This window comes from Lepus europaeus, chromosome 15, assembly GCF_033115175.1.
Source record: "Lepus europaeus isolate LE1 chromosome 15, mLepTim1.pri, whole genome shotgun sequence".
NCBI lineage: Eukaryota > Metazoa > Chordata > Mammalia > Lagomorpha > Leporidae > Lepus > Lepus europaeus.
Genome location: NC_084841.1, coordinates 37,768,216 through 37,912,394, shown reverse-complemented (window position 1 = coordinate 37,912,394; position 144,179 = coordinate 37,768,216). Strand labels below are relative to the sequence as shown.

The window sequence follows — 144,179 nt, the reverse complement described above, 5'->3', positions numbered from 1 at the left end:
ATAAAAAAAAAAAAACTGTTCCTCAACAGTCAAGTCCAGGGCTATTCAAGTCATTGCTTCCCAAACTGTCAATTTCACTGCTATAGATTCCCTTTAGGTGCTCCACTAGTTATCACAGGTCAAGGAGAACATGTGTATTTGTCCCTTTGGGATTGGTTTATTACTGAGTATGGTATTTTCCAGACCCAGGAATTTTGTTTAAATGACCAGATTTCATTTTTTTTACTGCTGTGTAGTAGTCCATAGTGTACATATCAAATAATTTCTTTATCTAGTTTTCAGTTTGGGTTGTCTTAGCTATTGTGAATTGAGCTGCAATAAACAGGGGGTGCAGATAACCCTTTCAAAACCAATTTCATTTCCTTTGGCTAAATTCCCAGGAGTGGGATGGCTGGGTCATATGATCGGTCTATATTCAGATTTCTTAGCTATCTCCACACTGTCTTCCAAAGTGGCTTTACCAGTTTACATTTCCAACAACAAGTAGATTTGGGAACCTTTTTGCCCATGTCCGCGCCAGCATTTGTTGTTTGTTGATTTCTGTATGACAGCCATTGTAACTGGGGTGAGGTGAAACCTCATTGTGGTTTTGATTTGCATTTCTTTGTTGGCTAGTGATCCTGAGCATATTTTCATGTGTCTGTTGGCTATTTGGATTTCCTCTTTTGAAAAAATGTCTGCTCAAGTTCTTTGCCCATTTCTTCATTGAGGTATTTGTTGTTGAGTTTCTTGATCCTTTATATATTCTGGTTATTAATCCATTATCAGTTGAATAGCTTGCAAATAATTTCTCTCACTCTGTCTGTTGCCTCTTCACTTTCCTGAGTGTTTCTTTTGCAGTACAGAAGCTTCTCAATTTGATGTAATCCCATTTGTGAATTTTGGCTTTGATTGCTTGTGCCTCTGGGGTCTTTTCCAAGAAGTCTTTGCCTATGCCAATGTTTACAGGGTTTCCCTGATGTTCTCTAATAATTTGATGGTATCAGGTCGTAGATTTAGCTTTTTAATCTATTTTAAGAGAATTTTTGTGTAAGGTGTAAGATAGGGGTTTAGATTCATAATTCTGCATGTGGAGATCCAGTTTTCCCAACACCATTTGTTGAAGAGACTGTCCTTGCTCCAGGGATTAATTTTAGCTCATTTGTCAAAGATAAGTTGGTTTTAGGTGCTTGGGTTGATTTATGGGATTTATATTATGTTCCATTGATCATTCCATCTTTTTTGTAACAGTACCAGGCTGTTTTGATAACTTCTCTTTAGTATATCTTGAAATCTGGTATTGTGATGCCTCTGGCTTTGTTTTTGTTGTAAGTAAAAGAACTGTAAAAGAATTGTGAGGTTGTTTCTCAGCTGTGGCATTGTATATACAAAGGTTGTTGATTTTGGTGTATTCATTTTATATCCTGCTACTTTACCACCATCTTTTAAGAGTTCCAATAGTCTGGCTGGCGCCGTGGCTCAACAGGCTAATCCTCCACCTAGCAGCGTGGCACACCGGGTTCTAGTCCTGGTCAGGGCACCGGATTCTGTCCCGGTTGCCCCTCTTCCAGGCCAGCTCTCTACTATGGCCCGGGAGCGCAGTGGAGGATGGCCCAGGTCCTTGGGCCCTGCACCCCATGGGAGACCAGGAGAAGCACCTGTCTCCTGGCTTCGGATCAGCGTGGTACGCCGGCTGCAGCGCCTCGGCCGCAGCGGCCATTGGAGGGTGAACCAATGGCAAAGGAAGACCTTTCTCTCTGTCTCTCCCTCTCTCACTATCCACTCTGCCTGTCAAAATTAAAAAAAAAAAAAAAGAGTTCCAACAGTCTGTTAGCAGAGTCTTTTGGGTCCCCTGTATATAGAACCATGTCATCTGTCTTAGTCACAATGTTGCCCTGGTCTACCCAAAACCTATGTTGTTCATTTGTTTCTCAAAAAACAGGGCCAACATTTCCAAAATGCTTTTCCCAAGTATCACAAGGACAATAGAGCTCTTTGCCTTGGCTAAGGAGCCCTGCTGAGGCACAAACAGATGGAAGATACTATGATCCAGCAGCAATAGCTCAGCAACCTGCCTCCTCCAGGGACATCATCTGAATTTACTGGTCACTTTTCAGGTTGTCTCTGTGCCAATGACTTTGCTTATGGCTCTATAATTTTTGTTTCTTATCTATGCAAGACCTTATTGTCGATGCCATGGACTGAGTGAGATCTTGGTGTTTAGATTCTAGAAAGTGACAAAACTATAATAGCCTACTTTACTACCCCAAATTTTAAGATAACAATTCATTTACACATTGCTGCAACTGCCTCCGATCCCACTTTTTATTTTTCTGGGTAGATGCTTTGTGCTTTGTGTTGAGTTTTTAGTGCTCTTTAATATTAAGGATATCAACTCTTTGTAGGTAATACATTGTATATATTTTCTCCCAGTGTGCATTTTGTTTTTACTTTGTAGTGTGTTGTCATGTATAAGTTTTCTTTAAAATTTCAATCTTTTTTGTATCATTAAACTGTATGCATATTATGAAGACCTTTCCTGTCCCAAAAAGTATTTAAAATTTTTAGAGCTCTTGAAAAAGTTTATAGCTTTATCTTCAAATATTTAATCAAGTTGGAATTTATTGTTCAATATGGTGTGTATAGTGGGATCCTGATTCAGTTACTTAAATGGAAAGCTATGTATTGGACATGTAATGCACCACTCCACTTTTTTGGAATATTGTATTTTCTGTATACAAAATCTCACCTATATGTGTGTTTATTTTTTTATTAAACTATTTGAATTTTTCTGTACTAGTGTCAAAGTGTTAAAATTGTAATAGGTGTGTAGTACATTGTAAAATTCAGGAGGATGGATTCTCCTGCTATGGGCTTCAAGTTTTTCCTGGTTACTGTTTTGATTTACACTTTATGATACTTTTGAATCAACTTCTGACAAAAAAAAAATCCCTGTTGGAATTTAAATAGAAATTCTATTGAATTTGTAGATTAGTTTTGGGAGATCTGACACCTTTGAAATGCTGAATTCTTTTTATTTTGTAATGTATTTATGTTTTATTGAAACTTAGAAAATGTTAATATTTCCTCCATGTTGATTTTTTAAATTTTAGCTAAATATATTCATGAGTATATCATTATTTTTGCCCTTTTTTACAGCTATTTTTATATTGTTATTTCTATAAATTGAAATGTATTAACATATATACCATCTTAAAACTGGCCATTAAAATTATTTCATTCATTCTAATATTTTTCTATTCATTCTAATATTTTTCTATTTCATTCATTCTAATATTTTTCTAAGCCATTTTGTCTATACAGAAAACAATATAAATTGAGATTAATAGTGATTTCTATTTTCCATTTTTAATATTTATTTCTATTATTTAATTTCTTATTTTCTATCATTCACATTAATGATCATGATACTTAATTTCAAAGAGTAATCCAAACTATGATTAATTTTGGCCATAAAAATCCATAAAAATAGAAATTAATTTAAGAAGAAACTAGGAAACTGCATTTGGAAAATAGGTAGACTAAGCAGCCAGGGTCAAATGTAATATAAATCCATCTGGTGAACATATTACTGTTGTTGCTGTTGAATAGTGGAATCCCACCTTGCATCAGCTGCGCCAGGACAGCATTGATACTTGCTACTTCCACTGGTGCTGCTGCCATCTTGTTCCCTGGGAAGTCATAGTGACTTCTTTTTGTCCTTGTTGCATTGCATTGTTTCCTGATTCAAGGTTCTGTTTGAGTGTGTCTGATTGGTTAAAACCATGTGATATGCATCTGTGAAGTGGCAAGCAAATTTGGGAAAAATGTGGTTCTTAACTATTTAGAGTTCCTTAGTTGATGGGAAATTTCCACATCATGGAATTGTAGTTCATTGAGCAAGAAACAATTATAAAAACCATTTCATATTTATCAGAACATATTGAGCAGTAATGGCAAAAACAGAATTTACTTTGCTTCATACTTAAATTGGAATTCTTACTGAATTCTACTGTTAAGTGTATTTTTTGTTGTTGATAGATATCCATAATTATATGAAGGAAGCTTTCTTTTATTCCTCACTCTCCAGGAGTTTTTTGTTGAAGGTTGCTTGACTGTAAGATGGATGTTGAATTTTTAACAAGTATACTTTCATTGTATATAGAGATAATTGCGTATTTTTTCATGAGTAGAATAGCAAATTACATAAATGGATTTCCCAGCATTTCAAAATATATCCCACTTGATCTTGTGGTTTTACTAAGTCAATATTCAATGTTTACGTATTAGTCCTCTGCAAGTATTCTCTCCAGCTAATGATTTTGTTTAATAAATACTTTTGCAATACTTTATCCCTTTTAGTATTTTTTTTTGTTCTACTTGATACTATTGGTTGAATTCTTTAATTAACACACAATTATTCTTAGGTGTTTACATTTAACTGAAAAGTGATACCTGCTAAATATAAGAGTGGGAATAAGAGAGGAAGGAGATGTACAGTTCGGCACATGCTAAATCGGACTTGCCCCCAAATGGTAGAGTTAGAAACGTGCCAGGGGATTCCAATTCAATCCCATCAAGGTGGCATGTACCAATGCCATCTCACTAGTCAAAGTGACCAGTTTCAGTTCATAATTGATCATAATGATAGGATTAAGAGTCAAAGGGATCACATAAACAAGACTAGTGTCTGAAAATACTAACTGATAGAATTAAAAAGGAGAGAATGATCCAACATGGGAAGCAGGATACACAGCAGACTCACAGAATGGCAGATGTCCTAAACAGCACTCTGGCCTCAGAATCTACCCTTAAGGCATTCGAATCCGGCTGAAAAGCCCATGAGAGTATTTTAGGCATGGAAAGCCAAGACCCTGTGGCAAAAAAACACAAAAAACAAACAAACAAACAAACAAACAAAAAACACCACCACAACCACAAAAAACAAACAAACCACCCTAAATGAAAGATCTCTGAGTGAGATCCCAGCAGAAAGAACGGACCATCAAAGAAGGAGGTACCTTTCTCTGAAGGGAAGACAGAATTTTCACTTTGACTATGGCCTTGTCTAAATAAGATTGGAGTTGGAGAACTCAAAAGGCCTCCATAGCCTTGGCAACTCATGACAAGAGCTTAGGGTGATTACTGACGCCATAAACAAGAGTGTCAACTGTTAAATCAACAACAGGAGTCACTGTGCCACTACTCCCCATGTAGGATCTCTGTCCTTAATGTGTTGTACATTGTGAATTAATGCTATAACTAGTACTCAAACAGTACTTTACACTTTTTGTTTCTGTGTGGGTGCAAACTGTTGAAATATTTACTTAATATATACTAAATTGATCTTCTGTATATAAAGATAATTGAAAATGTATCTTGATGTGAATGGGATAAGAGAGGGAGCAGGAGAGGGGAGGGTTGCGGGTGGGAGGGAAGTTATGGTGGGGGGGAAGCCACTGTAATCCAAAAGCTGTACTTTGGAAATTTATATTTATTAAATAAAAGTTAAAATAAATAAATAAATACTTTTGCTCTATTCATCTCTTCTTTTTTTCTTGTGTGTGTGTTTTGTATGTGATTATTCACTGCTGTTCTTGATGGTGGGAGGATGCTCACCATCTTTGAATAGCCTCTAAGTAAACATTTTAAAAGGTCAATAATATCAGATAAAGTTGAACATTGTAATTGTTTTATTGGAAACAGTATCCTGGACTGTTTGTCCTGTCTGACCTGGTTATATTCTATTCCTAAAGGACAACTGATATTCTAGGGCTTCCCTTTTCTGTCAAACTTCTTATTCCTTTTGCCTTTCCTCTGACTTGGGTTTGTTGCTTAGGGTACCCATACTCCCCTTATTTGATTTATTGCTTGTTGTGTACCAGCGAATCACCAGGTTAGATTCATGGGACAAAGGCAGAGGCATAGGCATGAGAGCCCTCAGTATTCCACCTATTGCACCTGACCTGAATGCACATAATGTCTGGTGCCCATTTGTGATCCTAGACTATTCTACATCTTCTTGATTCTGGTCCCCATATCCTTCACTTTAATTTTATTTACTCTCTTGATTTTGGGTAAGAGATTCTCCAGTAGCCTGCTGAGAAAAGTATACATGGAAGATTAATTTTTTGAGATGATTTGTTAGCATGTTTTAATTCTATCCTCATGTTTAATAACATTTCAGTAGGACTCAGGTTAGAAACATTTTCCTTCAGAATTATGAAGACATTTCTCTTTTACTGAGAAAGTTGAAATAATTTTAATTTCTGGTCAGTTCTATATTCCTTCCCCTTTCTGTGGAGAATTCTCTTCTTATCCATAGGATTCTGAAATTTCGGAATTTTTGTGTTCATTCATTTGGTTTGGAATTAGTAGAACCCTTTAGCCTGTATTTCCTTCAGTTATACTCAATTTTTGAGTTATTCATAAAATTATTCTTTGTAGATTTCCTGCCTTCATTTTTTCGGCTTATTTTTCTGGTACTTCTGTTATTTGGATAGTGGGTCTCTAGGAATAATATTTTAATATTATATTTCTCTGTTCTTACAACTGTCTCTTTGTCTTGATGATGAGATTATTTGTAGGATTACCTCAACTTTATTTTCTCTGTGGGATTATCTCAACTTTGTGTTCTGAAATATCTACTAACTTTATCATTTCTTATCTTGCTTTTAAATACAACATTCCCCCTGCTGCAGATATTACCTTCTTTAGTTCTTTTCCTCATAGTTGCAACATGGTCTTTGCATGTTTGACAAACTTCAGTTTTTTGTTCTTGTTTAAGATTGTGGGGATCAGAAGTTTATTTTAATCACCCTTGCTAATGCATGCATCTTTTTGCCTTTGAGCTTCACTTGAAGGATATCTTAAGTAGCATATTTTTGGTAGGTTATGTACACCTGAAGACATTCTTTTAGTATCCCATCTTGAGAGTAAAGTTAACGGCCTTTTTGTAAGGGGTCTCAGTATTAAGCTTCTGGCATTCTGTATGTGCATATACACTGGTGTTCATTAAAGAATCATGTGATCACCCACACAGACATCTGTGCAGACCAACCTATGTGATCAACTGAGCCCTGTATATAGAAGGGCCTCAAGTTTGATTCAATTCTCTGCTATTACTATCTTGAAATTGTTAATACTTATTGAAAAATAAGACCACATTATAACTTTGTACTGAGATCTACAAATTATGTAAACAGTCCTCAGTACTTAAATCTTCAAGTCTGCATATCTAAGACAAAAGGCCCTTGGTTTTACTCTCTCTACTTGTCTCTGGGGAAGGAAGAAGCATTTGCTCAATTAATTAACATAGGAGTCTGTAAATTGGATGTCACACAAAGCTCCCTATTCTATTGCTGCCTTGGACTCTCCTTCCCTCTCCCTTCAGAGGCCACTGCACTGCTTTTCATGGGCACTAAGGTCACTCCAGTGTGTGACTGACCACCCAAATCCAGAGTGCCTGTTGATAATCTACAGATATTGCTCTATATCAGTGGTGGGCTGAGGTTCTTCCTAAATGGTTATCCACACTGTGTGCCTAATAGAGCAGGTTGGACCTAGCATGCCTCTCTGTGTGGTAAAGGAGATACTGGGCAACCCACACTATTCTTTCTGGTGATCATATACTTTTTCCATGTTGTCAGTAGAATCTGTTTCTTAACCCATTAGAGTGTCTGAGAATATTTTTTTTCTGGGTTCCAGTGCACAAAAGTACAGCTCCAAATGGATGCATTTTGCACAAAACTACCTCAAGGAAAAAATGTTACTTTTGTATAATCTATCATGACAATTGTAGCAACAGCAGTAATCATCACAGCAAACATTCCTGTATTTCACTTTATAGTGTGCAGTACTGCCAAAACTTTATAATCTTCTGGAGAACACTGGCAGACATGTATTATATTCCTCCTTCACGAGAAAGGAAACTGAAACTTGGAGAGATTATTCCCAATTTCACAAAAAGATTAAGTGGTGCTGTTGAGTCTCAAAACTGCTGCCTCCACTGGGGGCTGTTAACCCTTGTAAATATGCAAGACAGCCTCACGTCCTGGCAGAGGTTTCTTTTTCAAGTGACATCTCACCTTTTGCTATTTTTCCTCATTGAGTGAAGTTAATCTTCTGCCTTCCTCTTTTGGACAAGAGTTCCTTAACAAACAATGCCCAAGTTTATTAACTAAACACTTTCTTTAGCAATTACTAATCTTCCAGAATGAAAACAAAGCAGCTTTGTATCAGAACATAGACCAGAGTTACTATTTATTTATTTATTTTGCCACATTCTTCAAAAAGACATTTATAGAGAGTATGTTCTTAAAATTAAAATAGAGTATATTTTTTTCTGTGACAGTCAATGAAAGAGAAATGAGACTATCACTACAGCCAGATACCTAGGTTTGGAGATGAATAAGTTTTACCTAACTTTTAAATTTCACTTAAACAAGTTTTCACAAGACACTTAAAATGCCATATGAAATAATATTTTGGCTTCATTTTGTGGTAAATCTCTGCATAAACATTTGGATAAAAATGGAGACTTTTAAATCATCTATTGTGGAAATGTCTTCTTTTATCCCTCTTCAACTGAAAAGAGTGAGGTAACATTTCTGGTTTAAGGGCTTTGGCATCCTGGAGTCTGTCCTTCTGTAATGATCTTTTCTCAAAACTGTGAGCATGAACTGAATCTATTGAGGAGTCAGTTATGAAATACTTACTTTGATTAAGCTAGATGGTCGCATTAGTAATTTTCCTGTCCCACTCAAATATTGAGTTAGCCATCCTTCACCCTAGTTTTAATCAGACACTGGTGGCTTGTATAAAGATTTTCATAGCTCTCCTTTTCCCTTCTGTAAATTGTTTCATCTTTAAAATTCTCTCTCTCTCTCTCTCTACTTCTCTCTCTGTGTAACTCTGACTTTAAATAAATAAATAAATTTAAAAAAAATAAAATTTAATAGAGGTGAGTTTTGTGGTCCAACTGGTAGTTTGGAGTCCTGGCTACACTTCCTCCAGTCCAGCCTCCTGGCTAATGTGCCTGTGTAGGCAGTGGATGATGGTCCAAATACCTGGGTTCCTGCCACCCATGTGAGAATTCTTGGCACCTGGCTTTGGACTGGCCCAACAATGGCTGTCTCTGTCATTGTACCTTTCAAATAAATCTTCAAAAAATAAAATGCAATAAAGAAATGCTCCAGAATAGATGTGATGCAGTGGGTTAAGCTTCTGCTTGCAGTACCAGCATCCCATATTCCTGTGCTGATTGGAGTTGCAGCTGCTCTGTTTCTGATCTAGCACTCTGCTAATGCAACTGAGGAAAACAGCAGATGATGGTCTGAGTACTTGCTTCCCCATCATCCACATGGAGACCTGGATGGAGTTCTGGTCTCCTAGCTTCAGCCTGACACAGACATGACTGTTGAGGACATTTTGTGAGCAAACAGCTAGATGGAAGATATTCCTTCTCTCTCAATCTCTCTCTCTTCCCTCCCCCCCTTATGTCTCCATCTTTCAAATAAATAAATAAATAAAGTCTTAAAAATGAGTGAATTGCTTTAGTGCCAAAATTGAAGAATCAACATGAAATTTTAAAATAAAAGATGGTTGAATTTCAAAGGAAGGTGAATCATAATCACTAGATTTAAGTTTACAAATGCATCAAAGATTCAAACATATAAGAAAAAAACTAGAAGAAAACATATGATTTCTTTATTTCATTTACATTTTTATTCATATTTGAAAGGCAGAGACACAGAGGAAAATAAAGACAGAAAAGGATCTTCCATCCACCAGGAAACCAGAATTCAATCCAAGTCTCCTGCAATGATAGTAGAAACTTAAGCACTTGAAACATCTTCTGCCTCCCAAGGTGTGCATCAACAGGAAGCTGGAATTGGAAGCAGAATCAGGACTCCAACCCAGGAACTCTGATATGAGATACTAGTGTCCCATGCAGCATCTTTTAAGATTTATTTATTTATTTGAAAGGCAGAGATTTAGAGAGAGAGAGAGAGAGAGAGAGAGAGAGATATCAACTGCTGGTTCACTCTCCAAATGGCTACAATATCTGTGACTGGGCCAGGCCAAATCCAGAAGCCCGAAACTCCATCAGGGTCCCCCAGGTTACTGGCAGGGGCCCAAGAATTTGAGCCATCTTCTGCTGGTTTGCCAGGTACATTTGCAGGCAGCTGGATCAAAAGTGGAGTAATTAGGACCTGAACTGACACTCATATAGAGTTCGTGCATTACAGGTGGCAGTTTAAGATGCTGCACAACACTGCCCCCCGCCTCCTGGACCCAAGCAGCACCTTAACTGTTGCAGCAAACATCTGCCCTGGATTAAAAACAACAACAGCAGCAACAACAATTAAATTTCTTTTTTCTTCTAGATTTGATAAAATAGAAACCATTAAATACTAGCTAATCAATGGTAACAGTCTTTGGTGATAATGCTGAAGGACAAAGGTCACATTGGGAAAAGTTTTGAGCAGCTTTCTTTTATTTTGGGACATGTCCACATTGTAAGCTATGTCTTCTTACCAGATCAGGACAGAAGCAAAATACTCATTTGACATGTTGATTCATAATTTACAGGAAAACAGGCTCTGCACAGATCCTTTAGTTTTTCTAGTAGAAGCATCTGGTTTTTGAGTTGGAATTATTTCATTGTGCAGTGCAGAGTGGCATTGGTGTTTACTGTAGCAATGAAGTAGGCAGGCATACAGGTTAAATTCGATTAGGTTTGTGAGCTGGAAGACCATGCCTTCGCCACGCCCCGTGTGACCTCCCACACTACCTGATACCTTCACCATGCCCCTGTGTGACCTCATCCCCCTACCTGGCCACACCTGGGTGCCCACCAGCCAATAAAGTTAATTAACCACTCCCCTTTGGAAGTGGGTGGAAAGCCTGGGACACCGGTGTGTCCCACCCTTTGCTTCTTCCCTGGCCTCTTGTCAGGAGGGGGCTTGCTGTAACCCTTCATCTCCAGGGTGCGTGGCCTTTGGGCTACCCACCCTAGGCTTCCTGGCTTAAATGCTCCTCCACGTGGCTGGTTCCTGGTGCTCGGTATGAACCCAGATTTACCTCTCTCTCTTAATAAAGCTCTCACTCTTCTATGCATCTTTCTCACTAAATAAAGGCTTAAAATGTACCATGCTGCCTTGTTTATCTGTGCAGGTATTTAGAATTCTTCTCTAAATATTAGGCAAGAACCCTCTCAGGCTTATTAATATTGGGGATTTAGTAATAAGCCCATGGTGCAATCGTATGGCACCCCAAATTCCAGTAACATATGTGGCACCCCAGATAGCACTTCTGGGGATCTTTAAGGGGCCACATTTGTGTATAGATTTTAGGGAGTGATCTCCAATTTCAGCATAATTAAAACTGTTTTTTGAGTCCTAAAATCTAACAATTCCTAAAATTTGTGAAGACAATTGGGTGCATTGGCATTGTCCTCTTCATGTCCATAAAATAACTTTAGCAGATGGCTGCCTAAACTTCAGATTTCTTCTTCAGCCCACATGATGATTTTGTCCTTTTCTGACTAAACCACCAAGACTGGAATTTTTTGTTTGCTACTAAGAATCACAACTGATAGGGTAATGTGTAGAGTTAAAAGAAAGAGACATAAAAAATGGAAATTTGGGGTAATTCTCAGGGCATGGTGGGATTTCCACATTGAGGGGAAAGGCAGAGTGAATACCACCAATATTAAAGGAAAGGGCTATTGTGCTGTATAGTATGTAGTGATCTAGCAACTAACTGAATTATCACCTCAATGAAACACTGTTGGGGCAGCTGTTTGGCACAGCAGTCAAGATTATTTGGGATGCCCACATCCCATTTCAGAGAGCTGTGTCCCTGCTCTTCTTTTCATCCAGCTTCCTGCTAACGTGCACCACACCCTGGCAGGGATCGAGTATTAGCCACCATATTGAATTCTGGTTTACCAGCTTTGGCCTGGCCCAGTCCCAGCTGTTGTGAACATTTGGGGGATGAGTCAGTATTTGGAAGATCTCTGTCTATCTGTCCCATTCTGTCACTTCACCTTTTCAGTAACTAAAAATAAGCAAATAGAGTATAGAAAAGAGAGCTTAAGTATGAAGGGCAACCAATGGGTAGGCCTTGGATGTTATGTAAGGAGGAGGATGTTAAGCTTGAGAATTTAGACTGTGGGATATCTACTGATTTCTGTGCTGGAGAGCCAGAAGGAAGAGAATGAATACCAGCTTCAAGTGAGGTTGAACCCATCATAAACAGAGTATCTTCTCAACTGCCAGTTTGTAAAGGCCAACATGTTAACAGCAACCTTCATGAATTGGATGCAAAATTTATATTCTCAAGCTTGAGCTCCAAAGAGCCAGTTACATTGCATAAGCAGCAAATACCTACAGAAGCATACATGGGGGTGGATTCTGATGGTTCTTGATGGGGGATGCAGAGTGGGAGAACATAACTTTGGTTAAGATAAAGAGTTTAGGTAGAGGAGTCTTTAGGTCCTAAGACAAAGCATTACCACCATGTCAAGACCTCAAGAAGACAGTGCAAATTCACTAATAGGACAGTTCTTGGAGATGTGAAAAGAGCCCTGCTCCATGCCTGAATCTCTGTCTGATCTCAAAAGAAAGAATAAAAGTCTCAGTAATTTGGATGTGTTAGGATGAACTACATACAGCCACAGGATGGCACAGAGGATACACCATTCATAGAATTAATAAAGAATGTGCTGGGGAGAGGGGAATCAGCATCAATAAAATGTTCAGCTGTGCCTCTCCTCTGTAAGGGAGTAAGAGTGGTTGTGTCAGAATTAGACTCACTGATAACAAGAACGGTGATCTGAAATAATAGAGGCCAGGTGATTGATGATACTTATCCATCAGAAGAAGTTAACTGGACAAAAAGTTGAAGGGGCAGTCAAGGGTCTTGGCCAACAGGGGTCTATGGGCATAATTAGAATGAGGCTCTCTTGGCATAAAGTAGATGAGAAGTCAATAAGAGTATTCAACTGTACAATCAAAGGAAATCAAAGATGGATGGTCAGCAGGCTAAGGTCAACCACTCTAATAAAAGTCAAGGCTCTTTGCTTAGAAATATGACCTGGGATTATGTTATAAATGAAACCCTAGTCCAGGTCTGCCTCACTGTGGATGCAATGGTTCTAGAGATCATTTTGGGTGTCAGTCTCTGACTGCAAAATTGAAATACGTGTACTTTTTTTTTTTGGTATAATACTCATATTAGAGTTTTAGATTCTGGAATAAGAGTTATAATAAGGAAGGCTAAGTAGAAGCCTCTTAAAATTTCCTTAGCTCCAGCCAAGACAGTAAATCAAAACTAGTACCACTTCTCAGGCAAAGTTACTGCCAATCTTAAAGATATAAAAGCATGCAGCAATGGTAATCACCATTCTTAAAAATTTCTAGCATGAAACAGAGGTGCATATACCATTTAGGTAATCAGTCTGTCACCCAACGAAACTGCCTCCAAAAACAAATACAAAATGTATGGCTCCTGTAAGATGACAGTGCACTACTGCAAGATTACCTAAGTAGTAACCCAATTGCAACTGCTGTGCCAGATCTAGTACCCTTGTTAGAGTAGATCAACTTAGTCTTGGGTGTCAGTATGTATTTTTGTTAGTCTGCTAGCATTTCCATAACAGGCTGGATGGTTTAAACAACAGAAATTTATTCTTTCAGTTCTGGGGGCTGGAAATTTAGGTAGCAGCAGGTTTGGTTTCTCCTGAGGTGTCTTTCCTTGGCCAGCAGATGGCCACCTTCTCTGTGTTCTCACATGCCCGTTTCTCAGTGCATGCATTTTACTGGTATCTCTTCTTCTTATAAGGACGCCAGTCATACTGGATTAAGCCCCTCCCTTATGACATCACTTAGCCTTAGTTGCCTTTTAAAAGGTTTTATCCCCAAATATAGTCACATTCTAAGGTGCCAGGAATTTAGTCCATAACACCAGAATTTTGCAAAGCTGTTCTTTCACTCTCAGCCCCCACCATTTACTTAACATAGACAACGTCATACATTTTCTATCATGCCATGGTGTTATGCTAGTTTTCTTCCTCTTCTGTCATAATATAGTCTGGAGATACCTGGACTAGCTGAATTTCCTGTAGAATATAATATTGAAATTCTATAGCAACGTCATTATGTTAAGCAGGTTGGAAGAGCAAGAAGTGGCTAGCATATTAAAGTCCTTGGTGTAACAGAACATTTACATTCCAAAAAGTGAGAAATGAACTCTTGGAAGATTTAAGGACCTATCACTGTGATTTAATTCTTAGGTTTCCAATGGTCTGGGGTCTCTGAAATGTTTTGTCTGATATTAAGGGAGTATCTATACAATTTTTATCTTACTCTGTTCAGAACTTAGCAAAAGATTGCATTTTCCATAGCAGAACATAGTTCTTTAACCCAAGCACCTAGTGGCATGAAATGTAGAAAAGGTCTTTGCATATTTTTGTCAGACCATATAACCCGGTTGATCTTGTGATAGTAGAGGTATCAATGCTAGGAAAAGTTGTCATACAGGTTTTAGAGAAAGGCCAAAAAGAATCACAAATCACCCCATTGGGAACTACAGCAATGTCATAGCAACTGAACCAGAGGACTATATACCTCTCAACAAAGAACTTCTTTTGTGTGCACTGGAGCTCTGGGTCATGTATAATAACTGATTATGTGGGCAAAAGAGTCCATCAGTCCACCTAAGCTAGGATGGGAGTGATATAGCCAGGACAGAGCATGAGCAGACAGAGAACATGAGTAAACTGAATGAGAAGGCGGATTAGCCTCCAGGGCTCCCAACACCTTTGCACCAGCACCTCACCCAGCTCTCCCCATGGCTGAATTGAGCATCCCACATGACTAACTGATAGAGTAAGAAAAAATATGAGCTTGTTTCATGGGAAGGAGCTACATTCAAGCCCACTCTGAAAATCAGTGGTGAAGAAAAATACTTCCAAGGGGCAGAGCCACAGGATATGCATTGGATCATTTAACTTGAGGAGAAAAAAATAACTCAAAGTTTGAATATGTACAGTTTATGGACAATGGAGAGTGTCTTGATCAACTGGTCAGGAACATTGAATAGAAAATACCAAAAATCTGAGGAAAAAGAGATCTGGAGAAAATGTCTGTAGATGGACAATTGGGAATGGGTGCAAAGTTTGCATTAATGCTAATGTCCACATGGTAAGCTGACATCAGGTAGGCTCAATGTTGAGATAACGGTCAGTTGTACTCATGATTAAACATGGTGGCTGGGGGAAGCTAGACAAGATGCCAACAACACTTGTTCCTACTTTCCAAGTGTATTAATTTTGTTGGTCTTCCACAACACAGTGTCACAAAAATGGGTGTCTTCAAAAATGGAAATGTATCATTTCACAGTTCTGGAGGCAAAAAACACAGTCAAGAAATGGGCAAGGTTGGTTCCTCTGAGGGGTTGAGGGAGAATCTGTTCCTTGCCTCTCTCTTAGCCTTGGGTACTCTGAAGTGTATCTTAGTTTGTAGACAGAATTCTTTCTGCATGTTCATATCATCTTCCTTCTGTGTATTTCTCTGTCTTTTCATATGTCATTTGCTTTTTCTGGGACAGCAGTCATACTGGATTAGGGGACTACCACACTCCAGTATGACATCATCTTTATTAGGTACATTTGCAACAACATGTTATTTAAATAAGGACATATTCTGAGGTACCAGGGGTTAGAATTTCAACATGAAAAATTGATGGGGAACTCAATCTAACCCCCAACACCAAGTATTATTTAGTTTCCATTGACATTGAATTTAAAACCTATTATTAGCAAAGATTGCTGTCGTGTTTCTGATACAACACGCCAAGTGAATGAGCCTGGTTGCTTGATTACATTGTTCCCCTTAATCCTTGGAAAGGGTAGTGATTCATTTTAACAGAAATAGACATGCAATGAATGTCTTTCCATCTCACAGGATCTCAGTCTGTCCCTCTCTCTCATGGCTTACTATATGTTTGATCCAGCCCTGCATCCTACACAACATTGTGGTCAATAAAGGGGTTTATTTTGTACCAAAAAGTTAAGGAGTAGCCATTGATCATGGGATCCACAGGACACAATGTAACACTTTAAATCAACAAGTTCATGTGGGTCCAAAACTAACAGTGGAAATTAGGGAATCTTCATTTTGTACCCCAACAACTCTAGGTCTTGTGGATTTAAAGTACCTGGTTCTCAAAGAAGGAGCACTTCCACCAGAGAACATAGAATTTCATTAATTATAAGATGTCATTGTCACCTGGAAACTGCCGTCATAACAAGGAACCAGAAGGCAACATGAGGAGTCACATCTTGACAGGATTGGCACTCTTGTGATCTACTCATGGTAAATGGACTGAAAAGGCATACTGGCCCCGATAAGGCTTGGTGACCTGGATCCCAAGACACTTTAAGATAAGGGTCTGTGTATGCATACAAGTTAGAAACAAAAACACGAATAGCTGACAGAGGGAACCAGATTGCACAGTATACAAGGAAGATCATGAGTGCAAAGTGTGCTGCTGCCAAGACTAGCTGCAGCATGGCAGGTGATCTAATTTTTCCCTGTTACACTCTATAAATTGCAATTACCACTATAAGAGAAAAAAGTTGTGGTGCAATTGTAATTGTGTATCCTGTATTATAAAATATATATCTGATAGGACAATTTCAATTCTGAATAACTGCTGTTCAGAGTTGAAATATTGTTTCAAATTTGACTGATGATTAGAAGAACTCTCCCAGATCATCTCCTGGATCCATACATTTGTAACCTGCTATCTCTTTCACTCCATACTTAATTCTGCCAAGTCACAATGTTGGGTGAGTCATAGAGCAGAAACTCTGTATACCTTGAAGCTATTTCTATACTGGGATGGCTAGCAACCGTTTGCCACTATGCAGAAGATGCTACAAAATGTCAACCATATTATAATTCCCTACTAAATGTATCCTTAATTGAACTTTTTTTAAAGTGTGCCATCTGACATGTGGGGAAGTATGATGAAAGAAAAATTGGAGTAGAAATAAATGACAGTGGGCGGCACCGCGGCTCAATAGGCTAATCCTCCGCTTTGCGGCGCCAGCACACCAGGTTCTAGTCCCGGTCGGGGCGCCAGATTCTGTCCCAGTTGCCCATCTTCCTGTACAGCTCTCTGCTATGGCCTGGGAGTGCAGTGGAGGATGGCTCAAGTGCTTGGGCCCTGCACCAATGGCAAAAGGAAGACCTTTCTCTCTGTCTCTCTCTCTCACTGCCCACTCTGCCTGTCAAATAAATAAATAAATAAATAAACATTATAAAAAAGAAATGACAGTATTAAATAATTTCAGTTAAAACAGCTTGTTTTAGCAAATTTTACTGAAGCATATAGCAAAAGAACATATTATTAGCTCCTCTTCCAGTGTCTAAGAATATATCTCCACAAGTCAGGAATCTTTTCCCTCACTTTTAATGAGACTTGCCCCATTATAGGGTGTTCTCACTGGAAATGAGTGGAAGGTATTATATTGGGGGAAATGTCTGCTTTTATTTCAAAGCGTAAGAAGAACTGTTATCTGTTCACAGTGAGAAGTATTGAAGAGGATCTGTGACATAGTCAAGGATTCTTGTCATATGTTGTAAACTTTTTATTTCAGAACATTTTCACATTATAAATCCTGCCTTCTGCAACTGAGGTCAGAGCTCAAACACCAAGCTTCTCTTGCAGCTAGTACTCAGGCATGTGACCTGGACATCCAACAACAGACACACCCCATGAGATTGGCTTAAAGATTACAAGGCAAGGTTCTCATTTTCCTAGGGTAGGTGGCAGCAGGAATTCCAAGGGCAAGTACCTGATTTGGTAGCACTAAAGCATAGAGGCAGCAGTAGATGGGGACATTTAGTCTCTGGAATTTCATGTTGATGGATGAGACCCTGAAAGTATCTCTATCATGCCAGTTTACTGCATGTTTTTTGGTTTTCCTGGAAGTTCATCGTAGAGTCTCACTTTGTCAGCAGTCTCAGGTGGTACCTAATCACCATTAAGAGGTTATATTTCTGGTTGAACTAGCCAGACAAGATTATATTGTTTCCAACATGATTTGCACATCATATTTTAACATACAAAAGTGCTCACCTTGACTCATAATAAAATAAATGCAAATTAAACTATAAGTCCTTGCCATTTTTAGCCATCATATTGACAAAGATTTGAAATTTGATCTGTAGGCATTGACTAACATTGGTTTGGGACACAGATCCTCTTATTGTTGGTGAGAATGCAAACCAATACAATTTTGAAGGAAGATAATGTGGTAATATTCATCAAAATTTAAAATCAAATATATTATTTTGCCAAGAAATATAATTTCTGTGATATATTCCACATATGTATTAATATGAACCACTAAATAAATACATAATCATGTTAGTTTTTGCATTATTTATAAATGGAGAATACAGATACTCCTGGACTTACAATAGGATACATCTCAGTAAACCCATCCTAAGTTGAAAGTATAGTAAGTTGAAAATGAATTTAATATACCAAGCATACCGTAAATCACAGCTTACTCTAGTCTATTTTAGACACGCTCCAAACACATTAGCTTGCAGCCGGGCAAAATAATTGAACATAAAGCCTATTTTATACTAAAATATTGAATATCTCATGTAACGAATACTGCACTGAAAGTGGAAAACATAATGATCATATAGGTATGGTTTTGTACCACTGTTGAAATATCATAGTTGAAAAATCCTAAGTGAAGACTTATGAGTTGAAGAGCATCCGTACATTGTTGAACATCCGTATGATGGAATGAGTAAGATTCAGCTGTTTAGAAGAAAAAGCCCTCTCTGGGAACCAATAGATATACAGTTAAAGTAGAGAAACTAGGTGTGGGATAAGGAACACTGATGCTCCCACCTATGGAAGATGGATAGGCAAAAAACCCTGTTTGCATGGATCTGAAATGTATCTGGAAGAAGATGGCAATTTATAGCTGTTCTCTCATGGAGAGATTCTATTTAGGGACACTTCTGGAAATGGTTAGATTTTCAAGTATACTTCTTTTTAGCTTTTGAATATCATTCAGCTATGCAACAAATAGCTACTGAAAGATGACTGCTATATACAGTGCACATTGGACACAAAGGTAAACCAGATATGGTCTCAACATCTAAGTAGCTCAGTCACAGAGGTAAAACTGATGACTATAGCACCGCTTGCTGGGATTGCGATGTACACAAGATGTTATGGAAGCCAAAGCAGTTTTTGAAGAGGGATAATCAGAGAATCTTTCTGGAAAAAAAGGTCATAAAGAAATTGAACTGATATTTAGGCAGCAGCACCAAAGAAGAAGCTATTCAAAATATTAAAAAAGAAGAAAAAAAAAGAGAGAGAGAAATCAGAAGCAAAGTTAATGAGGCACACAACACAACTAGTTGGACAAGGAGAGTTTGGGAGAGGGAAGACATTGAAGGTAAATTAAAGAGCTGTTTAATGCCAATGGCATGAAAGACCTTATGTAATGGATATTATCCTCGAAGCAAAGGTGAGTCATTCAATGTAGAAGGTAGATGGAGAATTTTATGTGGAGACTTAGATTTAAGGCACAGTACAAGACTTACTATTCAAACTAAGGCAAGCCATAGAAACTCCTGGAACAGACTGAAATATATTTAGCTGCCATTAACCAAAATAGATAGATAGATATAGATAGATAGATAGATAGATAAAATAATAGTTCTGTAATTAATCACTATTATTATCATTGTTATTGTACATGAGGTCTGAAAGTAGGCATCTCAGAGCTGGTGCAATAGCTCAGTGATGTCGCCAAGGAATCAGGTTTGTTTTTTCTTTTTACTTTACTGTACTTGGAAAAGTTGCCATTTCTGATCTCTTAATCCTGGATATAGTCAAGGCAGGAGGGAAGAGGCAAAGGGGATAGGGCAATGACTTTTCTCCATTTGAGATTTTTCCCTCATTAGTGAGAGAAGTTCTTAACAGCAGATTATATATCTCATTAACTGTGCTTCCCCCTTATTCTCATCCCCTCTGCTAAGGGGAGTGAGCTTATACTCATCAGTTTAGAAAGTTAGATGTATCGCCTGGGATTAGAAAGAGGCTTTCATCCCTGAAATCAAGGATTCTCCATACTTTGTTTATATAATTTAGGATATATTAACTTAGCTATATTAGTGGAGAAGAGCAAGTGACTGTCAGTTCATCTTAGGTCCAAAATTAGAAACCATACAACCTATTTACTCTAGAACTTTTCATTAATTCTTAATATTATCAAAACTGGCCAGAGTAATCTCTCTTTATCCATGTTTAAGTACAGAATAAATTTTTTTCAGTATAACTAAAACCATACCTGCTGGCAACTCTATTAATTTTCCATTGCTCAATAACAAGGTATCATGAACCTTGGGCCTCAAAACAATACAAATGTAGGATCTAATAGGTCCTGTGAGTCAGGAATCAGTTGCTGGGTCGTCTTCTCAGAATCTCATAAGGCTGCAGTCACAAAGTGTTGGCTGGGGGTATGATCTCTTCTGAGTCTTTGGCGCCTCATCCAAGTCCACTGGTCTTTGGCAGAAATCAATTTCTTGGGTTTGTAGAATTGAGGTGCTCAGTTCCTGAAGGTTGTCCTTTTCCACAAGAAGTTGACTGTCTGGTTTTTCACTTCTTCCAAACCAGTACAGGTGTATTTCTTTCACTAGATGTTTAAAACAGAGTCTTATCAAATATAATTGCATCAAGCCAGCATCAACCCTATCATATTCACAGATCTGCCCACACTAAAGGAAAGGAAATTATATAAAGTATGTGTACCAGGGCAAGTACCTTGGGGACTATCAAGTATTTTGCCTAATATATCCTGAGAATTATATTTGTATTTTTAATTTCCTATTTGTTTATGTTCTACTAATGAACAGCAGTAAATTCTCACCTTTATTTTAGTACTTCATATACCACTCACCCCATGACATATGTTTTTCTCTAATCATTCTTTAAGTTCAAGTTATTTTCAATAAGAAATGACCTACATTCATAATCTCACTCTGATTTCCATATCTTCCTAGGACATTGTCATATAATTTCCATTTAATGAACATTTATATATTAAAATGGGAAAAATATTTGTAATATTATTTTGCAAACACATGAACTTTAGCAAAAAGGAAAAAAGGAAAAACTGTCTTCCATATATTATTTTTTATTAAATATAAAAAGTAAAACTAAATATACTATTTATAGAACCATTTGCAAGAGCTAAACAGAACTGTAATCTAGTTGGGAAAGAAAATATAATTGCACAAGAATTTGAATGTGATAAAATATTTAAATTGCAACTCTGTGAAGCTCAAGTCACAAAGTTATAAATTATTAATTGCCAAACTAATCCTACAGGCAGTCTGAGTTCAAAGGAGAATGTTCAGATTATTTATTGAATGACCCAAAACTTAATGGCTAACAAAAATTATACTATACTTCACAACTCTATGGGGCAGAAGTTCGGCAAAGGTTAGTGGAGTAATTCTTCTGCTCTAAGGGGTATCAACAGCACCACTGTGTGACACTCAGCTGGGGATGGCCTTTTCTGAACACTCCAAGAAGAATCTCTCACAAATCTGGCACCTCACTGTTTCTCAGCCATTCTTTCTCTCTCTGCATAGCATTTGATCTTTCAGGACGGTTAAAATCAAAATGGGATCGACAGTTTGAGTATACCCTTGGGCCAACCACCTACAGCCACATAACTGAAACGGCAGCTATCCTGCTTTCTCAGAAATACAAGTTCTTACCTGAAGAACTTGAGCATTTCTACTTTTTCAGCATGATCAAAATTCAACCAATTAGCTAAAAACAGTAAGTTTATCCAGTTTTTTTTATTCAAAAGCAATATGCTTATACTGTCCAAACACAACAGATATCAATGCACTTTCTCATTGATTAAAAAAATTATTTGAGAGGCAGAGAGAGACAGAGAGAAGGGAGAAGAAAGAAGGGGGAGGGGGAGGGGGAGAGAGAGAGAGAGAGTTCTATCTACTGATTCACTCTCCAAATGCCCACAGCAATTGGAGCTAGGCCAGGCTGAAGACAGGAGCCCAGAACCCAATTCAGGTTTCCCGTGTGGTTGGCAGGGATCCAAGTATATGAGTCACACCCTGCTGCCTTGTAGAGCGAACATTAGGAGGAAGCTGGATTGGAAGTGGAGCTGGAATTTTACCCCAGTGACTCCAATATGGGATGCAGACATCTGAAGCAGGGACTCAATTACTGTGCCAAATATCTGCTTCCTCACTGATACTTTTTAAGCTGTTTTGTAACTCTCCTGAGCTGATCTTCTTCCTACTTTTGGTTTGAACTCTCTCAGCTTATGAACTGTTGTTTTTTATATATAATAAACACTTATAATGCCTTTTTTCACTTGATCTCACTTTAATTTTTATAGTTCCTGGTGTAGAAGTCAGATTGGAAGATGAGCCTCAAAGCTAGTGAGTAACCAGGACTTATCCACTGAACCCACAGTGCTTACTGCTTTCTTGCTGACCACAGAGTTTAAGGGTAAGACTCTCCTAGACTGGAGCTCTACTATCTGCATTTATTTATTTATTTATTTGACAGGTAGAGTTAGACAGTGAGAGAGAGAGACAGAGAGAAAGGTCTTCCTTCCATTGGTTCACCCCCCAAATGGCCATTACGACCGGAACTGTGCCGATCTGAAGCCAGAAGCCAAGTGCTTCCTCCTAGTCTCCCATGGGGGTGCAGGGCCCAAGCACTTGGACCATCCTCCACTGCCTTCCCCGGGGCCCCAGCAGAGAGCTGGACTGGAAGAGGAGCAGCTATGACCAGAGCCTGGCACCCATATGGGATGCCAGTGCTGCAGGCGGAGGGTTACCCAAGTGAGCCACAGCGCTGGCCCCTGAATTATTTTTAACTCTTCCACTTTCTTGTGCTTTCCTATGCTTTCCTAAAACTTCTTGCTGGTCACTTTTCTGTGTATAAGGGCAGAAAACTCATTTTTCCCTGGGTTTCTGGGCAGTAATAGAATTATCAGGTTCCCTATAGAGCCATTTCAGGGAATCTAAGGCAACAATAGTGTCCACCTGGCTCATAATCCCTTCTCAAACTCCCTCTAAAACCTTGGATTCCATGTATTTACATGTATTTACACTATGGATGAGGATCTCATGCTCTTTTGGGAAAAATGGGTTAATTTTACAAAGGATAATTTGAGACTACAGTGATCACATAAGGGAATCTTCAACTTAAACCAAATAATTTACTCCTAGGGTACCCTTGCAAAGAATCTGGAGGCTTTTTGAGACGATGGAATGCAGTCTTCAACGGGTATGTGGAGGCTTCTAAAAGACAGAGTAGTCTTTCCTAAAGAATCTCTACATAGATCTTTGTAAAAATTAGAGTGGGAATGTGAGAGGTTGGAGGAGGAAGGGTTGGATCATGGGCAGGAGGGAGGGGAAAGGGTACTGTTACTATGTTCCTAAATCTGCATATATGAAATACATGAAACTTGTATAGCTTAAATAAATCAGACAGGTTTCTCCTTTTTTTGCCTCCACAGCCTGGTTCTTCTGAAGCTACTGATCCCCTCAATACCTCATTACCTCAATTACCTCAAACATTCTCAATACCAACTTCCTTAAAAAATTAGCCTTCAAATGATCCAAGAATCCCTGTGTATGTTGAATTTAAATCTTGGTTTGCACAGAACTCAGAGCCATTACAAAAGATTTTGGTGATCCACAATAGGTCAAACCAAATTTAGAGAATTTAAAAATCTTCCAGAATCCTATGATTCACAGCTGTGTATTTGTACCAATTTGTCCATTTGATAGTAGGCATGAGATATGCCTGAAAGTGATGAAGAAAAGTTGGTTGGGGTAATTGAATTAGATGTCTCCATAGTGGGAATAGAAAGTCCAGATACATGGACCCACAGTTATTAGAATCTATCCCTGAAATACTTCTAAGAAAATAGAGTGGGTCAAAATCCAACACTGAAAATAAAAAACAGATTGGCTGTAGACTATGGAATACATCTACAGAGAATTTTCAAACAATATTCCAGTCTTAAAGGCAAGAATGATGAAATCTCTTAATCAGTTAATTTTATTAACACACTATATGCAGAAATAAGTGATTCATAAATCTGAATGGGATGTAGCTCCTCTAACAGAACCATGACATCGAATAGAATATTTTGAAAGAAAATTAGATCAGCATGATGGTTTCTAACTACATACTAAGTTCTGAAATAATGTACTTTCTATAGAAGGAGAACAGTTTAAGGTAAATAATAAATGGTAATTTAACTTAAGCATTATAATTAACCATAGCATATTTACTTTATAATCCCTTAATAAATGTTAATTTCCTTCACATTCTATTTCTCAAATTTTCTCAACAATTTACAACTGATAACAACATATCTGCAAGGAACAGCCTTGAGACACTATTTAAAAAGCTTAAATTCCAGCAAAATCTAGTTAAACTTCAAAATTCACAGTACTGCTTAGAAATGTGTAACACTGACTAGATGGGACCACACCTCACTGGGGGTGATTTCATGGTGTCTCTCCAAGCTCCTGATGGGGTACACTGTTTGTAAGCTATGAATCTGTAATGAGAATACCCTGGATCCCCAAATAAAAACATCTCAGAGCAGTGACTGTCCTGCCAAGCATTGTGTCTTACTGAAGCAGGTGTTTCCAGGGTCCCAGAAATGTTATTGCTTCAGCTTTCTGTCAGCAGAAATTGTAGGGAGACACCTGGGAGGCCAGTGCTACATTTTCACAGTTCTTGGGAGTAACGCCAAATGGTGGTAATACTTCTGTTTGACACCTAAATATACTTGATTGACTAGATCTAAATTGTGTTCCTAAAATCAAATTTAAAAATTGTATTTTTAGTATTTATTTGTTAATAAATCACCATACAGTTAAAAAAAAGAAAATTAAATCAAAAAAGAAACCATCAGGCAAACAATCCAAAGACTCTATAGTTAAAACATTTGTGGGAACCTTGACTTAACTTTTAAAAAAACTGCTTCCTGCATGGGTGTTGTGGTGCAGTGGCTTAACCGGACACTGGTGATGCTGTCATCCCATTTCAGGGTGCTGGTTAGAGTTTTGGCAGCTGATCTAGCTCCCTACTAATGTGCCTGGACAGTAGCCAAAGACGGCGCAAGTGCTTGGGTCCCTGCCACCTACATGGGAGACCAGGATAGAGTTCCTGACTCCTGGCTTTGACCTGACCCAGTGCCGGATGGTGTGGCCATTTGAGCAATGAACCAGAGTATGGAAGTTCTCTCTCTGCCTCTGTCTGACACGCTAATGTTTAAATAAATAAATATTTAAAAACTATGTCCAGGCCGACGCCGTGGCTTAACAGGCTAATCCTCCGCCTTGTGGCGCTGGCACACCGGGTTCTAGTCCCGGTTGGGGTGCCAGATTCTATCCCAGTTGCCCCTCTTCCAGGCCAGCTCTCTGCTATGGCCCAGGAAGGCAGTGGAGGGTGGCCCAAGTGCTTGGGCCCTGCACCCCATGGGAGACCAGGAGAAGCACCTGGCTCCTGGCTTCGGATCAACACGATGCTCCGGCTGCAGCGGCCATTGGAGGGTGAACCAACAGCAAAAAGGAAGACCTTTCTCTCTATCTCTCTCCCTCACTATCCACTCTGCCTGTCAAAAAAAAAAAAAAAACTATGTCCAACTTCCAACTTTGATAGAGAAGCACTGAAAAAAGGCTGTCTTTTGCTGAATAAGAGGAAATTGGAACAACCATGACATTCCTTTAACAACATCAATGTTTATGTTGCTTCAAGGAATTCCCTGATTAGTTACCTCCAATAATTTCTTTAAATCTACAAGGAGAAACTAAATTGAAAATAAATGCAGAAATTCATACTATGTTGATAAGAGTTCCTAAAGTAACTCTATTTTAACCTTCACCATGATATCTCAAGGACTTCCTCAGTGTAATAAAAATATCTCAGTGGTGAGAATTCAAAGGTCTCCTTTATTGGAGCTCATATCTATCACTCTTGGCCATTTTTCTAAAAATCACATCTTTTATGATATGATGCCACCCCAGTGAATCTCCTAGGTAGAGATTTGCTTTTCTATAGGAGTCTAAATAAATTCTTCTTAAGAGAAAATAACCTTAGAAATTGATCCATCAGATAATACAAACTCTTGGTTCTTTAGGCTCAAACTGATTGTCCTAAAGAAACTGTTAAATATCATAAACATACAGTCATACACATTTCTGAAAGTCTTGACAGTCTGTGGGCTTTTTATTCTGCACATATGGGAAAGATTAAAAGCACCAAGTCTGTTAAATTTCTGATTGGCCTCTTAAACTACTTCTAAACTTGAAGAAATATGGAGACCCACAGAGACTCATGCTGATAATGGAGGACCTACTAAATGAAGGACTAATTATTTCACTTTCATTCTATAATCCTTGTATAACTCTTATCACGACTGTCAAGAAATCCTGTGCACAGGGATGGAGACTTTACAGGACCTTTAGACTGCAATAAAATTATAATACAAAGATTCCAGTGGTACCAAATCTAAATATTTTGCTGGAAAAGGTGCCAACTGAATGTGTGTGGTTCACAGTAGAATTATACTCCCTTATTTGTTTTTTATTTTTTTTTAACTTTCCTGTAGACAAAGAGTGTTAATATTTGTTTTACTTGGTAAAAATCAACAATGTTCTTGGACAGTGATGCATTGGGAATCAACTGTGACTCCCTCATACTCTTCACAAGTTTTGATCAGGATTTGAACACTGCAATTTTCCAGAAAATCTACTTTGATTCACTCTGTGGATGCTCCATTTTTTTTCTTTTCATGTTAGGAGGACTCAGAAATGGATTCTGTATATCTATTATACTAACTGGCTTATCAGGGCCATAGGCCTCTTGAGATAAGCTTTAGTTCTCATAAGGCCTGGGACATTATCTAGGTCATGGCTTATCTGCAAAAGCAATAGGGAAAATAAAGCTATCCAAAATTATCCCAGATCAGTGACTAAAAGGCAGCTCAGAGGATTCGGTGTTCTTGTGGGATATTGCTGGTCTTAGATCCATAATTTATACATATACACATAATATGCATATATATATATAAAGATTTATTTATTTAAAAGGCAGAGTTAGAGAGAGAGAGAGAGAGAGAATATTCCATCTGCTGGTTTATTTCCCAGATGCCCGCAATGGCCAGGTCTGGGGCAAGCTGAAGCCAGGAGCTTTATCTGCATCTCCCATGTGAGAGAAGATGGGTTATTTTCCACTGCTTTTTGCAGGCCATTAGCAAGGAGCTGGATCAGAATTGGAGCAGCTTGGGCATGAACTGGCACCCATGGAATGCTGGTGTCCCAAGGGGGCAGCTTTACTTGCTATGCCCCAATGCTGGCCTCCTAATTTTTCTATACTACTCTCTCCAATTTATGAATTAATTAGAAATAGTATCCTGAGAGCATCTCTTTTGGGAAAGAAATCATAGGGAGGCCTTTTTTGAAGTTAAAACAGGCATTACAAAAGTCCCCTTGCATTAGGATCCTACAATTATGCTTCATGTTGTTTGTGAATGAAACAATAAGGTTGTTGGGGTCCCATCTAAAAGATCAGATCCCGGTAGTCCACAATCAACTGATATTTAGTTGGTTGTATCGAAGCTGTCCGGGACTATGGCTTTGAGGTATTTTCCAAACTCTTGTTACCATGTTGTTAGTCATATTAACATCCCTGGTGCTGCGTTTTCTCAGGAGTCCTAAACGTTGGTCAGCTGTCAGCAGTCACTGATTCATCGGGTGATCTCCATGAGGATTGAACACGAAAACTGCATGAATTTGAATCATTGGGAGAGCCTACCAAAACCCCATTTGTGACCTTTGCATCACCACAAAAAAAGAAGCAACACGTGGCTAAGAGTAATGCTTAAGAGTTGGTCAAACTCTCGGTTCAACTGAGAAGATGACCAAATGGGAGACAGAATTGTTAAAGTAGAAAAAAAAGGGAGACCATTAAAAAAAAAATGTTTGGCTATGTCCCTATGCCAATCACTCCATGGCCATATAACAGTATCTTAAGCTATCTTGATTTGTCTGAAATGCAAACCCCAACCATATAAAAAAATAAGCTCTCAGGTAGGCATCTTGTCTAGACCGTGAGACTCTGGTTGGGAAGCCCACATCCCATGTCAGAGTGCCAGGGTTTGGGTTCTAGCCTTGCTCTCAATCCCAGCTTCCTGATAGTGTGCATCTTGAGAGACAGCAGGAGATGGCTTAAGTTTTTCAGTGCCTGCCATCAATGTGGGGGCCCAGCAAAGCACTTGTTTTTCTTTCCATTATATGATAAAACTGAACCAATCAGCTACAGCCAAGTAAGTTCATTTAGTTCTACCTGCCCTAAAAGGAGTGCTAAGATTTTAATAACCATTAGGAATAGAGATCCATGCATTTCCACACTGATCATTTATAAACTGCTATACGCTTGTGAACTGAGCTTAGCATTTTATCGCTTTTTGCTTGAAGTCTCCCAATTCATGAACTGTTCTCCTGCACGCTAACACTTCTTTTCCTCACTTGAGGTGATTTGGTTTGACAGGGCCCTCTGTGTAGTTTGGGCTTCTCACGGCATGGTCTCTGGTCTTGGTACTTCTACCTGGAGGCTGTCCTTTAAGTGGGAGGCGTTGGAGAAAAGGCAGTGGAAGCTCTGTGGTCTAGAGCAGGAATCTCGTGCATGATATTACTGCAGCAACACTCACTGGTTCAGTGGAAACCCAGAACCCATCCCAGTCAAGGGAAAAACAGAGTAACTTCCTTCCTCTTCAGTATGCCTGAGGACAAGGGGCATGTCAAAGCATTTGTGGCTGCATTTAGCTCTACGTGGAGGTAAAGGTAAATTTAGAAGGGAAAGGTTGGAAAAAGCTGTACAGGAAAGACAGTAGATACATGTTTGAAAGGTTACAGAGTATTTGAAAAAGTGGAATGGGCACAAGGGGGAAAAATCACATTAAATATGAAATAGTGACAGTTGTGAAAAGACTTTCACAGTGCTTAGCAAAACAAGAATTATATTTCCTTCTCAATTTATTTTGCTCTAACAAAAGTGGCAGTGGGAATTAGCCTCAACTTGAGTAAGTTTTCAGACAGACTGATTCGACAGGAAAGACTATTTTTCCTTAAATGAAGTCAGCTCATTTGAAGAAGGGTGAATTTGAGCTTGAGGATTTTGTAGGACTAATTGGAAAAAGTCAGTCAGGCTCAGTTTGTTCTGTGAAGCACTTACTGTTAAAGCTCCCCAAAGGCATAAGGACATGTTTGTAATTAGTCCTGAAATTATATGCAGGGTACCAAGACAAATGCCTGATTGGATGAGCAAGCTCAGTGAAGGCGTTCAGAGGGTCACAGAGTGTAACTGTGGGTCCTTCATGGCCTCTCATGAGGATTTGTTCAGAAAAGTTAAGTGATCATAAGCATAATTTCCTGGCAAGTAGTGGCCTTTCACAGACTGGTAGTCCTCAGATCAATAGTTCTCTGGGTTAATTATCTTGCATGAGCTCCTTGCTGTAAACGTAGTCTATTTTGAGCACAGTGCCTGGCATTTGGTAGTACTTAATATTGCTGATTAAATCGTATCCTTCATATTCTTTAATGCCAATTTGAATAATCTGTCCTCCCTTTCAAAGTTTTGCCCAAGCACATTTTACTAATATTTACCAACTGAAAATGAACCACTGCTGTGGGGGTAGGTTTAGCTCTCTTGTTCTGTAACTTAATCTTCAAAATTCATAATGTCTGTTAATGTGTTCTTACATCCTGATGAATCATCAAATCTTACTGCTCTTTGATGTTATAATGTGGAGTTCTCCTTTTTTTTCCCCCAGTACAACAATGATTTTGGTTTCTTTTCTTTTCTTCTACTTTTTCCTTTTAACGTGGTCGGGAGCACTGAGCAATCCAATCATCGCCTTGCTGTGTACGGGACAGCATTACCTAACACCCGTTCTGTAGGCTAAGGCCAGCCTCTGGGTGCTGTTTACACAGTATCTCCTTACTGTAGGTTTTGTTTCCTGAGCTCTAGGTGGTGCTCAGAAACTATTAGGCCAAAAAAACAATAGGAAAATAAGAACAGACACACTGTGGGGCCTTGGACTTCTGGAACTTTAATCTGGACAGAACCGGTTAAGCCTTCAAGGACTGGAGGGGAAGGTGTGTGTGATTGGCAGGCAGAGCGCAGAGCCAGACTGTAGGGCACTTGGAGCGCGCCCCGCACGAGCCAAACAATGAGCCTCTTTCAAAAGGAAGCTTGATGATGTCCGGGGCGCAGAAAAGTGTCCTCTCCCCTCTCCTACGTGCGCTGGCCTCGGACGAACGCCAGGGAGAGTCTCCGAGGCGGGGCTTCAACCTCTCTCAGGTCAAGCTCAGCTGTCGCACCCCAAGCTCCCTCTCCGACCTGCGAGAGGCCCCAGAGGATGCGCCAGCACCGCGGCCCTGCACATCCGGGCGCGCCCGCAGCTGGCTTGCGGCTGCATAATTGATGGAGGGCCGGGCGCAGTGCTGGGCCGGCCCCGGGCGCGGTGAGAGCATCTCGGGGGGGAGGAGGGCAGGGCGGCTGGGCCCCTCCCACTCCGCCTTTTCTCGCGTGTCCTGCCCTCGGGACTGGCAGTGGGCCCTGGGCTACCGGCGAGTGTGCGCCAGGGCTCCGGACACCGTCGGCGACTCACCGCCGCAGCAGCCTCGACGAGAAAGGCTGCGGACCCGCCAGCGCCATGCGCACCCTCACTGGCCTGCGGTGTCCCCGGGCGCCCCGGCTGCACTTCCTCTTGTGCCTCCTCCTTGCAGCGCACTCGAGCTTGGCGGACAGCGAGCCTACAGGTGTGATGGGAACAGGGGCCGGCTGGGGAGCGTGCAGGGTGTGCAGGGAGGAGCTCGCGAGGCTTGGGTCCCCGTGGGCATCCCGGGCAGGGGCGATGGGGAGAGGCGCGGGGATGCAGGCGCGGGCGGGTGCTGGGCGGCGCCGGCGGCCTCCCATTGGCTGCGCTCGGGCTGCCTCCGCTGAGCGAGGGAACTGGGCGGCTCTGGCTCCCCGGGGCTCTCTGGGGCGACTCCAAAGGACCACGTCTGGCAGTTCGGGGGCGCTGGTGTTGGGCAGGGCTGTTTTTAGCCTGGAAAGAGGGCGATGGGTGTGTGGGTGGGTGCATGGGCTAGGGTATCTGGATTTCTGAGGGTCACATTCTCCAAGGCCAGCTCCCTTCACTTGAATCGAGGGTAAGGCTCAAATATCACCGCTTTGCCTCCTCTTCCAGGCAGGTGACTTGGTCTTACCAAAGCCAACAGCAAATTTGCCACTTCAGCATCACCTGTTTATACTTTTTATGCAAGTGTCTGTGCTAATAAATGTTAGCATTAGCAGTCAGTGAGGATAACACCACCGGCATCCTTCAAACTGGTAAAAATCAGCCACCAGTTACCAAAATCAGGATATTATTCTGAACAAAGATTTCCCCTTTTTACAGGAATTTATTGTTGTGAGGTGTTACCACAGAGATTTTTGGTAACATACCATAAAGATGGAAAGATAATCAAATGATAAACCTTTCACTCTTTTAACAATGCCCTTTCAAAGGCAAACAGTTTGGGTTGTTTCGCACCCCTTATCCCTTTTCAGTTACACCATTTGTAGAGAATCTCCAGGGTATTTTCCCTCTCTGAGTAGCTCTCATAATTTGTTTGCTTCACAATCTTGAAGTTCTGAGAAGCGGTGCATTCTGGGTTGATCCTGTAATCGTGATTCTCCTTGGCTATGTCAGAATTACCGGAGAGATTTAACAACGCAAATCCGTGGGTGCTGTTGGCAGAAGCAGGTTCACTTGCCCTGGAATTCAGCCCAGATATTAGGAAGTTCAGGAACTGCTTCATGTGATTCTAACCAAAGTAGAGTGGAACCCACTCCCTTAAAAGATAAGACTAGGGATTGTACTGTTAGATAGATAGCGATTCTGTTGGCATCAGATTTAAGTTAATATCCAGAGCACACAGACCTCTTTAGAGAAAATAAGTAGGAAACTAATAAAAGTAGGTGGAATAAATGAAGATGTCAATAAATAGAGTGAATGAAAGGGGAAAATATGTGTAAGTCTTGTGCTTGTAGCTCCTCTTAGTTAAAATTATGAAACAATGTGCCATTTAAAAGGCATGTTAGTATCTAATTTTAAGCTAGAATTACAAATTGTCAGGCAACCTCAGCTTGTTCTCTTGACTCTGCACTAATCTCCGTGAGATTCAGTTTCCTGTCTGATGAAGAATCTTCTTGAGGCTTGCTGGACATTTTTTATATAGATGCTTTGAACTACTTGGAGATACGTGTTGTGTTAACCTCAGGCTGTGGAGCAAATTACAATAATAAAAATAGTTATCAGATTTATTGTGTAACATATTTACTATATTTATTATATAACAAATGTATGCCAGGGACTGCATTATTTAATTCATAGCTCTGTGAGTTAGATTTCATTATTCCTGGCTTTCAGATGAGGAAATTGGGGTTTAGGTTAAGTAGTTGCCCAAGTACACATACTTGATTAAGCAGCAGAGCAGGAAATTTAGCAATAGCTAATCTGATTCCAAAACCTGTTTCCCTAAACACAAAGCTTAAATACAATATACTATAGTGGAAAGTGACTGGTTATGCCTGGGAACATTTGGAACTTTTGACAGTGCAGCGTATGAGTTGAAATGTTTGATTTGAGCTGGAGGACATACTGACATTTGAGGCCTGGAATGAAGTTAGGCACAGGGACTTGGCTTCACTCTTTTAGGACTTTGAAATTAAGTATAACATATAAAATATCTCTGTGAAGGAGAAATATTACATATCTGTTTGTATTTAAACACCATCATTATTATTATTCAAGAGAACCAATTAAGGGAGTGGATTATGTTTATGTTTTGAAAAATGTTTGCAGTGAAGATACTTGAAATGATCTCAATTTAACTTGGTTATCTATCTCCGAATGGGGTCATCTTATGAAGTTCTGGGGTAGTGGTGGGGAACCTTTTTTCTGCCAAGGACCATTTGGGTATTTATAACATCATTCATGGACCACACAAAATTATCAACTTAAAAATTAGCCCACTGTAGATTTGTTGAATTTTGAATTCCACCTGCAGTTGTCACTTTCTTCCCTCCTTCCCTTCTCTCTCTCAACTGTCCCTGAAAGGGTCATCTCACCATTAGATGGCAAAGAGACCAGGGGCATTCTCACTTTGGGGGTGGAGCTGAATGGGCCCAATTCCAGGTGTCAGAGCCTGAGGCTCATCCAGCTGACATCCAGGTAGGAGGGTGGCCCAGTGTGGAGTGCTAGAGCAAGGAGGGCGCTCCTGCAAGGGGTGGCTTGGCAGAGGGTCTCAGAGCTGAGAACAGGGACAAGGCTTCTCTGCTGGGTCAGCCAGACAAGTGTTGTCTGATTCCCAGGAAAGCATTAAGATAGAGCAGGTAGGAGGGCAGACCAGTGCAGAAATTGGAGCCGTCTTCTCTGTGTGGACAGGTGTGGCAGTAGCAGTTGATGAGTTATGTATATGCTGGAGAACTGATCAGATAAGTCTAGTGAGGATGACAGGATCCAGGCTTGTCACTATGGAGGTGAAAATATAAATAGTGGGGAAAGCAACATGTGCCCCGTGATATTTAATTGTAATTGGTATTATCAGTGTGAAGTCATGACTTCAAATCTCTCCTTACCTGTGTCTGTATCTATACATCAATATGTAGATGTAAATGTGTCTATGTATAATGTATGATGTATATGCATGTCTATGTATGTATTTTATACACATTATATATGTGTTGTATATGTGTGCTTATGAACACGTAAGTGTATTTTCTTAACTTGTCCCCTGATGTGGAGCAGTGGTTTCCTCGTAGTAATGAGTATTCTTAGCATCCACATCTTGGGATATTCCATGTTTATATAATACTTTTCCATCCCAGCCCTGAAATCAGCCATTTCTCTAAGAATTCCAGCTTACTGATAGTAAAAAATCGTATTGAGAATCCCTAGGTTAGAGAATCCCTAGGCTAGAGAATCCCTAGGCTAGAATCCCATGACTAGAGCCCAGGGATTCTCAATATGATTTTTCACTATTAGTAAGCTGGAATTCTTAGAGAAATGGCTGATTTCAGGGCTGGGATGGAAAAGTATTATATAAACATGGAAAATCTTGTGTCAGACAGTAGTAAAGTGCTTGAAGAATGATGAGTCATGTCAAAAGGGTTCAGGAGCCAGTGTGAAGGGGTTTCCACTGGACAAATCTGGAACAAACTGAATCTCAGAATCAATGATGGTACTGGTAGATTATAACCATAACAATAACAGAATTATGAGCACATACCAATGTAAATGAATTAATAGAAAGTTTGACGGGCACAAAAGAGTACATAGCTTTAAAGTCACTTTCCATAAAATTATTATTAACACAAAGAAAAAAAAAGAGTAATTTTATAGGGGAGAAACCTGGCAAGACACAATTTTAATCAAATTATGAAGGGAAAGAAAATGTGTGCCATCTGATAGAACACAATGATAAGAACACAGCATTAATTCTGTGGTATTCTTGCCAAGGGTGTCTGCCTGAAATCTAATTATGTTACAATAAAAGTGTCCTAGGATTTCAGTAAGTATCAAAGTCACGAAAATTAGGAGTTGGTAGAGCTGTCCCAGAGTGAAGGAGACTGGAGATATGGCAGCTAATGGCAGGGATTCTGAGTTGGAAATTTTGCTAAAAAGTCCATTACAGGGAAACTTACCTGGAGTGTGGGGATGAGATGCTCATGCACTCATGATAGTTTCCTGATTTTAATGACAGTGTTAGGGTGGTGTGGGGGAATGTCCTTCATAGGAAATACATAGCAGTATTTTAAAGGGTCATGGGTTATGAGTTCACCAACATAGTTCCAGGAGAAAATACTCTGTTCTTGAAACTTTCCTGTTAGTTTGAGAGTGTTTGAAGGGAAACAAAAAGAATTCATTGAACTTTTTTCTGAGAAAGCTTGAGTTAACATAGGCATTACACTAAAAAATAAATAGCTGAGAAATGGTCTTCAGTTTATGTAGGTACCGTTTTCCAAAGGATTATATCATCTTGAATAGAAATATTTATATATGTTGAGGCTGTTGGTCCTAGATTGTAATTTTTTTTAAAGATTTATTTATTTTACTTGAAAGAGTTACACAGAGAGAGGAGAGGCAGAGAGAGAGAGAGAGAGAGAGAGAGAGAGAGAGAGATCTTTTATCTGTTTACTCCCCAAATGCCCACAACAGCTGGGGCTGGGCCAGGCTGAAACCAGGAGCCCAGAATTCCATCCAGATCTTCCACATAGGTTTCGGGGATCCAAACACTTGAGCTGCAGTCTGCTGTCTCTGAGTGTAGCTCAGCAGGAAACAGGAATTTAGGGGGAGCTGGGACTTAAACTCCAATGTGGGAAGTGGGTGTCCCAAGCAGCATTTTAACTGCTGTGCCAAACGCCTATCCCAACATCTCTTGTTTTAAGCCATCACATTTGTGCAAGTTTCTTATGGCACCAACTGTGCTAATTTGTTATGGAAACCAAAGCGACCTGCTAGATACACATTGTAATCTCACTCCATTTGTGACAACCAAAACAGCTTCAGACATCACCAAATGCTCTCCATGGGACAAACATCACTCCCAATTGAGGATCACTGTATAAATCTAAGTCCTTTCAAAGAATAACCTAGCAGCTGAAACATTTTAAAAATAAATCTGTGGTCTTTATAAATAACAGAATTCCGGTTAATCTTTTGAGTTTTTGCTTTTTTACAAGAGTCTTGTTTGGCCTAAGTTCCACTGGTGAAATACCTTAATGACCCTTGTAGAAGTGATTTGGAACATCAGGGTTTTGTGTTGCCTGCTGAAATCCATTTTGTTTCAAAAACTATATTTTATCTTAAAATTTTAATGAATTTATTTATTTTCATTTCACTTGAAGTTCAGAGATACAGACAGACAGATCTTCCACCCAATGGCTTACTCCCCAAATGCTCACAATGGCCAGGCCGAAGCTGAGAGCTGGAAATCAGAGGCGTCCCTGTGGGTGGCAGAGACACCAGTACGTCAGCATCAGCTGCTGCCTCATTGGTGCACATCATCAGAAAGGTGGAAAAGGGGGCATAGCCAAGACTGTGCCGTACACACTCTGATATGGGATGTGTATGTCCAAGTGGTGTGTGTCCTCATGCTGTCTAAAAAAGTTGAATCAATTTCCCATCTGGACTTTCATCTGTCTCAGAGTTACGAAAGCAGACGTACACATCGCACGTATACATCGCCACATCAGGATAACTTATAGTTTCTTGTCAGTTTCTTTTTCTTCTATTCTTAACAAACTTTCTCAGGAATATAATATCCAGTACTCAAAGTAACCTTATTCTTGCTTGTTTTCTTTCTACGAATGCAGTTATGGACAGGGGATAAGAACACTATTCCTAGAACCTAGAAATAAAACTATAGATGCATTTTTATGTGCAATATTTTATTTGGTAGTTAGATATTTTCAATCTGTGGTTTAACCATATCTTGACTTAAATGCATTACTATTTGTCATGGGATGTCTTGGTACTATATAATATTGGTTCCATGAGGAGCCAATATTCTGATTTCCAAAATTGTGCTTTAAAAATGGCATATACTGGGGCTGGCGCCGTGGCTCACTTGGTTAATCTTCCGCCTGCAGCGCCAGCATCCCATATGGGCACCCGATTCTAGTCCCGGTTGCTCCTCTTCCAGTCCAGCTCTCTGATGTGGCCCGGGAGGGCAGTGGAGGATGGCCCAGGTGCTTGGGCGCCTGCACCCATGTGGGAGACCAGGAAAACACCTGGCTCCTGGCTTCAGATTGGCGCAGCACGCTGGCCGTAGCAACCTTTTGGGGGGGTGAACCAATGGAAGGAAGACCTTTCTCTCTGTCTCTCTCACTCACTGTCTAACTCTGCTTGTCCAATAAAAAAAATTTGGCATATACTATCAATTCATAAGTTGTAGTATTTCTGTAGTTGTTTTGCATGTTTATAATAATATACATCTGAATGTTAAAATGAAGATTAAAATAGTTTTAATTATGCATATCGTGGCAGTTTATACAAAAATGAGAGGGATAAAGAGAGGGAATGATATTTATTTTAATTATTAGCTTATTTTTAAATTTTTTTGTAAGTGAAACTCAGTCACTTCCAAGATTTAAACTAAAAGGATTTTGGAGGAGTTAGAGAATATTTATTCATTTTCAAAAAAGATTTATGTGTTTATTTGAAAGGCAGACATACAGAGAGAGAGAGAGAGAGACAGATTTTCCATCCACTGGTTCACTCCCCAAATGGCCTCAATGACTGGGGCTGGGCCAGGCAGAAGCCAGTAACCAGGAGCTTCTTCAGGTCTCCCAAGTAGGTGCAGGGGCCCAAGTACTTGGGTCATCTTCTGCTTTCCCAGGTGTGTTAGCCGGAGCCGGATCAGAAGTGGAACAATGCTCATGTGAGATGCCAGCACTGCAGGCAGAGGATTAACTTTCTACTTCTTTTATGATTTAAATAAAAGCAAATCTTAAAACCTAAGGCAATATTCTAGTGTTCTTTGCTCTCTTTTTTCCTTCTCTATTTACTTCAACTAAATGAAGCCCCCAAATTAAATATGTGAAAATGTTACCTTAATGCTTCAAGTAGAAATTATAGTGTACAGATTTCATGTCCCATCTCCCCTGTAGAAGGAAAAAAAAAAAGTGTTTTAATCTCTGGAGTGATTTTTAGCTGTTACTGTTTTGTGTTGGCATCTTTGCCACTACCTATAAAAGAATGCAGATGGAAAGCTTCCAGCAATGATTAAGAAAGGGGTGATTGTGATAACTTGAGGAATGAGTGTTATGATCTTGGCACTATCAGTCAATATTTATACAGATTTTCTGATCCTCCCTTTTCTCCCTATGAGAGAAGGTTTATGATAGAAACTTATTGCCAAAGCACTGAACTGGGCGTATCACATTTTGAAACCCCCAAGTAACAAGCTGTTGGCAGAACTTGGATTAGGACACACAAAATTCCTGCCCCTTCGTTTTATACTTCTTTTTGTGACTCATTCTAATCCTTTCAGGGGGAACTATTCAAATCACATCTGCCTGTTTCTCTTGCCAATTTCTTTTAAACACCAACGTTAGCTGAATCAGCCTTCTGCCAAGCTGTCCTCCTGTTGGCAGCAGTAAGGTTTATAGTCTCACTTTTTTGACTAAAAAATGTCTTGTCTAAACAAAGAACTTCTCTCTTGTACTCTTTTAATACCATCTGTAGGCTGCCCTGCTTTTTCACTCTAAGCATTTGTGTATCTTGCCTCTCAGAGGGACTTTCCAAGGCAAAAATTGCAATAGTTATTTGTGTTCTTTTGCACTTGGGACGTGTTCAGTTGAGACTGGAGCCTGATCAGTATTTGTGCTTTAAAGGGAAGGTGAAGATAGGGTCCAGGTGTTGTTGATTTTACAGCTGTTTGATTGATTGTACTTTTAATATATGAACTGGCAAATGGAAATGGCCACAAAAACTTGTATAAACTGGAAGGACCTAGATTTCCCCTCTCTGTGAAGATGATTTTTTTCTGTCTTAAATTTTTTTAAAATTTTTTAAAATTTATTTGACAGATAGACAATGAGTGAGAGAGACAGATAGAAAGGTCTTCCTTTTTTTCCATTGGTTCACCCCCCAAATGGCCACTATGGCCAGAGCTATGCCGATCTGAAGCCAAGAGCCAGGTGCTTCCTCCTGGTCTCCCTTGCAGGTGCAGGGGCCCAAGCACCTGGGCCATCCTCCACTGCCTTCCTGGACCACAGCAGAGATCTGGACTAGAAGAGGAGCAACTGGGACTAGAACCCGGCACCCATATGAGATGCAGGCGCCACAGGTGGAGGATTAACCAAGTGAGCCACAGTGCCGGCCCCATGTCTAAAAATTTTTATTTATTCATTTCTTTTTGGAAGGCAGAGAGACAGAGTGAGATGGGGGCAGGGGAGAGATCTTCCTTCTGTTGGTTTACTCTCCAAATGCCTGCAACCTCTGGGGTTGGACCAGGTTGAAGCCAGGAACTTCAGACTCAATCTGGGCCTCTCACATGGGTGCCAAAGACCCAAGTTTGCAGCATCAAGCATATATCAATCACTGCTTTCTGTGATTTATATAACGGTACTTCTAAAATGTTGTGTAAAATGGAATTAAAGGATGTTTCTTTTGGCACAAAATCATTGAAATTATATATAATTGTATAATTCCTTACTTAGGTGAATAGGAATAAGAACAACCGAAAGCACTTTTGTAGCTTATGCTGCTCTTGTTATTACTGTAGTGATAATAATAATAGCGAATGATGATTGACAAATTCAGAGGGTTATGGGCTTGTTTCAAGGGGTACGAAGTGGATTGGAACACTCAAGATGGACTTCCCTTCTGTGGTAGGCTGGATCAAGAAATGAGAACTCCTTAGCAAGGAAGCAAGCTATGCTTTTGCGAGGTTCAGAGATGATTGCCATTCACCCTCTCCTGGTTTCCATTCGTAAATGAGTGGCATTTGCCTCGGTGTTCCTGAGATGTTTTTTCTTTAATTCAATCTCCAAATCACAATGTGCCCACAAATGGAAAAAAAAAATTTCATTGTGAAAAAGAATAATGAGAGCCTTTTTAGCTGTGTGCATGTGTATGTGTGGGTGCAAAAAAGAGAGTAAGGATATGAAAATGAATGTGAATGATTGGATGTAGTTGGATGAAAAGTCTGTATCCCTGAAAGCCCAGTGAGAAGCTCAGGATGTATTTTCCTGTATAACCACTGTCAGTGGTTAGCATGATTTCAATATGTTATTAAAGGATTATTTTATGAGCAACTGCATATCAGCTTCCAGAGCTGCATGAGAGGTTATTAAACCTTTGGAATACAGCCTATTGGAGACTAAGTCCGATAGGCACGGTTTTATTTTTATTGGGCAATATTGTAAAAGCCGTGTGTGCAACTGAAGCAACAGAAGTGATCCCCAACTTTGATTACATTTTTCTTGCATAAAAGAAGAGGAAAAAATTGGAAATCTAATCTTGCACTAAAAATAACTTTCTGAGTAGAGTTTTTTTTTTTTTTCTCACATGTGCAATAAAAGACTTGGGTTTATTTTAAATTGGATGGAAGACTGAAAGACTGCAGCCAAGGTTTTTTCTCCACTGCTCTGACTTTCGTGATTGCATCGGGCTCATTTTCTTGCATGGTAGGATCTGGGCTCCAAAATGAAAGAACAGTAGGCCATGTCAAAAGAATTCCGGAAGAGTCTTTGGTTGGAAATGGAACCTTGTTTCTCTAATGAAATTTTCAAAAGGAGAGAGCAGTGACAGGAAACAGGAAGTCAGTTGGTAGACATCAAACACTGTAACCATAGCTGGAAAACAAATAGCAGAGCAGCTCACGGCACAGCTGTGCTGTCTTCTCTGCCCCTCAGTGCCCAGCAAAAGCCATTTTGCTCGTGGTTTTATTATGGCCTCCAGATTCCTGTCTGGCTTCCAGATTCCTGTCTGGTCTCCAGATTCCTCTCTGGTCTCACTTCCTCTCTGCCTGTTGATTCGCTTCCCTTTCGGGCACTCTTACCTTTCTCAACATCTTCAGTTCATTTTGTTTTATAAAGATACTAAAGATAAAAATACTATACTAAATAAAAAATATTTACTACTATATCCTATACTATTGTATTTATCTGTAGAATAAGAAAATAGAAGCTTTTTAGTAAATAAATCCATCTGGTGTCAATCATTAAGAACTTTTTGGTTAAAAAATGAGAAATTTGGTCATCGTTAGCTGCCAAGTGTATTTTTAAATATCTTTTTGAATATAAAACTGCAAGCACTCTGAGATCACTATTTTTTCCTGATTAAACAGTGGTATTTTCCATCTGTTACAAACTGATTTTTAGGTAGTCACTTAGTCTCAATAAGAATGTATAGTCACAAGTTGTTTTTCTTACAGATTCAACTTTTACAAGTCTACCTGTAAGAGAAGAAATGATGGCAAAGTACTCTAATCTTTCCTTGGAGAGTCATAACATATCACTGACTGGTAAGTCTGTTATGTTTCGAATAATACAATGTCAAAATAAGTTTTCTCTTTTTTCAAACTTTTTGTCTCATGAAGTGCTAATTCCTGTTTGTGGTCTGGTGGCAAAAACAAACCAATTCCTTTTGCAGTCCTGCTGTGATGTGATGGGAGATGATGCATTGTGCTCTGGGTGCAAGGAAGTGTCGGCTATTCCCGACCTGCATGGGCTGAGAAAGTCTCCCAGGGGCACAGATTTCTCAGAGGGGGCAGATTACTTCTGGTTTGGAGATCCTCTGTATATGCTTTCAACAGTTCCTTCTTGTATATCCATTAAAGTCACTGCATTGAAAGAAGAGTTTGTGGCCAGCGCCGTGGCTTAACAGGCTAATCCTCTGCCTTGTGGCGCCGGCACACCGGGTTCTAGTCCCGGTCGGGGCGCCAGATTCTATCCCGGTTACCCCTCTTCCAGGCCAGCTCTCTGCTATGGCCAGGGAAGGCAGTGGAAGATGGCCCAAGTCCTTGGGCCCTGCACCCGCATGGGAGACCAGGAGAAGCACCTGGCTCCTGGCTTCGGATCAGCACGATGCGCCGGCCGCAGCGGCCATTGGAGGGTGAACCAACGGCAAAAAGCAAGACCTTTCTCTCTGTGTCTCTCTCTCACTATCCACTCTGCCTGTCAAAAAAAAAAAAAAAAAGAAGAGTTTGTGTATCTACTGGCAAACCTTTAGCCAGGGAAATTGAAGATGCTATCAAAAGAGTCCATGACAGTGCTATGGCAAAAGAAGTAAAGAATTGCAAAATGAAACTCAGATTTGCTTTCTCCGCAGGGTCTTTTATAGCTTTGGAGCCCAGCGTTTCAAAAGGAACTGGAGAGTTCTTTAAATTCCTAAGACCAGTTAATCTCGTTGATATTAAAATAAGAGTATGATTAAAATAGTTTAAGCCACTTTTTAAAGTCAGTAGCTAGTTTTTGTTCTAACCATGTGCCCAATTTTTAACTGTTCTGTAGTCTCAGGAATGAGTTCCCTGCTTGTGTTTCCTGTGACTAGAAGCTATACAAGTAGGAATGTGTGTGTGTGTGCCCTAAGCTGATACCAGTGGAATGTTTGCACCCAGCTTTTTTGGTGGAACATTTTTATGATTGGGTGCAGCTCTTATTTGTTTGCACATGTCCCATCCCAATATTTTGAGTGCATCCTTACTTGTAAAAAAGAGTGACAACACCTGTTGTTACTTGTACTTTTGTTTTTGCTATGTTCTAAGTGTTAGTCGCCTCTCTGAAGATGAAATGTTTCTTTAAGAGAGATTCATGTGAAAACTGAGTTCCCAAATGCCTGGTCCAGCTTCGCCGTGGTGACACCTCACCTACCCAGTACAGCTGGGTCTGGGAGCACAGGGACAGTGCCAGAGCAGGAACAAGAAATGGACTTGCATTTGACGTCAGGCTGGCTATTGACTTAAGCTGCTTAGAAGGTGTAAGTCCTGCTTACTCTTATTCTAATAATGCCATTGAAACCAGTACGTCTATGGTTTTAAAGACAGCACGGGTTCACAGTTATCCGTTACTCACCTCTGTCTTTGGCCTCATCACACTTTAGTTTGCCCTTTTTCTTAGACCCCTGAACTCTGACTTGCCCCAAGGCACAGCAAGCACTAAGTGCCGAACAGCTCAAGAACTGGTGACTACAGCCCATTAGTGCTGCCTGCATACACTTGCTTGTTTGTCCAGTTTCTCTCAAAAGGTCTTCTTAGATTGCTTATTCCTTCTTACAAAAGACAAGCCGTTAATTCTAGTTTTTATTCTGCTTGAATTGGAGACACACATGTTTATCTTAAGTTTGGAACTCTTTCTGTATTGCAGTAGTCTTTTTTTTAAAAAAAAAAGATTTTATTTATGTATTTGAGAGACAGAGTTACAGACAGTGAGAGCAAAAGGTCTCCTATCTGCTGGTTCACTCCCCAAGTGGCCACAACGGCCGGAGCTAAGAAGATCCAAAGCCAGGAGCCAGGAGCTTCTTCCGGGTCTCCCACGTGGGTACAGGAGCGCAAGTGCTTGGGCCATCTTCTACTGCTTTCCTAGGCCATAGCAAAGAGCTGGATTGGAAGATGAGCAGCCAGAGCTAGAACTGGTGCCTATATGGGATGCCTATGCCACAGGCAGAGGATTAACCTACTGTGTGCCACAGTACTAGCCCTCTGCAACAGTCTTTTTAAATAAAGGAATTCTAAATTTATTTATTTTTTTTAAATTTTTGATTTGTTTTACTCATTTGTCAGGCCAAGAGAGATAGAAATAGAAAGACAGAGAGCTTCTATCTGTTGGTTTACTCCCCATGTACCTGAGGGCCAGGAACTCCCTCCTAGTCTCCCATGTGGGTGGCAGGGATCCAACTATTTGGGTCATCATCTATTCCTTCCTGGGGTGCGCGTTAACAGGAACCTGAAATTGGGGCAGAGCTGGCACTAGAATCCAGGCATCTGATATGGGATGTGAGTGTCCCAACTGGCAGCCTAACTCATGGTCCAAACATCTGCCTTGGTATTTGTTTTTGTTTCACAAAAGAAGTTTTGACATTAGTTTGGAAACATTAGAGGGATGAGTTGTGAAGCAGATGGGTGCATTTTCATGTAGGGGGTTGCTCTGACTGCCTTCCCATCAAAAAGTTGGTCTTAGGGACCATGTTTACAGAAATGCAGAATTTAAATTTGAACATGTATTTATAATTATTAGGAACTGTAAGCTTTCATCTTACTGGTATCTTTAGGACTTTTGGATCTAACTTCTGTGTGGTGTGTTTTAATATTGCCATATCATTGTTTGATATTTGCCAATGTTGATTTTATCAGTACTAGTAGTCTGCAAACATTATTTATAATGTTTTTATTTGTTTTTTAGCATTTTCTCTTTCCCTTTAGCCATTTTAGAAGTTGATCTCTGTTAGGATAAAGTGATTCTTGTAGGGAGATTCAATACAGTACTGACAGAGTGACGATCTTGGCCAACTCTCCATACTTTGCTTGTTGAGAAGAATGGAAACATGGGATCCTGTCCCTGGGAGGATGAAAACTATGTTCTTTGATTCGTAAAAACCTGGTCATCTACTTAATATTTTTTTAAATGTTGCTAGTTATTTACTTACCAAATTCATGGAGTTATCTGTGTACCATGTGCATATTTCTAAATATAATTTGATTAATCCTCATAACGACACTAGGACGTGGGTGCTGTTATTTGTAATTTGTGGTTGAGGAGAAAGAGGCACAAGTAAATTAAGTGAACTGACCAAGATCACAGGTCCTAAACTGGAGCTAAGACTTGAACCAAGACAACCTGGCACTAGCCTCTGTTCTGTTCACCCTCATGCTATGTAGCTTTTCTTAATTCCTAGTCACTCATTTCTTCTCCTAACATTTAAAGAAAATTAAGCACATTTTAGGCCGGTGCTGTGGCTCAATAGGTTAATCCTCTGCCTTGCGGCGCCGGCACCCCGGGGTTCTAGTCCCGGTCGGGGTGCTGGATTCTGTTCCGGTTGCCCCTCTTCCAGGCCAGCTTTCTGCTGTGGCCCGGGAATGCAGTGGAGGATGGCCCAAGTGCTTGGGCCCTGCACCCCATGGGAGACCAGGACTTGCTGGGTCTTAGTCCACCCGTACAAGGATGGACTGGGTCCGTGGAAAGGTAAGTGCGCCGCTCGCCCATTCCCCAGCCTCCTGATCCCGGAGACAATCAGACGCAGCGGGGAGCCAAGTCTAGCAAGGACTCATTTACTTCGTGCAAAACAGAACCTTTTATAGCACAAAACTGCAGAGTCATTGGGGCAGGGCTAAGGACCAACCAATCACTTAAACGGTCATTTTACGGGGGGATTTCTATAGGGCTAGCCATATGTCTATACACTTGTTACTAGTTTTGTTACCTCCCCTGATGTTGTGCAGCCAATTAGTTTTAGTGGTAAACAACTTTGGATTCCGCCCACCTTACTTCCTTTGGGCACCATCATGTAACTAATTTCCCCACAAGGACTGGCTCCTGCCTTCGGATCAGTGTGGTGTGCCAGCTGCAGCGCGCCAACCGCGGTGGCCACTGGGGGGTGAGCCAACGGCAAAAGGAAGACCTTTCTTTCTGTCTCTCTCTCTCACTGTCCACTCTGTCTTTCAAAAAAAATTAAGCACATTTTAAAGAGGCAGATGTTAGTTTTGAAACGATATATTCAAACATTATGAAAATAAGCTTTTTAAATTGTCTTATTCCCAGGTAGGCTTTGAATTGTGAAAATATAATTGACTTATTTGAGACTCAAAAGTTTCACATTCTCTTTCCCTCTCTGCTATCACTGGTTTTTTTAAAGCTGATCTTTTTTAAAGCTGATTTTTACATTATTGTGCTAAATTCCCAGTGTATGGACTTGCAATTTGGTGTTTGTAATACCACAATTAGAGTGTTCCTGTGTTGTCAGTTTCAGGCCTCCCCACTGCTCCTCTGCATTTGTGGCATGTAATGTCTCAGTCAGTGTGTCGTTGTTTAACCAAACAGGTTAAAACCAAAATAAAAGCTGGCAGTTTGGCAGTTTTCTTTTTTTTTTTTTAAGATTTATTTATTTTATTTGGAAGTCAGAGTTAAAGAGAGAAGAGAGGCAGAGAGAGAGAGAAAGAGAGAGAGGTCTTCCATCTGCTGGTTCACTCCCCAATTGGCTGCAACAGCCAGAGCTGTGCCGATCTGAAGCCAGCAGCCAGGAGCTTCTTCCGGGTCTCCCACACAGGTGCAGAGGCCCAAGGGCTTGGGCCATCCTCCACTGCTTTCCCAGGCCATAGCAGAGCTGGATTGGAAATGGAGCAGCTGGGTCTTGAACCGACGTCCATATGGGATGTTGGCACTGCAGGCGGCAGCCCAACCTGCTACACCGTAGCGGCAGCCCCCTGACACTGTTCTTGACCAGCCGATGACATTGGCGTTGGTTCCTATGTTGAGCCAATTGTGTTTACTGTGTAGAGATGTTAATAGCTGGCCTGGCAATGTTCTTGTGAAGCAAGGAGGTAGCATAAGCAGACACGGGAGGTGCAGATATGTGGGCTAACACATAATGTTAGGGTTGGGAAGATCAGTCAAGGCAAGGAAAGGCAGCCATGTTGTCTAGATGAAGAAAGGCAGGAGCTCTGGGTTTGGGGCAGTCAGATTTAGAATCAGGTGACTGAGAACACTGCAGAGAGAGCAGTAGGAACAGTCTCTTTCCTTGACTGCACACCTTATTGCAGAGAAGGTCCTAGAATGACTCCAATGAGGGGGCAAATGTTTCTGATGTTTCTCACAGGGAAGCATCAAATCTGATGTGAAGACTGTTGATGTTCTGAGGGGAAAAGTCAAAGTCCTAACAGAGCGTGAAGAGATGGTAGGAGAAAGACCCACTGTAGCAATACAAGTGGCAGCAGCTGTAAGCAACTTTTGTTCTTCACTAGGGTTTCTCAGTAGCAGAAATACTGACACGGTGCCTGGCTAATCCTTTTTGCAGAGCCTGTTTTGGGCATTGCAGGATGTCTAGCAGCATCCATGGCCTTAACTTACCAGCTGCGCAAAACACTTGCTAAATTATAACAACTGAAAACATCTGCAGATATAGCCAGATGTCCCCCAAGGGACAGCATTGTGCTCAGTTTATGCTCACTACTCTCTACATTTAAAAAAAAAAAAAAAAAAAAAAGACAGCCCTCCAGCTGTGTCCCACCCACTCACCATGGGGAGACAGATGATTTAATAATCACATAGCTGTTAATATTTCATAAAGCATCTCATCAAAACGTTAGATGATGGTGCTGTAATGGGACATAGGGTAGGTGGGACAGAGAACCTGCCCCATTACAGTGCCCCTCTTCCCTCTCTCTTGCTTGTGTTTAAAACTTCCCTATCTTGGGCCAGCGCGGCGGCTCACTTGGCTAATCCTCCGCCTGTGGCGCCGGCACCCTAGGTTCTAGTCCCAGTAGTCCTAGTTGGGGCGCTGGATTCTGTAGGATTCTGTCCTGGTTGCTCCTCTTCCAGTCCAGCTCTCTGCTGTGGCCTGGGAAGGCAGTGGAGGATGGCCCAAGTGCTTGGGCCCTGCACCCTCACGGGATACCAGGAAGCACCTGGCTCCTGGCTTCGTATCGGCGCAGCGCCAGCCGTAGCAGCCATTTGGGGGGTGAACCAATGGAAGGAAGACCTTTCTCTCTCTCTCACTCTCTCTCTCTCTCTCTCTCTCACTGTCTTACTCTGCCTGTCAAAAAACAAAAACAAAAACAAAAAAACTTCCCTATCTTGGAGAATTAAGTTCAAAGCCACATCTTCAATAGAGCACAGATAGAGAAACACCGTTTCTCTGATATATATTTACCAAGTTTGAAACTTTTAATTACATAATTATGAACTATTTTTGAAAGTATTAAAACATTATTTTTAGCATCTAGCAAATTAAAGACTCTGTAAAACTTTCTGCCATACTTAGATATCTAAGATACAGTAAACATTATCTTAAGTATATAGCTGAGGATACAAAAAAGTAAAGGCAGTTTTCATTGACCAAAACTCGTGACCAAGGCAGCAAACCTGTGCATTAATGTGATGTTGTGTTAAGTGTCTTTGTGTTTGCTGCCAAAGCACTTGAGTTGTGAGGGGTAGAGGCATAAAGAAAGGCCTCAGAGCCACATAATAAGGGAAGTTAAGATGGAAACTCTCCAGAAAGTTGATCCTTCCTACACTATAAGCACTGTGGAAAACTTGACCCATGGGGAAAAAATCAGTTGACAGCACAAAATAAGTTGACTTCTTTGTTTTGACTTCTTTCTTTAGTAAAAACAAATGACTCATTATTACCTGCCAATTAAAATAATATTAATAAACATATTTGAAAAGCACACAATATTTTTAAAAGAACAGGAAGTATCTTCATTACCAAACAGATTAACAAATTTGCAGACACTCAGATATTTTCTGAGGCATATCAAAACACATCAAAGATTACATTCATTTGAGAGGTATCAATACATGTTCAGTACTGAGCCTATTTCTAGCACTTACAGTATATACAAAGTAGAATTAGACTACTATGGTTCACATTTGAGAAACACAGATTTAAGCTTTATGCTACAACTTACCAATTTAACATTATAGCTAACGCAGTGACAATTATTCATTTAATATTTTTTTCTTCTGAAACTCAATAAGCAAGTTATCATTTAAGTGCTTGGAATAATGCCATTCTTCTTCCTTATAATAATAAATTTTAAAATCTAAACACTTTATATCATGGAAACTCTACCTAGCTGAACAAAGGCTCCCAAATACAGTACAGTCATAAAGTTTCTTCTTTGTAGATTCCATTAATTTATAGTTATTTTAGTACAGATAAATGCAGAACACTGCTGCAGATCATTGGCAACAAAAATGTCAGTGTGTCCCTACCTGTATTTAAGTATGAGCAAACCACAACCACATCCATGGCCAGTAAATGCCCTCCCGTGTCCTCCACTGCTTCTGGGGCTCCTTTCCCTGTCATAGGAGCTAGTTTAATGGATACTGTCGAGTCTCAACCTATCTCTGAAAGTTCCTTTATTAAAAATTTTGAAATTTAACTAATGGAACCTCTACATTCTTAATAAGCTAATTTTTTTTCTTATTCTTCACTAACAAGTTCAAATACAGTATGTAATGTTTTAAATTTTTATAGACATCTTATTAAAATGATTAAAAGTATCTAAAATATCATTAGTGGGTAAAATACTAACCACAAAAATGACACCGAGTATTTTTTTTTTTTAATTTATTTGACGGGTAGTTATAGACAGTGAGAGAGAGAGAGAAAGGGCTTCCTTCCGTTGGTTCACTCCCCAAATGGCCACTACGGCTGGCGCTGCACCGATCCGAAGCCAAGAGCCAGGTGCTTCCTCCTGGTCTCCCATACGGGTGCAGGGCCCAAGCACTTGGGCGATCCTCAGCTGCTCTCCCGGGCCACAACAGAGAGCAGGACTGGAAGAGGAGCAACTGGGACCAGAACCTGTCGCCCATATGGGATGCCGGCGCCACAGACGGAGGATTAACCAAGTGAGCCATGGCGCCGGTCCCACTGAGTATTTTTTGAGACTGTTTTTTTCCTGACTAGAAAAGCTATGGGATTCATAATGAACACAGACATAATGGCACTCTAACCCTGCTGTTTTACAACATCCATGATAAGATAAATGCATGAAGCCCAGAAAAGGAGAGCAGGATTTCAGGAGAACAATCTAATGAACACTTGAATTTTGGATGCCTCAAACACAAAAGAGTTCACAGTGCTTCTAAGAACTATCATTATTTTCATCCTTTAAGTAGTTTGAATCTTTAGTTCATTTCTAATTTTATTCAGAAATAAAAATGTAATGCATCACACATAAAGTAACTTCTCAATTTCAGTTTTGAAGTATTCAGGTAATGCAAACCCAAGTATTTTATTCTCTGGCACCAACACACTTATGGACTGAGCTTCAAAAACAGGGAAAAATTCATTTAAAATAACTGATATACTCTTCTGCCCAAAGACATAGGAACTAAGACTTAACACTGTAATCACACAAGATATGTAATAAGAGAAGGAAAAAAATGATGGTCCAATATAATCAATGTCTTCTTTTTAATAATGATTCAAAAACAGATTGCCTTAATATGTGGCTAGATTCCCAGTAACAGAATATTCTGAAATCCAAGGAACTATAGAAGAAAAACCAAAGTAAGTTCAATTTCCCTGCCATTTTTCCATAATGTTCCTGTTGTTTCCTTTGGATTTCCTTTGTACTTTTACTGGAAGATTCTCTGCCTTTAACTTCTTTCTTTGTGATGACCATGTCCGTGCATAGCACATCCTTAAGCAACAAGATTTTTCTAATTATTCAGGTGTGAGCCTGCCCTCAATGAGTTTTGGATTGCAGATTTGATTACCTGCCTATGCAGAAGAGGAGTAACACAAGACTGACCCTTGGCAGGTGATACTTCTTCAGGAAAGCACCTGGCAAACATCCCTGGGAGCATGCAGTGTTTGCCTGGCTGTGCAGTCCCTGCCGAGAGCGTGTCACAAGAGAGAAATATGAAGAGGCCAGTGCCGTGGCTCAATAGGCTAATCCTCCACCTTGCCGTGCCGACACACCGGGTTCTAGTCCCGGTCGGGGCGCCAGATTCTATCCCGGTTGCCCCTCTTCCAGGTTAGCTCTCTGCTGTGGCCCGGGAGTGCAGTGGAGGATGGCCCAGGTCCTTGGGCCCTGCACCCGCATAGGAGACCAGGAGAAGCACCTGGCTCCTGGCTTCGGATCAGCGCGGTGCACTGGCCGCAGCGTGCCGGCCACGGCGGCCATTGGAGGGTGAACCAACGGCAAAGGAAGACCTTTCTCTCTGTCTCTCTCTCTCACTGTCCACTCTGCCTGTCAAAAAACAAAAGAAACATGAAGAACAATGAAGCAGCCCCTGAAACTGAAGAACAGTGGGATTGGACGTTCTTGAGCTTCAGATCATAGGCATAAGAAGAAACATTAAATATGAGTGGATGATGGAACTGCAAATAGTGCCAAGTCCTACAGTGTTTTCTGCTATCCATATACCTATGATACAGTTTGGCTTATAAATTAGGCACAGTAAGATATTAACAATAGCTAATAAAATATAACAATTAGGGAATATCTGGTAATAAAAATTATGTGATTTTTTATTCAGTTTGAAAACATTGCATTGTATTCTGGTATTCTGTTTATCCTTCTTGTGAACATGTGAGATAACACTTAAGGGAAACGTCACTATTTTTGTACTTTGGCCATTATTAAGTAAAATAGGCGTTACTTAAGCCCAGGTACTGTGATACCGTGACAGTTGATCTGATAGCCAGGGTGGCTACTAGGTAATTAGCAGGTGGGTAGTGCATACTGTGTGGATGTGATGTGAGGGACAAAGGGTTGATTCAGGTTCCAGGCAGGTTGGAGTGGAATGGTGTGAGATTTCATCATGTTCCTCAGAACAATATGCAGTTTAAAACTTATGGCTTGTTTTAAATTTTTTAAAATTTATTTTCATTTTACTTGAAAGGGGGCGCACGCGTGCGAGAGAGAGAGAGAGAGAGAGAGAGAGAGGTGGGCCAGTGCTGGGCCAGACTGAAGCCAGAAGCTCAGAACCCAGTCTGGATCTTCCATGTGACTGATGATAATCCAAGTACTTGTGCTGCTTCCTAGGGTATGCATCAACAGGACACTGTATTAGAAGTAGAGGATCTGGGACTCAAACCCAGACACTCTGACATGGGATGTGGGTGTCCCAAAACGGCTTTAACTGCTGTGACAGACACCCAACCTTCATGGTCTGTTTATTTTTGGAATCTTCCATTTAATATTTTTGGTCCGTGTTTGAACCTGAGTAACTGAAACCACAGACAGTGAAACCACAGAAAAGGGGACATTGTATACAGTGTACCTCTTCTCAGAAGCCATTAAATATAGTATTGGTGTAAGTCCAGATACATTGTTCTGAAATTGCTTTTTGTCATTCGTAATCAATTCTTGGAGATCTGCCAGTATTCTATATGGATCTCGCTTTTTTCTTTTAGTGGCATGCACTGTATAAATGCACAGCTTACATAGACATTTTTCTCTTAAAGGACTTAGTTTGCTTATATATTTTTTATTATAAACCATATAGCAATGAGCACTTTACATATATCTCTCTGGACATAGTTGTAAGTGATCCTTTAGGATCAGTACCACAAAGCGGAATTGCTGGGTTAGAAATTATATGAAATATAATTTAATTAGATATATATGCTTTTTTATTTTAATAGATTCTTCTAAATTGCCCCCACATATTTGAGGTGAATTTTTCCTACATTCTATCTGGCACTTGACATTATCAGGCTCTTTGGTCTTTGCTAATGAATGTGAAAAGCTGTATCATTGTTGTTTTGGTTTGCACTTTGGAGTTTGATGTGTGTGTATGTGTGTGTGTGTGGTGTATGTGTGGTGTGTGTATCTGTTTAGCTGTTAATATCCTTTATTCATTTTGCTGTTGATTTTTTATTTAAATGAGATAGCTTTTTTATTTTGGATACTGATTATGTACTTTCTATTTTTTCCCATTTTAAATTTTTGTATTTTTTTGAAAAAATATTTACTTATTTATTTGAAAGGCAGAGTGTCAGAGAGAGGAAGGGTCACACACAGAGAGAGGAGAGAGATACAGAAAGAGAGAGATCTTTCATCTGCTGTTTCACTTCCCAAATGCCCCAAACAGCCAGAGCTAGCCCAGTCTAAAGCTAGAGACCTGGAACTCGATTCTGGTCTCCCATGTTGGTGGCCATACCCAAGTACTTGGGCCATGATCTGCTTCTTTTAAAAGGTGCATTATCAGGAAGTGGATTGGAAGCATAGAGTAGCCGGACTCAAAACAGCAGCTTAATCCACTGTGCCACAACTCAGGTCCTTATGTTTTTGTTTTTTTATTGTGAAGAAATTTCATTATGTTTTATTATTTTCATATTTTTTCACCTTTTACTTTTGAACCCATCTGGAATACAATTTTATATTTTGTGTGTGATAGGGAACTAACGTTGTTACTTTATAGAAGTCATTAATGTCAGTGCTGAACAATTTTCATTTTTACCTTGCTGGTCATATGCTGAATTTCTTCATACTGTTTTGTTTCTCTACCGTTTCAATGTTTTTCAAACTTTTTAAACTTCTACCCAAAGTAAGAAATAAATTGTGCCTTGTGAATTTCAGCTGATACACCAGCCATCCACTCACACACATAAAGCAAAATGTTTATCAAATAGCATCTATATAGCTCCTCTTCTCTTCCAACCCACTAAAAAAGAGATCTGATCATAATTACTCAATAGATTTTCTGACTCACTAATAGGTTTTGACTTGTAATCTGATAAATCTGCCTATTTTATTCCATTAATTTTTGATGTTTACCAGTATCATCAACACATACATATTAATTTTTAAAGCATTATAAATATATATTCTTTTGCTTTTGTTCTTTTTTAAAAGTATATTTTTTCTAAATCTTGGGGTTTTTTCATGTAGTTTTTCTGAAAAGCCAAGTTCCATAAAGAGCACTTACTGGATTTTGATGAATTTGTCACTCAATCTGTAGATTACTTTTGGGGAAAGTTAATGTTTTCATGATATTGTATTGTATGTGTGATCTAGATAGCATTTGATTTAGAGTACCTATTCCAGTTAATCTTTGGTGAAGTCTAGTTATTTTAAAATCTTTTGTGCCATGCTTATATTTATGTGGGAACAGAAGATGAGGCAATGGAGATGCCAATCTTTAGTGCTTTCTCCGCCCCTCCAATCTTCACTGATTGTAGTAACATATTTTTCAGTTTTATATGTTTATGTCTGAATTGTGTCTCCTCTGCTAACATGATCAATTATTTGTTCACTTCTGTATCACAAGTAGAATAGAAAATTACTGAACTTGTTTTGGTTAGTGAATGAATCCACTATGTGAAACCAGAATTTCTTGCACATATCCTGTATACCTCCTTAAGTTCTTTCTGTCTTGAATTCCTCATATATTTCCTGATGCAATTTTAATAAACCCAAACCTACCGTCTAAGGTAAGTTCCTTCTCTGTCTAGGGAAGAGGCTCACTATTTTAAATACTGCATTCTAGGAGCCACTTGTGTCATTAAAATCAATTCAATAAAAACTTACTGGAAGTCTGGTTTACCAGGCCCAGCAGTTATCCTTATGTTCTCATTTCGTTAATGTCATGCAGTTTATATTCTAGTGGGGAGAGGAAATGGATACACAAGTAAACAAAATAACTTTTAGGAAGTCAGGCAGTGTAAAGTATAGGGAAGTAAATGCATAAAGGTGGTGTGTTAGAGGGTGAAAGTGAGAGTAGAGTGTTAGGATGGTTAGGGGAGCCCTCTCCGGGAAGCAGGCATTTAACCTGAGCTAGCCAGTTGATTGTGTACTATGGCATAGGCCTACGGAATCAAAACCTTTCAGAGGAGACCTCCAGATTTGCATTTTTACAAGCTTGGAAATTGATAGCAGGAGACATAAACTGTTAGCATAAGATCAAATCTCAGACTGACATCAAGGCGTAAGTATGTAGTTTGTAGAAATTCATTACCAAAGAGGTGTGTCATGCTTTCTACTTATGTTATATGTTTATGGGCCCTTGTCTTGTTTTGCTGGGTCCTATGGCTTCTGTGCCTAACTCTTTGATGAAATCCAGTTATTTTTAAATACTTTGTTCTGTGCATGTAGGCATGCAGGGGGAAAGAAGATGAGGAAATGAAGAAACCAATCTTGATTACCTTCTGCACCCTCTCTATTCTTGACTCATTGCACCAACATATTTTTTTAGTTTTATATAATATTTGTGGAGTTCTACTTAAGAGTTCTCCTGATTTGTTTCTATAACAGTTCTGTCACTAAAATGATATTCAAAGGTATTGGAATAATCCTTTTCAAAACGGAAATGTAAATGGTTATTTGTATTGGGGAATCTAATGATTTGACATCTTTCAATTGTTTTTCTTTTATTCCATTATGTTCAAGTGATGGCATACAAATGGTTCAAAACAAACAAATTTTCCATCAAGCTACGTAAGATGTAAAAATTGAAGGCAAATTGTGATAGCATACTCTTGATTTGTATATGCAAAATGATAGTGCAAATTATAAATATGTTGTTATGGTTCCGAAACAAGAGGGAAGGACTTTCCTTGGAATGGAGTGTACAAGGCTTGGAATTGGCTCTTCTGAATCCTGGATCCGTGCCCAGGCTTGAACCATGCTCCCCTAGTAACCTTAGTCATTGCTTTTCAGATGGACGTAATGGTTAGGAGTTTATTCTAGGGCCCAAAAAGTATATATCCTAGATTTTTCTGAGCTGCCAAATGATATAAGTGCTATAAAACTTTAATCATTAAGTGAAAGAAGAACACAATGAAGTGTCTAATAAATCTTGATAGCTGATATGGAAACATTTTTAATCAATTAAGTAGGAAATAATTCATTCAATGGATTTTGGACCTCAGAATTGATAGCTAAGTTCTGGAAATGGCAAGGACCTAAGGAAGACAGGAAGGAACACTAAAAGAGTCTAGTTAAAATATTGCCACTTTTACCGTATTCTTTATCAGACCCAGAGTAAAAAACAAAAGTAGATTTTTATTAAAATTGTTGAATGGGTGGATAAATAACAGGCATAGGTAGATGTTCAGAAAGTAAGTGTTGAATGAGTAGATGAATTTATAATGATGCACTATCATTGCTAGACACCTCTCTGCTTGTGTTATTGTGATTAATTCTATTTAGGTACTTAACCCAACTCTCTAACTTTGAAGCCATGAGTGATACAGTATGATTAGTCAAGTGGCCAGCCTCTAGCCATCAGATATGTGATGTAAAGGTGTGTTTGGCTCTTATGCTTCCATAGTGAACAGGAGCTTTGCCACTTGCAAAACTTATGTGATGGGGAGGGGTACTTTGATTCTGGTTATCTAAATAACTTGATGATAATTGAAGTACAAGAAAACAGTGGCAAACAGAAGCTTTATTTAATGAAATTCAACCAGATCTTCTCTGGGATTTTTTTTTTTGCACAGTTTCCAAAATCTTAATAAATATTTTATAAATTATTTTGAAAAAGTAGACTTCATTTGTGTAAAAGCCATCATGTTTTCTATTATCCCCCCCCCCATTTTTTTTTTTTTGAGGATGCTTGTACAAACAATTTCTGGTAAGTTTGAGTGGGAGCTGGTGCTGTAGCATAGTGGATAAAGCCTCCATCTGCAGTGCCAGCATCCTACATGGGTGCCAATTCTAGTCTCAGCTGCTCCACTTCCAATCCAGCTCTCTGCTGTGGCCTGGGAGAGCAGTGGAAGATGGTCCAAGTCTTTGGGCCCCTGTATCCACATGGGAAACCTAGAAAAAGCTCCTGGCTCCTGGCTTTGAATTGGCCCAGCTCTGGCTGTTAAAGCCATTTGGGGAGCCAACCAGCAGATGAAGACCTCTCTTCCTCTGCCTCTGCCTCTCTGTAACTCTGCCTTTCAAATGAATAAATACATCTTTAAAAAAAAAAGTTTCCGAATAGGCTCATGTAACATTAGCCATACAGTTTTTTTATAGAAAGCTTTTATTTAAAAAATATAGATTTCATAGGTACAACTTTTGGATTATAGCAGTTCTTCCTCCCATACCAGCCCTTCCACCCCCAAACCATCCCATCTCCTACTCCCTCTCCCATCCCATTCTTCATTAAGATTCATTTTTAATTATCTTTATATACAGAATAACAACTCTATACTAAGCAAAGATTTCAACAGTTTGCATACACATAGACACACAAAGTATAAAGTACTGTTTGAAGACTAGTTTTACTGTTAGTTCTCATAGTACAACACATTAAGTACAGAGGTCCTACAACGAGCAGCAAGTGCACAGTGACTCTTGTTGTTGATTTAACAATTGACACTCTTATTTATGAAATCAGTAATCGCCCGAGGTTCTTGTCATGAGCTGTCAAGGCTATGGAAGCCTCCTGAGTTCACAAACTCTGACCTTATTTAGACAAGGCCATAATCAAAGTTCTCCTCCCTTCAGAGAAAGGAACCTCCTTCTTTGTAGCCGTACAATTTAAAGATCTTGAGAACTTCCAAAGCGAGGACTTGGAAATTGTATACACATACTTAGAAAGTATATAAAAGAATAGTTATATGTTTTTACTAGAGTAGGATTGTGTCCTTTTTAGGTTTCTCTGTGTACAATGGTGCTTTTTGCATTTTTAAAAAAGATTTGTTGGTACTAGCATTATGAGTAAAGCCACAGCCTGCAACAGCAGCATCCCATATGGGCTCAATTTGAGTCCTGGCTGCTCCACTTCTGATCCAGCTCCCTGCTAATGCACCCAGGATAGGAATAGAGATGGCCCAAGTGCTTGCGCCTCTACCACCCACATGGAAGCCTGGAAGAAGCTCCTGGCTCTTGGCTTCGGACCTGCCCAGCCCCAGTTGTTGTGGCTATTTGGGGACTGAACCTGTGGATGGAAGATCTCTTTTTCTCTCTCTCTGTTTACCCCGTCCCGTAACTCTGACTTTCAAAATATACTTCTGAAAAGCAAAATTATATATAGAGAGGAAGAGGCAGAGAGAAAGAGAGAGAGAGAGAGTGAGAAAGAGAGAGAGAGAGATCTTCCAACCTCCCATCCACTAGTTCTCTCCTTAGATGGCCACAAAAAGCAAGGGCAAGGCCAGGCTGAAGCCAGGAGCCAGCAGCTTCATCCAGATCTCTCAGATGGGTGGCAGGGGTCCAAATACTTGGACCATCTTCTTCTGTGTTTCCCAGGCATTAACAGGACCTGGATTAGAAGTGGAGCAGCTGGGACACTAACTGGCTAGTGTATGGGATGCCAGGGTCACTGAATTTACCTGCTATGCCACAATGCCAGCCCTGTGATTTTGTGTTTTAAGCTTTTGGAATTCAGAAGCCACATGCGTTTTACGCTGTATCAAATCAATATTGCACTGATCGGAGAGAGCATAGAAATAACTTGTTGGCAGACTCAATAAAAAAGGATCACTTCAATATGAGATTGACTTTTGGAAATAGGTTAAATTACAAGAAGCAAAGAGCAGTGTTCTTAAGTTATTTTATCCATGTTGGATATAAATTTTAGGATATTCTTATCTAGAAGAGTGATTGTATAAGTCAGTTCAAGATCATACGATCAGAAGCAAAATGTCAATGTTAAAAATAGGACTGATTTCTTTATTTTTTTATGTATTTATTTTTTTTACAGGCAGAGTGGATAGTGAGAGAGAGTCAAAGACAAAGGTCTTCCTTTTCCGTTGGTTCACCCACCAATGGCCACTGCGGCCGGCGCACCGCGCTGATCCGATGGCAGGAGCCAGGTGCTTCTCCTGGTCTCCCATGGGGTGCAGGGCCCAAGGACGTGGGCCATCCTCCACTGCACTCCCAGGCCACAGCAGAGAGCTGGACTGGAAGAGGAGCAACCAGGACAGAATCTGGCGCCCCGACTGGGACTAGAACCTGGGGTGCTGGCGCCATAGGCGGAGGATTAGCCTATTGAGCCGTGGCGCCTGCCTGATTTCTTTAATTTTATATAGGAGTATTGCCCTCATATTATTGTGGCTTTCTTATTGTTTCTGTAAGGATTCCATCGTTTCATGCATATTTAGGGAGTAACATGGGACTTCTTTAAGTTCTATGGAGAGATGAAGGAGAAATCAGGCTACTGGGGCTCTGTATTTCCTGTCTTTATTTCTGAGAGACTTGTCCTGTCTTATCAGTTGCATGTGTGTTGCAGTGCGTGTACTTCTTCGTAGTAAAAGTTTATGCTATATTTGTAAACACTCTTCTATGCAAGACATTTTAATTGACTTCCACTTTTTTCCTTTCTATAAAAGAACACAGTAGACTTATATATCAAGTGGTATTTCAGAGCTTTGCTCCTCAATGGACCCAGTCAGATCTGTGCATCAATGCTCTGAGGATTGAAAACTGCTGAAAAATCCATATACTTACAAATTGATTATAAAAATACAAGAGGATTTAGACACATATAAAATTAGGATTTTAAGAAAAATCTTTTAAAAATATGTTTAAAAACTGAACAAGTGACTACAGTCCTAAAAATGCAGATTTCATGGATGTTTTGCAACATTTAAATTAGCAAAAACACATTGCAATTGTGCAATTTGGGGAAGTTGAAACATGTTGAGCTCACCTTGGTTTGTTGGCTAACCACAAAAGAGTCTAATATTTGCAGAAGTTTTTACATATTTATGATGTTAAGGATATAAAGGAAGCATTTCATGGAAAATGTGAATGTTTAAAATGTATAGATCACACATATCATCTATCATCACATCCAGGTTGCTGTAATCCTGTATTATAAATTTGATTCATTTTCTGGTAGTATTTTCTTTGATTAAATATTTTGGTTCAGCATCTGAGGGTGAATAAGTTAATTCCATTACCAAGAGGATTTCATATTTTGTGAGTTGGTATGTACCATTGGCCATGAGAATCTTGCTCAATCACACTTAAATTTGAGATTCAGCATAACCACTATATATCATTTTGGTCATTTTGGTCAAGATAATTAGCTTCTCTTTGTCTTGTCTGTAATGTAATGTTAATAACTATGACACTTACTTCATGGAACTGTTGTGAAGACTAAGTAATATAATAATCACATAAATCTTAGCACTGGACATGATAGTTTTTATTATGTTCCCCAATGAGAAAATGATGAGATGAAGTAAGTGGACATTTCTTGAGCAATTGGTATATTATGGAAGGGTACTTCAAGAGGTTTGTGGGAAAATAGAATCAGAAGATGAATTGTTTTGGTGCAAACATTTTTTGAAATCCATGCATAAATTGTTTCATAACAATTACTTTTTCATGAATTTTCAAAGATCCTTGTATGTGTGAATTTCAAAATGTTTCCTCACCAAAATAAGTTTATTCTTTAATTCTGTTTTTCAAAAACTGTGTAAAGTACCCTTATATTACTAGTGCTTTTCTTATGATTGCACTGTTGACAGCCTCATGAAATAATGTATTGTCCCATTATGAAGATACTTTATTTGGAAATGAAAGGTATCTACCAATCAGACCAGTTAAATTATCCTACTTTTACTTTTAGAAGAACAAGTTTGGTGTCGTTATTAAATAATTAAGAAGAAAAAGTAGCTAATAGAAGGTAGGAGGTCATTTGCCTGATTCTGGAGAAAGATAATGACTTTAATAGCAAGAGTTGAAGAGAACAGGGGAAAGTTTGATATTTCAGAGGTAGAATCAACTGAATACAAGTGTGTGTGATTCAGTGTTACAAGTCAGGGGAAGGGAAGGGTAAATGATCTCCCTTGGATATACTGAGTTTGAAATGCATGAGGAATATCTGATTTAGATGCTGAGTAGACACCTGGAGCTATGGGCCTGCAGATCAAGAAAGAAGTTTTGAATGGAGCTTAGAGTATTCAAAACAAAAAAGAGTATTCTAAGTAACAATTAAATGCAACACAGGAGTGTCAAGTTGAGAAGTAGAGAGACCAAAGAGCAAAATCCATGAGGCATCAACATTCAAAGGGTAGTTGGAAGACTTTGGTGTGGCTAGAAAAATGTTTAAAATACATAATATTAAATATAAAATGTTTAACACTATTAGTAGAAACAAAGTAAAGGAAATTTCAAGGAATAAGTAATCTATCTGATATTCTAGAGACTTCACATAAAACATGAACTCTGAAAAGAGGTCAGCAGGTTAAACAATTAGGCCATTTTTAACCTAAGAGAAAGTGAATTTTATAGTGTGATGAGGTAAGACGCCAGAATATGCTGTATTGAAGCTGGAATGCAAGTGAGGACAGACTGTGTAGCCAGCTAATTCTTTTAAGAGACTGATCAATGAAATAATATTTTTGACAGAGATTTGACTGAAAAATAGGACTAAATTTTAAGTGTATTTTCCAGAGATAAGGGGAAGTGATGAAAAATTATAGATGCATAAGCTTTGGACCAAATATAGTTGATTCTGAAACATTTTATCCTGTTACTAGTACCTACTATAATTTCTGACGTATAGGAGATGCTCAGTAAATATGATGAAATGTGTAAATATCTTCAGTTTTATGTGCTTGATTTTATCCCTTTATAATTGGACTCCAAATGAGGTCTTACTGTACCTAAGTTTTGATTTTTTCTGTTTTTGAGCATAGAATTCAATTCAGCAAGTATGCGATTACACAAGCAGTTATTTCAGGCATGTGCTCACAAAGCACTTTACATGAACTGTATACTCCACTGTTTGCAAACTCTGCACCTGGTCATTGCTTAAGAAAGCATTTTGCAAAGTTTTAAGTGTAATTAAAAGTGATTTGACGTTTTACTTAAGTTCTCTGCATTACCTACCACTTCTGAGCGTGAGAAGAGCTTGGGTTTATATAATGTAGTGTCCACTCCCAAGCACACCTCCTTCTCCTTTGGAGTAACTGCCACTATTCTGATTTTTATCTCATCACTTTTATACTTTTATTTATTGCTTTATTGCCCAGGAATAATAAATATTACATCCTTAAATATTACAGCTTAGTTTTGCTTTCTTTTTAAGGCGTTCTAAAAAAGTTTCTTTCTTTCTTTGAAAGATAAGAAGAGAGAGAGGGAGTCTTTCATCTGCTGGTTCACTCCTCAAATACCCACAACAGCCAGGACTGGACCAAGTTAAGGCCAAGAGCCAGAATCTCAATCCATGTGTTCCTCATGGGTGGCAGGGACCCAAATATTTGATCCATCAGTGCTGACTTCTAGGGTGCACGTTAACAGGAAACTAGATTGGAAATGAAGGACTTGAGCCGAGGTACTCCAATGCGGAATGTGGTGCCCCAAGCGGTGACTTAACCCACTGCACCACAATGCCACCCCCAAAGGCATGCTTTTTTAGAAATTTCATTTATTTTCAGGTTTCCCAAACACAGCCCTTCTGTCTCCATTTATTAATTTATCTGTTGACAAAGCCAGATCATTCATCTTGTAGTTTTCCTACATTCTGGATCTTCTTGGTTAATGAATGTAGTTTTTTTTGTTTTTGCTTTTTTTTTTTTTTAAGATTTATTAATTTATTTGAAAGACAGAGTTACAGAGAGGCAGAGGCAAAGAGAGAGAGAGAGAGAGAAAAAGAGAGAGGTCTTCCATCTCTGGTTCACTCCCCAGATGACCACAATGGCTGGAGCTGTGCCAATCCAAAGCCAGGAGCCAGGAGCTTCTTTGAGGTCTCCCATGTGGATGCAAGGGCCCAAAGACTTGGGCCATCTTCTACTGCTTTCCCAGGCAATAGCAGAGAGCTGGATGGGAAGTGGAGCAGCTGTGACTCTAACCAGTGTCCATATGGGATGCTGGCACTGCAGGCAGTGGCATTACTCACTAAGCCACAGAGCCGGCCCCCAATGGAATGTAATTCTCCTATCAGCTGTTTTCCTGTAAAATGAGACTTGAGTATGCAAGCCTAATGTTAGGCATAGGGGTGAAGATTTAGAATTAGACCTCTGTGGCCCACATTAGAGTACCTGAGTTCAATTCCCAGCTCCAGCTCCTGGTTCCAGCTTCCTGCTAAGGCAGATCCTGGGAGGCAGTGGTGATGGCTCAGGTACTTGGGTCCCTGCCACCCTTGTGGGAGACCTAAACTGAGTTCCTGACTCCTGACTATTGGCCAGGCTGAGCCAGTACTGGAGAGTGAATCAGAAGATGGGGGTGTTCTCTCTGTGTCCCTCTACCCGAAAATACTAAATAAGTAAGTAAATAAATAAATTTGATCCATGTCAGGACTCTCTCCCCTCTTGACAAGATTAGAAGATTACTTCCTAGGTGGTGGGATGTTCTTCCACTTAGTTCTGTTTTTGAGAAGATTGCAGTGGTCCATGCAAAATGCCGAGGCCCATCATTCATCAGGATTGCAGCATCACTTGTCTATTATATTTCCATGACCTTTCTAATTTATTTGCTGGAGTTCTTTTATAAAGGGAACGTGTTTCTTCTCTAGACTTTGGGTAGCCAGCAGTACAATTAGTATAGGATAAGCAAGGTATAAGCTTGACATTTTTATTTTACTATTTTTAATTTGTATTTATCTCATAAATACAACATTATGTACATAGTAATTCTTCCTACCATACCCGCCCTCCTACCCTTTCTCTCTCCCCGTTCCTGCTCTCTCTCCTATTTTATCCAACAAAGAGAAATAAAAAGAAAAGAGAGAACGAATGGAGTAAAGTACACAAAGAGAAGTGTTCCTCAACAGTCTACGCAAGGGTTGGTCTATGTTGTTGTTTCTTGGAGGTGATTTCCCTTTTTTTGTTTCTTCTTCCTCTTTTCCCTTCCTCCCTCCCCCTTCTTTCCATTTAGCAACTTAATTGTCTTTGAAGAAGAATCTAAGGATGATACATCTTTAGTGAGCTCTTAGACATAACTTTATGTGACATAATAATATCCTCCTTTTAATATACTAAAAGGAAGTGATTCTTGAGAACAACTTTTAAGTTTCATCAACATTAAACTTGACTCTGTGTATTCCCTATAAGTGAGGGATATTTCGGTCTGGCTACCTAGACATACGCATGCACACACACAGAGTTACTTCAGAGAGTCCATGGAAAAAATGGAACTGGAAGGTAACTTTTCTTTGATGCAAAAGATTTCTAAAAATCTATTCATAGTTTTTTCATAATATGCATTTTCCGTGAGTTTTTGAAGTCCCCTAGGATGTATTGTCAGGGACTTAGAGATTGGGGTGGTTGGAGGATTAAACTGAAGAAAGAAAAGACCAGGAGATGCTCTCAGTGCCTTTGCGTTATTGAACCCCGCCCCCCAGCTGAAAGAGGAGAGACTGGCAGGCAAAGCTTACCCTTGTTGGCCTGGTCTGAGGTTTTGAGACCTTAGTTGCAATATCTGCAATGAGTGCGATTGGTGGGGGCCTGCGACTTTCTCTCCTGTCCCCCGTGCCCAACAGTCAGGGAAGAAAAACCTTTCCTCTACCTTCTTAGGTTCAGCCAGTTAAGCTGACAAGAGGTGAATCATCAGGAAACAAGGCAAATGTACTCATGTATATACTGGAGTTTACAGAAAAAGGTGGAGCTCAAAGGAGGTAATTAGAATTTGGGGCTTATATAACATCTTTTAAAATACATATTTCAATTGTTGTAAATAATTTTACATATTTATGAGGTCCACCGTGACATTTCAACACACGTATGATCACATCAGAATAGTTGGCATATCCCATCACCTCAAACATTTATCGTTCCTTTGTGTTGCGAACAGTTAAAACCCTCTCTACTAACTGTTTTGAAATAGACAGTTCTTGCCAACCACAATTACCCAACTGTTTTGTAGAGCATTAGGAAGTATTCCTCCTGTCCAACAGTGCCTGGACAGTTAACCATCCAGTGTCGTTCACCCCTCCCCCCTTCCCCAGCCTCTGCCTGGCTCTGGTAGCTACTGCTCCATTCTCTGTTTCTCTGAGATTGATGTTTTTAGCTCCCACGTCCGAGTGAGCCCTTGGTATATTTGCCTTGTTGTGCTTGACTTATTTTAGTTAACATAATGTCCTTCAGGTTCATCCGTATACCATCTTAATAAGGGAAAGGCGAGGCAGAGAAAGGCCACTTACAGAAAATCAAATGGCTTTTTGAAAAGATAAGTGAGCCCTTAGGAGAAGAGATAGGAGATGTGATAGTTTTGTAATAAGGTTTAGGTATGGTGTGGAAACTTCTCCTGGGATGAGTCAACCTTCCTTGATTGCTCCTGGGAGTGGGGATTTAGGACATTTGAGTTCTTTGGAGAGGCTCTGTTTTTAGTCTGAAAAGAGTTTTCAGGACCTCAAATGCCTTATGCTTTGTTGGCACTTTTTAACACATGCATGTGTGCATATTATGTGTATATATATTCTGGTAAGATGTAACACCATACGAATTCATCCTGGTATTTACAATTCAGTTAAATTTATAACTACAGGCTGCTGCTTCTGTTCTCTGTCTGACGCCTATATCTTTATTCACCCCCCTGTAGGTTCTTTCTGGAAAGGAAAGAATATGGCATACACCTCCAATCCACATTATGCAGGAAACATTCTTGTAATAATACCAGCAACAGGGTTCCTGAAAAGGAAAAAAAAAATCATTCCATTCTTACTCCACTGATGTGTATCTGTTGTTACAGTTGTTACAGCTGTACTGTTACTACACTGTTAGGGTACTTGGCACACTTTGAACTCGCTCATTGTACAAATCTCACTCAGCTATAGAGATTTTAAGTAAATCCTGTCACACCCTTAGGGTTTTGTGATTCTATAAATGTTATACCAGGCTTTTTCCCACTGTGGCTGTGAAAGAGCATACGAAAGAGAAGATCTGTGTTGACTAAGGAATATGCATCAAAGAAACAAATGAATGTTACACTAAAAAACTATGATACAGTGATATTGTTAATAACTTAAAATGCATTATATATTGAAATTCCTCCTGAATGTAACTTCTTCCACATTTTGCTCCCTTTTGTTGCTAACAGAACAATCCAGCATGCTGATGGAAAAAAATATCACTTTAGAAAGGCCTTGTAATGTAGAGCTCACATGCCAGTTCACAACATCTGGGGATGTGAATTCAGTAAACGTGACCTGGAGAAAAGGGAATGAGCCACTTGAGGATCATCTCATCAGTACCAAGGGACACATGCTGTCTACTCAGTACATGTGAGTATACAAAGTCAGATCTGCAAGGCTGGCCACAGATAAGTGCAATTCTAAATATTTTTATTGACTGAGAATTCTTCACTTTGCCATCACTTGAGTGTTATGCTAATATTCTAATTTGCATATTTACAGAATTATTTCTATTTTAAATTTGATTAATTATGTCTTCATTAAGAAATTTTATGAGAACAAGCTTATATTAATGACTTGAATTATCTTTAGGTTCACCATTGTTAACAGCAAACAAATGGGAAGTTATTCTTGTTTCTTTGAAGATGAAAAGGTACATAGGGGAACATTTAATATCAAAGGTCAGTATTAATAGCTTGGGAAATAATAATTTCACATTATGTTCTTAGACTTCTGAATCTCCCAAGTTTAAATTATTGCTATAATAATAAACAAAATGCAACTGGAAGAAAATTGTATGCTTTCCATTGAATTACCAAATGTGAGCTTAAAATGGTTTATATCCCCAAGTCACTCCCCTCCTGCTTTCATTCCATAGTGTAAAGACCACAGTTTAGTGCTGAAGACCAGAAAACCAGGTTTGTGTAAATCATGACAGTCTCTTGAATTTACTTAGTTAGCCGTCTAAGTCCAGAGCTTTTACAGCAGTTCTCCACATTTCTTAAGTTAGTATGGCCTCAGCTTGTTAGGATGCAGTTTGGTGTTTTTATTTTTTATCAATATCTCCACATCTTGGGATTCTGGAAATCTGTAACATTGAAAAATAGTATAAAGATGCACAAAAGGTTGCCTGCTCTTTATGTCATCAAGCTAGGACATTTTAAAATATAGTCATGTGTCACTTAATGACAGAGCTATGCTATGAAAAAGGCACCGTTAGGCAATTTTGTCCTTGGGTGAACACTGTAGGGGTTACGTGCACAGACCCAGATGGTGTACCCAGTACATACTCAGGCCCTAGGCTGTAGCCTCTTGCTCCCTGGCCACAAAACTGTACAATGTATTGTTATACTGAATACCAGAAGCAATTATAACACTAAATATCCAAACCTAGAAAGATTGTAGTAAAGATACATTCTAAAAAATAAAAAATGGTACAGCTGGATAGAGCACTCCCCATGGATGGGGCTTACAGACCAGAAGTTGCCCTGTGAGTCTGGGTGGGAGGTGAGTGAACATGAAGGCCTAGGACTTCGCAGTACCAGACTGTAGATTTTACAAACACTGTGTAAGTAGACAACACAGACTCTTTAAAAAGTACCTTGTTGCAGAATTAATCTTAGCTTGCTCTAATTTTTTATGCTATAAAAACTTGAAATTTGCAAACTTTTAGACTCTTTTGTAATAACATATAGCTGAAAACCAACCTTCCTTCCTTCCTCCCTCCCTCCCTTCCTTTTTTCCTCTTCAATCTCCCCTATCCTAGTGAGCAAAAACACATGCATCCCAAATCAAAAAGTAAACGTACTTTTTGAATGAATCTCCTTTAAATATGTAAGGAAGGCCTACAGGTCCTGAGAAAATGCTCATCAAATCTTCTGACTTAAAGTTCCCCTGGGGAAATTCAACTTTTGACATACGTTTTTTTCTCTTCTAGATGACCTTGTACTCTGGAAATATGTATTATTCATGCTTGTTCGAAGAAAATGTTGAAATTATTACTTTTTATTGTTAATGCTCTTGTAATAAATTATGTAAATTATATCTGGTAGTGGTCATTCTTGGTTGTAATGTGAAGATTATCCAAAACATTTTACTTTTCAGTTTACCAGTAAATTTAATGTCAAATATGCCAAGGAAAAACCTCTGATTTCTTAGTTATTAAGTTGTGAACTGATATTGGCTTGGTGTCAGGGGCACTAACACAAAACATAGGTTTTAAATCAGGTCTTTAAGGAATACAAAGAGCCACTGAATATTCATGTTTTTTCTTTTCTAATTTGCTTGAAGAAGCTTGGTTCACCTATTTTGTTTTTAGTGTTCACCTAACATTAATTTTTAAGTGTACAGTATATCCTATGGATGTTTATGATATTAATAAGTTGGGCCCCCTCTAGATCTTCCTTGGTAGAATAATAATTCTATATCATTCATTTAAATTGAAGATTGTTTGAAGAAATAATTTATTTGAATAGAATTTAAAGGCATCTATGGAATAATTCATATTATACTATTATATGTTATTATTTAATTTTGTATGGTACATATTTTTATAAATGTCTTATTATATTCTTTCTCCACGTGGTTTGCTTATGATTTTCCAAAGAATAATAATTATCTTTTTCTTAGAACCAGTACAAATGAATGTAGATGAAACCTTTATTATGTATTTTAAATTGAGCCAAAACCAAAATTTCTGCCTATATAGTATATGAGCTTGAGTCCTCAGACCAATTCATTGGAAAAGTCCCTGCTTCTGTCTTTATGGGAGCTGATTGATTTATTAATATAAAATTGTGAAAGGGCATGAAGGTCACTGATTAGGACATTGCAAAAAAAAATGCTGACTTTGAGTGTTTGGCTATTGATGACAGAGCAGGGAAGACTGGAAAAATGCATATAGGAAACTTGCAACTGCTGATATGATGACTACTTTTCACCCAAGAAAGATGAGTGATGGTTCAATGTTTCTTGGTAGTGAGTCAAATATTCTAAGGAAATTGTTGAACACTTTCTGTAATATTAATCATTGTTAAAAGCTCTTAGTAGGAAGTATCATGAACTTAATTGTTAAAGAACAAAATCTTTTGGGAAGTCGTGTGAGATTTCCAAATGCTAGAAACATGTCATGGCTCAGCCATTTCTCTGCCCCAGGAAGTATCCTAAAAGTCAAAGCATGGATAAATAATGTAACAGAATCAGCAAGGAAATTCAGTGTTGAAGTCTAGTAGCTGTCTTGACAATATGGAAGAATCTTTTTCTTAATTTAATAATATCTAAATGTCCCTGAACTGAAAATGGCATTTAGGCCGATCTGTTATAGTCTATGAGTATGCAAATATAGATCTACATTCTTACAACTTCAGGGAGTTGTTAATATTATTGAGTAGAACAAAATCCTGTCTTCCTTGACACTAGGCTGAATCAGCAATTTTACCATCTTCAATCTGGATTATTTTAACCCCAAGAATTTTATGTGCCCTGTGTTATCCAAAATTTTAAAACTCAACAGGGCTTATTAGAATGCTAGATCAGTATACTTATATGTTAATAAATATTTCCCAGCATAAAAAACAAAAACAAAAACAAAAACAGTGGTGCAGAACCAATTGTGGCTTCTGGAATAGTTCAAACAAGTTAATACTCCCTGAATGTTAGTGAATTTTATAATTTAGCCCCACATTGTTGTTAGCAGCCTCATACAGTAGAGTTAAGGAATAGTTAATGCTGTACTGGGCATTTGTCTAGGGGACAGTGAAAAAAAATAGAAGAGATGAAAGCAAAACAGAGTGTCTCCATGTCATCACTCAGTCATTGTTAGTTGTCTTCAGTCTACAGCCTGATCTAAATATTTAATAATGATGATTTAGTAGCATAGCCATGGGTTCCTCATCTAAATCTCACAGAATACCCAGGGTAATCTTGCAGCTGCTGATTATGTGCCTCCTAGAGGCTAACAAATGAGTTTTTCCCAAACATAGCCTTTCTTCCACATTTGGTCTTAGCCTATGGGTAAATTTCAATATCGTCATTATATTTCAACACAAAATTTCCTGCTGAAGCATGACCTAGTATTCAGAAAGAGATATGCTGAGGTTGAGAAATCCGGAAGATAAACAGCTTTGGGGAAGGAGAAACTGGCTGTGACTAGCACAAAACACTGTAGGGAAACTGCTCTTCAAAGCAGTGTTTGTTTTACAATGGCTCTAGAAGCATCCACCGTGATGCCTTGTGGCTCTCCACATGGAACTCAGCAAGTGTGACTTTGCCCCGTCTGTGGCTTGGAGGGAACCTTGGGGCTTCGGAGAAAAATCTCTGTTGTAGCCAAGCTCCCCTTCATGCTTAATCTGAAGGTCCTTGATTGACATCTATCCTAAGCAGGGTTGATTTCTCCCTCAAATAATTCAGTGTTCTCGTACTTTTCCCTAGGTAATAAAACCACACCAGGTGTTGGATAATTCGGAGAGAAGTATGATTAAAATATTGACTGAGATTGATAGTGCTTTGATGTGTATTCAAGAGTAACTCCTCCTCACAACGAAATTTCAGATGTGAACATATGTACAAAAGAAGGGAGATAAAACACTTTATTGACTTGCCGTGGGCACAAGCCATGCTGTGGAAACCCTTGGGAAGCTTGACTACATGATTAGCAGGCCTGTTTTTCCCCAACAGGGTCTTACGGACATTAAACCAAGGCTGTCTAGTCTATTCCTTCACAATACAAACTCAGTTTGGCACTTTCTGCTCTGGAGAGAAACTTACAACCTCACAAGCCAGAAAAAGTAAATGCTGAGCATGGGACTGAATTATTTATGTCCACAAATTTCCAGTTTTAGGGAAAAGAGCCCAATAAGTGCCCTAGAATATGACCACCCCAGGAGAACCCTCCCCTCTAGGGCTAGAAAACAGGCGAGTTGAAGGCAGGAAGGAATTTATGCAGAGGTCTATCGGGGCCTCAGTCCACAAGCCACTGTCCCTAATTCTATTGCCATGGCCTCTAATATGTAGGGAAGGAACTGGATCTATCCTAATAAAAAGGAAACAGAATCAAATGTTCTGTGGTTCAGCCTAATTGAGCTTTCAACATATTCACATTTAAATTTTTTTAATTTGTTTTTCAAGAAAACATAATTGTTACATTAGCATCTGCAGATGATCAGTTTATTATTCTCTTGGATCTAGAGTTACTTACAATTTTAATATAGTGGATATTTTCCCCCATTTTAGTGCTATGTAGATATATGAATGAACTCAGCTATAGACTGAGGAAATTGAACCAAAATAACAATACAGGACAGAACATCTATGTGGGAGAAAACTCCTTTACTTTTATTATTATTTTTTAATTTAAAGAAAAGCTTTTGGATAATAGATTCCCTTTTATTTAAAAGTTTAGTTCATGATTGTGTCAAAGAAGTTTTTGCATTATTCTGCCTTTCTTGTTACAACCAATATGTTGTGAATAGGCTACTTCCTTTTTATTCTTATGTTTCATAATAATATGTAAAACTGTTATTCCACTTTTTCTTTTTGCTCTGTGTACTACATAGATCTAGAAACAAGATTTTAAAAGATTTTTTAATCAATTTCATTTCTTATGATTGGAAAAGAACAATAATTAGGCACTCTGGTTTGAATTGTTCTAATTTATGCTTAAATTATAAAATTGACGCAATAATCTCTTTCAATTTTGTTAGCCAAGCACTGGAATGTGTGGTTCAAGTGGTAGAATTTGGGGGAAGCATTTGATGTAGCAGTTTAAATGACTCATGGGATGCCTGTATTCCATATTGTAATGCCTGGGTTTGAGTCCTGGCTACTAATTCCAGTTTCCTGCTAATGCACATCCTAGGAGGCACCGGGTGATGGCTCACGTGGTTGGGTACCTGCCACCCACATGGGAGACCCGGAATGATTCTTAGCTCCCAACTTTTGCCTGGCCCCATCTGTGCTATTGTGGACAACTGGGGAACGGATGAGCAGTGGAAACTCCATCTGCCTATACCTCTGCCTTTCAAATAAATAGGAAACTAACTAACTAAATAAATAAAATTTTTAAAAGCTTAGAGTATTTTTACAGCTTCTACAAAAGTTGGTTATTACATGATGTTCAAGGTTGGATTTGTGCTATCACGAACATCTCAATTTGCTTGTTGTTCTGTTATTTTCCTGGGCCCTGTTGGCCGTGAAATCATTACCCAATGTGTGTTTTGTTTCACTTTTACTACTTTCCTCTCCATATTTAGATGGAATGCATTTTCTGAAAGAACTCAGTTTAGAGTCATTTCCTCATTCTTCTGTGTTTTTACACATCCCCATGGTTCTGAGATATATTCAGGTGAATTTCTAATTCTCATCTTTTTTTTTTTTTTTTCTGGTTTTTATTTCTTCTCTGTTTCACAAAGCTAGCTAGCCCAGAGCCCATTATTATACATGAAGTTCATCCTTTCTATTAAGCTGGCTAATGACCACTACTTAGAAAGGCATGGCCTTTACAAATTCTAAGAAAACTTACTTAAGAAAGCAGTGCCAGTGCATAATCACAGCAGACGTTTTAATCTTGTGGTGTTTACAATGCACCAAGCATTTTACATATTATGTTTTCTCATTTAATCCTTTACAACCACGCTGTAAGATGGATATGGTTTACCCTAGTCCTCAGACATAGTAACACCAAAGTGTAATTCTATGTTCAATATATCCTCAATCCAAAACTTATCTGTGTCATGTCCATCAGTGTCACACTGTCATTGTGTGGACTCCTTCCAATATTCAGGACCCCTCTTCCGAAATTAGCCACATGCCCCTTAATGTCCCTCAGTATAATGGTGGCCAATTGGAAAGAGTGGGACACTCTTAAGCCTCTCAGAAGTGATCTCTGAATGTCTCTGGCAAGGTTACCTCCCCAGTTTCTTTGGCTGTGATGACAAAGTCACCAGATGTTACCCTGGTCATTCGGACTCATCTCTTCTGTCTCATCCCTCAGGGGCACACTACTATTTTTTCCCTAGGGGTCTATGGACTGTTGGGAGATTAAAATCTTCAGTTAATGTGAAATTGCACAGCCTCAATCAAAACATGTTTATTTGGTTATGAGAAGTATGGGAACCATAACTTACTACACATTACCTTTGTTGTCTTCCTTGTGATTACCTGAAGAATTTACACCTTTGTGGGTGACATACTTCCCTCCTCTGTGCATCTCTTTGTTATTAGCAGCACTCCATTCTGTGCCCTGCTGCTCACCAGCAGCACTGTTGAAGAAGAGGGTGCTCTGTGTGACTATACTGGAGTCAAGAGTTTAGGCCTGTTTTAAACAAGGGCCAAAAGAAGACTTGCCTCACTCACCAATGTAACCATAATCACCTAAGGATGAAATCTATGAAGAAAAACCTGTTCTCCAACTCTGTTTTTACCATGTGTCTGGTGGTTATATGAATCAGAATTTCTTTTCCTGTTGTTAATATCTTTTCCTTCTTTCTCATCTTTGTAATTCCTACAGCAAGCAAGTGCTCAGTTACCTTTGGATAGCAAGCACCCACGAGTGCTTGGAAAACGTACTTAATCTAGAAGCCCGACTTTAGCCATTAAAACTGATTTTTCCATTCCCTATCTTGAGCCTCTCAAATACAAAATCTAAAAATTGAATAACAGGCAAATATTAAATAATATCTGTAAAATTTGTCTACATAGTATAAAATATTTAGATTTTGAAATTTTATTTATTCTCTCCCCTGCTGGCAAACTAAACAAATAAACAAAAGATAAAAAAAAGCAAAACCAAAGGAGACCAACAAAAAACTCCACAAACCCCAAATCTACTATAATTAGTACATGAAAAAAGTGAAATCAACAAAATCTTTGTTGCTCAGTCTACTTGATCATTAATATCAGTACATGCTATTATGTAAAACTGTATGAAAATATTTTAAATCTGTTTATTTGCTTTAGTCTGTCCTTTTTCTCTTCATTTCCCTGTGCTCTTTTCTCTTTATCTCACTTTACTTTTGGCTGTCTTTGCATAAGTCTGCAGCAACTCAAGATTTTAAATCTTGGACACTCTGTCTACCACTCAAATGCCATCTAAGAGTAAAACTTTGAGGAAAATAATTCCTCCGTGATACCTTATAGTTATGAAGAAAGAATTGATTCAAAAACATGAAAATCTTTCTTGTTCAAAATCTGCAACCGTTTTTACAGTGGTTCTAGTTTTTAGGTTCAGAAGACTTTTCTTTTTTTCTTTTTTTTTTTTAAGATTTATTTATTTATTTGAAAGTCAGAGTAACACAGAGAGAAGGAGAGGCAGAGAGAGAGAGAGGTCTTCCATCCAATGGTTCACTCTCCGCTTGGCTGCAAAGGCCGGAGCTGTGCCAATCTGAAGCCAGGAGCCAGGAGTTTCTTCCGGGTCTCCCACATGGGTGCAGGGGCCCAAGGACTTGGGACATCTTCTACTGCTTTCCCAGGCCATAGCAGAGAGCTGGATGGGAAGTGGAGCAGCCGGAACTAGAACCGGCACCCATATGGGATGCTGGCACTTCAGGCCAGGGCATTAACCCGCTGCGCCACAGCACTAGCCCCCAGAATACTTTTCTCTCTTTTCTGCATTGGAGACAATTATACTGGGGGCCATATAACCACTACTACTATTATTATTGTTACAGACTGCACTCTAACTACCATAAATTAAATTTATTTTATATATAACTGAAACAATATACAGAAAATTACACATTGATAAAAATGCCTTCAAATGGAATATGTGTACATTCCCTGTATTTAAATTCTTTTAGTAAAATGCACATTTCTCTGAATTTTTCTTAGTCCCTGAACTTCATAGAAAAAACAAGCCATTGGTCACTTATGTGGGGGATTCTACCGTGTTGTCATGTAAATGTCAAGATTGCTCTCCTTTGAATTGGAGCTGGTACAGCAGTAATGGGAGCATGCAGGTAAGGCCATGTTTCTTTGATATGAAGAAAAATCAACAAAACTTTTATTTCATAAATCACAAGATTCTCAACATTCTTAGGAATGTCATCTTTTAATATGTATTCATAAAGAAAGAACTGTGAAAAATGGAATTGTCTTTTGATAGTTTCAGCACATTATATTGTACATCTGAAGGTATTCTAAATGTTTCATTAGCTGGTATTTTGTTTTATAGGTTGAACAATTTATTGACATTCTTTGAAAGGAGGTTTCAGTTCTTTTTTAGTGAATCAGTTTAAAAATAACCCCATGAAAACAGATTCTGTTTTTTTTTTTTTTTTTTTATCGTTCCAGGAAAGTAACTAGAAAAAATAAAGTTTTCTTTTCCAGCTTCTCTCCTGAAATACCTTTGACTTAGTGTAATACCATGGTACCGTTTGAAAAAAAAGTGAAAAATTATAACTTGAACTTAGGTCTTAGGTTTTATCAGTAAATGCCAATGACCTTTTTTTTTTTTTTTCTTAGCCTTCCAGATTCCTGTTGGAGGCCAAATATTGCACTTTGAATTACTATTTATTTAAGTGAAATGGCTATTCAAACAGTTGATAGAAAAATACGAGTATTCTCATAAATCATTTCTGGCTTCCTGTCTTTCTCCCAGAAAACCTCTAATGGCTGGGAAATTAGAACATTGTTCCTTAGGGTACACCCTTCTCTTGGCCTGGTGCTAATGAGAATTGAAATTTTTTATTTTTAAAAATTTTTTTAATTTTTTAAAAATTTTTTGACAGGCAGAGTGGACAGTGAGAGAGAGAGAGAGACAGAGAGAAAGGTCTTTCTTTTCCGTTGTTTAACCCCTCAGTGGCCGCTGTGTCCGCCGCATCGCACTGATCTGAAGCCAGGAGCCAGGTGCTTCTCCTGGTCTCCCATGCGGGTGCAGGGCCCAAGCACTTGGGCCATCCTCCACTGCACTCCTGGACCACAGCAGAGAGCTGGCAGGAAGAGGAGCGACCAGAACAGAATCCGGTGCTCCGACCAGGACTAGAACCCGGTGTGCCGGCGCCGCAGGCGGAGAATTAGCCTATTGAGCCACGGTGCTGGCCAAGAATTGAAATTAAAGTCTTGTTAAAGGCAAGCTGTAATTCTAGAAGGAACATGTGACACAGTGTAGATTTTATAATGAAATATTAAATTCCTCCTTAAACAATATTACTGCTATTAGAGGCTCTTGAAGGCTGATAAAGGACGGACTTAGACAGGACAGTGACTGTTTTGTGCCAACATTGGCTTAATTCTTCAAAGAAATAGTTCTAGAGCTCATAGCTATAGACTTCAACTGTGACTGCTTCTGCTTATCTTCTTACTGGTGATTAGGAGCAGCAGTCATTGTGCATGAGCAAATATTTTTTTAAAAAATCATGTAAATTTGTAAAAATAAATCTCAACTGGTATTTGAAATACACCTGGTTGCTTATGCATGTGTGATGTTAGACAATCACAAGCCTAAATCTAAGGTAGTTTTGCATATACTTGAACTTGGCTCCATTTGCTATACTTATCATTATCCTCTTAATTTGGCCCTAAGCATGGGTCGCATTGGGGTGTGAGTAAAGTGAAAGGAAGAGGTTATAAGTCAAAACTTTAGATCAAATACTTCTTCAAGATGTAGAGAAATTATCTGCTCCAAAATCTGCCTGGACTTGTTATAAATGTAATACTTAGATTTATTATCTGATTCAGAGAATGTGCATTTGTAACAGACATCCCAGGCAGTTCTGTGCAGAAGAGGTCAGTTTGGAATAATTTTTTTGACAAATAATAAACTCGCAGTTCTTTCTCAGAAAATCTCTGAGAATATTTGTATGTAGATTAGCATTTATTGAAAAGTGTAGTTGAGTGATAGAGCAGCAAAGGCATCAGATGGCCTGAGAATAAAATTTAATTTAAATAACTAAAACAGCTCCAATTTTGCTTTGTATGATTGCTGTGAGCCAAGTGGGGAAACCCAGCCAATCTCAGAAGTTAGCTTGCCTGGAAGAGAAACCCGGATGTGAAGTGCAGGCACCGCAGGAACCAGCCCCACTGAGGGTCTCTATCAGTCCTTTTATGTCAACTCCAAAGGCCCAGGATTTCATGTGCAGTTCCAGCCTGGGGAGCTCCCATTGTCAAAATGAGTGATTTTCCTTTACAGCGAGGGTCAGAAATAGTAGCTTCAGACTCAACCCTTGTGCCTGTGCTGCTTAGTGAAATAAGCCAGTTCCAAAAAGACAGATACCATACGTTTTCTCTGATCTGTGGTAACTAATAGAGTAAGTACCTAAAATGTAATGTGTTGGAGTGAAATTGACATTTGGATAGTCGATTATTATTATTTTTAATTTTTGACAGGCAGAGTGGACAGTGAGAGAGAAAGACAGAGAGAAAGGTCTTCCTTTTGCCGTTGGTTCACCCTCCAATGGCCGCCACACCGCACTGATCCGAAGCCAGGAGCCAGGTGCTTCTCCTGGTCTCCCATGTGGGTGCAGGGCCCAGAAACTTGGGCCATCCTCCACTGCACTCACGGGCCATAGCAGAGAGCTGGCCTGGAAGAGGGGCAACCGGGACAGAATCTGGCGCCCCGACCGGGACTAGAACCCGGTGTGCCGGTGCCACAAGCAGAGGATTAGCCTGTTGAGCCATGGCGCCGGCCTGATAGTTGATGATTGTTTACAGCTCTTGTCTCTACTATTGAGGAACAGTGTTTTTTTTTTCCTTCATACTATTTATTGAGCTCTTTACTTAGTGTGGGGTTAATCTTATGAATATAAAGTAAATTGAAATAGATCTTTGTAAAAATAAGTGTGGGAGTAGAGGAAGGTGGAGGATGAAGTGTGTGATCATGGGTGGGAGGAAGGTTAGGGTGGGAGGTATCTCTATGTTCCTAAATCTGTATATATGAAATACATGACATTTGTATGCCTTAAATAAAATTTTAAAAAAAGAAGGAAAAAAACCCTGTGCCTGTGCTTCTGAAGGAAGAAGTAGTCTGAAGGGTAGTCAGGGATCAGAATGTGAGGTCCAAATACTTAGAAATTTTCTGCTTTTAGTTCTGACATTTACCAGTGGTGAGTTACTCCCTTGTTTGTAGTTTCCAGCATTCAGTGCTAAATACTTGCACAAGAGGATGCTTTTTCCTTTGTTTGCTATTTGAGAGATAGAATTCTGTTAAGAGTTCTGATCTGTAATATAAAACTTCTCACACATTATAAAAAGATTTACTTATTTATATGAAAGGCAGAATGACAAAGAGTGAGAGGGAGAGTCACAGAAAGAGGGATCTTCCATCTTCTGGTCCATTCCCCAAATGGCTATAATGGCCAGGGTTGGACCAGGCCAAATCCAGGATCCTGGAGTTCCACCCATGTCTCATACATGGATGGAAGAGGCCCAGATACTTGCTTTATCTTCTGCTGCTTTCCCAGCTCCATTAGCAGGGAGCTGAATCAGACATGGAGCACCTGGGACTTGAACTAGTACTCCAAATGGGATATTGACATGGCAGACAGTGGCTTAACCCACTGTACAATAAAGCTGGGTCCCTTATGAATTTTAACGTGACTTTTCATAGTAAGCAGTTTTCTTGGCATTAGCTAACAGCTTTTGCCCAAAACAAAATCATATGGGATATACATATAATGCAATTTGATATAAAGATTTTAATGTCTTCTTATACTAGGTTCCTGTTGATATTCAAATGAATGATAAGTATATGATGAATGGAACACACGCTAATGAAACAAGGCTCAAGATAATGCATCTTTCAGAAGAAGATGGGGGATCCTACTGGTGCCGGGCACTATTCCACCTGGGCGAGAGTGAAGAACACATCGAACTTGTCGTGCTGAGCTTTTGGGTGCCTCTCAAACCATTTCTTGCAATAATTGCTGAGGTTGTTCTTTTAGTGGCCATTATTCTGCTTTGTGAAATGTACACACAAAAGAAAAGGAAGCAACCAGGTAGGGTTTGTGTTTTTAGATTACATTACACTTAATAATCATAAGTATCACATATGATATGTGTTATGATTTGGTACATTCCAGTGACTTTAGAGTTTTGAGAAAAGAATCTTAATAACAATGGTGAAAGTATATGAGTCATCTTCCTGTTTCAATTTTTGAAAATTTTTAGTATTAAGATTCTGGTTTTTTTTTTTTTTTCCTTTTGGTGTTCCTGGTACCAATACACCAACTAGGTAATATGTATGTCAGTACTGGAATATTAGGAAAATCTGACAATATGAAAAGTCTTAAGCAATTACCTTTTCATTTAGATAGTTCACTGAAAAATGTTTGGCCTTCTGGAATTCTTATAAAAGAGACATTGTCCTGTCAGTTTCCGACTTTCCTAGTGTCTGCCCAGTGAATGAAGAGTGCAGAAACTGATGGTCCTTTGAGAACTTTATCTTGCATCCTGTATTCTTTCCTAATTTTGTACTAAATCTTTTTGCTAATATAAATAGTGGCAAGCTCTAATCAGTCATAGTTTTCAAAGTCCCAGAGCACTGAACTGTGGTTGATTAGAAATGAGGGTAGGGCCTGGAGGGCAGATAAGGGGACGGCATGAAGGAGATGCGGATGTGGGAGGTAGAACGCCTCTCCCCCTTTCCCAAGGGGAAGCACAGCACAGTGTATACTTGGGGAAGGGGAGAGATTAAATTGAACATAAGAAATATCAAACTAACCTTACTTCATGGCCAAATTCTTCTTACAGATGAAGGGAAAGAATTTGAACAAATCGAACAGTTGTAAGTATTACATTTTACAAATTAATTTTCTCTTCAGTAAAATAAAAATTAATATGAAGCTGAATGAAGGTTCCAGCTGAGGATAAAGCATTAGAGTATCAGGCGTGTGTGTTATTTTCTATACCACCCTTGCGATGATGAAGAGTGGCATCCAGAACCAGCAGTCTGCATTAGAATCCCCCTCCATTGCCTGTTACACTCTTTTCTGTGTGCTTCGGTTTTCCCTCTACAAAAGGAGTTCAATAACAGCCCTTGCCACTTAAAGCTGTTGAGCTGAATGAATATTGCATATGTCAAATTGCTTAGTGCAGGCACTGATGCACAAGTGTTCGATAACACAGTGATTCTCCACCTTGGCTGTATTTTCAGTGACTTAAGAGGATCGTACAAAATCTAGATGCACAGACCTTGCTGGATCTCCTTGATCAGAACCTCTGGGATTGGGGCTTGGGGATCTGTATTTCTTGCAAACATCTCCCAGTTGTTCTGATTTTGTCATGTTGAGAATCACTTGCCTAGGATTCTCTTGCTCATTATTTTTTAGAGAATACCAGTTGTACCATGTGCTTGCTTAACAGCTCCCTTGTTTACATGAGAGGGTTAGGGTTAAAATCACCAGGGATGTAATTGAGTTTGGCTGAGGTGAAAGTGGCTGACTCTCCAAGCTGGTGAACTGAGTGTGGAAGCTGGAGACAGAGCTGCCCAAGTCTGAGGAATGGAGCCAGGGCTGGAGACCAAGAAATGGGAATGGATTAAAGAAGCTTAAAGAAAGCTGAGAAATGGGAGGCCCGAGCAACCGTTCCCAACACAAAACAGCACTTAAAGTTTATCCCTAGTAGCCAGCACTTGCTGTGAGGGGCTGGTGTCAAAGCAGAGCAGGGCTGGCAGCATTGAAAAATTCATGGACATTGTTCAAGTAGGTGTTTTTGATCAGTTCACGTATAGGAGGGAAAATATATCAGCAAGATATGAGCTTCCAAATTAAGGACACAAAATAATTATATGAAAGGTTCCATAATACCAGTGTTGTCTTAGAATGAGAGACTCTCATAGTTGGAAGGGATTGCTCCTCTCCCAGGCAGTCAGTCCTCCTGGAGAACTTGGGCATCCTGTTTATATTCATTTACGATGTTAATATTTCTGATTCCCATATATTGGTCCTTTTCCTTAGAGGTATATAATAAACATGGCAGCCATTCACATGCTGGAAGGCGGTTGTCTGGGTTCTGCTGTTTTCTCAGCTCAGCCTCCCCGGTGTCTCTGATCACCTCTGTGAGATCATAGATGGAGGGTGCATTCTGGTGTGTTTAATAAATACTCTGAAAGGATGGTGCCTGGACACTGTGGAATGGACTATAGCTTCTGAATAATTGAATTTTCACTTATACAACCTATTCTACTCTTTAATACTCTCTGGAGTGTTTTAGAAGTAGTGTCAAACTTATTCACTCTGTAATAGCAAAGGTGGACTTTCTTTTTTGGAAAATCAGGATAATCTACATCATTTTGACTATTTAATCTGTATTAGAGCTCACTGAAAGTGTGCGGCTTTCTCATCTTTAGGTTATAACAGTATCCTTATACTTACTACAAATACCAAGGGCATTTGAACTCATAGAGCATCCCTCTATCAACGATCCTTTGAGAATTTTTAGTTGAGATCATTTTGAGGGGCAGAGGTTATTTTAATATATGATATATATTTATATGTGCATCATGTTTACACATGTGTTTAGATACCCATAATTTATCCAAGATTCTTGATAAAAGTGCTTTAAAATAGTACTAAATGTGTAATATTTTAGAAGGTCAGTCACTTCAAATATTTCAATGAAACCTTCTCAATTATCTGATTCACTCAGGCATTTAAGCCCTACAGTCCTACATACTAGTCATACCCCAATTGATTAGTTGGTTGGATTTATTATGCAAAGGCTAGTAGCTTACTCAGTAAACCCGTGCATAAGACCTTGAAGGACATTCATTACGTATCCAGGTTACCTAGGTTAGTTGTTCCTAAGAATCTGAAGCCCACGTTTGTGGTCGTGCTCTGATGCACATTGGGTAGATAAAGAACCAACTTTAACCTCTAATTCAATATAATAAACATATCAGATTATAACACCAGTGGCACACAAGTGGACTAAGTACCTCATTGACTATATTACCTTGCATGTTTCAAAGCAATACATAAATTATGATGATAAGGTCAAGCTCCACTTACGCTTGGGGGGAAGTAATTCTTCCTCTGCATAAAAGGAGCAAGCCTTTGTCTCCACCATCAGTGGCAATAGCTGCAGTCTCAGCAATGGCCTAAAAATATCATCAGTATTATGAGTGAAATATTTTTAGTAAGGATAAATTCTGTGTATTGGTGTTTTACATTTTAACCTGATAGCTATTATATACTGGTCTGCAGACTTAATTTTAAGCAATGTAAGCATCTAATGATTTTCCCTTTTGTTTTCTTTACAGGAAATTAGATGATAGCAATGGTATAGAAAATAATGCACCAAGGCACAGAAAAAGTGTAAGTCACTCTAAATGATATTCCAAATAATAAATAAATCCAATATACTTCCACCACCTATTAATCCACTTGCTTTTTTTCCAGTTTCATTAAAGACCTAGTCATTCACTATTTGCTTGAATATACTTGTTTATACTATTATAGGGTAAAACATATAATTACACAAAAGTATACAGCATCCTTTTCTACCAGAGAACAGGTAACCACCAATCTACAAGGAAATCTATTATGCTGCTTGTGCATTTGTTTCCTTTTGTCACATTGGGCTAGTTTCTTTTAAAATGTTTCATGTACTCTCCGTCTGGGTCTGTCATGTGGGTGGCAAGACTGAAGTACGTGAGCCGTCACCTGCTGCCTCCACAGATGCATGTTACCAGGAAGCTGGAATGGAAAGCAAAGTCAGAACTCAAACCCTACTCTGATATGGGATGCAGGTGTCCTGTGCGGTAGTTTAACCACTGAGCCAAATGCCCAGCCCTGGATTTCTTTTTCATTGCTCTCAAGTTTTCTGTACTATTATGTTATTTTATTCTCAGAGATTTCCATATATTTGGTTCTATGAACTATTCCAAAATAGCCAATATTATTTAGCTGACTCACAACTAACTATCTTAGTTCATTATCCTTAGAGTAGGAGCTCTTTGTTTGTGCAGTAATAGCATCCCCCTCTTTTGAATAAGCCTGCCATGCTAATTATGATTATTGTGCTTTATTTCACTCAGGAACCTGTGGGCCAATGAAGGGGAAACATCATATTAAGAATCATGGGATGATGTACCACGTGATTGTATTTCACCTTGTTTGTCCTTCCTGTTTAAAGCATCTGAGTTTTTATTTTTAAAAGGGTGAAAATTTATGCAACATGTACAAAAGATCATAAATAACATACGCTGTCTCTTGTCTAAGGACCTATTTTCATTCTGTAATTGTTTTACGTTAGAGCAAAGTGAATTGAATTAAATACATTCTACAAACTATCATCCAGGATAATTAATTTCATCCTGGTCATAGCGGGACACACAAAACTGACACCAGCAAAATCAGCTAATTGTTCATATAACAAGAGTCACTCAAGACCTGTTTATAACCAAAGAATTAGTTAAAGAGAGATTCTTTGTCATTTATCTTAAAGATTTTTCCGATCACGCCTACTATGTATAGATGTGTTTGTAACAGTTCTCATGTAGTTTATTCTTCTGTGATACTGAAAAAAATGTCTTCCGCAGGAAATGTATACTTTCTGCTTTTGCTTGTGGTGGTTACTCTTCATTGTCTACAAGAGTGAGTCTTTATCCATAAATATTGACCAGGACAAGGAAATAAAACCTCACAGTTGCCCCAAAGCTCTGTCACTACAAAAGCAAATCTCCAATCTTTATTCCACTCATCTCCACTGCTTTCCTACATGAAACTGAAGTGCTTCTTAAAGTCAAGCATTTGTTTTTAAGCCATGAGTTTTGTACTTCTTAAGGTAGACCTGGTATTGATATTTTAAGGTATAAGTGCCATGTAGCCATAATGCAACTGCTATATTGATGCTTTTGTGGTTCATGGTGTTTTACTGTCTTTGATTTGATATCTGATTTCCTGGTATGCATCACTGTTTAAATAGCTACAAATGAATTATTGGTGCTTCACAATAATAATTACTTGGAAATCCAGAAGTACTGAAGTACTCCTTTTATTTTGTTCTGAATGCCTTAGACTTACCTTAAAAACATAGGGTATTTAATTTCTGTTGCATATATAACTGAAATCTTTGATAAACACACTATAACCAAATCAAATTAAATCTTAATAGACTTGAAAAACTGTCAGCTTTGAATGAAATATTAAAATCATGCTTCAGGATATTAGGTTAGGCCTGAGATCATGATGCGGCACTTGCTGGGTGTCTTTGGTGTTTGGTGCTTCAGTGTCCCGCTGTGCACAGGGTAGCAGCTTAAAGTAACAACAATCAGAAGACTGTAGAGCTTGGAATGGTGGTGAAGCAGCCACAGTTCTTAGTGACTATGAGATTAAAGCTTGCAGAAGAGGAATTCAATGATTGAAAGAAAAAATTGTATGTAAATGTATACTATGTATTGGCTAAGAAAATTATAGGCCGGCACCGTGGCTCACTTGGCTAATCCTCTGCCTGCGGCACAGGCACCCCGGATTCAAGTCCTGGTTGGGGCGCCGGATTCTGTCCCGGTTGCTCCTCTTCCAGTCCTGCTCTCTGCTGTGGCTCGGGAGTGCAGTGGAGGATGGCCTAAGTGCTTGGGCCCTGCACCCGCATGGGAGACCAGGAGGAGGTGCGTGGCTCCTGGTTCGGATCAGTCGCGGCGCACCGGCCATGACGGCCTTTTGGGGGGTGAACCAACGGAAGGAAGACCTTTTTCTCTGTCTCTTTAACTCTGCCTGTCAAAAAAATTATAATAAAGTTCCAATAATAAAAATTATATGACCTCTTAAATGATGTTCACATTACTGCTAATATGAATAATACACATAGGTGGTGACTTGGAGCTACCCATTATTTTGTTGCTCTAAAAAATGTAATATTTTGTTGTAAAGTATGTTAATTACATATGTTTAAAAATTTATTTTATTTATTTGAAGGGTGGATTAACAAAAAGAAAGGGAGAGACAGAGAGACAAAAGGATCTTCCATCCCCTGGTTTACTCCACAAATGACTGCAATGACCCAGGGCTGGGCCCGGCCAAAGCCAGGAGCCTGGGGCTTCATCTAGTTCTCCCACATGGGTGGCAGTGTGCAAGTACTTGAGCTATTTCTGCTTTGCTTTCCCAGAGCATTAGCAGAGAGACGGATCCGAAGCAGACTGGCTGGGACGTGAATCAATGCTCCAATACAAGACATACCTGAGTTTTATTTCTCTTTTTAAAATTTCTAAACATTTAGTTAGTTTTTAACAATTCAATATAGTTTGTGGATACAATTCTAAGAATATAATGATATTCTCTTCCTCCTCCCTCCCTCCCCCTCTTTTTCTTTCTCCCTTCCTTGGCTTGCCTTTCTTTTTATATTGTTTTGAGATAACATATTTTAAACTTGCATTAGAGTAGAAGGCTTAGCATACTTAAGTTTATTCTTTGCCCTCAGTGCTATGATTTTATTGTGGTTTAATTCATGTTAGCTTAACAAAATTACCCTGAGTGCTACCTATATGGTAGTTTGCAACCAGTTAGCTTAATTAATCCAAGCATGTTAAATTCAGTGAAAAATTAGTCAGACCTACTCTTTGACTAAGATGCAAAACCATAACCAATATGCAGCTCATTTGCAGAATGAATCCTTGCATTTTTCTGCCATGGTTGTTTAGGCTAAAATAGTTTTAAAGCAAGAAAAATTGGTGTCCAAAGGTAAAATAATATGAAATATTTATGTAGTAAATTGAATTTTTAAGTGGCACTGCTTGCTATTTACTTTTTTTTTCTAGCAAAAACAATTTATCTAAGTAAGTTTAAGCAGAAAACAAATTCTCAAAAATTAAGATGACTTTTGGCTCTTAACAATCTCCTTGGAAGACTTCTAAAAAATTATTTCACCACTGTTAGGCTAAAATGAAATGCTTCCCTTAAATAAACTCATGGAGATGGTGAGTGGAATAACTAATAATTACCAACTGTGGATCAATTGCAGATTTTAAGCAGCAGGAAAGCTGAACGAGGAAAACGACTCCAAGTTTATGTATTACACATCTCAGGAAATCCTGTTAATCTTTCCAGCCAGTGGTTTTCTCAGCATACTAAGTAGATTTCATGATGTCCTTTGTGTAATAAATCTTTTTAAAAAGTCATATGATTCCCAGATACTTTCAGATTCAGTATATACTAAAACGTAAATCGTCTCCCTTTGCAATCTTTGTTTTCGACCAGCATCTGGTTACTCAGGCCCACACCCCGATCTCACTGTGGTATTTTCTCCTCCTTCATTTGCTGTTCCTTATTGGTCATGAATCCCTGTTCCTTTGACCTTAACAGCTCATGAAGTCATTCCGTCGCCCCCCCACTGCACACTCTCCCCACCCCCCCACCCCCGCTGAACAGCTAATGCCTTGATTTTCCTACCTCAGTGTGCTTTTCTGTCAGTCTGTCTTGTGCATTGCTGTCAGAGTGCTCTTCTAAAACACAAACCTCACTATGTAACTTAATGCAGTAGGTTCTGTGTCAAGCCTTTGTGGCCTGGCCTTTGCTCTTATGTAATGTTGCAGTCCTTCCATTCGCTACCTCTCCCGAGTATCTTAAAGTAGCCTTGCACTTGGCTTAGAATGCTTCCCCCTGCACTTCTCCCAACTTGACTTACTCAAGGTTGCTTAATCTGACGTCACATCTTGGAGGCTCCCTTATACCCAGTGTGATATGTACCATCATATGTACCCAACTAACTTTCTGTGTATTTGTGTTTGTTATCCAGCAGCTAAATATATTTGTGGGTCTTTTTTCTTGAATTGTGCCTTTTATTTCCATGTCTTGTACCTACCACAGTGAGGATGTATTAGAGATGTCATGAAATGCATGAATGAATGAAGGCATGCATAAAACTCAAGTTGCACAGATTTATGCTTATTTTTAGAGATAGTCTAAATTGTTATAAATCAGAAAATAAAAATATTTTAACAGAAGTAAAACAAGCTCTTATAACTTCAATGTTGGCTCCCATTGTTTTGAAAAACACATGGTAATGGAGGAAAAGATCCAGATTTTTAAAAATAATTTATTAATGTCTTATGAGCAGAGGAAGTTCCAGTTTCAAAACTATTATACAGAGTGTGTTGCTTTCAACTTAATTAAATTATACAATTAATTAAATAATACAAATATAAACCTTATTTTTCATTCTGTTTCTTACAACATGATTCTTTGACCTTATATATAAGAAATTTTAGATAATTGTATTATGCCCACCCAATATACTTTTTCATTCCACTTCTCTTCCAGGATTTTATGAAACATTACAATATATTGAATACAATTCAAAATGTAGTCTTTAACAATTTTTAAAGGTCTCATTGTTTAGTTTTAATTACAGAAAGCACATCTCTCATCAGATTCATCACAAGAAAAAGCTATCGGTTCTGTTTCCTTGTTCTCTACGTAGACTTTGAGGAACTTATATACTATACTTCTTAATAGAAAAATGAATCTTCTATGTTTGAAAAAAATACATGCAAAGAATTAGAGACTTATTTCCTATTAACATTGTTCATCTTTAGGTGGAAAAAAGTTCAAGTATTTTTCCAGTATTGACTAAAAGGCATAGTTATCTATGCATAGTATGTTCTGAATAAGTATTTATTAAAGGAAAGCAAAGGAGAGTGATGTTTTCCATTGTTTTATAATCTTAAATTGCACATATTTAAATACTGTTTGCTTTGGTTTTGATTAATACACCATTAATTTATCCTTCTTTGATATAGAGAAAAAGATAATGGAACTATGTGCAATTCTTTCATGTGGGATTTAGGAATATATTTGCACGGTATCTAGAAGGGCCAGTGCATGCCCTTTTTATCAAGTGAGTTTTTCACTAAGAATGTATCATTCTATTCAATAATAATAGTTGACATTTGTTGACTGCATAGTATGAGGCAAACACTGTGCAAATTGCTTTGAAATGTTTTATCTCATTTAATTCCCACATCCTGCTATACTATAAGAATATTTGCTATCTAATTTTTTGAATAGATAAGGAAACAAGTGTAGAGAGATTAAGTAAATTATCTGAAGCCACCCTACCTGCAAGTGTTAAGAACTGGTATTGAAATACAAGGAATTTGCCTCAAGACCCAGGGGTTAACTTCCATTTTGAACTATTTTCTTCTGCCAGATACACTCTTTGTAGAAAACGAGGCTATTAGCGATCACTAATAATTTTTTGTAAAAAAAAATTTCTCTATTTTAGCAGGCAGTTATAACTTAATTTCCATGTTCCTACTCTCAAGGTTTAGGGGACACATGCTTTGTCCGCTTGTGTCCCTGTAGTGGTGCTTTGGAATTTGCTTTAGGAAACTTTTGTTCTTTGGCTAATTGTATTTATCAGTAGTGAGGGTGACTGTAAAATTTATCATCTGAACACTGAAAATGAAAGAAGGTGCTATTTTTAGTTCTAGTAGGACAGCAGGCAGAGACCAGACCCTGTGGTCATATGTTCAACCTGCAGAGAAGAACTAAGTGCTTTATAGATGTTTGACCCAACACAGAGCAGGAGCATCCTCATTGACTTTGAAAGATAAACAGAAATTAACTTTCAGGGAAAGAGCTGTTTTTAGATTATGCAGGGAATTTCTCTTTATTTAGTAAATTCCAGGTGAGTCTCCCTACAGCAAAATGCCCAAATGAGGTAATTTAGTAAGCTTAAAGTTTTATTACTTTCCAAAAGTATCTGATAATATTAAGATTTATTGGCATTCGGAAGTATGATTAAGTTACAAGAGAAGCTAGCCAAGAAAGTCATGTTTTTGCTGGCCTATGGAGAGAACAGGAGTATTCTTTTGACTTGAATATCTTCTAATTACTACTACTAATGCCTATATGATTGTCAATAAGACATGCCCCATTATGCATTTGTAATAAAATCTGCTTATGACATCAGTGAGAATCACTCATGTATACATTCTAAAGTTACTTTTAATCCCATGGTTAATCCTCATTATCCCAAAGGGAAAAAGCTAGGGACACCTGTTTAGGATATTTATCTGTATTTTATTTTTGTGTATATCTATGTTTTAAATGTTTATAAAAATTAATTTTGTTATGTAATTTCTGATTTATCTCAATAATTAGCACAAGTTCTTATTTTTCTAAAGTTTGATAAAAATGAAAATATTAGATTTATTATGTAATTAGCTCTAATGCTACTTAATGTCACAAAAGAATAGTACAAAATGTGATTATATTAACTATTTTGTACCTTTTAAGACAGAAATTTGACCATAAGATTTATATTTATTTAAATCAAGCATCAAGAATTTCTTATGACACAATTCTTAAAAACTGTAATGTTCTTTTTTTTTAGCATACATATCCAAATTCTCATCAGAATGAAATGCTTTTCTGTATTGTGTAAATAGTACAGAAAATGTCTCCATGGGAATGTTTTAAAAATGTTTTTGTCACATATAACTCACAGAATATATGTAATATGCAATTATATTCAATAAAATGTACTTTGTGAATTAAAAATTTAAGTATTGGAAAATATATTTTCAAGTTTTTCATTTTTAATTTCTTTAAAAGTGAATGGAAATACACTAGATGAAAGGAAACACTAAATGTGTGTGTGTGTATCCCCATTGAAAATTTCAATTTTATTAAAAAATTCCTTTTTCTCAAGCCCAATAAAAATATACCTCTAGCTCGGACTCTGCTTTTACACATCAAATTGAAAGTCACAAAAAAATTCTCATAGTGTACAAAATATATTTGGAAAGTTTAAATGGCAGCCATAACTTTGATAAAAGTGAATATTTAAAATGAAGTTGATAGAACAAATTTATTTGCTGTCCTAGGTAAATGTTTTTCAATTTTAAGAGTTGTTTTAGATTGAATCATTAAAAATGGTTGTGAAGTGTTTCAAGATTTGTGTTCTACAAAAATAACTCCTATAAAAGAGAATTAATATTCTAAATAGGGCATTTTAATAATTCTTACAGGCAAAGAAAAAATAATTATTAGGGAGTATACAAGAATATTTCACTCTGTGTTATATTTGATTCTCACTTTAACCAAAATAATTTATATATATCTTAAAATTATTAATGGCTAACAATGAAGTATTCATGTTCTAAAGCATGAATCTGATTTAAAGGAAGTAAGCAATTGTCTGTGGCACTGACCAGATTAAAGAACAGTGATTGGGCTTCAACTTCTGAATGCCTAGATATACCTTCCCTTCCCTCGTGGGAAGTACAGCTAAAAATAGACTGTACAAAACCAAGGATAAAATATTCTGACCACCATTATAACCCACCCCCATCACTAACAGCAAAGGGTAAACGTGGATCTGGGTATGGGAGCCAAGACTCTCCAATTGATGGTAGTGAGGAAACTCTTCCAGACCCTGGGGGATGCTTGAGCCCATAATCCTGAAGAGAGAAACCAGGTAGTATCCCTCTTTCCCTGGATTGTCAATGGAGGCAGAGTGAGGAACCTGGATTTCTGACTACACCTAACAGAAATGAAGTGAAGTACCTTTTCCTCAACCAGTTGTGTCAGGGGAGGCCAGCTAAACAGAATATTTAAGCAATATCTAGAGTCTCAAAAAACTAAAGTGCTCATTTCAATAAAAACTCATATATCCTATCAAGAATCACAAAATTCTCAAATTGACTGTGGGAAGAAATGATAAATAGATGTTAACACCAAGATGTAACAAATGTTAGGATGATCTTTTTTTTTTTTTATTTTTATCTGACAATTATCAAAATGCTTCAGAGAAATTGCCAAGATATGAATAATAGAACACCTAAAACATATGAAAATAAATAGAAGTAACATCAATTCTACATAATTTCTTTCAGAAAATTAAAGAACATTTCTCAGTATTAACCAGTATTAACCAGTATTAACCTACTATCCAAATCAAAGACAGTCCAAATAGTAGAAACCTATAGACTAATGTATCTCATGAGTATAGATCAAAAAACCCTTAAAAGTATTAGAACTATAGCTGGGAAATACATAGAAAGAAATAAAGCTGTTTCTTTTTTCAGATGACATGATGGGCTACCTGAAAAATTCTTTCTTTGAATAGGTGTCCTGCAGCCATTGTAATAGCTACAGTGTGGTCCAGGTGGTAAGAATAATAGTGAGGGCTGACAATGATTGGAGTGGCAGGAGACAGTGTGTGGCTAGAGATAACACTCAACAGTGCTTGTTTATGAGTGAGACAGACACCTGCCTGATGACATGACGAGCCAGCTTACTTGTTTTTATATAAAACATTAAAATTCTATGCAATAATTTTTTTATGCTTTAAAAACTACAGAGATTCTCAAAATGATTATCAAGCTAAATAGATTCTTCCCTTTGTTGTGCTGTGAAGTTTCTTGAGGTGGAGCAAACAAAAATCTTTCACCTACACATAAAACATAGAAGTTTGGGGCCAGCGCTGTGGCGCAGTGGGTTAAAGCCCTGGACTGAAGCGCCGGCATTCCATATGGGCGCCGGGTCTAGTCCCAGCTGCTCCTCTTCCAATGCAGCTCTCTGCTATGGCCTGGGAGAGCAGTAAAAGATGGGCCAAGTCCTTGGGCCCCTGCACCCGCGTGGGTTACTGGGAAGAAGCTCCTGGCTTCGGATCGGCACAGCTCCGGCCGTTGTGGCCCTCTGGGGAGTGAACCAATGGATGGAAGACCTCTCTCTCTCTCTCTCTCTCTCTCTCTCTCTCTCTTCTTTCTGTGTAACTCTGACTTTCAAATAAATAAAATAAATCTTTTAAAAAAACAGAAATTTAAAACATTATAAAATAAATCTACCTAAAGACAAATCAAAGCTTGTTTTTAATTTATTTTTAATTATGATTAGAACACAACTGGAGTTCTACCTTCTTAACAAACTTTCAAGTGCACAATACAGTATCATTAAGTATGGACACAATGCTATATAACAGCTCTCAAGGATGTATTCCTCTTACAAAACTGAAACTTGATACTCTGAATAGCAGTCTTTCATTTTGCCCTTCCTCCAGCCCCTAGCAACCATCAGTCTATTTCCTGTTTTATGAGATTAAATAGAAGTGGAATCATACAGTATTTGTTTTTCTGTTACTGGCTATCTCACTAAGTACAAGGTTCTTCAGATTCACTGATATTCTCACATATGACAGGGTTTCCTTCTCTCTAAAATCTGAATAATATTTATTGTGTGTATATATTACACTTCATTTATTCATTTGTTGATGGAAATTAGTTTGTTTCAAATTTTGCTTTAGGCCATAGTGCTGAAATTAATACAGTAGTGCATAAATTGCTTTGAGATTTTGATTTCAATTCTTTTAGATATATAGCCAGAATGGAATTGCTGGATCACAATTTATATCCATTAAATACTATCGATCTATTAACACTTCTTTACTTATGTTCTTAATATTTTTATCTTTTAAGTTTCAGAATTAAAATAAATTTATGAATACCACTATAGTATGGGTATTAGGAGTTTGAATTTATTCTTTTTACTTTTAGCTTTTTTAGGATTCTCTTGCAGCTCATAAGCTCCCTAGAGAATTTTGTGAATTTTATACTTTCATATATTTTCATGTTGCTGGTTAGCATCCTTTTATTTCTACTAGAACAACTCACTTTGTAATTTCTTTTTTAAAAACTTGTTTATTTATATGAAAGGTAGGCTATCAGTGAGAAGAGAGGGAGAGAGAGAGAGAGAGAGAGAGAGAGAGAATTGGATTTTCCATCCACTGGTTCATTCTGCAAAGTGATACAACAGCCAGGGTTTGGCTGAGCCAAAAAGCCAGGAGCCAAGAACTCCATCCAGATCTCCCCTGTATGTGGCAAAGGCCTAAATACTCGGGCCATCTTCTACTACCTTCCCAGGTGCATTAGCAGAGAGCTGGATTGGAAGTGTGGAGCAGCGGAGACTTGAATTATCTTTCTGTTATTGTGATGTTGGCTTTGAAAGTGGTGGCAAAACCTGCTGGGCCACAAAGACAGCCTGACTTTAACATTTCTTGTAATGAATGTTTTGTGATGATGAAGTACTTCTCTCTCTTTTTTTTTTTTTTTTTTTAATTTGGGAAAGTCTCTTCTTATTTTCTGTAGGATATCTTTTTTTTTTCAAAATTGCATTTTTTATTTGATAGCAGGGGTTGTGAAGGGGGAGCAGACAAGGGGAAAAGAGATTTTTCCATCCTCACTAGTTCATGCCTTAAATGTTCACAACAGCCAGGGCTGTTTAGTTTGTATACACACAAACTAAAACTCCATCTGGACCTTCTGCATGGGTGGAGTGTGGGCAGCATCCACTACTTTCCCAAGTGCATTAACAGGAAGCTGGATTGGAAGCAGAATAGCCAGGACTTGAACCAGCCTGTGATACGGGACGTGACCACCCCCAAAAGCAGCTTATCACACAATGTCACAATGCCTGCCCCATGTAGGAAAGTTTTCCCAATAATAGCAGTCTTTTTGGCATTACTTTTACTTTTGGTGCTCTTAATAAATCATCTCACTCTCATTAGCCCACAACTTTCTGCTCAGAAACCTACTGATAAGAGCCATTTTTCTACTGTTCTTTTTAAAATTCTTTGTCTTTTGTTGATTTCATTAATTTCATGTTGATGTAGATTTCTTTGATTTATCCTCTTTGAAATCTTTTTAGTTTCAAGAGTCTGGATATCCATTTCTCACTTCATATTTGGGAATTTTTTAGCGATTAATTATTTAAATAAACTTTTTTCTATCTTCCTTCTGAGACACTAAAATTCACATTCTCCCACCTCCAGTGAGGCCCATAAGTCCAGGAGATTATCTTACTCTTTTCCACTTTTCACTTTTGTTTCTCTGAGTGGCTTTGAGTTCACTTATTCTTTTGCTTGATCAAGTCTGCTCTTGGATGCCTATGGCAAAAACTTTAGTTCAGCTATTGCATTCTTTAGCTACAGAAGTTCTTTTGGTTCTTCATTATTTCTATCTGTTGATACACTCATTTATTTATTATTTCTCTGAATTTTTTGGTTGTCTGTCTCTGTTCTCTTGTAACTCAGAAGCCTCTTGAAGATAATGCTTTTCAGTTCTTTGTAAGGTAATCTATGTATCTTCAGATCTTTAGGGCTAGCTACTGGTGATATGTTTGGTGCTTTTACTGTGTTATGCTTTCCTGATTCTACTGTTCATTATAGCTTTGCATTGATTCCTGCACATTTGCAGAAACAGCTACCTCTCTCAGCAGCTCTCCACAGACTGGCTTGGACTGAGGAAGACCTCGCAATCAGTCTAGCTAGACATTTCACATTTTGGCTTAGCTGCCTCGGGCATTGAGTTTTTGTTTTTTGGTTTTCTTTGTCAAGAGCCTATATTCTCTTGCTTCCTCTTGTGTTTGACCACATCGTTTACCTTTAGGGCTCAATGTGGGGCAAGACAAAATCTGACACCTGGAGAAGTGTCTTGAAAGGCTGGGGACATCTTAGTTATTCTACACTATTTTTCTTCCTTCTTGGGTAAGAAGCCTCGGTTCTGCACCATTCCCCAATCTGAGATCTGTGCTAGTTACAGGGAGGTGCATACCCCTTTTTCATTTTTTTCTAGCTGCTCTAGGCTTCTGGATTATGCTGGTTCCTTCACAACTCACACACAGTGTGAGTTGACACAGAAACCAGCCTCATGGAATGCAGTGAGATGCTGAGACACTAGTCTCATATACACACTCTATCCCTGCTTAGCAGGAGTCATGGGCCAGGGAAACCTCTCTGGAGTTTGAGCTGTGCAGGTTTGGGGGAAAGGTTGATGCAGTTAAAGTGAAAATGCTCATTTACCCGTTTCTCTGTGCCTGTTCTTGATTTTTGCTTATCTTCTAGAATTTTCATAATAGCATTTTGGTGGGTATATCATTATTTGGTGTTTCTCTTGAAGAGTAAGGCCTAAGACTTCCAGTGCTCTATGTTGCCAATGGCATTCTTCCAATGTTTATATTTTTTAAAGTTATGAGAATACGTAAGTAGATGACAGAAGCTATACAAATTAATTCTTAATATGGAAAACCAGAATAAAAGCTTAATCATCACCTATGAAGCTTAAATTTCTTTTCTTGCACTTATTAACGAGTGCCTTGCTATTTTCTACAGTGTTTTTCTGAGCTCAGCAATTCAGAATGAAAATACAATTTGAATTCATGGTCCTAAAACTTGTCCATTACAGTCAGTTGTAGATTGAAATGATATGTTTCTTTGTGTAATAGTATCACCCACTCAAAATTGTGGGCTTGCTTCCTGGGGAGTCCTAAATCATATCACAAAGACTTATCATGCAAGCTAATTTGTTTGTAGCAAATAAGAACATCATGAGGAATAATTTCCAAAGCCATGCCTCCTTGAGGAGAAGACATAGGTATGTTTTATTTTAGGGGGAAGTGAATATGCTAGAGAGGATCTTCTTGCCATCACAGGTAGGGGTAGGTACAAGTCCACACAGGCGCAGTTCAGAAACGTCAGCATACATTGTATGTTATGGTAATGAGGCTTACGTTCCTCTAGGGGCAGAGATTCCAGTACAAAGATGAGACAAAGGGTGACTTTTTGACTCACCTCCCCAAGTGTTGCTCTTGCAGTAGGGTTGCAGTCCAGGATGGCTGGCTATTGTATCTTTCCTGGGAGTGAGATTGAAAAGCTGAAAGACAGCTTTAGAGATCAGCTAGTGCTTTTAAGGCCTTGAAATAGGAATGGGTCTCATAAACACATTTGAGTTGCTCGGGGCATTAGCCAGTGATAAGAGAAACAGGTATTTTCTCATTTTTATCTCTTCGTCTGAGTCTAACCATGTCAAATTCATCTGTCTCTCATCTCTGTTCCAGTCATATCAGTTTGCCAAAATGCTTATTCCTTTGTATCCATGACTCTGCCTTTGAGCACAGAACTAAATGGGGTCCAATTAATGTGATTGTATGTGTCATAAAACAACTGGTACCCACCGGATTGAGCTTGGACTGGAAGCTTCTCTGAATGACAGTTATCAAAGACATGAGCTGTGTCTTCTTACACTGGGCTGACTAAGCAAAGAATGACGAATGCAGCTGAATTTTTGCAAAATCATGACAGCTAGGGCAAAATGTTTTACATTCTTATCTTTGAACCAATGAGATCATAAGTTAGAACTTAGGCGCTCATCATCTATCAGTTTTTCCTTTACACAAGAGATAACAGAATGCATTAGAGTTTAGTATGTTACACAAGACAAGATTTGCTAACCAGTATTTCAAGAGGGAGAGAATCGAGCATCAACAAGCACTTTGCTTCAGCCTTAGAAATCCCAAAAGCTTGCATTTGGGGAAGGATGTTAAAGCATTTAAGCCATTTAGGGAGATCATAATTTGGATCTGGCTTTTTTTTTTTTTTTAATTAGCTCACAGTTGTGCTGAGGGAAAAGAAACTTTAAATTTCCACGTTTCTACCTTAGGCTCTTGTCTACCTCAAAATGTTTCCTGGTTTTGAACTGATAGGAATTACAGAAAATGTGGAGAAGAAATTCTTGAAGTTTACAGAGTTGCTTTTTTTTATTATTTATTTATTTATTTATTTATTTTTTCTTCTTTGATCTCCTCTTCTATGGCAATGCTCAAGAGTGTTTTACAATATAGATGTACTGAAACTTTCCTTGCACTTTTTTTTTTTTTTTTTAGCTTTTGTTAGTACTAGGCCTTAGTACCACTTAGGATTCAATTAACATTATTAAGACAAAAATTATGTGTATATATTATTTCACTTAGATCATGGAAATGAGTGTGTTATTTAAAGGATTTGCTTATTCATTCCACAAACATTTATTGAAGGCTTGCTTTCACAGTAGCGTGCTAACACAATCACTATAGGATGAAAGAAATTCTTCCCTTGAAAGGATTTCTAGGCTACATCTGGGTAAAAAGATGGAAACAATTTTCAATACAAAATGAAAAGTGCTTTATTTTTTCCACTGAATAGTCCCTGGGATATAAATAGGAACAAGCATACACAAAAGATCTTAGCTCAGTAGCTTTCTTTAAGAATGGCTGGCCTTCCCACAGGCTTTATTACAGCAATGAATACCTTCTCAAATTCTCAAATTCTCATTTTTAACATTTGTGGAAAGTTTTTCAGAGTCTTGGCTTTTCAGAGTCAGACCCCTCTAGTTTTTCTCCCCAACTTCCTTATTATTCTTTAATACTGCTGCTTCAGTTGTATTGCCTGGGTAAATTGAAACACTTCTAGGCACAGAATATGCCCAGGGTGAGACCAGAACCCTGAATTTTGGAAAAGGCCTCTTCTTTCTCTCTGACAACTTCATAAGACAGAGTAATCCTTCCCCCACTTAAATCCTCATGGTATGCAGAGAAATAATCTACATTTTACTGAAGGCTTCATCATACAAAAAGAAAAATGCAGCATAAAAAATTATTACGTGGTTGTAGCCCTATACTGCAGAGTTTCTACCAGGCACATTTCCTGTTTACATACAGGTTGTCTCCAGCAGTGGAAAACCCGCTAGTATCTCATTCAGAGTTTAAGCAAGTATCCAAAATGTTTAAAGATAATGAAATATATTCACATCTCTCAGCCTGTGGTGCATCTCCTGAAGCTCATCTTCACTAAGATTCACTACCAATATCATTGACTATGGCAATATACATTCAGGAAAAATTCTCCCTCTGATCTTTTTTTTTTGGACAGGCAGAGTGGACAGTGAGAGAGAGAGACAGAGAGAAAGGTCTTCCTTTTGCCATTGGTTCACCCTCCAACGGCCGCCGCAGCTGGCGCACCGCGCTGATCCAAAGGCAGGAGCCAGGTGCTTCTCCTGGTCTCCCATGGGGTGCAGGGCACCAAGCACTTGAGCCATCCTCCACTGCACTCCCGGGCCATAGCAGAGAGCTGGCCTGGAAGAGGGGCAACCGGGACAGAATCTGGCACCCTGACCGGGACTAGAACCCGGTGTGCCGGCGCCGCTAGGTGGAGGATTAGCCTGTTGAGCCACGGCGCTGGCCCTCCCTCTGATCTTAAAACACTCATATCAAAACAATCCCATGGAAATGGGAAGTCAGTATACTTCCAGAATTCTTAATTGTATAATGTAAGATAACAGTTTCTTGAGTCAAAAATAATCCAATTTAGCAGGCTGAAGTATAACAAAGTCTTTGCACTCATTTTTACTCTCTTTCCATTAAATGAAAAAAAAGTACCAAAGTAAATTTAAGATCTAATCTCATGATTCCTATATGTGAAATATGAATCTGTAACATAATAATTCATCAATTGGCCCTTTGAAGCCCCTCACGAAACCTAAAACAAACTGACCATCCAAAATATGAGCAGTGTTTAATAGTTTACTGTCTTAACTATCCTAGATATAGAAAATAGTGTATATACTTTATATTATAAGAAAATATATGGGTAAGTGTATGCTTCATAAGTTATTCATACATTCATGCAGTCACTCTCCATATTTGCATCTGTGTGGAATGATTCTTATTCAAATAGATAGAGTTGGGAACTCAAACCCCCTTAAGCTGGGTGATAAGAATAGCATCTTGAATGTTAGAGTGAGCATAGGGATAGGATTAAGTGATAAAGTGATGATATAGACAGGATTTAGTGTTAAAGGGATCATATAAATAGGACTAAATGTTTGATAATAATAATAGAATCAAAAAAGAGTGAATGCTCCAACATGGGAAGCAGTCCATACTGCAGACTCACAGAATGACAAATATTTCAGATAACACTCTGGCCTCAGAATCAGCCCTTAAGGCATTCTGGTCTGGCTAAAAAACCCATGAGAGTATTTCAGGCATGGAAAGCCAAAACACTGTAGCAAAGAGGGTCCCTCACGGAGGACTTCTGTGGGTGAGACCCCAACAGAAAGAAGTGGTCATTAAAGAAAGATGTACTTTTCTCTGAAGGGAGGAGAGAACTTCTGCTTTGCTTATGGCCTTGTCTAAATACTAAAAGAGTTTGTGGATTCAAAAGGCTTCCAAAGCCTAGGCACCTCATGTCAAATACCTCCGGTGATTACTGATGTCATACATTAGACTGTTAATTGTTAAATTAACAACAGGATTCACTGTGCACTAACATCCCATGCAGAACCTCTCTCCTCAAAGAGTTAGATTATGAGAGTTAATAGTAAAACTGACTGCAAAGATTTACCTTGTTTTAATGTATTAAGTGGAGGGTATTATCAATACATCATAAGCTATAATGTCTAAGTGCTTGCAAAATATACACCATTTTTAGGTTCTTCTCCAAAGTTAGCTTCATCAAATACACACACATACACACACACACACACACACACATATATATATATATATATATATATATAGAGAGAGAGAGAGAGAGAGAGATAAGTCAAACCTCAGAAAGGTTTACTTTAACTAAATTAAAAAGTACTCTCTTTCCTTATTTTAAAAATAATCCTGGGGCTGTTGATGTAGTGTAGCGGGTAAAGCCACCACTTGCAGTGCCAGCATCCCATATGGGCACTGGTTCAAGTCTCAGCTGCTCCATTTCCAATCCAGCTCTCTGCTATGGCCTGGGAAAGCAGTAGAAGATGGCCCAAGTCCTTGGGCCCCTGCACCCACTTGGGGGACCTGGAAGAAGCTCCTGGCTCCTGGCTCCTGGCTCCTGGCTTTGGATTGGCACAGCTCCAGCCATTGCGGCCAATTGGGAAGTGAATCAGCAGACGGAAGACCTCTGTCTCTATCTCTGCCTCTCCTTCTCTGTGTAACTCTTTCAAATAAATAAATAAATAAATAAATCTTTTAAAAACCCCTGTTAGTGTTTTATTGCACAGTAGGGTAATAACAGTTAACAATAATATACCGTACTTTTCTAAATAGCTAGAAGAAAGACTTCTGAATGTTCACATCAAAAAGAAACCTTGAATATATGAAGTGATGGATGGATGCTAATTATCCTAATAGGATAATTAAAAGGTATGCATGTATCCAAATATTACATTGTACCCCATAAATATGTACAATTACTGTTTGTCAATAAATTAAAAACAACCAGAGAGACAGAGTGGTAAATAAAATAAAGTGTCTATCATCATGGAAATTAGCTTTTACTGAAAGAGACAAACTAATTAGAAACTAAAATCCATAATATATTAACAAAGATTAATTACAAAGAAAGATAATGTAGGCAAAGAAATGTTAATTTGTGATTTTGATTTACAATGATTAAAAAATTTTCTGAAGAAGATCCAACTAGAGTTCAGAGTAAATGTAATGTAAATATATTAGAAAAGATGCTGCAATCTGAGGGGCAGAAAGTAAAGAGATCCTAAGGCCATCCTGTGTGGTCTAATGAGAAACAGGAAGTTCACGCAGTAGCCCGCCCTTATCCATGGGTTTGCTCTCCCAGATTTTAATTACTCATGGCCAACTATGGCCCAAAGATACTAACTAAAAGTAATTATTTCATAAATTTCCATTCTGACTAACATGATTAAATCTTGCACCAACCAAACTTCCTTGCACGGTGGATGTGAGCCATCCCTGAGTCTAGCTTGTCTACATGATTTACCTACTCATTAATCACTAGTGACCCTCTTGGCTATCAGATCAGCTGTCTTGGTATGGTATTGCATTACTTGTTCAGATAACCCTTATTTTACTTAATAATGGCCACAAATTGCATGACCAATAGTAATGGCAATTTTATTACAGCATATCTTTATAATAGATACATAAACACAGCTGAAAACATAGTATATATACTGATCAGTACTGTCTGTGGTTTCAGTCATCTACTGGGTGTCTTGGAACATATTTTCTGAAGGTAAGAGTTGACCACTATATAAATATAAGGGAATGAATGAGTATGAAGAATACAAAATAAGCAAGAAAGTTAAGGACTGAATCATGTCTATATAGGCCATGAAAAAGACTTTGAAATTTATTCTCAATATTATGAAAAGGTATAGATTATGAAAGATTAGTTCTCTTATACAAGATGTCTCTTATACAAGGACATCAATATATAGGTATCCTCATTCAGCTTCATAAATTTTCAGGGATCTAGGTTCCCCTATCTTGCAGTTCAATTATCCTCAGGAGAAGGGAAAGGTATTTGGAATAGTGGTTTAAGTTACCGCTTGGAATGCCTGCTCATGTTCCAGAGTGCCTGGCTCAAGTTCCAATCCAGTTTCCTGCTAATGTGCATCCATGCAGGAGATGACAACTCAAGTACTTGAGCCTCTGCCACTCATGTTAAAGATCTAGATGGAATTAATGGTTCCTGGCTTCTGACTGTTCCTGACAGTTGTGGGTAATTAGGAAATGAACCAGCAGGTGAAAGACATTCTCTCTCTCTCTCCTTCTCTCTCTCTCTCCCTCCCTCCCTGTCCCCTATCTGTGGCCGCTGACTCCCTGCCTTTAAAACAAAATAATGAAAACAAGTACGTTTGAAAAAAAAATCATCCTCAGGATGTGACTTCTCATTCAGAGACAGAAATGCCTCAATGAATGCTAGCTTTCAACTCTGCTGTTCAGCCACCATAAGATGAAAAGGAGCAAAGAAAACGTTTCTGTGTATGAAGTTATATCCCATAAAGTATTCAGGGCTCTTCTGTTTACATTCTACTGAATAGAACCCAGACTTGTGGCTATGTCTATCTTTGAGAGAAAATAAAAATGTAGTTTTCATGCTAGTCATCTGTGAATATATCAGGGCATCACTTTCCAAAGAAGAATCATTAAGTAGGCATTGGTAGAAAATAAATGGCTCTTTGGCCAGCGCCATGGCTCACTTGGCTAATCCTCCGCTTGCGGCGCTGGCACCCCAGGTTCTAGTCCCGATTGGGGCACCAGATACTAGTCCCGGTTGTTCCTCTTCCAATCCAGCTCTCTGCTGTGGCCTGGGAGCGCAGAGGAGGATGGCCCAAGTGCTTGGGTCCCTGCACCAGCATGGGAGACCCGGAGGAAGTACCCAGGTCCTGGCTTTGGATCGGTGCAGCGCCGGCTGTAGTGGCCATTAGGGGAGTGAACCAACGGAAGGAAAACCTTTCTCTGTCTCTCTCACTGTCTATAACTCTCTTTCTGTCTCCCTCTCTCATTGTCTAAAAAAAAAAAAAAGAAAAGAAATGGCTCTGATGCAAGAAACCATTGGGTGGTACTGAGTGAAAGCATGGTATGAGTTGGTTATTATTATTATTATTATTATTAAAGGGCTGTTCATGGAAGATTCAAGAGTTGAAACATGGAGAACAGTTAACAGTCTATGATAGCAATCTAAATCCTATTAAGGTCATCTTAGTAATAATTCAGTAGATTTCTAGTTCTAAGGTTTACCTTGGATTCAATTATCAATTGTTCATTTTACTTCTCTAAGGTTTTATTTGCTTGTTTAGTCACTTAATTTTTGCTTCAAAAAATACAAAGTCAATTGACAATAGAGGGTTTTCCTACATTTATTCCAATGAGATTCTCATTAGACCTCATTTAAAATTAATTCTATACATATAATTAAACATAAAACTTTGTGATAAAACAAATTAATGTGTATTTGGTAGATAGCAGCCTTTAGAAAAATTTTTGAAATCAGTGTTATTGGGCTAGTGCTGTGGTGTAGCAGGTAAAATCACCATGTGTAGTGCTGGCATCCCATATGGTCACTGGTTCAAGACCCGGCTGCTCCACTTCTGATCCAGCTCTCTGTTATGAACCAGGAAAGCAGTAGAAGATAGCCCAAGTCCTTTGGCCCCTACACCCATGTGGGAGACTTGGAAGAAGCTCCTAGCTCCTGGCTCCTGTCTTTGGATCATCTTAGCTCCAACTGGGGAGTGAACCAGCAGATGGAAGACTCTCTCTCTCTCTCTCTCTCTCTCTCTCTCTCTCTCTCTCTCTCTCCTTCTGCCTCTTTCTCTCTCTGTGCAACTCTGACTGTCAAATAAATAAATAAATATTTTTTTTAAAAAAGAAAGAAATCAGTGTTATCTATTACAGAGCATAACTCATGAGAAAAACCTTTTCTGTCATTCTCGTGCCAGATCAGATTTCCTAGACTTTGAAACAGAATTTCCATCTAATACAAATATATCTTTAATGTGGAGACGGAATACAGCTAAAAAAGAAGAAAGAAAGCAAAAAAAGGAGAAAAAAGTGATAGTTATCTTTATAAAAGGTTTTGGCTGAAGGCAACAAGAAAAATAATCTTGAAATTTTACTTTAAGGTTTTGACTATTTTGCTGTGTGTTTTTGTATTAATCATTTATACCGAATATTCTTAATAAGATACACCTTTTTTAACCAAGGACAGAAAAGGTTTGCTTTGTTTCTGAACAGATAGAGCTTTAAACTTGCCTGTGGAAATGCACTTTGTGTTATGCACAACTGAACGCAATGTACAGGGTGAGAAAAATATAAGCAGATAAAGGAGCCAGGCAACAAGGCACTACTTTCTCATTAGCTAAAAAGAATTAAATTTTACTTCAAAAGTTGTTTGATTTGCTTGATATCTTGGGTTTCGGACAGCTGATTATGCAGTGGTCTTACAGAGGTTTTAGGAAAATTCCACTGATTATATATATTTCCTCCAGTCCTTTAGTGAAATCATACATTTGGGAAAAAGCCACTCAGAAGATCAGGGGCAGATAAAAAAAGAGGACTCCAAAACTTAATTTTCTAAGGAACAATATGGTGGGTGATGAGATAATGGCCTATACATAGTCTAGGAAAAAAAAATTTTCAATATTTTTATACTTGATTTTGATATGTCTTGGAGTTAACAGCAGAATCATCTCAGGAAATTCTTTAGTAAACAAAATATGGCCATCTGAGCAATATGCTGCACTATCAAGCTGATCAAGAAGGATCTCATAAGTTTATTTTAACCAGGCTTGGCCAGACTCCACAGTGTAAGAACTGTTGCTTTAGGAGTTGTTTATAGGATCTTCTTGGTTTTCACTGAATTACATTTCTCCAAAGTTTCATTTCCTTTTTATTCTGCTACCAGTGTTTCAATATCATTCAAAGAACAGAAGTGATGATGGAGGTCAACTTTCACAGCTACAAAATACAAGATATCAAAGCATTTTCCTTTGAAAGACAAAAAAGTCTATCTTTTTAAAGTCTGAAATTGGCCTCCAAGCTCATAGTTATGTCTCATGTAATGGTTAATCAAAACAGAAAATGAGCATGCTGTGAAAATAAATCAGACTTTTAATAACTTAAAACTCTCTTAGTCTTTAAACTGTCTCTTTGGAAGAATATGAAATATTGCAAGAATTGATCATCACAGTGTTCACCAAGGAAAAGGTTATCAGGGATATGGAAGTGTTAAATAGGAGTTCAAGGTTAACAAATTATAGATGATTGATTTTATTGAATTTATTCCTTCCATAGTAATTATATTTTGAATGAGATAAAAATATTACCCCACTTGTATATTGTTTTTAGTTGTCTTGCTAGGTGGCTCTAATCTCAGGAGTGGACATGACTCCTGATTTGATTTCTCTGCATATAATCACAGAGTAAGAACTGAGTGAAAAGTAAGGGGAAAAGCAGAAACCCAAAGGATAGATGATTGGCTTAACTACTGACTAGATTAATGGAAGATATTTTGGGGGGAGGATAGAATACAGCAAAGGCATAGATATGAGAAATACTAGGCAAAATTAAGGAATGCCAATGTGTGTGGCACAGTTTACTAAAATGGAAGAAGAAAGTGAGGCTCTGAGATTTACGAGCTGGTTGATGAATCTGCAAAAGTAAACTGAAGCCATCTTATGAAGAATTTCCAGTAATAGCTTGAGGAATTTGTATTTTCTTCTACGCACAATTAAAATTTTATGGATGAAATTATATCCATTTTATGGATGAAATTATATCCTTTGGTTCTGTGGAGCCAAAGCAATGCTGCTCCTAAATTCATCCATCTTAATAATCCTTCAATACTATATAAATTAATAAGAACAGCAATACAACTACACAAATCCCTTCAGCTTAAATGGAAAACAGAAAACTATCACTTCAAATCAACTGTAAGTAGAAACTAAACATTCCCCTTTTCCATTTCAGTTCGAATTTAATAGGACTACAAAAGATCAGTGGATTGATATCCAACTACTGATGCATCCGCCAAAATGATCAGCTCAGGTGATTCCCACCAAGACACAAAAAAGCTTCCCCAAGTCCTGCAGCAAACCACATCTATGTTGAATGTAAAGTCTCATATTTTAAGCACGAAAAATGTACAAAAGAGATTTTATTCTCATGTCTGTCCGCTGGAGCCCATCACTGAAATGACCCGGCACTCGCTTCTCAGAGGAATATTTTTTGCTCCTTTGGACATCAGGTTTGATGGTATCACTTCCAGGCTTCCAGCCAACTGGGCAGAGTTCCCCGTGTTTGTCAGTCCTCTTCAGAGAGCTGCCAACAGGAGGTCATTTACGCTCACCTGCTGAAGGATATCTGTGTCATCAATGATAAGGAGCCCCCTCCTCCCACAACAAGGTGCCCTAATCAACCTTTAAGATCCCACAATCCTGAGCAATTGTGCACTTGGGGTCCGACTCCAAGGGAGCATTCATGGGTCCCTGCTCTCCTTGTTTCATGAGGGTGCTGATCCATGCCAGGGGACAGGTAAGAACCCACAGAAGCACCACTCACTTGGCAGTTGTTTTTCTTAAATTCCTCTGTCTTATCACTGAAAGCAATGAGGTGAAGTGAAGAGGGTAAAAGAAAAACAGTACCTTTTTCTCTGTAGTCAGACAGGTTGATGTCTTTGAACTGACCATCTGGCATAACAGCTGTGGCTTTGAAGTTGGGGGCAGGGTGCCCAACTTTGACATTTCCTGAAGACACCATGCTCTCATCGGCCCCAACCCACAAGTCTTAGAGGACATTTTGAGCAGCCAGGAAGATGTGCCAAACACTACTGTTTAGTGGAGCTGTTTCTTGAATACTCACCACCTTTGCAGAGAGTAGGAGGAAGCATTATGAAAAACTCAGGGGAAGTTGAAAGGAAATGGAGAGGCTTAGACTGATCTGAAATCACCACCAAAAGAAAGAAATAAAGTCTATGTTAAAATACTAAAACACTGAAAAGGAACTCTTGTATATCAGTGCACTGGCAGCAGATAAGGAACTCCAAAAGATGCAGTCTGGAGAATTATTACTTTTGGGAAAAAAGGAGAAAAAGGAAGGGAGAGATGATCATTTGAAATTGTGAAGATCCAAAAGAAGCAATTAACTAGAAACTTAGGATACTGAGACAAAAAGAAAAAAAAATCACAGAATACAAAACATAAAAACTGTTTCTTAAGTATCATAAATTAAATAAATTGTACTTTCCTACACTGACAAAGGGGTAGGGGAGCCATCCTTCAACTAAGAATAAAAAATTTCAGGAAGGAAGGATTTTGTAGACATAGATAAAAATATGCTAAAATTCATATAAACAGTCACTAATCTAGAATAGCCAAAATATTTTGAAATAAAGATAAAATGGGATCAATGATTCTATCTGATATAAATGCATTCTATATAACTGAAGTAATCAAGACTTTGGTGTTAGTAGAGAAATGCACATATAATTGCCGAATGACTTTTGACAGAGATGTAAGAGCAATTCAATAGAAGAAAGAATTTTCAACAAAAAATGCTGGGGCAGTTGAGCATCTGTAGGCAAAAAAATAAACCTCAATCTAAATCTCATATCTCATACACAAATAAGTGTTATCAATTACAAACTTAAAGGCAAAATGTAACACCATAGGAGCTTAGGAAAAACAGGAGGAAATCTTCGGGATATGGAGCCATGTGAAAACTTCTTGGACTTGATACCAAATGTATGTCTCACAGAAGTAAACGCTCAATATAGTAGGCTCATCAAAGCTGTAAATGTTTGCTCTAGAAGAAAAGTTTGCCATACAAATCATTGTCTCCATTCTGTGAAGAAGATAAATTCACGAGTGACTGATTGAGAGAAAAATATTGCAAACCACATATTTGAAAAAAAAAAAACTAGAATACATAAAAGAAAAGTCTCAAACTTGATTGTAAAAATATCCATTAGGAAAATGGCAAAAAACATGAACATAATTTAGAATACATAAAAGAAAAATCTCAAACTCGATTGTAAAAATATACATTAGAAAATTGGCAAAGAACACGAACATGCATTTACCTGAAGGGAGTATATGGATGGTGATTGCATGAAAAGATGTTCAGCATCATTTACCATTGAAATTCAAATTAAAACTATGCTGAGAAAGAACTACACACATATTGGAATGGCAGGGAAAATGGATTGCATAAATTCTAGTGGGGACATAAAATGGAATCATTAACTTGGACAAGTGGATGCAACTTTTAATAAGATTAAACATGGAACTACTGTACAATCTAACAATCAAACTCATAGGCCTGTATCTCAGGGAAATTAAAACTTATGTCCATACAAAAATGATTATTATTATTTTTTTTTTTGAGAGAGACACGCGTGTTCCAGCCACACCGCGCACAGCCACAGCCCTGGCCCAAACCGGCCCAAATAAACCTCCTTGCTCCGCTGGCGTCTCACTGCAGGAAGGAAAGCTGACGACACAGGAGGAAATGCCCAGACAGCCCTGGCCACTCCACGGCTCGCACCCCCAAAGGCCCCCGGGAACCATGTGCCAAGCCTGAGGGAGGGTCTGGGCGCCAGGGCTGAACAAGCAAACCAGGCCTGGGGGGGATCGGGGTGGGGCTCAGGGTCAGCTTAGCCACAGCACCTAGAATGCACTGTGGGGCGGGGTCCCTCGGGGCTGAACGGTGCCCACCACGTGCGCGGTCCACTCCCTAGCGCCCAGAACCTGAGACTGTGACTTATGCTAAGAAGGGGGTCTTTGCTGGGGTGATTATGTAATGACCTCGGCAGGGGGCTCACCCTGGATTTAGGGTGGGCTCTCAGCCCAGCGGTGGGGTCCTCAGCAGGGGACCCGAGAGGACGGAAGCAGAGATCCGGGCGATGCTTCCGCACGTGCAGAAAGCCGGGCGCCCCAGGACCCGGGGGACGAGGGAAGGCCCTGACTCGAGCCTCCCACACCTTGACCTTGGCTCCCGGCCGAGAGCTGGGAGAGGACGCGTTGTCTCTATTGTCAGGTCCCTGCTCTGAGGTTGTGACAGCAGCCGCTGGACGCTCCCACAGTGACCCGAGCAGGGCGCCTCAGCTCCCCTTCCAGCCGGTGTGAACACAGCCCTGGCTGCTGGGGTGGCCCCATTCTCAGCACCAGGGGGATGAACGGCAGACTCTGTGGCCCAAGGCCACTCCGGGGCCTCCACAGGCAAAGGCCAGAGCGAGCCTGTGTCCTCCGGCCCCAGGGCTGCCTGTGCTCAGTCTGACATCGGCTGCAGAGTTGCAGACGGGAAGGACCCAGCAACTGGGAAAGCGACCCCCTCATCCTTCCAAAGTGGGGCGCAGTGTTCTCCAGCTGGAACCCACGGCACACTGAGTCCCTGGGGATGGCTCTCAAGGCCTGGGACACCCCCCCCCCACCCTCCACCCCGCCCCTTAGCGGGGGGCCAGGGCCTGGATCTGTGGGCTCCGTGGGGCCGGAGCCCATATTACATGATTATTTTAAAACAGCTTTTTTCATGATAACTAAAAACTGGACACAATCCAGGTATTCAGCAGAGGAATGGCTAACCAAAGGGTTGTATATCCATTTCATGAATGCTACTCAGCAATGAAAAAAGTTGATATTGAAATACACAACAAATAATCCAAGATGTCACAGTGAGTGAAAAAAGATAGTCTAACAAGATTACAAACTGTATGATTCCTTTTATGTAGCATTCTTCAAATGACAAAATTATAGAGATTGGAAAAATATTCATTTGTTGGGAGGAGAAGGGGAAGAGAAATAGTTTATTGTGATTATAAAAGGGTAGCACAAGGGATCTTACAATGAAACTCTTCAGTACTTTGACTAGAGTGGTACTCAATAAATCTATATATGTGATTGCATTACATGGAATTAAGCACACTTTGTGTTATTCAGGGTTTTCCAGATAAAATAGAGCCAATACCCATGTATGTATATGGATATTTATTATGGGAATTGGCTCATGTGATTAAGGAAAAAGAGGGTTCATGATGTACTACTTGCATGCTAAGGAACTAGGAAAACTGGTGCTGTAATTCAGACTGCTCTGAAGGCCTGAGAACCAGAAGAACGAATGAATTGACTGCTACTATGAGGCTGCAGAGCCTGGGAAGCAGAGAAGGGGCCACTGGTAGAAGTCCCAGCGTTTGAAGGCTCAAGAACCAGGAGTTTCAGTGTTTGAGGGTGGGAGATGGACGTATTAGCTGAAGAAGAGAGAGTGAATTTGTACTTATTCTTCCATTTTGTTCTATTTAGGTCCCTAACATGTTAGATAATGTCCACCCACAATGATGAGGGTGCGTTTTCTTTATTCAATTGATACTTTAAATGCTAATCTCTTCTGGAATTACCCTTAAGACACCCAATAATAATATTTTATGGTTAACTAGCATTCCTTAGCTTATTTATAGTGACACGATTAATTACTACATACATACATGCATGCAGACACAGATAAATGTGTGCACAACTGGTGAAATATGAATGCAGTTGATGTATTCTGTTAATGTCCTAGTTGTGATATTATAACATAGCTGTGTAAGCTGTCGGCACTGGGGAAAGCTAAATGAAGGATATACCAGTTCTCTGTATAATTTATTACAAACGCTTATGGGTCCACAATTTTCTTATAATCAAAAGTTTAAAATGTATATACCTCACAACCTATGGGATACATTTAAAATGATGATCAATGAAATTTAATAGTTTTAAATGCTTGTATTAATGAAAGAATGAATATTAGTATAACCCCTAGCTCAAACAATTAGAAAGAAAATATCAAATAAAGCAACACATATAGACAGACACACAGAGATTTTTTTAAAATTTTTTGAAAGACAAGTCAGCAAAATAAACTGCTAATAGAATCAGAAGAAAACACCAATACTCATAATACATGACAAGGAGTACAAAATAATTGAAAGAAAATAAATTTAAAACATATGGCATCGCTTTGCTCACAGTCCTTACAAAAAGAATGTGAAAGCCTATGTGAAAAGATATTGTTTCTCAAAGACATAGTAGGTTACACAAAAGAAATAGAGAAAATTTGTAAGGAAATACCACAAATAAAGGGACTCATGTCAGATACTCACATAGGAAAATTCTACCAAATCTTCAAAAATGAGATGGTCCCAGTGTTGCATGAATTGTTTCAGAGTGTAGAAAAAACTAAGGGAAATTTCTTAATCTTCTAAATAACGAAGTATAGCAGTGAAGCTCGTCTGATGAGATCAGTATAGTAACAGGCCAATAACACTTGTGGATATTTTCGCAAAAATTCCAAATATTATTGAACCAAACATTAATAAACTAATGTATTACACAAAATGGGATGAATTCCATGGATGCAAACCAGATTCAATATCCAAAGAAAATATTATAATATAAAATACTTAGTAATTCTACTTTTAGAAATCAACTGAGGATACAGTTGCCATGGTACAAAAACCTACATCTTAAGCTTACTTGTATTAATTGCAGCATTGTCTATAATTATGAAACATTAGCAATAACCTAAAATACTCTAACATAGTGATTAGTTGAATAAACTATGGGTTATCCACACAACGAAGAACTGTGTAAAACAATGAGAAAGTGTCGGAAATCTATGGGTTCCCGACAAGACCGAGATCCGTATGGTAAGCAGAATCCACCACGTTTCATGCACTTTTCAGCTTTTCTTTATTGCTTCTCTCCTACCTCTTCCGTTCTCCCCAGGCGTCCCTCTTATATAGTCCACAGCCCAGCCCGATTACTAAAAATGGGCATGAAAAACAGGATGTGGTTCCTCAAACTATTGTTTCAGTTTGAGTCCTGCATGAAAAACAGGATGTACTTCAGTCCGTTGTTTCGGTTTAAGTGAGCCAGGTTGTGTGACCTCCAGCCACAGGGAATGGTTGTCATGAGCGGCCGGCCTGTGGTTCCCCACAAGAAAGCTTTCCATGAACTGATATAAGACTTCCATAACATATGCTTAAGTTAAAAACAGAAGATTAATCATACTTCACTTTTCCTTTAGGAAAATGAAAAAAATCACACAGACATGTTAAGTGTTGAACATTACAAAAAAGCAACAGGAAGAAATTCCAGAAGTCAGTGATCTTGGTTCCTTACAGCAAATGGATGAGATCGTGATTGAGGACGGAATTGAGTAAGTGTGTCACAGGGCTGGAGAGGAGTGACAGTCCTCTGAGCATCTATTTTATTTGGGAAGCATTGAGTTTTGAAGCCATGTTATAATATCTCACTCTAAGATGAATGAATGAATGAATAAAACCAACAATAATCAAAAGAACTAAAATGCAATACAAATGAAAACTAGTCTATTGAAGTGTATTTCAAACAAAAACGATAAACCTACTGAAAGGAGAAGATAAAACTAACGTGAGTGACCTTTGATTATAGTCTTTTAATGATAAATATGAAACTAAAATATAAATAAACCAATTCTGAACTGCAAATAGTAGTTTTTCTTCCAAGTATAATATGTTGACAATTTTGAAACCTGTTTTAGATGTATTCTAGAATTAAGCCAATAAGTAAATATGTAGACAATAATCAGATTCAGATACTGTGTCAAAGAGAGGGGTCATGGTAATACTCTGTGATATCCCTTACCACCATTTAAGAATCTTTTTTTTTAAAAGATTTATTTATTTATTTGAAACACGGAGTTACAGAGAGAGAGAGAGAGAGAGATAGAGAGATGCTCCACCTTCCGTTTCACTCCCCAGATGCCTGCCTGCAACAGTCAGGGCTGGACAATACCGAAGCCCATGGTATATCAGGGACCCAATTAGCTGAGCCATTATCTGCTGCCTTAGCAGCAGGTGCATTAGCAGGAAGCTGGGTGGAAGGCAGAACAGTCAGGGCTGGTACTAGCACTCTGATACAGGATGCAGGTGTTGCAAGAAGGGGTGTAAACTGTTGCACCATAATGCCCTCCCACGCCCACCCCATCCCCCAAAATTGTGACACTAATTGCTCTAATAAAGACTCTAAGGGGGGGTGAGCATCTGCCACAGTGGCTAAGATGCAACTTGAGATTCCCACATCTCACATTAGTTTGAGTCACAGCTCTGCTTCTGATTCCAGCTTCCTGCTAATGTGCACCCCAGGAAGAAACAGGTGATTCATGTCCTGCGGCCCTCACCATTCACATGGGAGATCCAGATGGAGTTCCAGGCTCCTGGCTTTGGCTTGGCCCACCCTATGTTTGCTGGCAGTATCTGGGGAGAGAAACAGCAGATGGAAGATTTCTGTTTCTCTATGCATCTTTCTCTGTCTCTCTTCCACCAAGTACATAAAGTAAATTTTTTAAAAATTAAAAAGATCTGAGGAAGACAGAATTCTCATTGTGTGTGTGTGGGGGTGTGAAGCTGTGTAAGTTATACTTTTTAAAACAGATAATAGTATGAGGAGGGTAACAATAGCCTCAAATATCACTATACAAATAATACTGGTGGAATTAAAAACTATAATGAAGCTATATGCATACATGGATAGTGTTATGGATTTAACAGAACTTGGGTTCCCAAACTCATGCAGGTATTTACACTCTGAAGTCTTACGTCAAGGGTGGATGGATTATTGGTAGAGACTTGATTTCATTATGGTGACTAAGAGATGGGTCTAGTGGAAGGTCTGTAGGTCGTTGTGGTCTTTCCCTCAGAAGGCAGTTCTCTCGAGAATGTTGATTATTTAAGTTGAGTGTAGGCTAGCTTCCCTGTCTGCTTCCTGGCTCACCACGTCATTGTTCCTCTGCATCTCTGCACCACAGCCTTCACCAGATGCCAGAAAATGGGACTTCCTGGTCCTGAACCATGAACCTGCAAACTGTGGGCTGGAACAACCCTTTGCTTCCCAACAAGCTCCTCTCATTTCTTTTAAAGTGGCAATAAGCTAACTTACACAGATAGGAAACTAAGCAAGATAGAAAATTATAGGATTAAAAAATAAAACATTCCCTTCTCCATTTTCTCTCATTCTAACAATCAAAGGTAATCTTTTCTTTTCTGAATTATTCCCATTTAATATTTATAAGAAGACAGGTATTTCTACTTACACATTCCTTATGTTGTTGTCTTATAGAACAGACATCTTATTATACACACGGTTTTGCACTGTGAATTTTACATTTGACTATGTGCTTTGAACAGTTTTTTTTATAAAGGATTTCCCTTTATTTTAATTTATTTGAAAGGAGTAAGACACAGACAGACATGGAGAGATCTTCTATGTTGGTTCACGCTAAATGCCTACAACAACTAGGACTGTGCAAGGCTGAAACTAGGAACTTGGAACGCAAACCAGGTCTTCCATGTGGCAGGGACCATGTATTTGAGCCAGCACCGCTGCCTCCAAGGTACTGCATTAGGAGAAAGCTACAGCTGAAAGTAGAACCAGGACTTGAACTCAAGCATTTCTATTTCAGATACTATAGGTGTCTCAAGCAGCATTGTTTTTTTTAAAGATTTATTTATTTATTTGAAAGGGTAACAGAGAGTGGGGGAGACAGAGACAGAGACAGAGACATCGTCCATCTGCTGGTTCACTCCCCAGTGCTGGCCACACTGAAGTCAGGAGCCAGGAGCTTCATCTAGGTCTCCCATTTGGGTGTCAAGGGCCCAAGTGCTTGGGCTATCTTCCACTGCTTTTCCCAGGTCATTAGCAGGAGCAGCTGGGACTTGAACTGGTGTCCGTATAGGATGCTGGCATCGTAGGCTGCAGCTTTACCTACTATGCCACAATGCCAGACCCCCAAGCAGCGTCTTAACCACTGCACCAAATGCCTACCCTTGAAGAACTTGTGATATCAGCATTCATTTTTATTTTCAATGATGTCAATAAGAGGTTTCCAAAATGTTTGTGGAAAAAACATATTATAAAATAATTATGCTTGGCTGTCAACATTTTTTATACCAAAATAAAATTTAATTTCATTTTCATAAATTGTTGAAGTGCCCTTATATCTTTGATAGTATCCCCAAACTTAGTAAAGGAATTCCCTATAGTTGGAACAGTTGCTTTTAGAATTTACTGTTGTCACTATTTACTAATTATTTTTGCAGTAACTAAAATGTTGAAATTAAATCTTTGCACATATATTTGATATAGCTGTGTTTATAGAGTAAAATCCTGAAAATGGATTTCTAGATGAAAATTTAAAATATAATTAAATTGCCTTCTATAAAATTGCACTACTGTATGCTCAGTAATGAATAATGTTCTTTCTTCACATCCCCACTAGCAGTGAAAATTCTTTTATTTGAAAAATACATTTAAGTATCACACACATAAAATATTGAAGAGATACATTACTCTATCCTCAGAAATAAGCAAGTGAATAGTGCTTCTTTTGTGAAAATTATAATGGCAAAATTTATAAAAATATGTTGAGTTCAAGAGTTCACTAGCTATAAATTAAGCAGCATTAGAGAAGGAAATAGTACAGTTGCTTATTGAGCAAAGTTAGTTATGTTGTTATTAAATTCATCAGTAACAACTGCTATGAATTTCCTGCCTAAAATTAGACAAATACCAGAGAAAGTATATTGGTGTCCTGTTGATGTTATTTTTATAATTGCTTGCATTTGTTTGTTAGAGTCAAATGGCCCGGGATTTGAAACTTACCTAAATGAACTCCTTGTGTTTTCCTGTTTGTCCCTATTGTTAGGCAATAATCCTGCTGGGTATTTTAGATTTCTCCCAGGAATATCACATTTACATTAACCACAGATTAACAATGGTGAATTAAAGCAATGGAAAGGAATCGGATGCAGGGTTAGGAGCATAGATATTTTCTTAAAGGAATTCTCTCTGGTAGATCTCTAGCTGTAGGCCTGAGAGACAGTCTTTTCCAAAATTAAAGATCTTTGTGGTTTTGAGTCAATTGATTGCATTAATGAGTGATTGCTGAACGTAGTACTTACATCTAAAAAAGATTGTAAAGTCTTGTTGCAGCCATTGGAAAGCTGGCTTCTTGTCTGTTTGGAAAGTTTGAGTATGAGCATTGTCTTAACTAAAGCTGTTAAGAACCAAATATGTTTGTACAGTTCCTTCCCTTATAAGATTCTGTGACTTTGTGGTCCAGTTGGATTCACTGGCAGTGGCCACTTTTATTTTTCTAAATAAATTCCTTCTGACATTTCAGACCCAGAGTCAAGAGCTGATTGAAAACGGATGAAAAATTCCATATTTCATATTTCTACTGTAAAGGAATAACAACAAAAAGGTCTTTTTTTTCTTTCTTAAAACCGATTTGAAAGGCATGGGTGTTGGTTGGTTAGGCTGGTTTTCACGTGGTTCAAGAAAATGCGTAAGTGGAACATTGTGCTCAGATATTATTAGTCCTTTAGAGGGGAACACCATGCACCAGTTAAAATCCCAGGCGAAGACTCTGAACTACTTGCCAACTTTTGCTAAGATTATTGGATCTGTCAGGAAGTTTTGCACAAACCAAGCTGAGTATGAGTTCTGTGAGACAGAATACTTGCACAACAAATTCGGGTAAAGTAAGTTTATTACTCACCTATAGGCAGTAAGAATCAACTGAAGCGAAGTGAGCTAGTCTCTGAAGGTGCAGGAAAGCTGAGCAGGACAGAAGTTGTTGATGCATACGCCATACTTTGCACCTCAGCTGAGGGACTTTGACAGCACTCGCTTTGGGTTTTACACCCTGGGGAATTTAGATTGCTTAGCTAAAGCTTTGGAGGACAACCTGTTCTAGGAGGGCCAAGGACAAAGCATGAGCTGTCTCAACAGTTCCCGCTGAATCTTGGGATGTTGTGTTCTTGGTACATCCTACCTGATAACTGCAAGTAGGAGGGGAAGAGCTGAGTTTGCCAAGGCCATTCAGGAACTTGTTCATTCCTGACCTTCTGATAGTCCTTTAACCCTTCCCTGAATTGGAACACTATCTTGTCTCCTGTTCCTATTCTACAGGTATCCACAGTTAAAACCTAACAATTCTCTTTGAAGTGTTTCCTAAAAACTTCAGGATTCATTCTCAGATTCACCTTTGAGTTTCTCTGTGAGTGCTCTTTACTTTCAAAAACATTTTTTCCTTTGATTTCACAATAAATATGAGATAGGTACAGCATATAGAAATCTGCTGGGGTAAGATTGACCAGCTGGCAAAAGACAGAGCCACAACAAAACACAAGTGTCCATCTTCTATTCCAGTGCACTTTTGCCTCAATATTCTCCTTTAATTTAACAATAGCAGAATTTATTCTCTAATTGACTGGAGACTTGATAATCTAATTAGTGTTAAAGGGGGACACAAAAGATGCTGGATATATCCTGAATTTCTTGCAGAAAGAAGTAAATATATGCAGAATAGAGGAATAATGTAAACTAAGCAAGTAGTAAAAGCGGACAGACATGATTCAGAAAGATAAAGGTCAATTGTGTAGTTAGAGCCAAAAGATAGATTTTTATGAATTATTGGAGTTAATGAGTAGACTTTTCAGAGAATATCTTTCCTGGAATTGTGGGCAATATTAGAAGGTAATGTGGACTGTAAGCTAACTGGAACTGAATGAAACAGGCAATTGTTCATTTATTCCCTGACATTTCCTTCTCTTTTCTGTTACCCAAATTACTCTTTCATTCTCAGTTATGAATTTTGAGTGATATTAACTTCACCCAAATTGTTCAAGTCGATAAGTTTGTACCACCTTCTACTCTCAGTGATCAGTGCAGTGTTGTGTAAGAAGCCAAATTAAAGTTAAGGATGTAGCCGGCGCCGCGGCTCAATAGGCTAATCCACTGCCTCGCGGCGCCGGCACACTGGGTTCTAGTCATGGTCAAGCCGCCGGGTTCTGTCCTGGTTGCCCCTCTTCCAGGCCAGCTCTCTGCTATGACCCGGGAGTGCAGTGGAGGACGGCCCAAGTCCTTGGGCCCTGCAACCCATGGGAGATCAGGAGAAGCACCTGGCTCCTGGCTTCGGATCAGCGTGATGCGCCTGCCGCAGCACCCCAGCTGCGGCGGCCATTGGAGGGTGAAACAATGTCAAAGGAAGACCTTTCTCTCTCTCTCTCTCTCTCTCTCTCTCTCTCACTGTCCATTCTGCCTGTCAAAAAAAGGTTAAGGATGTAAAGAGGTATTTGGGGATATTACACGGAATGGGAGGTCTCTCTCTGTCTCTCTTCTTATATAGGAAGTGACATCTGCAACTTCGATAGCCATTCCCATCATAAGAGCTTAGGTATTACAACTAGGTAGAGTTGAGGACTAATCTAGGATCTCAGAAGAGGGAGAGAAAAGAAGAAACATGTTATGATGATATAGTTTGAGCTAGATCAAGCCTGGCCTGAAGGTGCCTCCCAAGGTCTGCGTTATCAGTGAGCTGGATTCAGCAGTGGCGCTGGCTATTGAGCCCAGGGACTTCAATATAGGATGCATGCATCTTAACTGGTATCTTTTTTTCTCAAAAAACGTTTATTTACTTATTTATATTTGAAAGGTAGGGCAGGGAGCCGCTTGTCTCTATATGCCACAACAGCAACCCCAAGGCCTCTTAATTAAATGAAGAACCAGAACATAAGGCATAGCCTTATAATAGTGGATGCAAATACTCCTGGGAACCACATGTCCCCTGAACATTGCTTTGACAAATAAATCCTGATTTTGACATCCTCTTCTCCTTTCCTTATCACTTTGCTGATGTGCCCCCTCAATCTATGGGAAATTTAAGTGTTACCCACATACAATGAGCATGACATCATTCACACATCCCTGTGCTATTTGGTTGGGAGGTTCAGGAAGTATCAAAAAGCAAGGACTCTCAGAAAACTGTGGACATACTGTGACTAAGCTATCAGTCATTTCTTGAAAGAAAAATGAAGTCAATATAGTGAGCCATTTATCAGACCAGATTTATGACAGGTAAATGGTTTGCTCCTCATTCTGTTATTATGACTTTCTTATACTTGCTGTAGCTATATTTTTAATTTTATTGAGTGATGTCTAGAAAAATATATATGGTTATATATGAGATTCTGTTATGGGCTTGTTACAGGATCTGCAGCATATGAGGTATCCTTTCCATTGGTACTTACATGGAGAACTGCCTTTTCCATCAAAGCCTGGTTAGTCTTGACACTCCCACAGCAAGAATGTAAAACAAACAGAAGACATTTGGAGACAATGACAAAGCAAAGTCCGGCAAAGGCATTCCTGGGGTGATGGGCAGCAGGTACTTCAGATGAACAGAAAATCTTCCAAATTATGTGTGTTGTAGATCTAAGCAGTAATTACAAGTCATAGGTATAACTGGAGTTACAGAAATCCCAGTATAAGGACAGCGTGCTGTATAGTTGTAAACAAAGCCCAAGTAGAAATCTATTCTTCAAAAGGATACAAGCTAATAGCAGCAGCAGCAAATGCATAGCTCTGGGACAAGGAGAAAAGACTTCTGTTTCTTTGTTACAACATCTTATGTAAGTGGGTTTCATTTGGGGGGTGAACCAATGGAAAAGGAAGACCTTTCTCTCTGTCTCTCTCTCTCACTGTCTAACTCTGCCTGTCAAAAAAAATTATTTTATTTATTTGAAAGAGTTACAGAGAGTGGTAGAGCCAGAGTCTTTCACTAGTTCACTCCCCAAATGACAGCAACGGCCAGAGCTGACCTGATCCAAAGCCAGGGGCCAGGAGCTTCCTCCAGGTCTTCCCATGCGGGTGCAGGGACCCAAGGACTTAGGCCATCTTCCACTGTTTTCCTAAGCCATAGCAGAGAGCTGGATCAGAAGTGGAGCATCCAGGACTTGAACCAGCACTTAAATGAGATGCTGGCACTGCAGGCCAGGGCTTAACCCTCTGCACCACAGAGCTGGCCCCTTAAGTAGGTTTAAAAAGAATTTTTTTGGTAAGGATGGATTGGAAGCTAACACTACAACATTTAGGATGGCTTATGCTGGGACCTCAGAGTGCCTTGAGGTCATCATTATGGAGTTTGTTATTGTACTAATCTTTTCTAGCTGCAACACACTACCCTAATAACACTGAATTTGGACAGCTGATTTATTGCAATCAATTCCCAACATGTTAGAGTGGAAATAACTTGAGAACTTATTTGCCCTCATTTTAAGGACAGAAAATTGAGTCAGAAAGTTTAAGGAAATCTCTTTGGTTATAGGTCTAAGAGTATCAAAACTGCGACATGAATTTAGATATCCTTTAATGGTAAATGTTTTTGAAATTTGACTTAATTAGAAAATGGATTCTACTAGATTTGTAAACTGAAGCATCATGTTAACTTATAGCCCTCCCTTCAGTACACAATGTAGAATTTACCCTTCAAAGTGTCAATAAATATTTATTAAGAGCCTATTAACTGTCCGGAAGGCAAAATTCCTCTTGCAGAAAGTAGACCTCCAGAAAGAATTATTCTTTAAAATAATCTTCAAAGTTGACTTTTAATTCAATCTTCACTTGTTTGATAATTGTTTCTTTTAACAAATATTTTCTGGCAATAAAATATTCTAGGTACTGTTCTAGTCATGTTTCTACATACTGGGTACACAACAGAGAACAAAATAGATGGCTTACTGCCTTTGTTTACACATATTCCTGTTGTGCAGCCAGAAAATACACATAAAAAGTTACAAAGTTATGAAAGCTATGGAAAATTAAGTTGCATGATGAAAGGGTAATTTGGAAGTGTGAGAGTCTTGTAATTTTAAATAATATAATTAAGTAGGTATAAATGAGGTAGTGATAATTTTTAAAAATTGTATTTATTTTCAATTTATTTGAAAGACAGAGATATGGGGGAGACAGGAGAGAAAGAGAGACAGGAAGGGAGAGAGAGGGAGAAGGAAAAGGAAAGGGAGAGAGACACACACAGGGAGAGAGAGAGAGAGAGAGACAGACAGGGAAATCTTCCATCCTCTAGTTCACTTTCCAAAAGCCCACAAGAGGCAGGAATTGACTGGACTGAAGCCAGGAGCCAAGAATTCAATCCAGGTCTCTCATGTAGGTGGCAGGACCCACTACTTTAGCTATCTCCTACTGCCTCCCTGGATGTGCATTAGCAGGACGTGGGAATCAGAAGTGGAGCTGAGAGTCATACCCAGGCACTGCAATATGAGATGTAGACATCACAAGTGTTACCTTAGCCACCATACCAAGTGCTTGCCCCAGTGACAGTGATATTTGAGTGTACATTTTAGGGTGGTGAAGAGCTGTATAAAGATGTTCCTAGACATAGGAAACAGTCTGAGGCTGTAAAATGCGAGTGTATTTGGAAAATATTTAGAAAACAGCATGCATTTAGGCTATTCAGAAAACAGCGAACAAGCCAGTGTGGCTGGTAGCAGTGAACAAGAAAGGAGCAGAGAAGAGAGGCAAGGTGTCACAGGGTAATATTACGATCAGTGATAAAATGAAAAAAATCTTAACTGCCTTCCCCACTCTGGAGGGAGAGAAACAAGTTACACACAAAGAAATAAAAACAAAAATGACCAAGGATTTCTCATAAAAAACAACATAAGCAAGACTATCAAATATTTTTAAAAGGAAAAAAAAAGTACTTAAGGAAAATAGAAGATGATAAGTATTTACCAGCTCATTCTATGAAAATGACATTACTTTAATGCCAAAACTAAACAAGGCATTACAATAAAACAAAAGCATAGGAATACAGATGCAAAAATGCTTAACAAAATTTTAATAAATAAAACTCAATCTCAATAATATATTAAACTGATAGCACATCATAAAAAAATAGAGTTTACCCCAGGAATTCAAGATTTGTTTTACCTTCAAAAATCAGTTGCTATGGGAGCTGGCATTAAGCCTAGTTGTGAGACACCTGTGTCCCATATCAGAATGCCTGGATTTGATTCTTGTCACCAGCTCCTGACTCCAGGTTCCTGCCAGTGCAGACCCAGGGTGACAGTGGAGATGGTTCAAGTAATTGGCTTCCAAGCCCCAGCATTGTTGGTACTTGGAGAGTGACCAGGCATATGCGAGTTCTCTCTCTGTATCTCTATTACTCTGTCTGTTCTCTTCTCTGTCTCAAACAATAAATAAGTATTTTAAACAAGTCAATCTATGATTTACTTAGTAACAAATGTAAAAAGAAAATGTTTATGAGCCTGTCAGTATGTGTAGGAAATGTATTTTAAAAAAAATCCAACACTCGGGGGCTGGTGTGGCATAGTCGGTAAACCCGCAGCCTGAAATGCTGGCATCCCATATGAGCACCTGTTCATGTCCTGGCTGTTCCACTTCTGATCCAGCTCTCTGCTAATGGCCTGGGAAAATAACAAAAGATGGTTCAAGTGCTTAGCCCCCTGCTACCCAAGTGGGAGGCCTGGAAGAAGCTCCCCGCTCCTGGCTTCAGCCTGGTCCAGACTTGGCTGTTATGGATACCTGGGGAGTGAAGATGGAAGATCTTTCTCTGTCTCTCCCTCTCTAACTCTTTAAATATTTAAATAAATAAATTTAAATAAATAAATCTTTCAAAAAAATCCATCGTTCATTCCTAAAAAACCTCCTTAGGACTAAAAGTTTTAATTAATTCATTTGGAGAAGGACCTAAGTAAGCGAAGCATTGGGTACAGACAGGAATTGAGGACAATTCTATGATTAGGTATCTTAATCAGCTTAAAAAAAAAATGACAGCCAACTAGAGCCAGGCTAATGCTGTCTTTGGTAAAGAAGCAGCTAATTGCACATGATACTATACATTCTATTACCACGTAGAGTACCACATCACAATAAAGAGTTATTACTCTGAATACACTATCAGCCCAGAGAAGTTACTGGGCTTTTTGTTGTTCAGAGTGAATTTGTTGGTGATCTGTGAGATTGTTTATGTTCAATAGGACAAGACAAGGGCCTGTGCATGAGCTAACAGAAAGCTTTTAAAAACACAATGGCCTAGTTGTGTCAACTTGGTTCTTGTGTGTCAAGGTCTACTTTTTTTTTTTTTTTTTTTTTTCCTAACTAATCTCTGCTAAAGAAGTCAAAATTTTCAGAGAGGAAGAAGGGTCTCCACCTAGGTATAATCTGATATGGCTTCTTTGAAGTCTCCCTCCCACACTGCTCAACATATTAGCCACAATTTTAGTTGCTTGATATTTTGAGCTGCTTCATCAAATTTTATTATTTAAAATACTTAAATGCCACCTTGTGTGTGTGCGCCTGTGTGTCATTTTTATTAATATGTCATGGACTGAGGCAAAGATTTGTAACATGAGAGTTGATTTGCCCTGGGATCTGATCTTGCAAATCGGTGAAGCTGGTCAAATCTCTAGAACCCTAGTCCCGGCTGCTCCTCTTCCAGTCCTGCTCTCTGCTGTATCCTGGAAAGGCCATGGAGAAATGGCCCAAGTGCTTGGGCCCCTGCACCCGCATGGGAGACTAGGAAGAAGCACCTGGCTCCTGGCTTCGGATCGGCGCAACGCCGGCCATGGTGGCCACTTAGGGAGTGAACCAATGGAAGGAAGACATTTGTCTCTGTCTCTCTCTCTCACTGTCTATAACACTACTTGTCAAATAATAAAAAAAAAAAATCTCTAGAACCCAGCCTTATCAGTATTCCGTCCACTGCTTTGCACTGCAATTTTTCTCTTTTTTAAATGACTAGGAATATATTCAGCAAATACCAGATAATGACACTTGAAGATAAGGCAATATCGCTGCCTACATTTCTCATATTAATAATGAAATCATGAAGCATATCTAATATTAAATTCATAATTTTATTACTATGTGTAAAGCAATAGATGAAAGAAAAATGAAATTCTTATCTCCATTTTAACCGAATTTTCATTAAGAAAAGTTTCTTTGGATACTCTACTGGAAGCCATCCTCTTCTTTGACTTCTACTGCTGCATAGATCCATTTCTGTTTTATGTTAGTAATTTACTTACATCTCTTCTCTGCAAACAAATGGCATTTCCCAGGGCAGGAAGTGAGACCATTGTGACTCATTCATTATTATGTTTAAGTCAGTGCTTCACACAAATGAGAACCTAATGAATCATTTGTAATGACAACATGAATCTACATCACACATAGCTTTGCTTGAGAATTTGATATTTAATTTTTTAATGTTCACAAGAACATTTAGTTTCAATCTCTGATGCATAAAATATTTTAGAAAAGAAAAGTTTTGATGCATAAAGATATTCATTTCAAAATAATTTTGAGTCAATTAAAATGGGAAATAGTGAGTACTTTTTAAAAAAGGAAATGAACGACTATTGTTTCACCTCATCCCAGTTAGAATGCCTATCATCCAGAAATCAAAAAGTAGGGGCTGATGCTGTGGTGTAGCTGGTAAAGCCGCCGCCTGCAGTGTGGGCATCCCATATGGTCTGCGGTTCGAGTCCCGGCTGCTCCACTTCCAATCCAGCTCTCTGCAATGGCTTGGGAAACAGTAGAAGATGGCCCAACTCCTTAGGCCCCTGTACCCATGTGGGAGACCCAGAAGAAGCTCCTGGCTCCTGGCTTCGGATCGGCACAGTTCCAGCTCTTGCAGCCAATTGGGGAGTAAACCAGCAGATGGAAGATCTCTCTCTCTCTCTCTCTTCTCTCCTTTCTCTGTGTAACTCTGCCTTTCAAATAAGTAAATAAATCTTTAAAAAAATTAAAAAACAATAAATGCTGGTAAGGATGTTATGAAAGACAGTATGGGGATTCCTCAGATATCTGAAAATAGATCTACTATATGACCCAGCCATTCCACTTCTGGAAATTTATCCAAACAAAATGAAATCAGCACATGAAAGAGTTATCTGTTCTCTATGTTTATTGTAGTTCAGTTCACAATAGCTAAAATATGGAATCAATCCAAATGTTCATCAACTAATGACTGGATAAAGAAAATGTGTTATGTATACACTGTGGAATATTACTCAGCCATAAAAAATGAAACCCGATCTTTTGAAAGAAAATGGATGCAACTAGAAACCATTATACTTAGTGAAATAAGCTAGTCTCAAAAAGACAAATACCATATGTGTTCTCTGACATGTGGCAGTTAATGTAGAATACAAAAAAATTGAAAGAGTCATTTGGGGATATGATAGTTATTTTATCCCTTGTTTTTACTATGGTGGAACTGTGGCCTTCCTATTTTTTACTTGTTGAGTATTACAGTGAGTGGTGAATTATGCCTGTGAATGTAGAGTGGATTAAAATTATTGTTTGCAAAGCCTGATGAAGAGAGGGGAGGGAGGAGGGGGATCAGGGGTCAGCAGGGGATTTAGGGAAGCATGGTTGTCTTCTTGGAACGGTACATATGGAATGCATAAAATCTGTTCTTTTATATTAATAAAAAATTTACAAAATGGAGCAGCCCGGACTCAAATCGGTGCTCATATGGGATGTGGGCATTGCCGGTAGTAGCTTAACACACTGCACCATAATGTCAGTCCTCATCTACAATTTTTATAAAGTTAACTGATAATGTTGTTATATTACCTTAAAAGAAAAAATTGTAAGATTACACATATTTGAGCTTATTTGTACATCATTATATAACTATAAATATAATTAAATAATATTAATGTTCAAATTTGCTTCTTAAAAATTCTGTAATGATCCATTATTTAATTTTAAGAATCAAAAATATGAAATGGTGAAAAAATTTAAATAAAACTGGTAACCAAAATAACTATAAAAATTACTAATAATTTTTACCTCAGAGGAATCATTGAGATGGAATTCTTATTTTTCAGGCTTTAATGGCAGCAACTGGCAACACCTTGAATAGCCACCAGGTGTCAGACTTACACTACTTTATGCAATATTCCATTCGTGTCTAGCAGGCAGTTGGAGGTTGAGTTTTGGGGGCAATAATAAAGTAAATTGAACAGAAGGAGAAAAACACACAGTGCTATTCCAGAGATCAGAAGGAGGACATTTAAAACATGCTTCTAGATAAGACCTATTTATCCAATGATTGTGAAATGGTAAGATCTGAAAAGTAATTGGGAGTATTTATTCATAGTGAGACAAAAAAAAAAAAAACCATAATGTTTGAGTTTTAAAAATGAGGCAAACTGTATTCATAAAACATTAAAAAAAGTTCATATTTTAATTGGAAGAGCATTTTTTAGCTGGAAAAGAGTAGTATACAGTTATCATATGTATGCATGTATATATGTGTGTATGTTAAAGGGCAGCCCATTGTTAACAATGACTATTTATGGATGGTGATGGAGTTTAAACATTTTCTTTTTCTGTACCTTTTTATGTTCTCCAAATTCTGTAATGACTACATAATGCTTCATTACATATATAAATACTAACAAGTAACATTTCTCTAAATTATTTCTACTCTATAAGAACTTGTGATTCATTCTGGTGATGCACTCTGATAAAATTATAAAGGCAATACAAGACAGATCTTTTAAAAAGAAATATAGTTTTGATGGCTGTGGTGGTGGAACTGGATTCCTAAACTCCTTTATCCTGCTCTCAATGATACCTTATTTAGCATGTATTTCATCTTTAAACCTAGTGATTCGATTTCTTTTGTGATGTCACATATTTTTTCATTTTATTTCTCCAATGTATCAAGTGCCTCAATAATAAATACTGAAATCGACTTATTTAATCTTTATAACAGCCATAGACCATAGCTGCTAAATTTGGGGACAGAGCTGGGATTTGAAATTAAGCAATCAGATGCCATGTTCTTGACTACTCTGCTAAACCCGAAATGCCATATGGATGGTTGATGACGTTTTAAAGTGGTGAATATTTTGAGAATTTGCTGAAAACAAGCCTCAGACTATAAAAGTTAGAAGTAGAAAAAAATGTTGTTTTTGTTTTTCACACTCCTTTACATACAGTGGATTTTTCTATCTTGGTCTGCCATTCTGGTGAGCATGGGATTTGCAGTAGGATGGTCTCTTGGAGGATGCAATCGACAGTCCTGTCTGTCCCTGGGCCTTGAACACCTACTGTTTCCTTGGGTTCTTGCGTCTTCCTGCATGGGAAGGGTTATTTACGCCCAAGGGATACAGAGTCCCTCCCATTTTCAGATCCTACCAACTTATCTGTGGTACGGATTCTTTTCCAGACCTCTCAAGGTTACCTGTCCCTGTTTCCCAGAACCCCCAGATTGATGCATGGAACGTGCTACCTTTTTTAAATACAACCAATCTTAATTTATGCAAGCATATATCAGTTAACATTGTCATAATTTAAGTGATGCAACTCTCATTAGGAGAACATTGTCATTGAGTTTTAATATGTTCATGAGATCTCTCAACTAATACATCCCTCTCCTGAGGAAATGAGAATAAAAAACAAGGTAAACAAATAATAACTACAGAGCTGAGTAGCTGAATATGGATAGCAGAGCCAAAAGCATAAATATTAGAAAAATATTAATATTTCACCAATGTTTTCCAACATATCATAAAATATTAAAAAGAGAAAATTAAACTTTAAAAGTCAAATGCACCATTGCATCAGGGCAATTTTGCATTATTAGCTCACAGCTTCTCATAATTCCTGAATGGTTGGAAATAATTTTATTTGCATATAGATAAATAGCATCCTTAGTAAGAATAATATTTTTGAATTTCTCTTCTCTCTCTCTTTGTTTCATGAAGGATACAGAGAAAGAGATGAATTTATGGTTATTTCATGATTACTTCAGGACAAAGGAATCAAGTTCCCTGGTGCTGCTATTTTTCAGCTCTCCACTGTTTGGTGCAATTGCTTTATACTTCAGTGTGTCTCTTTACAGGTTCTAGTTATTTAATTTTGATATGCTTCTTTTTTAAATAAAAAACTTTACATCTTCTTAGCAGTATCTCAGATATGCAGTTCCTTTCTGTTAGCCTGCATCTTTTTGGTAGAATTACCATTTTGTGTATTGCCCCTTGCTTGACAGGCAGAATAAAAAAGTCAGCTTCTGCAGAAGACTTTGCCTAACTGTTTGATATTAAGGAGTTGTGTAGGTCACTACTGATTTCAGAAGTTGGCATCTGTGAAATGTCGTGTAGTCCTCAACCTGGGCAATGCCTTTCAATTATCTATTCAACATTACCACACTATGTGTGGAAATCAACATATGCAATACAAACCAGCTTTTGCCATTATTTTTGTTCATTTACTTGCTTTTTTTTTTTTTGCATCTGGGAGGGAGTGAACTGGCCAGACATGGTCAATGCACTCTGGAATGAAAGGCAAATATGTGTCATTATAGATGTGCAAGACTCCTGCTCACCTATGCCTTGTGAAAGCAGACATTCCTAGCAGATGAGGACACATGATTATGCACAGCGCGGCATTGTGGAATACATTTCCTAAACTTTGTGTTTTTTAGAGGGATGATTTTGAAAATAGTGAGGTAACTTATTTTTTAATAACGGGAGAATCCATTTACAAGAAAAGTACCTATTAACCATACTTTCCAGAGACTTTTACTCGTGCTCTGAAAAGAGCTGGTCACTTATCAAAAGTGTGATTGAAAAAGTGTTGTAATTGCAAAATAATATAAAAGGCTTCTAACTGAATGTCTTCAGTGTTGAGCACTAAAATACCAGTCTATTCATACAGGCCTCAACTGTCTAGCCTCCTGAAAAGACATAATATAATCAGTGCAACCTTTATGTGGAAAATTCCCCACTGCATTTCATAAGTACATTTAAATACATTTTCCAGTTTCTTCCAAAATTGCTTGTGCTTACTTTTTTAAGCATTGCTGCTTTTTACAAAGATTTAATTTTTCTTCTTGGAATTTTTCTTATGTGTTTGAGCTAATTTGAAGGTAATCAAAATATTCTACATGAATTATTCATTATTTCTAGTATATAAAATTGTATGCAAAAATTTATTTTTTAATTTTATTTATTAGTTTTTATTTATGTCAAAGGGAGAAAAACTGAGATTCAGAGAAACAGAAAAGTCTTTCATCTATTGGCTCATTCCCCTATTGCCCACAACAATCAGGGCTAGAACAGGCTGAAGCTAAGAGCCAGGAACTCTACGCGTGTCTCCCATGTGGGCAGCAGACACAAGTATTTGAGCAATCACTTGCTGGTTCCCAGGGTAGGCATTAGCAGGAAGCTGGAATGGAAGCAGAGGCAAAACTCAAACCAGGGCACTCTGGGATGCGGGTGTCCAAAACAGCAGCTTTCACTGCACTGCAATACCTAATTTTTTTTTTTTTTTTTTTGACAGGCAGAGTGGATAGTGAGAGAGGGAGAGACAGAGAGAAAGGTCTTCCTTTGCTGTTGGTTCACCCTCCAATGGCTGCCACCGCCGGTGCACCGCGCTGATCTTAAGGCAGGAGCCAGGTACTTCTCCTGGTCTCCCATGCGGGTGCAGGGCCCAAGGAGTTGGGCCATCCTCACTGCCTTTCTGGGCCACAGCAGAGAGCTGCCCTGGATGAGGGGCAACCGGGACAGAATCCGGCGCCCTAATCGGGACTAGAACCAGGTGTGCCAGCGCCGCAAGGCGGAGGATTAGCCTGTTGAGCCACGGCGCCGGCCAAGAATACCTAAAATTTTAATACCAATGACAATTTATTTTTTTACAATATATTTTGTTTAAATGCTTCTGATGACAAATACTTTTTTATATGAAGTAAGTCTTAAAAATTGTCAACAGTCACAAGCAAAACAAAAATGTATGTTGGGGACTTGGAAGCCAGCCAATAGGAAAGGAAGGAAATGAAAAGGACTAGAAGGGTGTTAACCAAGCTTGGAAACCAGTATTTCAAGCTTCTCATGGAATCAAGATGTAACGGACACTTGGATCTTAAGAGCCCACATGAAAAGCAGCTCCAGTGTAAAGTCATCTGTGGGAACAGACCAGTGTATTTGGCAATAGGCCAGACCCATCTTCTGTTAGCCAGGTGAACAAATTCAATGAAGTTTTTGGTACAGACCGTTCTTTTGTTCTTTTGACAACCCATATAACCCATAACCAGACCTTTAAAGCCTTCTATCAAGGTGGGATGACTGTATTCATTAGTTCCACACAGAGTTGTTTTTAGAACTTGTGGAAAGTACATGGAAGAAACACAATTTATTTTTTAGAGGAAGACGTTACCAAGCATCCAGTTGTCCCAAAAGTTAAAACATCTCTTTCTCTAGGAAGACCTTTCTACTAGTCCCATTACAGCTGCAGTTCCAAGATTTTCTCCAATTGTGAAATAATTATCAAGTGTTTTTGAATAATTCATAATCACCAAAGGATTTCTTAAACTTTGTGAAATAAAATAAAAATTAATTTGTGTCACCCTGACAGTCCCTAAAAATATTTTAAGATATCCTATATTTCAAAAATCTGATTGCATACATGGCAGGATTTACCAGAGAATTGATAGGGAGCTCTTTTGTATAATATCCAAAGATAGGTCTTCTCTGGACTTGTAACAACTCGTGTTGGAGACCCTAAAATTAATAGTTTGGCATTGCTATGTGAATTCAAAGAATCTACTCTTGTTCTATTTGTAGTTATCTGCTTCTGTACCCTATCATATTTTACTTTACTTGGGAGTCCACTTCTAAAAAGTTTTAGAGATGTCTTGGTCACACAAAAAAATCTTAACGAGTTAAGTCCAATTCCCCAATATCTGTGCATCTTGTGCCCAATTTTATCTTTTCCCCTTCTTTGTGCTCCCTAACTTTCAGCAATATAATCATCATGCTTTGTGCTAATCATGAGAATTGGATATTAATTAATGAAATATTTGTTAGGATGAAAATTTTCATTTTTAATACCTAAATAGTCTCTCCATGGGTTATTTTCCGGTAGTAGTCACATATTTTCACTCTTTTCTCCACTCTTACTTCCATTCTTTTGATTTTCCTACAATTTGTAGTGTAGCCAGATAGAATCTGGGGCACAGCCAACCAAATATTCTCTTTGAGTGAAGTCTGGCCCTATCAAAACAATGGTTTCTTCCAGATTACAGTCCAAACTGGCCAGTACTAAGTACTTAATAAACGGTTGAATGAATGACTACTTTCATCTTCTGGATAGGGAGCACAAGAAGCTAATTGGTTCACAGGGGAATTGTAACCTTAGCTTCATTATTGTATGCCTCTATATCCCAATACAATGGTCTGGGTTCTGTGTATTTCATAAAGAAGCTTTTGGCATCAACAATTTGGAGCTATATTTCTCCCAAATCACTTTTTTCTCCCTTAACCACTTAGTAAATCAAAATGCAGAAACACTTTAAAATGATAACTGAGCTCAGACCAGGGGAACTAGCCATGCTTGGCAGGCTGCTGAGTCAAGTCTGTGCATGAAGCCTGACAGAGCAGGTGCTCGCTTGGGTCCTAAAGTTGTTGAAGGACATGAACTGCAGCTTGGGCAGCCCGCTTTCTTGCCGGGAGGGGGGGGCTGTCACAGATAGCACCACCTTAGGCAGGGACTCCCTTACTGAGGGAGTCAGCAAAGTGAGCTCAGTTGGTGGGGCAATGCTGTTTTGTACTCCACATCTTGCCTCATGTAAAACTTTTTATTATTTATTTATTCAAAATTGAGAGAGACAGAGAGAGAGAGAGAGAGAGAGATCAAGCACTCAAGCACGCTCCCATCTGCTGTACACTCTCCAAGTGCCAGCCATGGCTGGAGCTAGGCTGAAGCTAAAACTAGGAGTCAGGAATATGACCCAGGTACCCTACATTGGTGGCAGGATCATAATGACCTGCTTTGCTCCAAATTTTAAGTCATAAAGCATTTGAGAGTTGACTTGTCTGTCCTGCCTTGTGTTCACCTCATTCAAAGTCTTCTCTTCCACCACCAACAATTTAAATTGCAGTTTGAGGCCGGCCCCACAGCTCACTAGGCTAATCCTCCACCTGCGGCGCCAGCACCCGGGGTTCTAGTCCCGGTCGGGGTGCTGGATTCTGTCCCAGTTGCTCCTCTTCCAGTCCAGCTCTCTGCTGTGGCCTGGGAAGACAGTGGAGGATGGCCCAGGTCCTTGGGCCCTGCACCTGCATAGGAGACCAGGAGGAAGCACTTGGCTCCTGGCTTCGGATTGGCACAGCACGCCGGCTGCAACGGGCACTTGGGGGGTGAACCAACAGAAAAAGGAAGACCTTCCTCTCTGTCTCTTTCTCCCTCACTGTCTAACTCTGCCTGTCCAAATAAATAAATAAATAAATAAATAAATAAATAAATTGCAGTTTTAAATCTAGGAGATTCCCAGAACCTGAATTTACCATTCTGTGTAGGAAGAAAAACATTCTAAATACAGTCATTGTTCTGCCATAACAACTTCTCACCCAATGAAACATTCACTGAATAGTGGTCTCATAGATGATAATGGAACTTAGAGATATCATAGCTATCGTAGCACTGTAGGACAATCACTTGTTTGTGGTGCTATTGTAGGCAGGCATACAGAATAAAATTGATCAGGTTTGTGAGCTGGAAGACCACGTCTTCACCACACCCCCATGTGACCTCATGCCCCTACCTGGCTACACCTGTAATTAACCACTTTCCTTTGGAAGTGGATTAAAGGCCTGGGACATGGTGGGCCTGACCCTTTTCCCTTTTGCACTGAACCCACTTGCTGCCCTGTGCCTCTAGGGCACATGGCCTTCAGGCCACCTGCTCCAAGCTTTCTGGTCTACCTGCTCCTCCACCTGCTTGGCTCCTGGTACTCGGTATGAATCCAGATTTCCTTCTCTCTTTTAGATAGGGCCCTCACTCTCCTATGCATTTCTCTCACTGAATAAAAAGCTTAAAAACTTATCATGCTGCCTCATTCATTTATGCCGGCATTCAGAATTCTTCTCTGAATATTAGGCAAGAACCTACACAGGCTTATTAATATCAGGAATTTATTAATAAGCACACAGTAACATAAGTGGTACCACATATTTTGATATCAGTGCTGCCACTGTAAACAAACCTACTGTCTGCCTATGGTATAAAGTATAGCCCACATGAGTACACAGAATATAATACATGATGATGCTAGGCTGATACTGGTTTACTTATTCATGATTCAGGACTTTTTATCATTATTTTAGAATGTACTCCTTCTACTTGTAAACCACAGTTTACCATAAAACAGAAGACTGGATGAGGCCAGCAGCAGCCTTGCACATCTGCTGGTCACCCAGTCTCTGATTGCATTACTAGGCTGTGTCAAGTAATAGACTGCTATCGTCTAGGTTTGTGTGACTCCATTCCACGACATTCACACAAAGGTGAAATCACCCAGTGCCACTCTTCTCAGTAAATATCCCCTCATTTAGTGATGCATGGCTTTTTAGTGTTGTTCTTTCTCTAGCAAACTCTGAAATTTTTCAGTAACAGCCTCCTTCCTTGAAAAGTAATAATTCAGAGAGAATGCAGCAATTAGATAGCAACATCTTCTCATTTATTGCACTTAAGATGAACAAATTACTACATACATACAATTAAAACTTGCTGAATAAGTATGGAAGTTTCTTCCAGTTTTAATGTTCTGCAATTCAAGAATATTAAGATCTTCTGTGAGGCTGAATTCATAATGGTAATAAGTGTTAATTAAGCATTTCCTACTACTCTGTTAAGTAACTTATTTGATTTCATTCTCAGAAAATGTTTATGAAAATGGTGGTGCTATTATGCCCCTTTTACAGGTGGGAATGTAAAGCTTCATGAGGTTGAGCCGTACCTAAATCTCCATAGATTAAAAGGTAAAACTGAGCTCTAAATGCAGGCAGTTTGACTCAGGGGCCCGAGTTTTTAGGCACTCTATGCTATAACCAAAGTCTTGAAAGCTTTGTTTGCTTCTACATGATTTTACCTAAAACTTTTACTTCTCAGGTATATGGATTCTATGGAAATTCTAAAGATTATATTTCTAGGATAATAGATTATAACTTTTTTTATAGAAAGAAATGGAAAGAGGGGAAAATAAGAAAAAAAAACTAAATAAATTTACTAACACTATTCACACAGAATTAATAGCATAAACTAACTTAAAAACCATAGCAAACAAGAAAGAACAAAACAAAACTGTCAATAAGGATGAAATACACATTTTGGAGCAGAATAGAAAAACACATCCTAGTATGGTCCTCACATAACCTCAGGCCCAGAGGCTTTTTGGTGCAAGGAGAGTTTCCACTAATACCCTCAAGCCTGTTAATCGTTTCTTTTTCCCCTGCTACTTCTGAAGAAGCGTACTGGAGACCCCTACTGGGAGAAATGAGAGAAAAGGGACTAATAGGCCCTTGGAATTGAATCACTAGTGCTCTTCTTCAGTAGAAGAAAAGATCCAAAACTCAATGTTATTTCTGTCACAATAATGGCCTACCTCTCTCCAGACTTGAACTATAAAATTGCCAGATAAAATACTTATAATAAAATTATTCACTGGTTATTTGAAATTCAAGTTTAACAAGACTTTTTAAAAGACTTATTTATTTATTTGAAAGAACTACAAAGAGGCAGATGGGGGGAGAGGAAGAGAGAGAGGGGAGGGAGAGGCCATGGCAGAGAGCTGGATTAGAAGTGGAGCAGCCAGGTCTTGATCTGAAGTCCATATGGGATGCTGGCACTGCAGGTGGCTGCTTTACCCGCTACACCACAATGCCAGCCCCACAAGATATTCTGTAAGCCCAACTATAAGACATCTAAAGCTTGAATTTCAGATAAACAATGAATGCTATTTCAGTGTGAATCTAACCAAAGCATTGTGTAAGACATATATATATATATTAAAAATATATATTCATCATCTGAAATTCAACCATATCTGTATATTTTGCTATTTTTGTTAGATCTGGCAACACTAATAACGTAGACTCCTGAGGTGAGAACAAATATCAAAATTTCAATATCAAAAACAAGCAAATAACAACCAGACAACCAGGCCACATGATCTAACAGAGCATGTTCGAAAATATTGGAATCATTTAAATGTGGAATTCATCCTGAACCACATGCTAGCAGTGGGTCATAACAATAGATAAAGACTGGGATATGCATAAGATAAATTTAGGTAAATTAACATGACAGTATTACTACCACAGAAGGGTGAGGTGCTTGAGGGAAGGAAGGTGAAAAGACATCAGAGAAAGCTCTGCTGCTCATCCTTCAAAGCAAGGGGACAGTGGAAGTGGACAGTTAAAACAAGCCCAAACATTAGGACTTAGCCAGTCTTCATCTCAACCTCAACAAGATTCTTTCATAAATAATATTTTATTTGTAGTTTTATTTTTTTATTAAGTTAAGTAAGAATAAATGAAATATTTGGGATGTTTAAAAAATTCTCATTATTCTCCTCCCATTTTATTAAAAATATTCCTAACATCTGTCTCCTATGTGTCTGTCCACCACTTTGCTTACCAGTCTCTCTGTAGTCTCTTACTAGTCTCTCATTTCCACTTTTGTATCTTTATTTGTTCCAAAAATATCATTTGAACAACAGTCATCAAAGATGGTATTTTCTCTGTGGTTATTTTGGGATATCTTTTCAGGGTTTGTTTTTGTGCTTCCTGCATTGTTTGATTCTTTACCATGAGTATATAGAGGGCTCATAAAAATGAGAGTGGAAGAAAAAGACAATGGGGTTCCAAAAATGCCACCAAGGGGTTGTGGATTTGGCCCAGTGGTTAAAGTGCCACTTGAGATGCCTGCATTCTTTATCAGAGTACCTGGGTTCAAGTCCTGGCTCCGCTCTCAAATCCAGTTTCCTGCATATGTACACCCTGGAAGGCAGCAGGTTCATGTGGTTGTGGCCCTGCCATCCAAATGGGAGACCCAGATGGAGTTTCCAGCTCCCAGCTTAAGCTTGGCTTGGTCCTGGCTGTTGTGAGCATTTAGGAAGTGAACAAATAGAGTTTTCTGTCTACCTGACTCCATGCCTCTCAAATAAATAAACAAATGTAAAAAAAATCAAAATGCCAAATGTTAAAAGTGCATAAATCTGGGTGATGAATAAGTGTTATTTTCTTATAGGTCCAATATTTAAAGAAATAAATTTGAAGCCTATATAATCTCAAGTATAATTTATAAGTAAGAAATGGAAACAAAAAGAAAGTTAATAAAATATTAGAAATTATATTATTTTCCCCAAGAAATTAATCTACTTTCTTGTAAGAAAAGTTTCAATGATATTGGGAATAGAGGGAAGAAAAAGGCAAGAATAGGAGATAGAAAAAGACAAAGTAATAAGAGAAACTTTAAAATGCTCAGTGTAAAGCTAATTTTAGGCATTTTGTAGAAAGCCAGCTTTGCATTATAAGATTATCTCATGGAACAGTCCTCATTTGCTCCCTTCTGTGGGGACTGCTATTATCCCAGGGGAGGACTATTAAGTTTCCATCAGATCATCCTCCAGTCTTAGAACTTGTTTGCTGAACATAGAGAAGCAGGGAGAGGTAGCACTTTTCCATGCCAATTTTCCACTTTTCTTAGCATCTGGTGAATTTTCTACTCAGAGCGAGAAATGCATCACCTTGTGCCTGGGGAATGGCAGAGGTGATTGATGATCTACTCTATCCACACACTCCTTTCTCCACTGTCAGGATTATTTCGTATACCTGCTTTTCCCAAATCTTGAACTAAGATCAAATACTTCATTCCAAAGTGTTGGTTTTGTTACCAGAGCTGTAATTAATCTAAAATGGCTAAATGAAATACTAAATTAAATTTAAGTAGACAAATCAGTAGAAAAAAGCAATTGAGACAACACAAGTTAGCTTTCATTTTGTACTTTTGCCTCCTGAGCCAAATATACAAAAACATTTTGTGTCAGTGGAAAAATATTGGTGATAAGATATGGAGCAATATGTGACATTTTTTTGCACTCCTTGGACACATGACTTGAAACCATTCTTTTCCTTCAATAAAGTAAATAAGTGAATTAATTAAATTTTAGGATCTCTCATCTCTTTCTGTTCTCAGAATACTGAAATTCCTTTGAACCACTGTGAACGTATTACACTATTATTAATTTTAAACTTATTTAATTTATTTGAAAGGCAGAGAGACACAGACAGATCTTCTGTCCTCTCATTCACTCTCCCAATGCCTGAACCAGCAGAGGTTGGGCCAGTCTGAAGCCAGAAGCCTGGAATTCAATCCAGGTTTCCAACATGGGTGGCGGGGACCACCTGTTCTGTCATATGAAGTTTCCCATGGTGTGCATTAGCAGGAAACTGGAGTCTAAAGCTACAGCTGGCACTTGAACCCAGCCATTCTGATATTTGTTGCAGTAATCCCAATCAGGAACTTAACTACTGTACCAAATACTGGTCCCTATTTTAAGCATTTTCAAATTACTTTTTACCATATTAAAGTTATATTTTTAATGTGAAATAATGCATCACATAGTATTTAATTTAATTTGTTTAGCAGATCAAATGATGGGCCAGCATTAGGTCAGATTGATTCATAGAACACTCTATTTTTTTCTAAACACAACCAATCTTAATTTAATTTATGCAAGTATATATCAGTCAACATTGTCACAATTTAAGTGATGCAAACTCTCTTTAAGAGAACATTGTCATTAAGTTTTAATATGTTCATGAGATTTAGTGAGGATCTGACATGTTGCTAAGGAGTTATAAAAATGATCGACTAAGTCACTGGAAGATTTCCTTGATATCCTGTGATATCAAATCTTTTATTCAGAGAATAATAATTATTTCATTATGTTTGCTTCAGTTAGCTAAGAATAAGAAACTTCAAATGTTAAATTGTTATTTTAACTACAATCCTGATCTAGGGAACACAGTTTAATCATCACCTCCTTCTTGGCAACAAAGTATTTATGTAAACAAATAGTGCCAAAAGATCTGAGGACATAGCCATTGAGGACAGCCGTTCTGCATAGTATGAATATTCATGTCTGTAAACATTTATGTAATATCTTAAGGAATTGGAATCAACAAAAATACAATGGATAGCTATAATATATTGGCTTTCATGTATTTGGGGATTAGAAGATATATATATAGCTGCTTGCAGAGATTCATACAAATGTTTCTGGTTTCTGCTCAGTACTTTCAAGGTTATAAATACAATAAATAACTATAAGATGAAGTTTAACTCTTGTCAACTCTCAAATTTTAAGCAAAATGTACATACATACTGGGGCTGGCATTGTGGCCAGTGGGTTAAGCCACCACTTGGGATGCCCATAACCCATATCAGAGTCCTGTAGTTCAAGTCCTGGCATCTCCGTTTCCAATCCAGCTTCATGCTAATGTTATCATAGGAGGCAGCAGATGATGGTCTAAGTGTTTGGGTCCCTGCCACCCATGTGGAAGACCTGAATGGAGCTTTAGGCTCCCGCCTTTGACTTCTGCAGGCATTTGAGGAGTGAATCTGTGGGTGGAAGATCTCTCTCCCAATATCCTCACTCTCTATCTGTCACTGTGCTTTTCAAGTAGATGAAAATGGGAAAATTTTTTAAAAGAAGTTTTGCACATTTTGATAAATGAAACAGAGGCCACTATTTTACAGTGTAAGTGTTGGGGAAAATAATGTTTAAAAAACTTTATAAAAATGTACTTTAAACAATGACATCTTTAATAACATGGACATATTCATAAATATCAAAAGGGAGATCACTGTAATTTGGAAATCTACTGGTGAATTAAAGAATATTTCAATAGTTTCTAATGATAACCATACAATTACTTTAAAATAGCAAGAGACAGATTTGGGTTATCAACTAGCTACATATTTTGGAAAAATCTCTCTTTTTTCATGGTCCCACCACATATTTTAAATATTATTATTATTTTAAAAATTATTTGAGAAGTAGAGACAGGATTAAATAGTTCTCCCATCTGCTGGTTCACTCCTTAAATGCCTGCCACAGTTCGGTTGGAGCCAGTCGGGTGCCAGGAACTCAATTCAAGACTCCCACATGGGTGACATGAAACTGAGCTACAACTTATTGCCTCCCAAAGTCTGAACTATAAGGAATCGAAGTTTAGAGCTAGAACCAGGGATGGAATCCCAGCAGTCCAATATGGCACACAGGTACCTTAAATGATAAGCTAGGAGCTCACTCCTACATACTGTTTTTAACCATGGATATTTTTAGGCTAAGAATTTGTTTCTTACTCTTTCAGGCTTTTCAAAGCTACTTGTCATACAAATGAAATGGAAAAGATTTTTGCTCATTAATAATGTTGATGGACGGCACATAATGTAGATTGTGATTTATATATCTTGTGATTGATATAGAACATTACAGGGCATAGGAAAGAGAATAGTGTAGTCAGAATAGACCAGTATTGTGAGAAACAGAAGGCTGAATTTTAATTCTTAATTTGTTGCTACCTGCCTCTAGAACTGTAGGATTTTTAAGGAAGTTACTTAGGCATTTCTTGCCCTCTTTTTTTTCTTGTTTGATTGATATTTGTTTATTTGGTTGTCTTACTATACTTACAACTGTAAAACATAATAGATGCACCATGCCATTCTGTGGCTATGTTTTCTGTTTACACAACTGAGCAATTGAAAGAAAAAAATATTTTGAAAAGAAGATCAGTACTGCGTGCTATAAATTCCATCAGAGTTGAATAGTTATGCTTCCTGAACAGATTTATTTTTTAGGTAGAGAAACTTTTTATTGGCCAATCTAGGTTCATGTACACACCTTCTGGTCAGGGGAGAATTGAGCTCCTTGATTTATAATCTTATTTAGGCTCTATGTGATGCCTATGGGTTATTTCTCTCTTTAAAGTTTTATTTATTTATTTATTTGAAACACAAAGTGACAGAAAGAAGAGCTATAGATAGATAGATGACAGGTAGAAGATATTTTCCATCTACTTGTTCTTTCCTGTACTGTCTCCAACAGCTGGAAATGGGCCAGGCTGAAGCCAGTAATCAGGAACTCTATCCTGTCTTCCATATGGGTAGCAGGAATTCAGGTACTTGGGACATCACACGTTGCCCCCTAGGCACATTAGTAGGAAGCTGAATCTAAAGCAGCTGGGACTCAATCCCAGGCACTCTGATATAGGATGCATGTGTCCAAGGTGGCAAACCCACCATGCCATAAAGTCTGCTTGTAGGGTTATTTCTTTAAAGCCAAACTGAGGTACTGGCACTGGCAGAAGGAATAGGTCCTAGGCAGACAGGAAAAGATAGTTCCATTCGTAAGTAGTCACTAGTATCCTAATGGCCTGAGTAACTTTTAATGTTCAAAAATTGATTTATTCTGATTAATGGTACTTTATTGGTTGTCATTATTTAGAAGTTGCTGGAAACTTCTCCAAGTTAAAATATTTAATCTTATTTTTAAAAATTTATTTATTTATTTGAAAGTCAGAGTTACAGAGAGAGAGAAGCAGAGGCATAGAGAGAGAAAGAGAGAGGTCTTCCATCTGCTAGTTTACTCCCCAATTGGCCGCAACAGCCGTGGCTGTGCAGATCTGAAACCAGGAGCCAGCAGCTTCTTCCGAGTCTCCCATGTGGGTGCAGTGGCCCAGGGACGTGAACCATCCTTTACTGCCTTCCAAAACCATAGCAGAGAGCTGGGTCAGAAGTGGAGCAGCCAGGACTCAAACCGGCATCCATATACGATGCCAGCACTGAAGGCGATGGCTTTACCCACTATGCCACAGGGTCAGCCTCTAAAATATTTAATCTTACATAAATATAATTGAAGTCAATTTTTAGATGAAATGTGCTTTGTTGCTTTTGTGATATAAATATTTTCCTAACTGAAAAAATTATGAGCCAGAGAAAGAATAGTTAGAAGAAGTTTAAAGTAATTATATCCAGGAGTACATTAGAATTGTGTGGTATATTGGAAAGATTAAGACATATTGGCATAATATCAGTCAGTTTCCAGGCTACCTGAATTTTGATATCCTGATAAGGGAAGGAATTTTACTTAAATGTTGGAATATGTGAGTTCATCCTCTGCCATGTTTCTTCCTCTACCTGTATGATGACGAAGCATACCTGTACATCCAGGACAGACCTTTCTGAGAGATCTCATAGAGCTCATTCATCTTACTGCTTATTGACTCCCCCACCTGCCTGTCTTTCTTCTTAAAGTCTCTTCTTGCAGTGCTCTGTATCATAGTCAATGGCAAAGCCAGAAACCTCAGCCATCTGTGACTCTTCCCTCACCAGTTATCAACTGTTTAAAAATGACTGTACCTCCTAAATCGCTTTTCTCATGCCACCCTCTGTTACAAGTTGTAGAGATTTATTTTGTGCTCTCATGATTACTTTACCTGGATGTGGGAAGTGCCTCTTCCCTGGGTTCCATGCCCTCTATTCATACATTGCTGTTAGAATGCCCTTGTGAAACACAAAAGGAATTATGTTGTCTTTGGCACTGGAAAAATTTTGGTGACTCTCAGTGGCATAAAACCCAAGTTTTGCATTTTAAGAGCTTGTCTTTGCCACTCTATTATTATTTCCTTCCATGTATCTTTGATACTCCAGGCCTGAGGAATAACAAATTATTTGAAGTTCTCCAAGTCCATTTAGCTGCTGTTCAAAGTCACCTCTGCCTATATTCAGTGGTGCTGTGAGTGCACACATGCATGGTGCATGCATGTGTGGCTGTGCTTACCGGCAGACAACATCATTTATCAAGAATGACACGTAGAGAGGAAAGTATTTTCTCTTATGGATGAATCAGAGAATGTTTATCATTTACGCCAGAATTTTGGAGTAAAAGAAAAAATAAGGCAAAAATAATGTTAAGTTAATATTAATATTGTGTTTTCAAAGGGTAACATTGGAGTGGAGGGATTAGGAGATGAGATTTAGCAGAAAGGTTGATATTGGATCTGTAAAATATTACATAAAATCAGGGTAAATGCTGTATATTTTAAAGGGGGGGGCTTTGTTTTACTAAGCAAAAAAGTCACCTCCTGCCTTCTCTTGAGGCAAATAAAAACTTCTAGGCCTTTATATCTAATACATGCTATTTTCTTGATGAAGCACTACTTTAATTAATTAATATCCTAAGAGTGAAAGGATTGGTTGGGATTCTGGTATAGCAGGTTAAGCCACATTAACTGGGCTTAACCCTTGTATCCTCTATGGAAGTGCCTGGCTCAACTCCGGCCTCCAATTCTGATCCAGCTTCCTGCAAATGCGCATCCTGGGGAGGCAGCAGATGACGACTCAAATATCTTGGTCCCTACCACTCGGGTGGGAGAGCCAGATGCAGTTGTGGCCGGCGCCGTGGCTTAACAGGCTAATCCTCCGCCTTGCAGCGCCGGCACACCGGGTTCTAGTCCCGGTTGGGGCGCCGGATTCTATCCCGGTTGCCCCTCTTCCAGGCCAGCTTTCTGCTATGGCCCGGGAAGGCAGTGGAGGCCCTGCACCTGTATGGGAGACCAGGAGAAGCACCTGGCTCCTGGCTTCGGATCAGCGAGATGCGCCAGATGCAGCGGCCATCGGAGAGTGAACCAACGGCAAAAAGGAAGACCTTTCTCTCTGTCTCTCTATCCACTCTGCCTGTCAAAAAATAAATTAATTAATCAATTAATTAAAAAAAAAAACAGATGCAGTTGTAAGCTCTTGGTGTCAGCCTAGTCCAACCTCTGTGGCAGTTGTGGATAGTTGAGGGTGAACCAAAACATGGAAGATCTGTAATTTTCTGTTTGTCACTCTGCCTTTCAGATACATAAAACTTAAAAAAAAAAAAGAAGAGTGAATGGAGAAGAGTTTAGGATTGTTGGAAATTTTAAAGCCTCTCTTAGAATTTAATGAATCTCACATTTAAGTAAACTATTGACTTCACTAATCACAGAAAGAGACTAATAGTTTGACAACTTTACAAAATAAGTTTCTTCAATAAAACCCAGCCTGTCATACTGAATTAAATTTTCTGCAATGCTATCAACTGATCAATCTATTCATTGATCATCTTTGCCAGTACAGTTGCTTTCTTTGGGTGAATGCATGAGAGAATCAGCTTAGTTCTCTGGACAGAATGGCATTTTCATCCAAATATGAGAAGTTAGGCTGGAAGGAGGGAGGATAGGATTTTGCTTGTTTGCCTTCCTATTTACCTTACCTCATAGGCTGCCATCCTTGAAGAAACTTTGCATCTCCTGAAAAGAATAAGTGAGTCAATAGAAAATGCCCAGAGCAACTGTTTCCTCTTTTCCCTAAGGGGAAAGTAACTGAGTGAGTCAGACATTACCTCTCTACAGCTGGTACAGCTTGTAGCAATGTATATTAGATTTTTCTGCACATTGCTTAGTAAAGCTAAGTATTAAAAATATAATATTAGGTTAGCAAGATCACATATGTAAAAAGTACGCCAAAAGAAAGTGTCTGAATTTCATTTGGGAATCGCATGCTGAGCCTTGTAAATGCTGATCCACTCGCGGGAACTTATGAACACTTGATCGCGTTCTGACACCGTCTTGGACTAAAATAAACTTTTCTTTGGGTTTTTGCAGACTCCATGGGAAACTACAAAATGTTAGAAGGTGCCAGACGCAAAGATCAGCAAGGCTATAAAAGGATGAACAGCCCAATGTACCAAATGTTTCTTCTCTGGTTGGAAACTTTGCACAGAGCCTGAAAGATGATAATGAGATCAGTAATGAGCAAGGGATGTAAAGAAAAAACAAAAACAAAAACAAAAAAAGCACTTGCAGACTCTTAAGGTGGTAGAAACATGAATGTCACCATGTATTCCTGTCTTTATTGTTTTCCCCTAACCCTTTCATCTGATCAGTAAATACTTTGTTATCATGCAGTTCTTGAGCAAGTGATACTGACCCAAAATGTATTTTTAGAGAATATGTACTCTAGCTAAGGTAGTTGAAAAAATAAATTCACAGGAAACTTGAACAAAGACTTAGAGAATAGAATGAAAACACTTTTGATATTTATATCAGTTTATTTTATCTAAAACAGTAATTTGTACACTTTTTTCAGGTATTTTTTTCAAGTTCTTGACGTGAAATAAATTTAAGCTTTTCCAAGATGCAATTTTTATGATACAGGCTAGATATGTTACAACACTTATACTGAGGATTTGAATGACTGCTTAAATTAGATAAAATGAATGTATTTTAAAATCTGAAGTAGTCATTGTACAAAACTGTGAAAAAATTGTGGAAATTTTGTCTCATAAGAGGGATTTTCAAAATGTTCATGGAAAATGCATATTATGAAAAATTTATGCCTGGGTTTCAAAATTGTTACACCACAATAAACATATTTTATTCCATTTCCATGAATTAATTGATTAATTTTCATTTTATTTGATAGGCAGAGAGAGAGAAAGAAAGAAAAATCTTCCATCTTTTGGTTCACCCCCCTCGCCCCCCAAGACTTCAGCTTGACCAGGTCAAAGCCAGGAGCTGAAAAGTCAATTCGTGTCTTCTATGTGAGTAGAAGAGACTCAAGTTCTTGAGCCACTATCTGCTGCCTCTTAGGATGTGAATTAAAAAGAGGCTGGAATGGGAAACAGAGTGGGACTCTGAACCCAGACGCCCATAGGGGACGCATGCATCTTAACCGCTGTGCCAAAGGCCCACCCCTTTCCACAGACTTTCTGAAGTGCCCATACTCTTTAATGGAAGAACCTCTGGAGTTTGCTTAATTTTAGGGAAGTACTAGGTTTTTGTACTACAATTCATGGAGATTAATACTGATGTGTTGAATTAGTCATGGTGATCCCTTCACCTTTGTCTTGTGATTGAGTTAATGGTAGAGAAGTCACCTAGCTCTGGCCAATAAGATAGAAAGAGAAGTCACCTAGAAATGGGTGATTTTCTGAAAAGTCTTTATTTTCCTGACCAGAAGAGCAGATATAGCTTTCTTCTTAACCACCTTTTTCCAGCTTTTCTATCTTTTACCTAATGGCTTCTTGAAGAAGGGAGATTTTGACAAAGGGAATGCTGTCCAGTTGTATTTTACTGAAGAAATCAGTAGATAAACAAACTTAAGTGACTTTACAGCTGTTGAGTTCACCAAAGCCTTCAAAATCATTCTTAGATGCTGTGTAAAACTGTATTGTATTATAACCCTCTATGTTGGTAGTAGTCATCTTCATTGCCTTACTTATTGATGTGATGGACACCATATGACATACTGCCTGAAAATGTCACAAAAAGTAAATTAGTATAAGAACTTTCAAAAACTTTACTTTCTGGCATTGGTTTAATTATTCTACTGACATATCCTCATAGGCTCTTTTGAAGCAATAAATATTTGGATTCTCAACTTCATTTTGGGAGCTTTAGCCAAGAAATTTATTTCTTTTGTTTTCATTGGCCACACATAGTGAGTTCTTACTAAATATCCATAGATTGCAAGACTAAATAATAGTTACTTCAGAACTAGAGGTCAATGGTGAATCATTAATCATATGAGTAATAATTGCACATTGCCCCTCATTATTGATGGTAAGTCGTTTCTAGGAACCCTGCAAATACCAAAATGTGTGCCTGTTCAAGTCCCTGAAATAAAACAGTATACTATTTTTATATAATATATGCACATTTTCCTTAATACTTGAAATCATCTTTAGATTACTTATAATACCCAATATAATGTAAATATTATGTAGATAAGTGCTGTCATGCATTTTTAATATAATGACAGAAATATGTCTCTGTATTTAGTGCAGATTTTTTTCTGATGTTTAGCAGCTTCGAAGATTCATGTAAAAAAAGCAATTAAAAGATGTGAAATTTTCCATGAATGTTTGAAGCTCTTTCACATTTGCAAATTTTATTATTATGATAAATAGTGAAAATATTGTAGCCATACCACCTATGCTAGAATCTTATCCTGGCCTCCTACTAACTGGGTGACCCCAATAAAGATATTTATCTCACAGAAGCTTAGTTCTCTCTTCTACAAAATGGATATAAGGATATTGTTACCTTTTTCAAGATCTGAATATTAAATGATAAAGCACATGTGAAAATCTTAGCTCCATGCCTGAATAGTGTGTAATCATTTAGAAGCTCATTACTTATATATGTATTTTTGCCTTGAAATTATGTTGCATAGATCTCTATTTTTGACATAATAAGAGTAACATTTTATTTCTATGAAGATGATAAATATTTGTGTTTCTACCTATGAATTAGGACAGTAATTGAAAGAACAGCATACAACTCTATCATTTCCTTGGCATTTGTCAGATTCATATTCATTATTTTCCTCTTGATTT

The 144,179-nt window shown here is 38.6% G+C and overlaps 1 protein-coding gene and 1 pseudogene across 1 annotated transcript; one reads left to right on the top strand and one right to left on the bottom strand.

The window, feature by feature from the left end:
• Positions 1-30,721: 30,721 nt before the first annotated feature.
• On the top strand, positions 30,722-88,261 carry EMB (embigin). The gene is made up of 9 exons (XM_062211849.1): positions 30,722-30,920; positions 41,091-41,180; positions 65,250-65,433; positions 65,656-65,744; positions 73,888-74,015; positions 77,711-77,990; positions 78,745-78,778; positions 81,254-81,308; positions 82,031-88,261. The coding sequence occupies exons 1-9, from the start codon at positions 30,815-30,817 to the stop codon at positions 82,046-82,048; spliced, it is 984 nt and encodes a 327-aa protein (XP_062067833.1). The 5' UTR covers positions 30,722-30,814; the 3' UTR covers positions 82,049-88,261.
• A 15,921-nt stretch (positions 88,262-104,182) lies between these two features.
• On the bottom strand, positions 104,183-104,813 carry LOC133774275 (peroxiredoxin-1-like; annotated as a pseudogene).
• Positions 104,814-144,179: the final 39,366 nt, after the last annotated feature.

What these genes read in the sequence shown, in the direction of transcription:
- EMB (XM_062211849.1), top strand. Translation starts at nt 30,815, where the DNA reads ATGCGCACCCTCACTGGCCTGCGGTGTCCCCGGGCGCCCCGGCTGCAC. An exon ending in GGCGGACAGCGAGCCTACAG is followed by an intron (nt 30,921 to 41,090) that starts GTGTGATGGGAA and finishes TTTTTCTTACAG; the next exon opens with ATTCAACTTTTACAAGTCTA. An exon ending in ATGCTGTCTACTCAGTACAT is followed by an intron (nt 65,434 to 65,655) that starts GTGAGTATACAA and finishes AATTATCTTTAG; the next exon opens with GTTCACCATTGTTAACAGCA.